This window comes from Mya arenaria, chromosome 9 (genome assembly GCF_026914265.1).
Source record: "Mya arenaria isolate MELC-2E11 chromosome 9, ASM2691426v1".
Taxonomy (NCBI): domain Eukaryota; kingdom Metazoa; phylum Mollusca; class Bivalvia; order Myida; family Myidae; genus Mya; species Mya arenaria.
The window spans coordinates 6,747,405-6,891,583 of NC_069130.1; the positions used below are offsets into that span (position 1 = coordinate 6,747,405).

General features: G+C 34.8%; 4 protein-coding genes, 1 long non-coding RNA gene and 1 pseudogene across 6 annotated transcripts; 3 read left to right on the forward strand and 3 right to left on the reverse strand.

Annotated features, from left to right (window-relative positions):
* Positions 1–4,487: 4,487 nt before the first annotated feature.
* LOC128203058 (uncharacterized) lies at positions 4,488–5,961 on the forward strand. Its single transcript, XR_008255852.1, has 2 exons — positions 4,488–4,563; positions 4,966–5,961. It is a non-coding gene; the product is annotated as an uncharacterized LOC128203058 (long non-coding RNA).
* Positions 5,962–29,145: 23,184 nt separating this feature from the next.
* On the forward strand, positions 29,146–31,670 carry LOC128203456 (uncharacterized). 2 transcript variants are annotated; one of them, XM_052904881.1, is made up of 3 exons: positions 29,146–29,215; positions 29,723–30,003; positions 30,166–31,670. In XM_052904881.1, exons 1-3 carry the CDS (start codon positions 29,152–29,154, stop codon positions 30,505–30,507), a joined length of 687 nt encoding a protein of 228 aa, XP_052760841.1. In that variant the 5' UTR covers positions 29,146–29,151; the 3' UTR covers positions 30,508–31,670. The 2 variants fall into 2 exon arrangements, with proteins under 2 accessions (XP_052760841.1, XP_052760840.1); XM_052904880.1 differs by having other exon boundaries at positions 29,723–31,670.
* Positions 31,671–51,223: 19,553 nt separating this feature from the next.
* On the reverse strand, positions 51,224–52,821 carry LOC128202871 (uncharacterized). Its single transcript, XM_052904032.1, has 2 exons — positions 52,776–52,821; positions 51,224–52,095 (listed from the first exon to the last, which is right to left on the reverse strand). The coding sequence occupies exons 1-2, from the start codon at positions 52,819–52,821 to the stop codon at positions 51,224–51,226; spliced, it is 918 nt and encodes a 305-aa protein (XP_052759992.1).
* Positions 52,822–57,999: 5,178 nt separating this feature from the next.
* LOC128202701 (uncharacterized) lies at positions 58,000–67,123 on the reverse strand. The gene is made up of 4 exons (XM_052903770.1): positions 66,631–67,123; positions 61,194–61,419; positions 60,213–60,292; positions 58,000–59,092 (listed from the first exon to the last, which is right to left on the reverse strand). Exons 1-4 carry the CDS (start codon positions 66,842–66,844, stop codon positions 58,434–58,436), a joined length of 1,179 nt encoding a protein of 392 aa, XP_052759730.1. The 5' UTR covers positions 66,845–67,123; the 3' UTR covers positions 58,000–58,433.
* Positions 67,124–68,896: 1,773 nt separating this feature from the next.
* LOC128202702 (succinate dehydrogenase [ubiquinone] iron-sulfur subunit, mitochondrial-like) lies at positions 68,897–79,867 on the forward strand. Its single transcript, XM_052903771.1, has 9 exons — positions 68,897–69,017; positions 70,026–70,094; positions 71,784–71,842; positions 73,787–73,930; positions 74,884–74,959; positions 75,169–75,291; positions 77,380–77,489; positions 78,287–78,401; positions 79,059–79,867. Exons 1-9 carry the CDS (start codon positions 68,955–68,957, stop codon positions 79,155–79,157), a joined length of 858 nt encoding a protein of 285 aa, XP_052759731.1. The 5' UTR covers positions 68,897–68,954; the 3' UTR covers positions 79,158–79,867.
* Positions 79,868–125,132: 45,265 nt separating this feature from the next.
* LOC128203771 (putative nuclease HARBI1) lies at positions 125,133–127,934 on the reverse strand (annotated as a pseudogene).
* Between the last annotated feature and the right edge of the window lie 16,245 nt (positions 127,935–144,179).

Genomic DNA, 144,179 nt, shown 5'->3' on the forward strand with positions numbered 1-144,179 from the left:
GTCCGACGTAACGGTCATAATCATACAAAGCTGTTTCAAGAAGTACCACGGTATTTCAACGAAATGCGTTTTCTTCTTAAACTGACATTCTTAAAAAAAACAAGCGTCCGATAGTCATGTGGTAGAACGATGTTATACGACTGAATTGAAGGCATTGATGCAAAAATCGGCTGCTTCTGGGACCAAAATTAAAATAATGTCAAAATTGTCAATCTGTGAGAGTGCAGCTTTAAAAATGATTTAAGTATCAAGTTCCGTGATGACTGTCGTTGTATTTTTTGTCATCACCACAACACAGTGTCATTACCTAAGAATTTATTATTATAAATCCTGTTTTAGAAATGTGCATTCACACAAAATAACTAAAACACACACGCATAATTATGCTAAGTATTTGTCTGAACTGTTTGATAAAACATCTATTTAATGATGAAAACCCGTGTTATTGATATATTTGTGACAAAAAGTATCGATTGATCCCAGTATAAACTTTATTACAATTTTTACAATCTCTAATACATTACAACCAATATGAGTTGTTTTTTCATTGGGCATATATATCCAAGTAATTCGTACTCTAGATATTTATTTTTTCTCTTCTTTTTTGTTCATTTTTTTACGGAAGACTGACACATATCTGTATTTGAGGCATTTCCATGGACTGTGTGCTTAGACTATCAAGTTACATAATCGTATTGTCTTTATTATTATATTATATTTACAAATCTAAAGTCTGACTCTGGACTCAAGATGAGAAAAGCAATTTTGGAACAAATATTTCATCTGTTTTGTGAAACAACTGTTAATAAAAATGCTCTTCTAAGTCGTTTTTCAATAACAATTCTCGTTCTGTATTTGTTTGGCCATTAAATGTCAACGTTTACTTTTTAACTGCTTGACGTGTCTCTATAGTATGTGTTGTATTAAGAATGTTTGAAAACATATGCGCTGTAGCCTGATACCGTTCAAAAGATTTCGCTTTTTGAACAAAACAATAATGGAAGTAAATCAATTTTCATTGAAGTTTTCATTGAAAAGAGTATATTACCGTTCAATCAAGTATTGTCCCTCGGTACCATTGAGTAAGCAGTTTTAAACGAGAAATGACTGTCCGGACAGTAAATATTTCGTTTAAAATGTTCATTATAAATACTTGCCCGACATTTAACTTGATATTGAACTGATATACATGTTTGTAGTATTTCGTTTATGTACTGACTTGTATGATTTTTATTTGGTAGGACTTTGTCTTTAAAAGCAAAATAACTCAGGAACCTTGTTTAACCCCAATAGCCGACTTCGTCATACAGAAATACGTTTAAAAAAGTGTTACCAGTAGCTCCATTGCCGGCGCTCGGCTTAAAAGGGTCATTGGAAAAAAATATCAGGAAAAATGCTAGGACAAGTATAAGGTTGTTCGCGCATTATCTGGTGCGAACCCCCTAGCTTAAGTGGCATTGTGATCTTCTTTAGAATAATCCGTCCTTAGGCCTCTAGTAACAGAGCCCATATTATACTCGAGTGTCTTTGAAGAAAAACTTCAGTTAATAACAGAGACTCAATCTATACGTATACTGTTACAGAGAATCTTAAGCATTTGGCGAAAATGTTTAGCATGGGCAGAAACATTCTGAATGATGCAGAAACATTCAACATGTCGCTGAAATGTTAAGCATGGGGCTAAATGGTTTAGCAAGGTGCTGAAACTCTTAGCATTGGGTCGTACATTTAGCAAGGGGTTGAAACCTTCACCATGTGACTGCAACTTTTAGCATGGGGATGAAACGTTCAGCATGGGGATATGACGTTCAGCATCGGGATATAACGTTCAGCATGGGACTAGATGTTTAGCATGTGGCTGAAACTTTTAGCATGGGGCTGAAACATTCAGCATGAAACTAAAGCTTTAAGCATAGGGCTTAAACATTCGACATGGGCATAAAACTTTAAGCATGATGCAACCACATTTAGCATTGGGCTATAATTTACTGCATGGGGTTGAACTATTCAGTATTTGTCTTAAACATGGTATTCAGGTATCATATTTCTTACATCTTTTCATGTGATAAGAAGTGTTTGGTGTTATGTGATGACGTATACAGGTGTCAGGTTTTCTTAAGTCTTTTCATTTGATTGAATGTGTTTGGGTTTCTGAAGAGTCGTATACAGGCATCAGCGTTGCTTTGATTAACACACAATGTTTTAGATAATAATGAAATTAACAGACCAGACAATATCAATCATATTGTTATTCAAATACTTGAAATTCCCATTTGAAGATCAAACTTAAGTTATCAATCTAAACTGTAATCATCTCTGATATTCAAGCCATTCATGTGATTGTTTGCAGCCTTAATAAAAGGCAAAGTGCAATTGAGTCAGTACAGTCATTGTCTTGCGATAATTGTAGTGTTTGACAAATCAGAAAGCTTATCATCAGTGACCATTCTCATTAAAAGCTGTCTCACTGTGCCATAGAACTTTTTTCGCTGTCTTTTTACCTTCCCGGGCACTGAGTTTCCTGTATATATGATGCTGCAATTATAGCACGAAAGGGTTCGAATCAATGATGAATTTCACCCAGTCTGCCTGAGGGATATTTCCTTATCAAATAACGTTTATATGGAGAAGATGTGTGGCACTTCAGGAGATTTCATTGAAATCAACTTAACACTTTTAGAAACATTGGTTACTAACAGGTAAGTCAATTATCATTTAATCAATTTCGTCAGTGTTTTAATATCTTCTCTCCTTTGACATACACTCCATTGCCTTACACTGAAAATAAAAATGTTTGAACATGCCTGAGATTTGTTTTGGCAACTCTTAGCAGTCGGCTGCAGTAAAACAAGACGCAAACTTCAATCACACGATATGAGGTTGGTCTCCAGGACTACAAGATATGAAATGTAAATATTATCGAGGAAGGCCCACTCATTCCACAATTCACAATACCCGGGAATATGTTGCCAAACGTCGGGAATCATATTCATTCTACCATGCGGTCAACTTTTCTTGGTAAAATCCGAAATTGTTATATGCAAAGCTTTACATAAAAAACTTTTCATGAAACAAAATGTATAAAATGAGCGTTTAGAATGCTAAATGCAATGCTAGAAGCCACGGGCAAATATAATGTATCCATTCACGCTGTTAGTATACGGTTATCTTTTGTGCAATAAAATGTATTTATATTCAAGATTAATTTAAACCAGTGTGCATTTATGTTTGTCAATACTTGGTTGTCTTTGTAAGGCTTAATATCGGTGAAGTAATTTATGTTAATGGAGTTGTCATGATATTTGTTTAACCCTTCATGCCCTATGGATGTGTGCCAAAACGGCAATTGGCCTTTACGTGATAAAATTTCATAATATATATTTATTCAAATGTCTAGACAGTCTTTTTTTTTCAACAATTTTTGCTTCTTGGAACAGAATATATATTCATTGAAATTATCATAGAATTTAAACTTTGATAACCTTCCTTGTAGAAATGAAATTACTGTCCTGTTCAAAATGCGAGATCCATTAAATTGTATCAGTTTCAAGTTGATGTATAAAGCCTATGTTTCAGAATATTTTATTATTAAAAAAAATAATTTTTAGGAACCGCAGTCAATCACGCACAAAACCTTCCATCACCAAAACCTAAACAGACACATATCGAGAGCCACATAAGTTCAAAGCGCAGAAAAAAGTTGGTACATAAACACTTAAACACTAAGACTAGATACTGATAATCTATATTTTTGTTTAGACTTCCTAGCATAGGCGTTATCTGTTTGGAATGGCAATGTTATTGACAGAAACACCATAAACATAAAATTATTTTATTTCACTTGGTTGTATAATGACATTTTCTAGTTTTAGGCGAGAGTCCGACGAGACCATGAGCACAGGTAAAACACAACAAGAATGAAAACTACTAGGATAAGCTCAGTTGTCAAAATTCAAATATAAAACGTTTTAAAAAAGTATAGCAAAGTAGGGAGTTTAAAAATTACGAAAACGAACCAAACAACATGCTTTTTGCGACTGGATCATCTAAGAAGCCAGTAAAGGGTTTTGTCCAAATTATAGATCATAATAAAACAAAATAAAATACATGAGCACACAACAAAAGCAGCTATAAACATCTAGGGGCATGGATGCAAACCATGGACAATAACCATGCAAATTCAAAGAATAACACTTTATTAACTATTTATTGCAAGACTTCAAGATATATATATATCAGTGTCAGAACTCACATAATATTTGTCAGCTTTAAAAATAGTTTTTAGAAGTAATCTTCATATACATTGTTTTAAAATGGATCCGCTTAAATGGATATATCATTATATGTAAACATCGTTCTAGTTTTAAGTTAAATAACTTTATTATTTAAATCTTCTTATAACTTATTGCTTATGAAATGCACTGTATAACTAGATTATCTAATAGGTATTTATAATTCTTAAATCAAGAAGAATATCAGAACGTGCAGAAAGATCGACCATGCAGGTGAATGTCTTGTTTCAGGTTTTCGGGATTCTCCTTTGCAGTGCTTACCTAGTTGAAGGTAAAACATGTTATCTATTCTTTGTTAAGGTAATATTTCCAAAAAGCTGAAAACAATCCTAAAGGCCGTTTGTGGCCGGTTCAAAGAAAAAATATATTACGTTTCTTTAAACACTTTTCTTATTAAGAGGGATAAATCTTGTTATATGATTAGATTATTTGTCGATGAAACACAATGATTACATAGCAATAACTGGCTTCAAATTCACCAGAATATTTTGCAAAATGAATGTTATGTGGTATAGAAGGCTGATTGTGGTTGTAATGTATGTTGAGTACAGTTCATACAATTACGTGAGTTTCGATGGCAAAAAGTATAAAAATAAAACTTATTTCAATTTGATCAACAATAGTTGTGTTGTTAAATATGTCTGATTTATCATGAATTTAATTTATGTTTTAGGGGATTCCTATGCTGATCGAGTAAAAAATCTTTTCGAAAGACATTTCAAAAACCCAAATAATACATGCTGGAGCAATGCTAACCAAACGGCAAGCGCTTACAAAGAGAACATTAGAATGGCAGTAGCACTGATCAACGTGTACACACAAAGCTGTTTAGACTACGCCGATTATGTCAAAGGATGGCACTTTTTTGCTATGCTGAATAAACAACTTAGAGACCAAACAAAAGTACAAATTTGGCTGGACACAGAACAATTGCTTAATCAAGCGTTGGAATTGGTAGGCATCACAACGTGGGATACCCTTTACAGGGCTTGTGAATGTGAAGATATCAAACAAGGACACACGTTTACAGTTAACAGCTTCTGGAGCACCTCGTTACTTCCAAGCGTCGCTAATGGCTTCCTCAAAACAAACAATTTATTCTTTCAGATATTACAGGCTCCAGGTGGTGCAAAAGTATCGGAATATTCGAAGTATATTTCAGAAGAGGAGATATTACTTTAATCAAAGCGTGAGTTTTATGTGAAAGAATATGTTGATGATAAGGAGAACATAATTAACAAGACATCTTTACTTAAGGGTGTATCCGAATTGGATAAAATAAAGGCGTTTGTAGTCGTGACAGGCGAAATTCCAACAAGAGGTTCCAGGTCGGCTCCCAAGTCAGGCTTTTGCTATTGCTCGGGTGGCACAACGTCAGCTCCGACTTCTGCTGCTCTAAAATCGATGTCTACGAGCTTCTTTAGTGCCTCGCTTTTTATTGTGTTTAGACTTGTTTGGTAAAGAGAAACAGTGTCACTGTGTAAAAACAAAATATACCTTTTACGCTTAATGTTATTTCCAGCTATATATAGAGACATCCACAGCTTACTGTTTTAGAAATGATCATTGTTATTTTATTTTTTTGAAACCGTTTCAAAGCTGCATGTATTTTAATTGCTTATTTGTATGATATATTTATTACGACTTTATATTAAATTTTCTTGGTGTTCCTCCTGGTTTGTCCAGTCATACCTTCATTATCAGACCTTATGCAGACATAGTTTCAAGCCTGGCTAATAAGGCAAGTCATTCATATGGCTGTTCTTGAATGACTTTATCGTATCTTTAAACACTGCTACTGTTGCTTCGGCCTGGTTCATTCGTATGCATGCGATGTCTGTATCCGAAATAACTTAAGCAATGATTAGGCTATTTTTTTAACTTATTCGTCATTGTTTTAAATGTAATAGCTCTTTAGACGCAAAATTGTGTAATAATTGATAATGTTTCGACAAGTGTGGGATTATTACCATATCAACTAGTTTAAAATATGACCCCAGTAGATTAGTTTCGAGTGACCCCGTGTTTAACTGACTTTTCCATCCATTATGTATTGGTAAAGCTATTTTTGACAAAGTCAGATATGTGTTTTAGATATTGAAGTGTTAAGTTGGTTTTAAGTCTTACTCCACAGGAATTGAAAATCGGTATTTTAGATAAAAAAAATCCCCTAATCAATTAAAGGTGTGTTTTTCAGTTATCTCAAAAGGGATTTGAAAACTTTAAGTACAATAAAGAAATCACTGTTTTAGTGCCGATTATATTATACTACGCAATATGTAATGAGCTTTTAACGAGCTCTGGTGCCCGTTTTGTTAAAGGTCCAATACTTCTCCAAATAAATAATCTTAAATCTGTGTAAACAACAGACTGGTTTATTACTGACTTGATACAACTTCAACTTTTTGGCCCACAACTGCTTCTATGTTAAACATTTTGGTACACTTGAAAACAATTGTCCCTTTCGCTAATAAATTTCTGGTTATTGAAAACTTATTTTATATATAATACAAAAGCTAAACATAAAATACCTAAACAAGATAGTACATAATTGACATATATACAATTGATATCACAAAAATATTTAAATAGTATATCGGTCTCCATCTCAAATTCTTTTCCCAAATAAAAATCAAGGGTGGATCCAGGATTTTACGTACCTCCCTTCGCCCAAGACCCTCAAAACTAGTGTTGGGAATCGGACAGAAAAATTACTATCGATAATCGGTCTATGAAACCGATCAATGATCGATTATTAATCGATTTAATCATTATTTAATTATCTTTTGTCATCATATTAAGGCATACAGATACAGTACATGCACAAGTTTTAAGCACCAATGTTCCCTTACAATATTGTTTGTACATTTCTTTGTATAAATTGCATTATTTATTTAGAACGCGACTTTCTTTTAGTGTTTACAAGAACATAAGCCCACAGGCTCTAAATTTTGTCTTACATTTAGTATTGTATACATGTGTACAATGAACACAAAGAAAGATATTTCTTTTAAATAATCAATCAGTAACAAGAACAACAAGCAGCTGGATATTCTATATGTCTTACAAGAACATTTTCTTTTAGAAAACTGAGAAAACTAAATTCTTACATGATAAGAAGTAAACGGTAACATGTTTTAAAAATCACTTTTAAACCACAAACATGAGAAGTAGAAAACCAATCCGTTAGCAGTTAAATAACAAAGAAAATGTGTCATAAGGTACTGTAAATACTTATTGACTTGATAAGAATATTACTAGATGTCTTAACATAGAAACACTTCAACATTAACTAGCATTGACCAGAAAAAGAAAAAATAAGTAGCGGTTGCGTTCCTTGTTTCTATAATCGATTGTTCAATTTTACTATCGATTGTCGCCGACGTAGGCCTTTCCGATCAATTGTCGATTATAATCGATCATCGGCACAACACTACTCAAAACATTAGCTTTAAAGCTGTACTCTCACAGATTTACCATTTTTACAATTTTTTTTTATTTTTTGTCTTGGAAAGAACATTTTTTTGCGTAAATATCTGCAAACCAATGAAATAAGATTGCTGACAAAAAATCAGACCGTAGATTTTCATATTTCCGTTAGAAAATTCATGTTTTATGGCGTTACTAACGGTTTAAGAAAAATGCATAAAACCTCAATTTTTGAACTTAAATATAAAAAATCTGCGATCTAATTTTTTGTCAGCAGTCTTATATAGCTGGTTTTCATGGATTTTTGCAAAAATAGACTCGTTCCAAGACAAAAAATAAAAAAAGTTGTCAAAACGTTCAATCTGTGAGAGTGCAGCTTTTAATGTGTTGGGCGGGGGGGGGGGGGGGTTCCCGAAGAAAATGGTGGCCAATATTAGTCTTAAATGTTGCATGTTGGTATATGCAAACGCTCTCTGTCATAGCCATACTATTTTAGGGAGGTAGTTGGGACGGATCTGTTAATGATAATAGAAATTAATTCCGAGAGCTCTGTATTGCTTGACGATGTGGTTATAGCTGGAAAACGGAGTTCATACACGCTAAGAAAATCAAAGTCATTTAATCTTGAAATGAGAAAGACTATTTCAAACCGTTCCTCTTTTATATTCAAGGACAAAGTAATTATTTTAACATTGATGAAAAGTACATATTTTAAAGGAGGAAAAAACGCACGTATTAGATCTCTTGCGGAAGTGTTCTGATTAATTTCTTTGTTGAACGATTATTATGACGGTTAAATGCAAGAATATACACGTTTTGGAAATTCCAGCGTTATTTACCAAAGACAGTGTTTGCTAAAGGTGGGTATGTTTCACTTTCAAAAGGACTCAAAATGTTATCAAGTATGTTTGAACAAGTTTGAATTGGAAGGGTATTTTATTAAGGATATATTTTGCGTTCCTGCGTTATAGAAGTTTCCACAATAATTTATGTCCTACGTATCCTTTATTGAGCGCCTGGTACATTTACGATAGGCAGACAATATGATCGTTGGGTATGGAATTTTTATTTTTAGACTGCTGTGCATGCACACTTTTGTTCCTTTTGCATGCTTAAGATTGTTCATAAACGTATCTATAGGCTCTTAAAGTAGTTCAACTTTAAACTTTTACCGTTAATTAGATGTCGCATTTTAAACAGAACAGTGAAAGCTTATCGATTTTATTGAATCTTTAATACTACAAGGAAGTATATCAAAAATGAAATTTACAAATTGATATATTCAAAGAACTGATATTCAACTCTTCCAAGAAGAAAGCATTGACTTTTTCATTTGGCCTTGATTTTATTTACATACGATTACTAAATTACAGGACCAGACAGTCTTTTATAGTATTTGTTTGTTTAGCAATGCACCATAATTAATCAACCAGGTATTGACATACGAACCTTGAATAACAAATTCATAACATAGACGCAGTGGCGAGCCAAAAAAATAATTGTAGAGTGTCTATTCAGCCACTGGGGCGTACACTGGTGAAACATTTAGCTATGTTCCTTTTCCTTCTATTGTTATATGTTGATCTTAGGACCTCGCAAAATCGACACAGGTACAAACTCAATCAGCGAAATGATACCGATAAAGTGATATATCTGTCCTTACATTCTACTGTATCCCTACTACTAAGTGCGGCGGATATTCAACGCCCGAAACGCAATGCCGTTTTGCGGATGCAGGACTCTCGGCACCGGGCCCCCTCCACGTCGCATTAAATTTGGTGGAATATCCGGGTAATCATCTAAGACACTTACAGCCAAGCATTTCCCAAGACAGATATGCTAGATGGATATCATGGCACAGAACAAGGCATTTACAGAATGTTGACGTTGTGGTGCCTTATTCTGGATCGGCACATTTCTGTGAAGCACTCACACGGATGTGCTACAAGTGCAGACACTATGCCTCGTTCTGTTCATCTCGAAAGCAAGATCAACAGCCATTTTAACAACAAAAACAACAACAACAGTATGAACCATCATTGGTTGCATCGGCTGATGTTATTGCACAATCACTCCAACAAACTCTACAAGAAACGACTGAACCTGATCAGCCTCAAGAGATACTTCCATTTTCGGCCATCGATGACGAGAACCTTGTACAGAGTGCTCCTAGTAGTGATAGAAGCAGTGTCCAATGTAAAATCGTAAAATTACAAAGGAGGATAAAACCAAAACTCGAACGAATTAAATTCTATAATAAGTTTAAACATATTTATTTTACAACGATTGTGAAACAAGTTATTACAACATTATATTAATCACTCTCGTTGGCACGATTTTACGCGTCTTATGTTGTGGGGGAAACCGGAGAACCCGGAGGAAACCCACTTGTCCGGCTTGGAGACCACAAACCAAACTCACATGCGCCCAAGCCGGGAATCGAACCCGCCTAGGTGAGAAGCGAGTGCGCTAACCACTGCGCTAACCGGACAACCTAAATTCTATAATATTAGGCAAACAAACTCAAAACAATCACAACAAAATAAAACGATCAGAGCGCAAATGATGGAATGGTGGAGTGGGTATTGGGAATTAAAACGCAATATGATATCTACACATATTAGAATCGAACTAAATGTACTTGTACAATCCCAGGATATTATAAACTAAAGACAAAACAAATTTAGACTTTGGGGACCAAAGACTCCAAACTAGGGGGTAAATGTATTTTTTTAGTTTGAGTTAACGAATTAGATGAACATTAATTTCCTTAGATAAATTAAATGAATGTTAGGTGGCGCTGTAAGTCAGCACGAGGAAATGTGGATTGGTCATTGAATTGGTCATTCATCTTCGGGTAGTCATACTGGCAAGTCTTGGCTATTTCTGGAAGTGTTTAAAAACTGGGCTTAATTCTTTGTGCGCATACACGTGCTAGGTTATGGCTACGGACACCATCTTAAATACTGAGACGAAGAAGATGAAACCAAAATTAATATGACTGGAAGCAGAGCTCTCAAGAAGAAACGCTCTTCAAGGGGTAAGGGCCGTGACTTTTCAAATTATCGATTGCCTGTGCAGCCTCCTTTTCCTGCGGGAGGGGGCGTTTTCGTACCTATGGACCCATTAGCAACGCTTCCGGTTACGGTAAAGGCCGCACGTCTGGTTTCGGCTACAGCACAGTAGGCTTCGGCAAACACTCTGCTTCCGGTCCATGCTTTGCATGCGGATAGACTACCCATTTCCTGCGGAACTGTCCCCACGTCAGTGCATTTTCAATGAAGCGAGATTTCTGACGATATGATGATGAAAGATGAGTATGATTATAGACGAATTGCTCATGATTTTTACGAGTATGAGCCGGGTCAGAAGCATATGATTGTTAAGCGTAGGCAAATATCATATATCTTTTTGGCAAAGCATTGACACTAATTGTTGTATTCTACTGGAGTAGTGGATTTTTGCAGATTCGGATTTCACGAGGCGCAAGCCGAGTGAAATCAAAATCTGCAAAATCCACGAGAGTCGAATACGACATTCCGGATCAAAACGCATTACTAATAACCCTTTTATTATATACATTACTGGTTAGTAGATCACTTAAAAGCCTAACTTACTAGAAGTTTTCATAATAAATGTTATTTTAACGACGCACTATTTTGTTTTATGACGTCATTTTAACATCGCGCAACGATACTTGTTATGACATGACGTCACATGAGTGGAATACGGCCGTATCACAATGGAGTGGAATACGTGTTTTGCGATATGTATTGCGTGTGGATTTATGATGGGTATATAAAAAAACCTCCATATGTGGTTAATCCTTTGACTGTTTCAGTGCAGAATTCTTGTAAAAAAGTTTGATATTAGATTTAAGAGAGGTTAACAAACATTTATGGAAGCAGTCTGTCAGATATGAATATATTAAAACTGCATTGGCTTTTATTAAAAAAGGAACTTACAAGTGCTTATAATGTTGTGCGCATGTACGAGCCTCATACAAAGTATTTTGGGTTTTCATGACAATGGATGTATTCCTGTATACTATAGATTTATGGTTTTGCCATTCGGATTATCTTCCGCTTTTAAATGATTAAGCAGGTTATGCTGACCATTGATTACGAATTGGCACGGAGAAGGTTTGCTGGTTACAATGTTTCTAGACGATGGTATTGGTTGTCCGAGCACATATGACAGTGTTATGAGATTGAGTACTCACATTAAGTTTGATTTATTGAAATCCGGTTTCATTCCAAATGCGACAAAATGTATATGGACCCCTGTTCAAAATTTGGAATTTTTGGGCTGTGATTTTGATACTTTGCAAGGTACCATTTCCAAACCAGTCCGTAGATTGAGTAAAGCATATCCAACTATTAAAGAGTTAGTTGTTTCGGCTAATAAAAAGGTTCGTGTTCTTGTATGAAAAATTACCCGTATAGTAGGACAGTTGATTTCGATGGCAGTTGTTATTGGGAATATTTCTCAAATTGTGACTAGATATTTGAGTGCAGACGTTTTGATTGCTCGCCATTGGGATTCGTACATTGTTTGAGCGAAGAGAGCAAAGAGCAGTTGTTGGTTTTAATCAAAATTTGGCATCAATAAATAACAAAATATTTGAGCAGTCAAAAACATGAACTAAAGTAGTGTTTTCAGATGCTTGTGACATTGGTTATGCAGGGTATTAGTACTGTAAATGGGGTATAAAATCGTCTACATTGCGAGAGTTACTTACAGCGTACAGAGTGTTGTTGTCGTTGGTACATATTATAAGGCACCAAAAGGTTAAATGGTATACTGATAATCAAGGTGTAAGATCAATTGCTGTTAAAGGTTCCATGAAAAGGAAATTACTGCATGTTGCGTACAGTATTTTCCGGGCATGCATGGCATACTCTTTTTCACTAGAAATGGAGTGAATACCTAGGTCTGAAAATGAAAAGGCTGATTAGTTGTCAAGGTTATCAGACTTAGATGACTGGGGGAAATACAATGATGTTTTATTGCAAATGATTGTTAAAAGATTCGGTCAATTAAAAGTTGATTGGTTTGCATCATTTTATAATGCAAAATTACCGAAATTTTACTCAATTACTCAAGGTTTTGGAATCCAAATTGTTCAGGTATAGATGCATTCCTACGGAAAACTGGAGTGGTCAATTAGAATTGTTTGTGCCGCCAATTGCAGTTATTCATAGAGCTATGAAATTGGCTAACGATATAGCAAGAGGTATTTTAGTGTGTCCGTGTTAGAAATCGTCATTGTTTTTGGTATTTTTGTGTAAAAATATTGTATTTATCGATAAAGTTATCAAATGGTTTGATTTACCGTCCGAGAAGCATTAGTATCTTAAATGGAAAAATAGAAAGGGGATGTTTGAAGTACTGATTTTAGATAAAGAATGCTGGCGTTATAGATTGAACTTAGTCAAGAGAAATAACTATGTTTTCAAATGTTTGTAAACATGTTTTTGCACACTGGGTAGTCTCCCTTGAATGAGACGTTTTTGATATTTGAGTGACACAACATAATTGCTATTCAATGTTTAGGTGGAAAATATTACAATGCGTAAATATGGCGCATGCTGGATTGTCTATGATATCATAATCTATAATAATGCATACACATAGAGAATCATTTCTTTTCGTGTTATAATTTCGTGTGATAATGTGATAATGTTTATGTTTTCAAATATGCCATCAATGTTAAACAAGTAAGATAAAATTATTTTGGTATTTTGCTTATACATATATTTTTTCAGGTTCATGAGGAAGAAATTAACGAACTGCCTGACGTTTTGGCGAGTGGAGTTAACCTGCTCCCGGGCCTGTTTCGCAAGTCACGCGCACTCAACACGGACACAAAATGTCATAGTGCATTTAAGCGTTTTCATTAATAAGTGTAATGAGTTAGTGAGTAAGGACACTATACCCGCTATGAGTCTTGTATTTGCTATTTATTTAGCATCTTAAATTCAAACCGCTAAAACACCTACTTCTGGGATTGCTGCTTTGTATGCTACAAAATGGTTTCATAAAATGTTTGCGTCAGAACCTCCTACAAATTCTAAATTAGTAGTGAACATTTTGGAGTCGGCAAAACACATTTTGTCTAAGGCTAAAACTAAAAATGAACCAATAGATCTTATATGACATAATGTTCACTGAAGAAAGCATTAAAAGACGGCGTATTTCTTGCTCGTTTTTGGTTGTTTTTGCAGGCCTTTTGAGAAGTTCCGAGTTATTAAACATTCGTGTATGTGACATTGTTTTTCAAGATTCTTATATGGCTATATTTATTAAAGGGTGCAAGACTGATAGCTATCGTGATGGTGCTTTGGTTATTGTTGCTAAAACAAATAAAAAGTTGTGTCCTGTTGAGAATGTTAGGAAGTTGATTATTTGGAGCAAATTGTTAGATAACGATTTTTTTTTGCAACATATGTTTAACGAAAGACAGTTACATAACCAGAAAGGCAAAAACGAATCTCAGAGATTTTTTTCTAGAGGCTTTAAAGCCTTGTGTTAAAGATGTAAATATATATTGCTGTAAACAATTGATATAAAGACAGACTATTTAAAAGACATGGTCATTGGGTCAGTGAGAGTGCATTGAATGTTTATATCAAGGATACTATACATGAACGATTATCAGTTTCATTGACTATGGGATTGTAAATGAGGTTTCGTTGGTGTTAATCCACGATTGTATTAATTTAGGTGATGTGCATTCAATTTCGAATAGGTATAAGGTCCATCAGGTTTTTACAATTAATTGCCCGTTCCTTTTCTTCAGTTGACTGTCCAGATGCTTACTCAAATACAGTGAATGTATTTCTAAAATTGCTGTTCGTTTTTATTTGTAAGAACATTAATGACCTACATATAAAGTAAGTCGTACTTCTTAAGGTGTATGCCGGGGTCCTACGGTCAAATTGAAATAAGTAAAACAAGATGTGCGCCAGGAAATATTATTTTCTTAGTTTGCGTTTACGAATGGGATGATAATCAATTTCCTGTGTTAAATGTACTGAACGGTAGGTGGCGCTGTTAGTCTGCACGAGGAAATGTGGATTGGTCAGTGGATATTCAGCTTCCGACAGTCTAACTGGCAAGACCTGGCTATTTTTAAATAGTTTAAAAACAGTTTTTAATATATCTTGTGTGTAAATTGATCATGTGCGAATGTATATCTGTATAAGAAATGGTATAAAATCAAAAAAGGGATACAATTTTCAAGCGTAAACTGTTTATGTTTATCATATTAATCTAACAATTGTGTTATGTTTCTGAAATGTATTTATATATCAACATTTTAATATGTATGAATTGTGTCAAAGAGTGTGTATTATGTACGTCAGGGATTATTAAGTACGTTTTCTCTATATTTCAGTCTATTATATTGATTTTATATTAAGAAATTATTTTAAATTCATTCAGTTTATTTTTACATAATATTGTCCATGACACTTCTTAAATTATTGATGTATTTCAAAAACGTCACTTAATTTTATGACTGACACTTCTCACTTGAAAGTAAACAACAACAACAAACACGTACATTTGACTTCAAACTTACAACATGTTATATTCGCTATTATAAAAACAGTGTTGTAAAAAACACGATTGATGTACAATCTTAGTAGTAGTAGGTTTATTCGGTAAAAAGACATGAACATTACATGGCACGTCATAATGCAGACAAATTATAACATCATTATCAATGCATAGACAATAGAAACCATGAAATGCACACACAATACCAAGGATGACACAAAAAAGAGAAAAATGATTTTCACTTATTTCCATTGTGGTCCTTGAAAAATTGGTGGTAGTAACCATGGAATAGTCATGTAGTTTAGCAAAATTGTTAAGTACAAGGATAATAAATCTAGACAAGTTATAATCTTATATCACAGATAATTAATTGCATAAATTATATCACAGAACTCATTAACATTATTACTCTGCATTCATAGCCTATTACACTGCATTCATGGCCTATGTATTGTAACAGAAGACTTGAGATCATAATGTATGGAATAAAAAAATGCCATTCAAAATGGCAATACTGTAAATCAATATTAATATTACAATGAGATATGATAAGATATAAGGAAATACGTGTGAATAAGAACCCTACATGCTAATAAAAATGAAATTATTATGATAGCTAAAAATAAAAATTTATTCTATTAATATCACAATGAGATATGATAAGATATAAAAAAAATACGTATGAATAAGAACCCTACATGCTAATAAAAATGAAATTATTATGATAGCTAAATATAAAAATTTAAAATGATCTTTAAGACTGCAATAGGTACTGTTTGATGGCAGACTTGAAATGGTTAGGTTTTGAAATATTCCTTATATTTTGAGGAAGATTACTCCACAAATTTATGCCATTATTTGTGAATGTCTTTGCCCCAAAACTGCCAACCTTAGGCTTGGAGAAACGACCAGTGTTAACAAAGGTAAAACTATCCGCAAAATGATCAGACACTGGCTGAGCTACCTTATTAGACCTTGTACAGCAACCGTGCACATCACTTAGCGGTTTAAAATGTTCACCAAGATACTCAGGGGCAAGGCCATTCTTTATCTTATGGACATGACAAAGCATAATTTGCTCTACCCTTTTTGACACGGGTAGCCAACCTAAACTTAGAAATTGCTCTTGACCAACATGAGACATGTTATCCATCTTTAAAACAAACCTGATCATCTTATTTTGGGTAGTCACATAGTGGCACTGTATAAGGGACATAACCAAGAGTTTTCTAGTGTGCATATTTAAGAATTTACTTTTTCTGTATAAGAACTTCAACCTGGAGTTTGCCTTACTAATAACTGACTTGGCTATGGACTCACCAGCCAGACTCTGATCTATTTTAGCACCAAGGTACTTGACAAAACTTGATGGAGTAATTGGCACCCCATTACAAGACACATTAAGCTGGGGATTAGACTTAAGTTTGGGCTTTGAACCAAACAATACTGATTCTGTCTTGCCAAGGTGTAGGGACAGTTTGTTGTCCACTAGCCACTCACTAATGAGTTCCAGGTCACTTGAAAGAATGGATTGAATTTCTGATATGCTTTTACCAGCTACTAAGATGCCCGTATCATCAGCATAGAGTAATATTTTATTGTTAACCACAGCGGCCATATCATTAACATAAATTAGAAATAGAAGAGGGCCAAGGATGGAACCCTGAGGGACACCACATGTGACAGTGGCCTCGGAGGACAATGTGCCAGATACGTCGACAATCTGATGGCGATCTGAGAGATAGGATTGAAACCATCTAACAGCGTCAGCATGGAGACCTATAGCCTCAAGTTTCATCAGTATAATACCATGATTGACCGTATCGAAGGCCTTCTGAAGGTCAAGTAGAACCATTCCAACCATTTTACCTTCATCCATCTTAAAACGAATGTAATCAGATAAATGGGTAAGACATGTGTCTGTGGAGAAGCCACGCCTAAAACAGGTTTGGTAGCTGTAGAGAAGTTGTTTATCATTTAAATAACCTTCTACCTGATCATATATGACCCTTTCAAATATCTTTGAAACAATACTTAAAACTGAAACAGGCCTGTAGTTCCCAACCTCAGTCTTGTCACTTTTCTTATAAAGGGGAATAACCCTGGCAGACTTGAGGTCATCAGGTACAGACCCCTGGATAATGGACAAGTTCACAACATGAGTGAGGGGACAAGATATGATAGAAGCACTATCCCTAACAAACCTAGCAGGAATGCCATCTAAACCTGTAGCCTTATTTGCACTCAGTTTATCTAAATGTTTTAAAACTTTATTTTCAGACACAATAGCAAATGAGAAGCTATTATGATTAACACCTTTATCAATATAATATTTGCTAACAAAACTTTTACCATACTTATTCAAGCTTATTGGAAGTTTTTCAACAAGTTTAGAAGCAACTGTAGTATAAAATAAGTTAAACTTTTCAGCAACTGTAAGCTTATTAAAAGAAATCTGTCCATCAATTCTAAGACCTATGCTACTTGATGAAGAGTTACATTTCTTAGAAGGAAGACCTAATTGTTTAAGTGTGCTCCAGAGAGATTTAGACTGGTTTTTGTACTGTTCAAGTTTTTCTGAAAAATAGCATTTCTTGGCCTTATGAATGAGAAACTGAGTTTTATTACGCAATTCCTTAAAAACATTAAAATTATCTTCAGTTCTTTTTTTCTTAAAAACATAAAAAGCTTTGTCTCTAGCTTCAATACTATGTAAAATGTCAGGGGATATCCAAGGCTGTGTGCGTTGCTTACATCTAACTTCCTTAACAGGTGCAATACCATCAAGAACAGATATAAAAATAGATTTAAAATTTGTCCAGGCTTCTGACACATTGTCACTGAGTAGAACACTACTCCAGTCTGTAGATAAAAGACATTGTTCAAAATTTTCCTTACTGTAGTTTTATAAAGGATCTGATATGAACATTGTTATGTTTACCAATAGACATAGTAGTTTTCTTGCGTGTGCACTAATAGATGAGTCAATGACACCACTATGTGTAATTCTTTTAACATCTGATACCAAGACTAAGTCTATGCATGTAGAGGAAGTTTTACAGATTATTGTAGGATCTTGTATAAGCTGTTTTAAATGAAACATATTTGTGAATGATGATAATTGATCAACAAGAGTACATCTATTAAGTATATTAACATTAAAGTCTCCCAGGATAACAGATTCAGTTCCAACATGCATATACATGGAACATATATATATATGATATATACATCTTGTCACAGTTTCATTACTGAACAATTCAATGGCTCTAAATATAAGACTAAGGCTTCACACTTATATTAAACAAACATTTATTTGCTTCATTAGTTTTGAAAACACGTTTTCGTGCATCAATGTTGTTATATATATGCAATATTTGATACCTTTAATATTTCATAGAATGGTACTGAGATTTTCAAAATGTTTCAATTAAATGTTCATATATAGATCGGCATTTTTCAATATTGACAATTTCCTGCTATCAATGAAGCAATAAAGTTTGTCCGACGTAAGGGTCATAATCAGATAAAGCTGTTTCAAGAAGTACCATGGTATTTCCATGAAATGTGTTTTCTTCTTAAACTGACATTCTTAATAAAACAAGCGTCCGATAGTCATGTGGTAGAACGATGTTTTACGACTGAATTGAAGGCATTGATGCAAAATCGGCTGCTTCTGAGACCAAAATTAAAATAATGTCAAAATTGTCAATCTGTGAGAGTGCAGCTTTAAAAATGATTTAAGTATCAAGTTCCGTGATGACTGTCGTTGTATTTTTTGTCATCACCACAACACAGTGTCATTACCTAAGAATTTATTATTATAAATCCTGTTTTAGAAATGTGCATTCACACAAAATAACTAAAATACACACGCATAATTATGCTAAGTATTTGTTTGAAGTGTTATATTAAACATCTATTTAATGATGAAAAACCGTGTTATTGATATATTTTTGTGGTACGTTGTTTATATCCATGAAGATGTCAATGGGGTCTGCTTAAAGTACAGCGTATTTTGAGGCAACTGTTTTGCAGCTGAAATCGATTAAACAATGAATATGTTCAGCCACATTCGCCGATTAGACAAAACAAACAAACAACAACAACAACAAAAAACATACTACCGGTGCTAAACAAATACCTGACAAAAAGTATCGATTGGCCCCAGTATAAACTTTTATGAAAGACTGACAAATATCCGTATTTCCGTGCACTGTGTGCTTTGACTATCAAGTTACATAATCGAATTGTCTTTATTATTATATTATTTTTACGAATCTAAAGTCTGACTCTGGACTCAAGATGAGAAAAGCGATTTTGGAACAAATATTTCATCTGTTTTGTGAAAAAACTATTGATAACAATGCTCTTCTAAGGCGTTTTTCAATAACAATTCTCGTTCTGTGTTTGTTTGGCCATTAAATGTCAACGTTTACTCTTTAACTGATTAACGTGTCTCTATAGTATGTGTTGTATTATTAACATATGCTCTGTTGCCTGATACCGTTCAAAAGATTTCGCATTTTATTGTCACTCTGTACCATGGAGTTTTAAAAGAGAATTGACTGTCTTTACAGTAAAGATCGTCGCTGAATTGTTAAGCATGGGGCTAAAAGGTTTACCATGGGGCTGAAACTCTCCGCATTTGGTCCATTCATTTAGCATGGTGGTGAAACATTCAGCATGTGGCTGAAACGATAAGCATGTGGCTGAAACGTTAAGCATGGGGCTCAAACGCTCAGCATGGGGCTCAAACGTTCAGCATGGGGCTCAAACGTTAAGCATGGGGCTCAAACGTTCAGCATGGGGCTCAAACGTTTAGCATGGGGCTCAAACATTAAGCATGGGGCTTTAAAATTCACCATGGGGCTCAAACGTTCACCATGGGGCTCAAACATTAAGCATAGGGCTTTTAAATTCACCATGGGACTCAAACGTTCACCATGGGGCTCAAACGTTAAGCATGGGGCTATAACATTCACCATTGGGCTAAAACGTTAAGCATGGGGCTATAACATTCACCATGGGCCTCAGACGTTCACCATGGGGCTCAAACGTTAAGCATGGGGCTATAGCATTCACCATGGGGCTCAAACGTTCACCATGGGGCTCAAACGTTAAGCATATGGCTATAACATTCACCATGGGGCTATAATATTCACCATGGGGCTCAAACGTTCACCATTGGGCTCAAACGTTCACCATGGGGCTCAAACGTTTAGCATGAGGTTTAAACGTATTAGATCAGTGAAATATAAACAAGAAATCAATGCACGATGTACAGAAATATAGTATAAAGAATGTTTCTGAATGGATTGGAGAACAAGCATTTTGAATGCTTATATAAGTTTCTTTCCATGTTGGAGTTAACCTGTTCTAGATTGTAATGAAGTTTGGTAATATAAGGATATGGACTAAAATGTGTAGCAAAAATACAAGAGCATACTAAGTAGCAAAAACGGCATGAAGAATAAAAATAATATTTTGTGAGTTTTCATATTTAGTGAGTTGATTCAGTATGTTTAACTTTGAAGAAAGAAAATAAAATAACGTTAAAAAGTGAAAATTGATGTAACACATATTGACCGGCCGTCTGTAATCAAAAGTGAGTCCGCTCCGCGCTCTCAACATCACACTTCAAACCGTTTGGTTGCAGCAATAATGTTCTGGTCTCGTGTAAAGAGAAGTCTGTTTTCTTCCTGTGAAAAATGTTCGTTGCCATACAGCAGGTTGTTAGCAGTTGTCTAACAGGGTAAGTTAGAAAAGTATAGAGGACGGATATCTTGATATCTTGGACACTGGATAAGGTAGGGAGTGGGAGTTTCAGCTGAACTGCAGATGCATAGCGGTGTTTCGGATAGATTACGGCGATGGAGCTCAAACTGCAGAGTACCACATCCAAGTCGAAGGCGTGTGTGATATACATGTATCTGCATTGTTCTTGTGCCGAATTTATAAAGATGTGCTGACCATGGTATTGTTCTGCTTTGAAGTTATGTTTTGAATGAAGGAAGTGTGGGCGCTGATCGCACACTGAAAGGAAGTGCGTTCCATTCCCTGATTGTGATGGGCAAGAAGGAGAAGCCGTAGAATTGAGTTCGAGTGTGTATTGTTGGAACGTCGTTGGCAGAGCGAAGCAATTAGACTTGCTTGTTGTGATCAGGAATGCGGTTGGATAATAATGATGAGTTGAAGTTGTTTTTCATTTTGTAGAAAAGTATGAGTCTATGTTGGCGTCTTCTTTCAGCGATAGATCCAGTTAAGTTCATTGAGTAGCCGATTGGTGGCTCCTGTGATTTTTCTATACGGATTCGGTGTCGTTTTTTAGGTTTTTAGAGCAATTGTCCCTGACCACATCACTGTATTCAAAAAGCGGCATGACGAAGGATATATACGTTCGTTCGAGGCTTTGTCGATATAAATAGTATTTCAGAAATCTTAGAATATCAATTCGCCGCCAAGCTTTGTTTACTTTAGACGATATGTGTGGTGCCCATTTGGCGTCGTCCGACAGGGTTAGACCAATATGCTTGTGAGTTTCGACATTATCCACTGGTACTTGATCCATAACAATTTCGGGATGCGCTCGCTTGTTACGTTTGCGTGAAAACAGCATCGATTCTGTTTTGGCAGGATTGAAAGTTAACAACCAGGACTTGGACCGTAATAGGATTTTGGAGAATTCGTGATTAGGAACGTAACTGGCTGTCGTAATGGGGTCGTCAACGATAATGTACAAACTGGTGTAATCAGCAAAGAGGCTTGAATGTCGACGACAATGTCTCTTATGTAGACAAGAAAAAGGAGAGGACCAATGATGGAACCATGTGGTACGCCGGCGTTTATAGATTTCCAAGTTGAAGGCGAGTTTGAAATGACAATTCGTTGGTAATAATAGGCTCAATAGGTAAGAATAAAACCAATCAAGTAGTGAACCTTATATACCAATGGATGATAGTTTGTAGAGAAGACACAGGTGACATACTCTGTCGAAGGCTTTGGATATGCATGTATCGTAAAAGACAGCACGAACTTCTTTACCATCGTCCAATGCTCTTCACTGTTCACTGTAGATTCGTCTTTGAAGAAGCTAGATTTCATTTTAGAAAGAATGTTCTTTGTCACCAGGTAGTTGTACATATATTTGTGAACACAACGTTCCATGAGTTTTCCAAAGCAACTGAGAAGTGAGATTGGACGATAGTTGGAAGGATTTGAAGGATCTAATTTTTTTAAGATTGGTGCAACATTTGCAAGTTTCCAAGAGATAGGAAAATCTGAACGGTGAAGTAGTTTGTTGTAGAAGTTAGAAAGTGGTTCAGCTAATTTGTCTGCGGCTTATTTCAGTAGTCTCGAACTGACTAGATCTGGACCGGTGGCTTTAGAAGGGCCAATAAGAGATACAGCGCCCTTTACATCTTGTGTCGTAATTTTGATGGAAGTGATGAGTCGGTTGTTGGTAATTTTGGAGGATCATGATTAGTACTTTCAAGGTTGCACTGTGAGCAGAAGAAAGTGTAAAGGAAGGTTGCTTTAACTTCGTCAGTGTTTGCTTCCATGCAGTTTTCAATCAGTGTAGGGATACTTGATGACTTATGTTTGTTTGTGAGCTGTTTCGCCAGTTTGAACCAATTTTTTGCTGTTATGTTGTCTGTGTTTATTTGCTCATTTTTTTCTGGTAGTCTTCGTTTGATTTTCGAAATTTGAATATTGTTTCGTTTCAGATTTTTTTTTCTGAATTTAGACCACATATCTTCATCGCTTGTTACTTCAGCCCGTTTGTGCATGTTATGACGTTGTCTAAGTATTTTCCTAATTTCATTTTTCACCCAGCGAACATCGTTTGGTCGAATATTAACTACTATGTTTGGTATACTCTTTGATGCTGCTGTTGTGATTGTCTTAGATATATTGTCAGCAATCTTGTCAAGTTCGTTGTCGATGATAATAGAATTCCAGTTGGTCGACCGGAGATAAGTTCGATACTTTTTAAAACTACCTTTCTTATAAAGCCAGTTGCGTCTGTTGAAATATGACTGCGATGGTTTGGTAAATTTAAATACGGTTACAATAGGACAATGGAATCAAATATGAACTGGTACTACGTCAGTAAAAATGAAGTTCAACCAAAAGGGCCTCGAGTCCGTTCTCATGTAGCTCTGTTCGTTCTTCCCTAACATATATGGCGACGCCTCCGCCGAATCGATCCTATCTATTTCAACGAAATGGCGACCTAAAATTAGGAATATGCAAGTTATCATTGACGTGGTCTGACTAAGCCAGTTTTCTGTGATTACAAGAATGTCATACAGTTGACCATCGATTGCCAGAATGTCGATCTTAGGTTATTGCTTTGAATATTAAGATGCATAATATTCAAGCCCGTTTCAGTTAGCTTTGGGTTTTTCGAGTAGAAAACTAGTATCGGTCGAACCATGATCAGGGTTGGTTTCTATGTCGCCGGACCTACAGTTTTTCAGAAAAGATATAAAGATAAGTGATAAGAAGCAACATGGATGCATGCGTAATAGACTGCACAAATTGTCATGTGCACCTGTCGGGGTTCGAACCCTTTACCTCTCGCTCTGCAGGCGGACACTCTACCGCGTCGCTATAAAAGCTAGCTCTATAGCGAGACAGTATAAGTGCCGCTATATACATATCGTATACCCGGTAACACATGTGAGACTCAAAGTAAAACACGTCCAGTGTTCTGGCGTCAGATTTGCAGCAGCAATTAGGCCAGGAAAAAAATTTATGGTGTTAGAAAATGTTAGTGATGTATTGATGACACCGAATGAGAAACACCAAGGCGAATGAGTGAGAAACGGACGGAATACCAAAGAAATATGCCGGTAATATATGTGGCATCATTTATACATATGTAAAACAGGGTACTGAGTAAGTGAAACATAGAAACTAAAATCAGCGCGTGTTATTTCAAGGAGCTTCAGTTAATTTTGACAATTGATGTAATATAATAATAATAATAATAATAATAATAATAATAATAATAATAATAATAATAATAATATTATGTTAAGGAAGGACATTTGACTTTCAGAAGAAACAGTATTTATATAAATAGTTCATAGTAGCTGCTGTAGTTGGGTGGATTGGTACTAAAAAGTAGAATGAAAGACGTTGGTTTGTGTGTTTGCTAATGTATGAAATTGACAAGACACGCGTTATTTAAACAGTTAATTCATCCGTAGGCGATTGTAAGATTTGTCATTTAGAATTATATGAATTTTGTAGTGAATTTGAGATAATATATGTGTGTAAATACAGTAAGCGTATACTCATGAATCCGAACAAAACTCCATCATGAAATACGAATGAGTTATTATAAAAAGATGATATAACAATGTGGATATTGCATGATATTACTAACAGTAATATCAGTATTCCTTTTGAGGAAAACAATAGTTATTATCAATGATTAGCATTGCTAATAATTACTTTATGTCAAGGTGAAACACCAGCGTGATATTTAGTTTAGTTAATCTTATTATCATGTTGTATTTTTCAGAATAACGTAAATAAGCGAATTTAAATTATATAGAATCTTTAGAATATACACGATGGTCGTTTCCGCGCATAAGTATAAGAGCATCATGGACATTATTACAAATTGTTGTATTAAAAGAAAATGCACAATAATCAATCGGTCAAATAAAAAAATCAGGACAAGGCACAACAATTAGGCATATAAATAAGTGTGTAAAGTGTGAATATAGCAAAGTTGGTGCAAAGCAAAACACAAAAGCATATCACGATGTAATCCTTTAAGATAAGAGATAAGAAGACTATTCATTACATACAAGGTACAACGTGAACATTTCGTAGCATTTATGTGATACAACATGAACGTGGTTACCATCAAGAACAATATAGTGTAATATACAACCGGTTTAAAAAAATAAATCAAAGACCCAGGCGTGAGTACAAAACAAGTGTGTCGCAATGAGCTAGTATATATAGGAATAGTAGTACTACGCAGCAATGAACACACTAGGATTTTCGTTGCATGTATACGATACCAAACCGTAAATAATTACCATTAACCTTGAGGATGATACAAAGCAGTATACAATCGGTAAATGGGAGGTTTAAGACGAGACAAATCAAAACAAGACACATAAACACTATAGTATTATAGACAGAAGGAAATTTAAATATATCAAGGCGTATCTTTTAGGAAAATTACTGTGCAGCTTTAGAGATTGTGGGACTGTTCATTACATGCAATGTACAGAGTAGATGTTTCGTACTTAGTAGTATATAAACAGATATAATAACTACATGAGGGTGTTTACCATAACGCAACGAAAGCCCGAAAGTATGTCATTGTTTAGACGGCTATACTGTTCCGCTTTGTCATGTTGATTTTATGAGTTATCCAGATGTGATTATTATTTATGAACTCAAGCTTTAAGTTGAGAGTTTTCGGTCTCAAGGACTTCCTTTTTTTCTTTTGCGACTATACTTGTTACGAGTGACGGCAACTGTACTTCAAATGTACCTTTTAATAGCCTCCCTATCTTGGCCATATCTTCTTCTCGAAGATAGACACTAAAAGTGTTATCAATGACGTCCGCGCTGTCCATTTCAGTTGTATCGGACGTAAATGAAAGTGAGAGAGCCTTGGCCTTCTTGAGATCGTTCGGGTCAAACGGGGACGATAGCACTCTCTTATTGCTCGCGCCCTGGACTTTCGACCAAATCCGAATGTTTTTGACTTATATCCCCCTTTCTTTTCTGTGCAGTGTATTTGTAATAAGCTTGACCATTGATCAATAATCCGTCAGGTAAAGTTCTAGTAGTAATAGTAGTAGTAATGGTATCACTATGTGGCACTGTGACACTGTGGTCACCAGTGCATAACAGGTGTATTTTATAGATACTATAAACGTTAAAGTTCGATTGGCAGTAAGCACATTAAGACGAACCTCTCAAACACTATTCGACGATAAAGTCTATCTTTATATACACAAATACACAATTTTATAAAAAAAATCCTCAGTTTAACTTATAAATTTAAGCAAAATTATTCCCGCATGAAAACACTTAACTAGTCCGTCATATTGCCGGATTAATTTTGAAACTTTTAGCATGGGCCTGAAACATTAAGCACGAGGCTTAAACTTTTAGCATAGGGCTAAAACATTCGACATGGGGCTAAGATGTTAAGCATGGTGCATCACATTTAGCATGCGGCAATAACATTCAGCATGGGGCTAAATTATACTGCATGGGGCTAAATCATTCAGCAAGGGTCTGAAACATGTTATTCAGGTATCAGGTTTTCGTACATCTTTTTATGTGAAAGGAAGTGTTTGTTGTTCTGTGGAGACGTATACAGGTATCAGGTTTTCTTACATCTTTTCATGTGAAAGGAAGTGTCTGGTGTTCTGAAGAGACGTATAAGGGTATCAACGTTGCCTTGAATAGCACACACTGTTTTAGATAATAATAAAATAAACAAACCAGACCTTATCGTTCATTTTGTTAAACAAGTACCTGAAATTCACCTTTGAAGATCAAACTTTAGTAGTTATCGATCTAAACTGTTATCATCTCTGATATTCAAGCCATTCATGTGATTGTTTGCAGCCTTAATGAAACGGCAAAGTGCAATTGAGTCAGTAAAGTCACAGTCTTATAGTTGTATTGTTTGCCGAAACAGCAAACTTGTCAACATTGAAAGCTGTCTCACTGTGTCATAAAACTTTTTCTCTCCTTTTACTTCCCCGGTCACCGAGTTCCCTACATATTAGATGGTGCAATTATAAGCCGAAAGGGTTCGAATCAATGATAAATCATCCATCAAGTTTTCGAACGGCTACCTGAGGGATCTTTCCTTGAAATGAATGAAATATTGTTCGAACTTTTATATCAAGCAGACTTCGTTGAAATCAATGAACACTTCTAGCAACATTGGATACTTACAGGCAAGTCAATAATCATTTAAATAGGTCCGTCAGTGTTTTTATCATCTTGCCTTCCGTGACATTCACTCCATTGCCACACACTGAAAATAACACATTTTTTTTTTCGGCAAATCTAAGCAGTCGGCTGCAGTAAAGCAAGGCGCAAACTTCAATCACACGGTTGGTATCCAGTACTACAACATATGAAATGTAAATATTATCGAGGAAGGCCCATTCATTCCACAATTCACAATACCCGGAAATATATTGCCAAACGTCTGGAATCGTATTCATTTTAACATGGGGCCAACTTTTCTTGGTAAAATCCGAAATAGTTCTATGCAAAGCTTTCCATAAATAACTTTTCATGAAACAGAATTTATAAAATGAACGTTTAGAAAATTGAGTCAGTGTACTGTTTAGAATCACAATGACTGAAGGTAACGTCTTGACTTGTAGGCTTGTCCCTGTAGTTTCCATTGCATTTAAAAATGTCTGTTGCTTTCCTTCAAAACATTGGCAATGCTCGGGCAAATAGAATGATTCCATTCACGTTCTAAGTATACCGTTATCTGCTGTGCAATAAAATGTATTTTTATTCAAGATTAATTTAAACCAGTGTGCACTTCTGTTATGTCAATACTTGGTTGTCTTTGTAAGGCTTAATATCGGTGCAGTAATTTATCTTAATGGAGTTTTTATGATATTTTGGCCCTTAATGCCCTATGGATGTGTGCCATAACGGCAATTGGCCTTAACGTGATAAAATTTCATAATGTATTTTTATTCAAATATCTAGACAGTCTTTTCTTTTTCAAACAATTTTTGGTTTTTGGAACAGAATATTTTATCAATTCATTGAAATTATCATAGAGTTTTAAACTTTGATAACCTTCCTTGTAGAAATGAAATTACTGTTCTGTTCCAAATGCGAGATCCATTAAATTGTATCGGTTTGAAGTTGATGTATAAGGCCTATGTTTCAGAATATTTTATAATTAAAAAATTAATTCTAGGAACAGCAGTCAAACACGCACAAAAACTTTCATCATCAAAAGCTAAACAGACGCATATCGAGAGCCACATAAGTTTAAAGACCAGCAAGAACACTAAAACACTAAGATTCGATACTGATAATCTATTTTTGTTTAGGCTTCCTAGCATAGGGGTTATCTGTTTGAAATGGCAATGTTATTGACAGAAACACCATAAACATAAAAAAATCCCTTTTCTAGTTTTAGGTCAGAGTCCGACGAGATCATGAGCACAGGTAAAAAAACAACCATGAAAACTACTGGGATAAGCTCAGTTGTCCAAATTCGAATATAAAACCTTTTTAAAATAGCATAGCAAAATAGAGAGTTTAAAAAATATGAAAACGAACCAAACAACATGATTTTTGCGATTGGATCATCTAAGAAACCAGTTAAGGGTTTTGTTAAAAAAATAGATCATAGAAAAACAAAATAAAATAAGTGAGCACACAACAAAAACAGCCATGAACATCTAGGGGCATGGATGCAAACCAAAGACAATAACCAATCAAAGTAAAATAAACACTATATTAACTAGTTGTTTCAAGACTTCCTGAGATATTGATAACTCTTGACTAATAGGATAATTCGAGCTGTAAACAATGTAAGAAAACATTTAGCCTGAAGTAATTAGCAAACTAATTAAACGGTACAAATATTGAGATTTTTTTTTTTTTCAAAAAATATTCGTAATTTACATTGATTTTAAATGGATCCACTTAAATGGATATATCGTTGTATATAACTATCGTTCTAGTTTTAGTTGAATAACTTTATTATTCAAAGCACCTTCTTAAATTTATCATTTATGAAATGCACTGTAAAACTTTGTTATTTAGTTGGTATTTATATCTCATAACATCAAGACGAATATCAGAACGTGCAGAGATATCGACCATGCAGGTGAATGTCTTGTTTCAGGTTTTCGGGATTCTCCTTTGCAGTGCTTGCTTAGTTGAAGGTAAAACATTTTATTGATACATTTTTAAGGTAATATTTCCAAAATGCTGAAAACAATGCTAAAGGCTGTTAGTGGCCGGTTCAAAGAAAAAATAGTTAACGTTTCTTTAAAAACTTTTCTCAAGAGGGATAAATCTAGTTGTATGATTAGATTATTTGTCGATGAAACACAATGGTGACATAGCAATAACTGGCTTTAAATTAACCAGAAAATTTCGCGAAATGAATGTTATGTGGTATAGTAGGTTGATTGTGGTTGTAATGTATGCTGAGTACAGTTCTTACAATTACGTGAGTGTCGATGGCAAAAAGTAAAAAAAAAAAAAACTTATTTCAATTTGATCAACACTAGTTGTGTTTTTAAATATGTCTGATTTATCATGAAATGATGCATATGGTGACTATAACAAAACGACTAAACGAACACTACCGAGTACTTCTGTATTTGATTAAATCAATGTATTTTCATTAACATTCCTAAAGACTCCGCTCATATAATTTGTTTTAGGTGATTCCTATGCTGATCGCGTAAAAAATCTTTTCGAAAGACATTTCAAAACCCCAAATAATACATGCTGGAGCATTTCTAACCAAACGGCAAGCGCTTATAAAGGGGACATGAGAATGGCGGTAGCACTGATCAACGTATACACACAAGTCTGTAAAAACTACGCTGATAATGTCAACGGGAAGCCATTATATGCTGAGCTGAATAAACAACTTAGAGACCAAACAAAAGTACAAATTTGGCTGGACACAGAACAATTGCTTAATCAAGCGTTGCAAATGGTAGGCATCGCAACAAGGTATAATCTTTACAGGGCTTGTGAATGTAGCAATATCAAACAAGGACACACGTTTACAGTTAACTACTTCTGGAGCACCTCGTTACTTCCACGCGTCGCTAATCGTTTTCTCAAAGCAAACGATTTCTTCTTTCATATATTACAGGCTCCAGGTAGCCGGGTATCGGATTATTCGTTTGTTCAATCAGAAAAGGAGATATTACTTCAATCAAAGCTTGAGTTTTATGTGAAAGAATATGTTGATGATAAGGAGAACATAGAAAATAAGACATCTTCACTTGAGGGTGTTTCCAAATGGAATCAAATTAAGGCGTTTGTAGTCGTGACAGGCGAAATTCCAACAAGAGGTTCCAGGTCGGCTCTCAAGTCAGGTTATTGCAATTGCTCGGGTGGCACAACGTCATCTCCGAGATCTGCTGCTCTAAAATCGATGCCTACGAGCTTCTTTAGTGCCTCATTTTTTATTGTCTTTAGACTTGTTTGGTAACGAGAAGCAGAGTCACTGTGTAAATGAAAAATATCACTTTTACGCTTTATGTTATTTCCATCTAAATATAGAGACTTTCACAGCTTACTGTTTTAGAAATGATCATTTTCAAAGCTGCATGTACATGTATTTTAATTGCTTATTTGTATGATATATTTGTTACGACTTTATATTATATTTTAACAGTGTTCCTCCTGGTTTGTCCAGTCATGCCTTCAAGTAATTCATATGGCTGTTCTTGAATGACTTTATCGTACCTTTAAATAGCTTACGCTGCTATTGTTGCTCCGGCCTGGTTCATTCGTTTGCATGCGATGTCTGTATCCAAAATAACTAAAGCAATGAATAGGCTATTTTTTTTACCGTATTCGTCATTGTTTTAAAGGTTATAGCTCTATAGACGCAAACTTTTGTAGTAATTGATAAATGTTGCGACAAGTTTGGGGTTATAGCCATATCAACTAGTTTATGACCCCAGTAGACTAGTTTCGAGTTACCTCTTGTTTTACTGACTTTGCCATCCATTGTGTATTAGTAAAGTTATTTTTTTGACAAAGTCAGAAATGTGTTTTAAATATTGAAGTGTTAAGTTGGTTTTAAGTCTTACTCCACAGGAATTAAAAATCGGTATTTTAGATGGAAAATCCCCTTATCAATTGAAGATGAATGTAAAATTGAGATCAAGTGCATGCCCATTGACAATTGACGTTCATCTTATCTATAGACTTTGGCGTAGAGTATTCTGACACTGCTTATTTAGGTGTGCTTTTCAGTTATTATCTAGTAATGTAAAATGCTGTATTAAGCCTATATCTGTGGTTTTATTTGTTTAGATATTGACATTTTTTATGTGATTATACATATGAATTATCGTATAGCTTTTCTCAATAGGGATGAAAACTTTAAGTACAATAAAGAAATCACTGTTTAGGTGCCGATTATATTATACTACGCAATATGTAATGAGCTTTTAACGAGCTCTGGTGCCCGTTTCGTTAAAGGTCCAATACTTCTCCAAATAAACAATCTTCAATCTTTGTAAACAACAGACTGGCTTATGACTGACTTGCTACAACTTCAACTTTTTGGCCCACAACTGCTTCTGTGTTAAACATTTTGGTACACTTGATTCTTTAAAACAATTGTCCCTTTCGCTAATAAATTCCTGGTTATTGAATACTTTTCTTATAATACAAAAGCTAAACACAAAATACCTAAAAAGTACATAATTGACATATATACAACTGATATCACAAACATATTTAAATAATATATCGATCTCCATCTCAAATTATTTTGCCAAATGATAATCAAGGGCGGATCCAGGATTGTACCTACCTCCCTTCGCCCAAGACCCTAAAAGCATTAGCTTTAAATGTGTTGGGGGGGGGGGCGAAGAAAATGGTAGCCAATATTAGTCTTAACTGTTGCATGTTGGTATATGCAAGTTTTACCCTCTCTGTCATAGCCATTCTATTTAAGGGAGATGGTGGGGACGGATCTGTTAATGATAATAGAAATTGATGCCGAGAGCTCTGTATTGCTAGACGATGTGATTATAGCTGAGTTCATACACGCTGAGAAAATCAAAGTCATTTAATCTTAAAATGAGAAAAACTATTTCAAACCGTTCCTCTTTTATATTTAAGGACAAAGTTATTATTTTTAACTTTGATGAAAAGTACATATTTAAAAGGAGGAAAAAACGCACATATGAGATCTCTTGCTGAAGTGTTCTGATTAATTTCTTTGTTGAAAGATTATAATGACGGTTAAATGCAAGAATATACACGTTTTGGAAATTCCAGCGTTAGTTACCAAATACGGTGTTTGCTAAAGGTGAGTATGTTTCACTTACAAACGGACTCAAAATGTTATCAAGTATGTTTGAACAAGTTTGAATAGGAAGGGTATTTAATTAAGGATATATTTTGCGTTCCTGCGTTATTTAAAGTTTACACAATATGTCCTGCGTATCCTATATTGAGCGCCTGGTACATTTACGATAGACAGACAATATGATCGTTGGGTATGCAATTTTTATTTTTAGATTGCTGTGTATGCACACTGTTGTTCCTTTTGCATGATTAAGATTGTTCATAAACGTATAGGCTCTTAAAGTAGTTCAACTTTAAAATAATACCGTTTATTAGATGTGAAAGCTTATCGATTTTATTGAATCTTTAATACTACTAAGTATATAGAAAAATGAAATTTACAAAATGATATATTTAAAGAACTGATATTCCACTCTTCCAAGAAGAAAGCATTGACTTTTTACATTTGGCCTTGATTTTATTTACATACGATTACTAAATTACAGGACCAGACAGTCTTTTATAGTAATTGTTTGTATAATAATGCACCACAATTAATCAACCAGATATTGACATACGAATCTTGAATAACAAATTCATAACATAGACGCAGTGGCGAGCAAAAAATATTATTGTATAGTGTCTATTTAGCCACAGGGGCGTACACTGCTGAAAAATATAGCTATGTTCCTTTTAATTCTATTGTTATATGTTGATCTTAGGACCTCGCAGAATGGACACAGGCACAAAGTCAATCAGCCAAATGATACCGGTAAAGTGATATATCTGTCCTTACATTCCACTGTTTCCCTACTACTAAGTGCGACGGATATTCGGCGCCCGAAATGCAATGCCGTTTCGCGGATGCAGGACCCACGACGCCGGGCCCCCTCCACGCCGTTTTAAATTTGGTGGAATATCCGGGTAATCATCTAAGACACTAACAGCCAAGCATTCCCCAAGCCAGATATGCTAGATGGATATCATGGCACAGAACAAGGCAATAACAGAATGCTGTCGTTGCGGTGCCTTATTCTGGATCGGCACATTTCTTTGAAGCACTCACACGGATGTGCTACAAGTGCAGGAAGTACAGACACTATGCCTCGTTCTGTTCATCTCGGAAGCAAGATCAACAGCCATTTCACGAGCAAAAACAACAAAAACAACAACAACAACAACAGTATGAACCATCATTGGTTGCACAGTCACTCGAACAAACTCTACAAGAAACCTGATCAGCCTCAAGAACTACTTCCATATTTGGCCATCGATGACGAGAACCTTGTACTGAGTGCTCCTAGTAGTGATAGAAGCATTGTCCAATGTAAAAACGTAAACTTACAAAGGAGGATAAAACCAAAACTCGAACGAATTCAATTGTATAATATTAGACAAACAAACTCAAAAACAATCACACCAAAATAAAACGATCAGAGCGCAAATGATGGAATGGTGGAGTCGGTATTTGGAATTAAAACGCAATATGATATCTACACATATTAGAACCGAACTAAATGTACTTGTACAATCCCAGGATATTATAAACTAAAGACAACACAAATTTAGACTTTGGGGACCAAAGACTCCAAACTAAGGGGTAAATGTAATTTTCTTAGTTTGAGTTTACGAATTAGTTGAACATTAATTTCCTTAGTTAAATTAAAAGAATGTTAGGTGGCGCTGTAAGTCAGAACGAGGAAATGTGGATTGGTCAATGAATTGGTCATTCAGCTTCGGTCAGTCATACTGGCAATATTTATGCGAAAAACTACAGAAACAAGCTCAGTAGCAAAAAGATTAAACATAAACCCGGTTTAATGGTACTGGGTAAACGCAAAACGCGTCTGGTTTCGGCTACAGCACAGTCCCAGGCTTCGGCAAACACTTTGATCCCGGTCCATGCTTTGCATGCGGATAGACTACCCATTTCCTGCGAAACTGTCCCCACGTCAGCGCATTTTCAATGAAGCGAGATTTCTGATATATGATGATGACATATAAGTATGATTATAGCCTTGACGTATTACTCATGATTTTTACGTGTATGAGCCGGGTCAGAAGCATATGATTGTTAAGGATATGCAAAGATCATATATATATGTTTGGCAAAGCATTGACCCTAATGATTTTGTTTTGGATATTATAAAAAATGGTTACAAGATTCCTTTCTACTCGGGTGGCAGAAGAAACTTTCTGTAAAAATAACACGTCTCCTATTTCAGAACCGGAATTTGTTACTGATGAATACAAGATTTACTAGAAAGATGTTTAATAGAGAAATGCAGTAAAATAGGGTTATTAGTACTGTGTTTTGATCCGGGAGGTTGTATTCGACTGGAGTGGATTTTTGTAGATTCGGATTTCACGAGGCGCAAGCCGAGTTAAAGTCGTGTTTTCAGATGCTAGTGACATTGGTTATGCAGGGTATTAGTACTGGTAATGGGATATAAAATCGTCTACATTGCGAGAGTTACTTACAGCGTGTAGAGTGGTGTTGTCGTTGGTACATATTGTAAGGCACCAAAAGATTAAATGGTATACTGATGATCAAGGTGTAAGATCAATTACTGTTAAAGGTTCCATGAAAAGGGAATTATAGCATGTTGTGTACAGTATTGTCCAGGCATGCATGGCAAACTCTATTTCACTAGAAATGGAGTGAAAAATGAAAAGGCTGATTAGTTGTTAAGGTTATTAGACTTAGATGATTGGGGGAAATACAATGATGTATTTTGCAAATGATTGTTGAACGATCCGGTCAATTACAAGTTGATTGGTTTGCATCATTTTATAATGCAAAATTACCGAAATTTTACTCAAGGTTTTGGAACCCGAATTGTTCAGGTATATATGCATTCCTACGGAAAACTGGAGTGGTCAACTGGAATTGTTTGTGCCACCAATTGCAGTTATTCATTTCAATTTCAATTTCAATATTTTATTGCCTCCAATAATGAAGATAGGAAAATACATATGTAATACTCGAAACACATACAAAGGGATTTGGTGAATAAACATGCATACATAGATATGATGAATATAAACTATTGTCAAATGGATATATATGAACGAAATAATAAATATAAACAAATATACAAGGTGATCAATGTGTTAAATACCTTAACGAAACGAAACAGAAGGTATTTAAATGAACACAGAAAAAATCAAGTTAACAATATAGAAAAACACACACTATATAACAATTGTGCCATATCCAGTCGATATGCAATATACAGTACATAATTGAGGTATTAATCATGCGTTGCTTGAACGCTTTCGAAATAATTTAACACTTGTGTATCAGAAGACAGCAAAATATGCTTAGGGCCACTTATAAGTGTACATGTACCTAGACATCAGACATACTTTTACTAAGAGAAGTAAGCTTTCATGCATTTCACAATAAAAGAAAACGACACGTTAAGGAATGCGTATTCATCCGAACTATCAAGCAATGGCGGCAAAGGAGCGCCAAAAAGACGGAGACAGAAACCAATGGCAGAAAGGCTAACAAGTTCGGTTACAAAGTCATTTGAACAAATTGACAATACATGCACTAAGAACTCATTAAGTAGATGGACAGTGTTGTCGCATTCGGCAATAACATGTGACAATTCTTCTTGGTAAATACTATTACATTTTATACAGTACATGTTTCTTAAGACAGTTGATTTGCACCATAGTTTAGCGTCGTGTTTCGAAATGATCGTTGTTTACTTACGACGTAAATGACACATGGTTGGATACGTGGATGCAGTATACGAAATAACATAAATTCTGGATCATTTGCTATTCTAGTGTTCCACATGTCGATTTCATAAGCATTGATTGTTCTTTTGACATGTGCTTTCCAAACGTATTTGGATGGCAAACAGATTCAACAATGTAATCATTTATCATATGAACAATATTATACTTTTGTAGGATGTAGCAGATATCGGGAATAAATCCTGATCTAACTGTGTTTCTATCACGTATATACATATAATACTTGCAAGTAAATATTTGTTTCGTATTACAATCGTCAGGAAGGGACAATATTTTATGTAAGAACATATGCTTTTTACTATCAATTTCAGAACATATTCTGTGTAGCCCTAGCATAGACTGTACCATATCTGAACGTAAACGCAATGACAATCCCTGAATTTTCTTTGATACAAAGTGTTTTAAGACATACATTTTATTTTCATCGGATTTAGACATGTCATTCCATAGTTCAGATCCATATAGAAGTGTTGGTAGAACAACCTTTTTATACAAACTTACTGAGGTAAGAGGGTTCACGCATAAGGGGTGAACGCCCTGTGAAATGATTGAAAAAGTGAGTTTCGAGCCTTTTGAATTCGACCACTTATTCGTTCACCTATTTTTAAGTTCGACTGTTGAAGTGTACCGAGATGATTTGCAAAAGGTGCATTTGATATAAGAGCGTTGCCATAGACAACACTTATCGGGAGGGGACGACGACGACGACGTTTCGAAAATGTTATGGTTGACGATTTTGTTACGTTAACTTCGATATTCCATCGGCGGCAGTATCTATATACGATGTCGACTTGACACTGCAGACTGTTAGGGGAGTTGCTAGTAAGGAGATGTCGTCTGCGAATGTAGGGTTATTACATTTAACAGACATCACCTTTGCACCATATTTAGTAAATATTATTTACTTTTTTCTAGAGTATGGAGTAGCTCGTCGACGTAGACTAGCTACAAAAACGTAGACATGACCCCACCCTGACGGACCCCACGCACAATTTCAAAGGCGTTAGATGACTGGCCGCTATATCTGATGACGCAACGCAAGTTATTTTATGACGATTGAAGCAGGCGAAGGGGCTTACCCCTGACGCCAAGGCGTCCGAGCTTCAGCATTAAAGAGCCGTGCCGCACGGTGTCAAAGGCGGCGCGCTGGTCAAGACACGCCACGTAGACGTCGCTGCCACGTTCAATATTGTACAAAACAGTCTCTTGAAAGTTAAAGGACGTCGTTATGCAACTTAAGTTTTTCTGGAATCCGTGTTGTTGTTGGCAAGGGAAGTCCATTTTCATTAGTTTTGTGTTTAGCCTATTAAGGAAAACTTTTTCGAATATTTTACAGAAACATGGTATCAAAGAAATTGGCCGATAACTAGTGGGGTCGGATTTATCCTTACACTTTCCCTTGTAGACGGGGATGAGGACACTCGTTTGCCAGGATAACGGGACGCGCTCGTTCGCGATAATGCTATTGAACAGTAAAGTGAACTCAGTGCCTGAATTAATTACGTGCTCATTTAGTACGTTGTCTAAACCTGGGCTTTTTCTTTGTGCAAGGCTTTTTATGACGTTATTCACCTCTGTGAATGTAATTAATTTAGTAATAGTGTTCGTTTCGTGACATACGTATCTTCTTGCAAATAGTCATTTAATTCGAATTGTTGCCTTGAATCTAGATTATCAGCCGATTTCATCGCACTAAATACTTTCGAGAAATGGTGTTTAAATCCCTCAGGGACCTCTTCATGTTTGTAAGAATGGTTATCTACGGAAATACAATTACATATTTCGAAATTTTTGCCACTTCTTGCGCGCAATAATTTCCAAAATGTTCTGTGATCCAATTCAGCGGATTTATCAAGATCATCAAACACTTTGTTTTCGTACGTATCACGATGGTGTCGCTGTGTGCGCCGGAATTCACGCTTGGCGCTTTTAAAGTCCCGAAAAGTCTGCGAATGGACGTCGCGGGGTTTACCTTGATCATACCATTCTTTCTTTGCACGTCGGGCATGCGCATAGAAATGCTTTACCTCCGCAGACCAGTATGGTTTTACGTGCTTGTTAAAGGTGGTTTTAGGAAGGTGTACCGAGGCTGAATGAAGCGCACTGACGAGTCTCTCGTTTAACTCGTCCGGATCGCACGTTACTGTACTATTACAGAGTATGTCAATAAGGGTATGGGCTATACATGTTTTGTAATTTACTAAATGAGCGTGCGTGCACTTCGTCCATGATATACACTGTCTTTTAATGATCTTATCAGATTTAGTTATTGACGCTTGCATTTTAAAAGAAGTTATTATGGGCAGGTAGTCTGACGTTAAGATTTGATCAGGTGACAGAGTTCTGTATGAGCACACGTCATTGATCGTTGACTTTTCAATAAATACATGATCGAGTACCGTACGATTAGGAATAAACGTAAAATCAGCGTTGAATTCATTCACACTCTGAGCAGATTGCAGGTTATTCTGATGCATAAACCGTTTTAGCAATACAGATTTAGGTGACATAACACCTTGAGCTATTTGCCCGTTCCAATCGCCTGCTAGAATGACGGTACCTATTCTAGAATAGAATGCGTACAGGGCGTTCACATCATTTAAAGTTTCTTTGTACAAATCGAGATCGTTACAGGCAGGCATATAAATACAAAATATATATAGAGGCAGGTGATTATCAATCTTAAGTTCAATTCCGAGAATACGGTTGTTGTTTTTATTGTCTAGTTTTGTTACATACTTGCACAAGTGCTTATTTATCATAATTGCAGTACCAGCTCTTCCGCAACGTAACATACTAAAGGGATCTAATGAATCATCTATATTCACGTATGAAACATAATTAGTTGTAATAGAATCAAAGAATTTCAGAGATCTGTGAAGCAGTTTGTGTTCGCTTATAAAATATGTCCACCTTATACGTGTCTAAAATAGAGCATAACGTGTAAGCAGATGACATAATACCTATACAGTTCCAACATGCAATGTTTAAAATCATAGTTGTATTTAGTATTGTGTTAACACTGATCATGATAATTGTAAGTACATATACGGACTAGATGCGGTCAGTTAATGAACACTATCGAACTAATACTCGTCTCTGGCTGGGTCCTAGTCGTCCTTTTCTTCACGGCCATAGCCACGGTCGTACCAATCGTCGTTGGAGCGGCCTCCTGAAGAATGACCTTGGTTGTTGCCATGGTAACGTTGATAGTCGTCGTCATTCCTGATGTAACTTTAGCGCCGGACGTCCCTCTTGCGTCTCTCTCACTTCCGCTCATGCTCAAACTCTGCCTTGCTGACCCATTTGCGAAAAACTTCTTCTTCCGGCCAAAAGTTCTCGCTTTCGACAACGGATATGTCCTCGGGGTAAATATTTATTCTGGCAGAAGAACCATACTTTCCACGAAAAAGTCTTACTTGTTTGTCATGTACACCGCCCTCCGTGAGTCGACGATATCATCCTCGGTCACGCTAGGATCAATATTTCCGATATGATAGGAAAATGTCCTTTTTCTCCTTACGGCAAAAAAATCGTTCGGATTGCCTGTGGTTATAGTGATGGGCTTCCGGTTCGCTCGAGTGCCTATCAGACATATTTTGAATCATGACAGTACCGGTATGCTTTTTCTTATTGTCTGCTACATTGGGCTGTTGGGGCGTTGCTTCAACTACGGCGCCAGCCTGGGTTTGTTGGTTATGCACCGTGTTCATCGTCGCTGGTTTAGCCCCTTCAAGGGTTGATTGCATTTTATGGTTACCACCTAGCGTCAGTCGTGTAGGGTTATCTCCCGTGTTGCATTCGTTGACAACTATTTGATTGGGCGGGGAGCTTAGAACCTCGCTGTATGTTCTTATGGGGACTTCATTGAGTCGTTGCGCAGTGTACTCAGGTTCTTTTGGCTTAACAATATGATTTTCGATCGGATGCTCTTTATCACTTTCACTGACGTTAGCCACAAAATGCTTGTTAATATTATTTATGCTCGATTCGAGCCTCGATACATCAGACTGTAGTGTTTGTAATTGTAAATCAGTATTTTGCCTGGGAAGGCCTGCTAGAACACTGTTTAACGTTCCATTAAATCTTCTGAAAGCGACGCTTTAATTGTTAATATCAGTTTGCAACTGCTGGAGAGTGAATGAGTCACTAGCTTGCTGTCTACCAATTTCCTTAATGTCCGACTGTAGTTGTGATAGGATCACGTATATGTCCGGCTGGAGGAATTTGTCATTTGAGAGATCGTCGTCAATGACCACAGTTTCGTTCGCTGTTGAAAACACTTCAACAATGTCACGCGTTCTTTCGCCATTAATGAATGCCTGGATAGTGTAACAGTCACTTGCGCATTTATCCTCTTTTCTCTGGTGGCTTGTATTACCGCGATTCACGAGTTTAACTTGCGGGCATCCCGGAAGTGGCCGCGCTCTAGTCGCCAGGCGCTCGCGATACTCATTGATTCTTGTATAATCACCGTGGCAGACTTTAAAGATGTCCTTTATGAAGGTTTCCCTCGGCAGTTCAAACAAGTTATCGTCTAGCTCCTCGAAAAACTGCTGCGGTAGTGGGGCTTGCGACCATTCGCCATCGGATCTGTCGAGTTCAGAGTAGTTTGATAGGTCGGATTTATCGAGCATCTCCTTTTTAATATTTAGTAATTCATTGTTAACAACCACCCTCGGATCGCTGGGGCTTAGCAACGTTGACATGTGTGGCAACTCCTTAATTGTCGACTAGAAGTTAAATCCTTTGTTCTGATCGTGAAAGGTGTTCGCTACTTGGTGTACCGTAATCGCTCATAGAGCACTGTAATCCGCAGTAAACCAATAATGATACCAAGTTGCGCGCGAAATAACTTTCCTTTGCTATGAAATTGGCCAACGATATAGCAAAAGGTATTTCAGTGTGTCCGTGTTAGAAATTGTCATTGTTTGGTGGTATTTTTGTGTAAAAATATTGTATTTATCGATAAAGTTATCGATTGGTTTGATTTACCTACCGAGAAGCATTAGTATCTAAAATGCAAAAATGGAAAGGGGATGTTTGGAAGTACTGGATTTAAAATTAAGATTGCTGGCGTGAGAGATTGAACCTAGTCAAGAGAAATAACTATGTTTTCAAGAGTTTGTAAATATATTTTTGCACAGTGGGTAGTCTCCCTTGAGTGAGACGTTTTTGATATTTGAAGAATTGCTGAGAGCGGTATCGCCGAAATTATTATATTTGTCATTGCGGTATCGCAAGAGTGACACATCAGAAGTACTTAAAATGTTTAAGTGGAAAATATTACAATGCGTAAAGATGGCGCATGCTGGATAGTTTACGCTATCCTAATCTATAATAATGCATACACATAGAGAATCATTCATTTTCGTGTTATGTGATAATGAGATTATGTTATGTTTGCAAATATGCCATCAATGTTAAACAAGTAAGATAATAATTATTTTGGTATTTTGTTTATACATTATTTGTTCAGGTTCATGAGGAAGAAATTAACGAACTGCCTGACGTTTTGGCCAGGGTCGCAAGCCACGCGCACTCAACACGGACACAAAATGCCATAGTGCATTTATGCGTTTCGATAAATGGGTGTTTAATGAGTTAGGGAGTAAGAACACTATACCCGCTATGAGTCTTGTAGTTGCTATTTATTTAGCATCTTAAATGCAAACCGCTACAACACCTACTTCTGTGACTGCTGCTTTGTATGCTATTAAATGGTTTTATAAAATGTTTGGTTCAGAACCTCCTACAAACTCTAAAACAGTAGTGAACATTTTGGAGTCAGCAAAACACATTTTGTCTAGGGCTAAAATTAAAAATCAACCAATAGATCTTGTATGACATATTGTTCACTGAAGAAAGCATTAAAAGACGGCGAATATTTGCTCGTTTTTGGTTGTTTTTGCAGGCTTTTTGAGAAGTTCCGAGTTATTAAACATTAGTGTATGTGACATTGTTTTTCAAGATTCTTATATGGCTATATTTATTTAAGGGTGCAAGACTGATAGCTATCGTGATGGTGCTTTGGTTATTGTTGCTAAAACAGATACAAAGTTGTGTCCTGTTCAGAATGTTAGGAAGTTGATTATTTGGAGCAAATTGTTAGATAACGATTATGTTTTGGCAACATATGTTTAACGAAAGACAGTTACAAAACCAGAAAGGCAAAAACGAATCTCAGAGATTTTTTTCTAAAGGCTTTAAAGCCTTGTGTTAAAGATGCAAACAGATATTGCATTCAGATCAGGTGGTGCTACTGTCGCTGTAAACAATGGATATAAAGACATTTAAAGATTTAAAAGACATGGTCATTGGGTCAGTGAGAGTGCATAGAATGGTTATATCAAGGATGCTATACATGAACGATTATCAGTTCTTTTGACTATGGGATTGTAAATGAGGTTTCGTTGGTGTTTACCCACGATTGTATTAATTTGAGTGATGTGCATTCAATTTCAAATTAAATATAAGGTCCATCAGGTTTTTACAATTAATTGCCCGTTCTTTTCCTTCAGCTAACTGTCCAGATGCTTACTCAAATACAGTGAATGTATTTCTAAAATTGCTGTTCGTTTTTATTTGTAAGAACATTTATGACCTACATATAAAGTATGTTTTAAGTCTTAAGGTGTATGCCGGGGTCCTAAGGTCAAATTGAAATAAGTAAAACAAGATGTGCGCCAGGAAATATTATTTTTGTTAGTTTGCGTTTACAAATGAGATGATAATCAATTTCCTTTGTTAAATGTACTGAACGGTAGGTAGCGCTGTAAGTCTGCACGAGGAAATGTGGATTGGTCAGGGATATTCAGCTTCCGACAGTCTAACTGGCAGGACTTGGCTATTTTTAAATAGTTTAAAAACAGTTTTTAATATATCTTGTGTGTAAATTGATCATGTGCGAATGTTTATCTATATAAGAAATGTAATAAAAACTAAAGAAGGGATACAATTTTCAAGCGTAAACTATTTATGTTTATCATATTAATCTAACAATTGTGTTATGTTTCTGAAATGTATTTACATATCAAAATTTTAATATGTATGAATTGTGTCAAAGAGTGTGTATTATGATGTTCAGTCAGTTGAATGTCCAGATGCTTACTGAAATACAGTAAATATATTTCTAAAATTGCTGTTCGTTATATTAGTCAACACATTTATGACCTAAATATAAATTCAGTCATAAGCCTTAAGGTGTATGCCAGGGTCTTTAGGTCAAATTGAAATAATTAAAATAAGTTGTACGTCAGGAATTATTATACCGTACGTTTTCTCTATATTTCAGTCTATTATATTCATTTTATATTAAGAAATAATTTTAAATTGATTCAGTTTATTTTTACATAATATTGTCCATGACACTTCTTAAATTATTGATGTATTTCAAAAACGTCACTTAATTTTATGACTGTTATTCTAACTTATGTTAGATTGTATTATGATATTTCAGTAATCAAGCTTATTATGTCATTGATTTGCTTGAAGGAAATTATCCTCACTTCTCACATTGTAAGCCCTCATATCTGTCAAACTCTTAATCAAATTTTAGGACTATATAAAGACAAATATCATTCTTGTAAAATAATATATGAAATACAAGACATACATGTAAGATAGTAATAATAACATTTAGAATACTTTGTGAAACTGTGTGGAGGACATTTAAATTTATAATTAGCTCTTTGTGAAAACTTTGTGATATATACTTTGTGTAAACAAAAATTAACTTTGTGAAACAAACGATAACTTTGTGACGGCTTACGCAACTTTAGATAGCTAAGTCGTTTTAAAACAAAATACACTTCATAAACTGTTCACAGTTACAAAAATGTTGTTGACTTCGGAACACAATTGGAAAACACAAAGGCGTTTTACGTTCCGCTGTATCACCACTACTTAGATCGGCGGATATTCAACGCCCAAGGCGCAATGCCGTTTTGCGGATGCGGGACTCACGACGCCGGGCCCTGCCACGCCTCATACCTGGCATCTGCGTTGGCCACAGGGCATTGCGATCTGTGCGCTGACAATGGTTCAGGTATTTTGCATATTTATGTTAATAAACAGTAATATAATTAATATATGGATACTGACTGATTTTAGAATCTTTCTTCAGGTCATACTTTTCTTTTCTTAAATGCATGGTACAAATATATGTATACATGAGGTTTTTTATTTATGGAAAATGTTAATTACTGATAACAAAATACCATGTTTACTGCACCTTTCTTTCTAATTAAACACGGTTTCCTTCATAAAGAACCATTTTTTCGACATTTATTCATTCTTTTTGGCATATCAAAACAATTGTATTACTGTGGTAAATTTTATTTGGGAGTAAGAGTGCATCTTGTTCACGAGAGTGTTTTTATTATTTTTTTTGACAATCAATTAGTGTAGTTATACACTTAGAATGTTAGAAGCATAGTCATGGTATTTTTTCATGATATTAATTTATCATGTTTCCTATGACAGGTAAATAACATGATGCTCTCCAAATGTTAATGCTGGTTTGAGTCATATTGTAAGGTGAGTTGACAAGTTGACACTGATTACCGTAACCGTTTTGGTTGTTTTGTTGAAAAAACATAATATTGCATGTTTGCTTAAAGAAAACTTACTCGATTTATAATAAATGTAGATATTTGTTTTAAATGGTGCCACATTGTGAGCACAAATGGAAGCCTGGTGTTGATATTTTTGTTTAAAGGGGGGCATAACTAAACAATTACTAAAGCAAAAGTTATGGGCCTTGCAAGTGTGTATTGTATCTGGCAACCTGGGCACCAAGTTTCATTTGAATGGTTCTTGAGATTTGGCCAAGGTTAAAGTTTTTCACTACGACCGCTCCGACACACCCACATCTACGACCGCTCCGACACACCCACATCTACGACCGCTCCGACACACCCATATCTACGACCGCTCCGACACACCCATATCTACGACCGCTCCGACACACCCACATCTACGACCGCTCCGATACACCCACATCTACGACCGCTCCGACACACCCATATCTACGACCGCTCCGACACACCCACATCTACGACCGCTCCGATACACCCACATCTACGACCGCTCCGATACACCCACATCTACGACCGCTCCGACACACCCACATCTACGACCGCTCCGACACACCCACATCTACGACCGCTCCGATACACCCACATCTACGACCGCTCCGACACACCCACATCTACGACCGCTCCGACACACCCACATCTACGACCGCTCCGACACACCCACATTTACGACCGCTTCGACACACCCACATCTACGACGATGCTGATAACAACAACAATGATATGACAATACCTCATTTCTCTTTTTCCATTAAGAAACAAGCTTAAACGACTATAGTATTAGATCCATGTTTCCCATCATCTCTATTTTGATTTGTTTTGTTAACAATTTACTGATTTTTATTGTATGAAATACTGCTTTCATTTAAAAGTTGTTTATATACTGATGTTTAATTGAATGATGAAAGAAATACTGTCTATATTTATATTATTTATAAACTGCTGTCATTTTGAATGGTGTAGTGAATACTGTTTCTATTGATTAGTTGATGTTTATTTGAATGATGTATGAACTACTATTTTTATAAGTTGTTTATATGTTGTTTATTTTTAACAATCTTTAAAGACTGTTCTGTAAGTTAACATGCTGTGTATTGTGTCCCATAATTGGATTTCAGAATACATGAACCATTCACATGAAATGTTGCAGTTAATGTGTTCTTGAACCATTCACATGAAATGTTGCAGTTAATGTGTTCTTTAACCATTCACATGAAATGTTGCAGTTACTGTGTTTTTGAACCATTCACATGAAATGTTGCAGTTACTGTGTTTTTGAACCATTCACATGAAATGTTGCAGGTACTGTGTTCTTGAACCATTCACATGAAATGATGAAGTGACTGTGTTCTTGAAACATTCACATGACATGTTGCAGTGACTGTGTTCTTGAACCATTCACATGAAATGTTGCAGTGACTGTGTTCTTGAACCATTCACATGAAATGTTGCAGTGACTGTCTTGTTGAACCATTCATATGAACTGTTGCAGTGACTGGGTTCTTGAACCATTCACATGAAATGTTGCAGTGACTGTGTTCTTGAACCATTCACATGAAATGTTGCAGTTACCGTGTTCTTGAACCATTCACATGAAATGTTGCAGTTAATGTGTTCTTTAACCATTCACATGAAATGTTGTAGTGACTGTGTTGTTTAACCATTCACATGAAATGTTGCAGTGACTGTGTTTTTGAACCATTCACATGAAATGTTGCTGTTACTGTATTCTTGAACCATTCACATGGAAAGTTGCAGTTAATGTGTTCTTGAACCATTCACATAAAATGTTGCAGTTAATGTGTTCTTGAACCATTCACATGAAATGTTTCAGTGACTGTGTTCTTGAATCATTCACATAAAATGTTGCAGTTAATGTGTTCTTGAACCATTCACATGAAATGTTGCTGTTACTGTGTTCGTTTTGAGGTATTTGCTTAACACATGTTGTACATTTAATGTGCAATCAATTAACTTTTAATTTGAAATAAATGTGCAATGAAACAGTTTATATATTTAATTTCTATTAATTTTATGAGCAATTCTTGCATATCTGAGTCAAAATGTGTTTATTTTGAGGTATGCATCCTCATTGGCAGGGGCAATGAATACGAACAGCTTAAAGTCTCATGCCCCGGTCCCACTCCCCGCCCCCGCCTCCTGAACTCAGAAGTGAGATTTAGAGGTTTTAACTTCAGATTTCTGTACATATGAGTTTTAGCTCGGACATTTGCATCACAAACAAAAGGATGTACTTAAGAATGAAAATAAATATATTTTGAAACTATTACACTAAGCCCCTTCAACCTGTTTTGGGCATAAATTATACTCAAACAGACTCCCTGCTATTGTTCCGGATTTACAATTATTATCAGCGTTTGAACCCCTGCTCCATCATATCAATAGACTCACGTATCGTACGATTGAATTATGATAAAAAATGAGATTTCTGAGTATTCAGAATATCTATATCGAAGCGGATATTTTACTGCTCAATTGAGGCAATTTTTATTTGATGTTGAAAGTAAACCTTTCAATAAAAGTTGTTCCTCTCGCTTCACAATATGTTTGATATGTGGACCCACTCTCACAGATATACCAATTGTTTTTAATTTTTTATTTTTTGTCCTGGAAAGAGCAAAATTTTATGAAAATATCTGCAAACCAGTGATCAAAGATTGCTGACAAAAGATCAGATCGCAGATTTCATAGTTCCGTTCTAAAATTAGTGTTTTATGGAGTTTAGGCAGAAGTATATTTTTTAAACATTTTTTTCAACACATATATCACCATTGACTGTCAAACCTTTATATACACGATACATTGAAGCGGATTAAAATGTTGTAGTTATGTTTATATGACTAGGCAAGTAAATTATCAATTTTTGTTATGGCAATCGCTGCATATTTAACTCGATGGCCTGTCCAATGTGAATACTTCACTCACACCCCAATCATACCGTGTATGGTTTCAATAACTTGGTAGCGGGTACAGTAACTCTCCCATCTATAGACTTATAAGTACTCCTTTTATACATTTTGATTCCATTTAAAGGAGCATACTTGATGTGGCTTTTGTCATGTTTAACTCATTTGACGTTTATGATGAAACAAAAAAATGCATATGATTAACGTACAGATAAAATATAACGATACTTGGCGCTTATTTACCGTTGAATGTGTGGCCACGTTGCGATTAATTAAAAAAATATATCTATACATTTTATTATATTTTATCTTAACCTTAATCACATGCTTTTGGGGGTTAAATCATAAAAATAGTGTGTGCTGTTTGCATCAACCTATATTAAAGATAATTGTTCGTGTATAATCGGGTATGTTCTTGTTTCATTCCCAAAAAGGTTCACAAATATTAGGAAACTCGAGTTTTTATTTAGTAAGGACCACTGACTGAAATTATATGTCAGCAAATTATGACATTAATAAAGTAGACACGGGAACGTGGGGAGACAGCAACGTTGTTCATTGTTAGTTGATATACTGAAATAGGTGATGCAAATAAAAAGCATGACAAACTACAAGTATGTTTACCAGGCGGTTAATTATTCTCAGGTAATTTGACGTATGAGTGTCCGTAAACATCTTTATCTGCTGTCATCTTAGATCAGATACCGCTCTTTGTCATTAGAGTCGCCGTGTTTTGCACTGAGTAAGTGTCGGTCCTGTACGTACACATATATATAGGTGTGAATGTCACTAAGGATCACATAAGACAATGCAATTAGACTATGACGGTAAATTTGGGAGGTAGTTGGTATTTGGTAGTTGGAATATCGAATATTCAACAGCCTGCTAGTTACCAGTTGGGTATTCGAATAATCAATAACATAATTATAATCGTTAGATGTTAAGGTTGATATTTAGCTGTTATTGGCGAATATCCAACTACCAGTTGGTAATTGGGGATTCAGATTCTGTCCTGTTTTATGGTTGGAAGGTAAACATGTAAAGAAATCACGCACCAAATGTACTTTCATGCATGAACACAGATGTAGCTTTGTGAGAAACACTGTTTTATTTTTCAACCAACTTCACCGTCATAACGAGACTGACCATTCAGTGTGCATGTAGCTGTTTACTTGTATTTCCGGGTAGAGCAATTGGCTATGATGTACCTGAAGTCAAGTGTACAAAGCTTGACAAGTTGTCCTCAGTTAAGACCAGGGAAAAAACCCCATATCCATTAGGCAGAGCTGTGGGACAACTATATGTCATTAATCGCAGGTCTCGCGTCATTTTGGATACAAAATTACTCCTTTGGCGATTATCCCATCACCCCACCCCCTCCTCAAAATTCTGCTTCAGTTACACTAAGGGATGTTGTGAGGGGGTCATGCCATAATGTAGCCATTATAGGGCGCGAGCAGACTTTTATAAACTCAACAACAAAAACAACAACAACAACAGCAAAACAACAACGTAGATTAACTTTTGGCTAGTTGGCATATTGAAGTATTTTAATTGGTTGATGATAAAACATTTATATAGCTATTGACCAATCAATGAAATGTTTTGCTAAGTTTATCCTAACCAAAGCATTAACCAGTTTTAAACAGTTTGCATGCTGCGTGTACTTGAAACTTAAATTCGTTCGTTTCCCTCCTATGAGCAAAGTACAATTATGATCCAAGAGCAAGGATAGAAACTATTTAAAAGATAAATTACGATATTTGTTGCTGCTCATTAATTAATTTGATAAAACTCTGACAATACGCAGACTCTCCAGCGTGTTTTATTCATTCTTTCTACTTTCCCTATTTTTCGTTAAAATAATTGATCAGTTTTATAGTTTTTGTTAATTTTCTTTTCCGATTACCACGTAGGTCCGAAACGGCGCATAATATACAGTTGAAAGTGAATAAACATAGAAGTTGGCACCTACTCTACACTCTGCACTCTACATATAAAAACCTCGTGACAAGTATTTAAATTCACACAAAAAATGTTTAACAAATTTAAATATTTTTTGTAAATTGTAGTTTTAATTACAAGTATTTTTTTCTTAAAATAGAAGGCAATGGCTGTAAACATAAGACTAAGACTTCACATTTATATTAAACATAGTTGCTTCATTTTTTTCAATTTTGAAATCACGTTTCCTGTATCATTGGTGTTATATGTGCACTATTGGATACATTAGTTCATTGTATGAATGGTATTGACATTTTTGCACAATAAGAAATGTATGGGCACGTTGTAAATTTGTCATTTTAATGCACCTTTACTCCTTTACAACACACACACACACACGCACGCACGCACCCACCCACGCACGCACGCACGCGCACGCGCACGCGCGCACGCACACACGCACGCACACACGTCACGCACACGCACACGAAGTCACATGCACTTGTTGTATTTTACCTTTCATTTCTTAAAGTTTTTAACTTACTTCTATAAATATCATAACAAATTATTTAGTAATAAAACTGTGACAAGATTGTACATCAGTCGTTTTTTACAACACTGTTTTAAAACTGTTTATGATTGAAAGGGGCACAATGTAAGTTGATGCCAATTTTTATTTTAACGCATTTTAATGTTTAGCTCATTTGACTTTAATGATCAAAACAACACAAAACATATGATTTGAAAACAAATTAAAAATATTATAGACATTTTGTTGCGGTTTTAACTGTTGAATTTGTGACCATGTAGCTATATATTGATTTTTTTATACAATCTATCTGTAATAAATTGATTATTTAAGAAAAATGAGATTAACATAATAATGCATTAAAATCTTTTTTTTTTTCATCAACCCGTATTGTTTAATTTAAGTGACGCACACATTTCCACAATTCGTTTTAAGAGGAAAAACATACTTGTGTGTGTAGAAGCCTTACTTGAATCGAGGCAATTGATTGTAGCAATTGGTATTGGACTCGGATTTTGGATATATGTGGCTGTTGTCTCGTAATGGTGTGGCTGTTGTCTCGTAATGATGTGGCTGTTGTCTTGTAATGGTGTGGCCGTTGTCTCGTAATGATGTGGCTGTTGTCTTGTAATGGTGTGGCCGTTATCTCGTAATGGTGTGGCTGTTGTCTTGTAATGGTGTGGCTGTTATTTTGTAATGGTGTGACTGTTGTCTCGTAATGGTGTGGCTGTTGTCTTGTAATGGTGTGACTGTTGTCTCGTAATGGTGTGGCTGTTGTCTTGTGATGGTGTGGCTGTTATCTCGTAATGGTGTGGCTGTTGTCTTGTAATGATGTGGCTGTTGTCTCGTAATGATGTGGCTGTTGTCTCGTAATGATGTGGCTGTTGTCTCGTAATGATGTGGCCGTTGTCTCGTAATGATGTGGCTGTTGTCTTGTAATGGTGTGGCTGTTATCTCGTAATGGTGTGGCTGTTGTCTTGTAATGATGTGGCTGTTGTCTTGTAATGGTGTGACTGTTGTCTCGTAATGGTGTGGCTGTTGTCTTGTAATGGTGTGATTGTTGTCTCGTAATGGTGTGGCTGTTGTCTTGTGATGGTGTGTCTGTTGTCTTGTAATGGTGTGGCTGTTGTCTTATGATGGTGTGGCTGTTGTCTTGTTATGGTGTGGCTGTTGTCTTGTGATGGTGTGGCTGTTGTCTCGTAATGGTGTGGCTGTTGTCTCGAAATGGTGTGGCTGTTGTCTTGTAATGGTGTGGCTGTTGTCTCGTAATGGTGTGGCTGTTGTCTTGTAATGGTGTGGCTGTTGTCTTGTAATGGTGTGGCTGTTGTCTCGTAATGATGTGGATGTTGTCTTGTGATGCTGTGGCTGTTGTCTCATAATGGTGTGGCTGTTGTCTTGTGATGCTGTGGCTGTTATCTCGTAATGGTGTGGCTGTTGTCTTGTACTGGTGTGGCTGTTATCTTGTAATGGTGTGGCTGTTGTCTTGTTATGGTGTGGCTGTTGTATTGTGATGCTGTGGCTGTTATCTCGTAATGGTGTGGCTGTTATCTCGTAATTGTGTGGCTGTTGTCTTGTAATGGTGTGGCTGTTGTCTTGTAAAGGTGTGGCTGTTGTCTCGTAATGATGTGGCTGTTGTCTTGTGACGATGTGGCTGTTGTCTTGTAATGGTGTGGCTGTTGTCTCGTAATGGTGTGGCTGTTGTCTTGTAATGGTAAGGTTGTGGTCTTGTGATGCTTTGGCTGTTGTCTTGTAATGGTGTGGCTGTTGTCTTGTAATGGTGTGGCTGTTGTCTTGTGATGGTGTGGCTGTTGTCTCGTAATGATGTGGCTGTTGTCTTGTGACGATGTGGCTGTTGTCTTGTAATGGTGTGGCTGTTGTCTTGTAATGGTGTAGCTGTTGTCTCGTAATGGTGTGGCTGTTGTCTTGTAATGGCGTGGCTGTTGTCTCGTAATGGTGTAGCTGTTGTTTTGTAATGATGTGGCTGTTGTTTTGTAATGTTGTGGCTGTTGTTTTGTAATGATGTGGCTGTTGTTATTAAATGCTGTGAATGTTGCCTTGTTATGCTGTGGATGTTGTCTTGTAACTATGTGGTTGTTGTATTTTAATGGTGTGGCTGTTGTCTTTAAATGTTGTGGCTGCTGTTTTGTAATGGTGTTAATTTTGTCTTGTTATGTTGTGGGTGTGGTTTTGTTATGTTGTCGCTAATGTCTTATAATGTTGTCGATGTTGTCTTGACATTTTGTGGATGTTGTTTTGTAATGGTGTGGCTGTTGTCTTGTTATGTTTTCAATGTTGCTTTGTAATGTTTTGATTGATGTCTTGTTATGGTGCTGCTGTTGTCTTGTAATAATGTGGTTATGGTCTTGAAATGTTTCGGCTGGTGACCTGTAATGTTGTCGATGTTGTCTTGATTTTTGTGGATGTTGTCTCGTAATGGTGTGGCTGTTGTCTTGCTATGTGTTTGATGTTTTCTTCTAATGTTTGGGCTGCCGTCATGAAATTGTGTGGTGGTTGTCTTGTAATGTTGTGACTGTTGTTTTGCAAGGTTGTGCTTGTTGTCTTGAAATTGCATGACCATTGTTTCGTATTGTTGTGGTCATTGTCTTGTTATGTTGTGTTTGTTGTCTTGAAATGGTTTGGCTGTTGTATTTTATTTTTTGGCTGTTGACTTGTTATGATGTACCTGTTTTCTTGCAATGGTGTGGCTGTTGTCTTGTTTTGGTGTGCATGGTGTTTTGCTATGCTGTGATTGTTGTCTTTTCTTCTTGTTGTTTTGTATTGTGTGGCTTTGTTTTGTAATGCTGTGCTTGTTGTCTTGGAATGTTGTGGCCTTTGCCTTTCATTTTGATAATGTTGTCTTTTAGTGGTGTGGCTGTTGCCTTGTAATGGTGTGCCTGTTTTCTTTTAAATGGTGTGGCTGTATTCGTGTATGGTGGAGCTGTTGTCATGTATGGTTTGCCTGTTGTCCTTTGAATGGTGAGACTATTGTATTGTATGGTTTGGCGCTTGTATTGTACTGGTGTTGATGTTGCCTTGTTATGTTGTAGATGTTTTTTTCTGTGCTCTTTTAATGTTCTGGATGTTTACTTGTAATGTTGTGTGTGTGCTATCTTGTAATGTTGTGTCTGTTATCTTGTAATGGTGTGGTTGTTGTCTTGTAGTGTTGTGTATGTTGTCTTGTAATGGTGTGGTGGTAGTCTTGTAATTTTGTGTGTGTTGTCTTGTAATGTTGTGGTTGTTGTCATGTAATGGTGTGGATGTTGTCTTGTTTGTTGTGGATTATATCTTAAAATGTTGTGGCTGTTGTATGGTAATGTTGTCAATGTTGTCTTGTAATGTTTTGGCCTTTGTCTTATAATGTTGTGGCTGTTGACCTGAAATGCAGTGGCTGTTGTCTTGTAAAGATGTTTTTGTCTTGTAATGTTGTTTGTTGGTCTTGTAATGTTGTTTGTTGGTCTTGTAATGTTGTTTTTTGTATGGTAAAGTTGCTTTTTTGTCTTGTAATGTTATGACAGTTGTCTTGCAATGCAGTGGCGGTTGCTTTGTAATGATGTGGTAGCTCTGTTGTAATGTATGTCTGTTGGCTTGTCATATGTGGCTGTTGTCTTTTAAAGGTGTGGCTGTTGTCTTGTAATGCTGTGATTGTTGTCATGTAATGATGTGGATGCTGTCTTGTTCTCTTGTAATGTAGTGACTGTTGTTTTGTAATGTTGTAACTGGTGGCTTGTAATGCATTGTGTGGTTGTTATCTTGAACTTTTGTAGCTGTTGTATTATTATGTTTTGCCCGTTGTATTGTAATGATATGTCTGTTTTCTTTCATTGTGTGGCTGTTCTCTTGTATTTGTTTTGCTATTTTCTCATCATGGTGTGGATGCTATCTTGTAATGTTGTTTTTTGATATATCTTAGGCTTTTGATCGAGTCTGGCAAAGAGGCCTTATTCACAAATTGTCCTCTTTTGGCATCAGAGTGAATCTTCTCAACTGGTTTACATCATATCTTTCCAGTAGGAAACAAAGAATCGTTGTCTCAAATTCTTCCTCATCTTGGTCTAATGTGCTTTCGGGAGTGCTTCAAGGCTCTATTCTCGGTCCTCTTCTTTTTCTCATTTATATAAACGACATCGATGATGATATTGAAGCTAACTTTCGTTCATTTGCATATGATACTAGCCTGTACATTGTGGTCGAGACACCTGAAGCTTCAGCTGCTATAATCAATGCTGATCTTCAGAAACTATCTACTTGGTCAACTTAATGGCTTGTCACTTTCAATACTTCCAAAACAGAATCAATTATTTTCTCTAGGAAACGTAATAGAAGGATTCATCCCCTTTGTTTATGCACAATACTCCAATTTAAAGTGTTCGTTCTCACAAACATCTTGATCTCTGCCTTTCTGATGATGCTAAATGTAAAGATCATATCACTTTCGTTCTCGACAACACTTGGAAGAGATTGGGTATTATGCGTTCCCTTTCATACTTTCTCGTGCCTGCCTTGAAAAAATGCATATAAGCTTCATAAAACCCCTTTTGGAGTATGGGGACGTTGTCTGGGACAACTGTAGTGCTAAATTACTGAGTGAACTCGAGGCAATTCAGACCGAAGCAGCGAGGATAGTTACCGGTGCCACTAATCTGTGTAACATACAGGGTCTTATGACTGATTTGAAGTGGGACACCCTTGCAATTATAAGGAAAAAACATAGGCTTGTGTTTTTTTTATTTGATGAGCAAAGGCATGACACCCGAATATCTATCGTCGTTGATTCCCACCCAGTCAGATGTCCACATAGAAACTTAGAAAACGTTCCCTTTCCAGTTTGTCGCACCCAGTCATATGTGTCATCATTTCTTCCTGCTACAGCCAGAGATTGGAACTCCCTACCAATTGCAACACGACACTCGGAAACAGTCCAATCATTTAAACATTTTTTTAAAAAACATTCGACAAAACCATCTCCACTTTACAATGCCGGTTCGCACCGCAACCAAATCATGCATTGTCGTCTAAGACTTGGGTGTAGTTCGCTTAACCATGATCTTCACAGAAAGAATATCATTGACCCCCCTTTATGAACATTCACCGCAATTGAAGATGACTCCCATTTTCTCATGATATTCCCTTTATTCTCGACCCAGAGACAGCGATGTGTCAATGACTTTTCTTGTGCACGAACCATTCATAATTTACTTTTCGGCGACGATCGCTTAAGTTTTGAACAAAACATGGACATATTTCTGTGTGTTCAGAGATTTATATCATGTTCAAGGAGATTCGATTCTTGATCGGGTTTGTTCGGATTGTGTTCGGTGTCGGGGACAGTTATTCATGCATGAGATGATAAACCTACTGTATAGCTACATGTGTTAGAAATGATAACAGTTTATAAGCAAATATATCACACATCTTATTTCAAGCATCTTGATCGGATTTCCATATTATAAGTTTATTGAACTAAATAGCTATTAGGAAAGGAATTTACATAAGTTTTTAGTAACTTGTTTTCCAATCCTTATTATTTGTATTGTTGTTTTAAAATGCCTTGTATAAGTAAATTTGAAATATATACTGTTTAAACTAATGCTATGACTGTGGTATTGTAATGTTGTGGCTGTAGACTTGTAATGTTGTGGCTGTCCTTTTGCAATGTGGTGGTTGTTGTCTAATGATGTTGTAAGGTGTTGCCTGTAATTTTGACTGTTGTTTTGTTACAATGTTGTCGCTCTTATCTCGGTTTTAAAAGGATTATTCGCTGTGAAAACGGTTTGACAACGGAACAAATATTTGGTTTGAAATATGAACCAAATGCTTAATATGACAATGATTCAGCATCGCCAAATGTTCTAATTAGTGCTCTTTTGCACATAATTATTTACAAACGTGTCACAAAGTGCTCCATGTTGCCGAAAAGCGTTAGTCAACAATTGGAAATTGAAATTATAAGTTTTGATATTTTGCTTTATAAATCAGTATCTACCAGTTGCTGTTTTGTGTTTGTTCCTAAAAGTAAGTAAACAAGTTAACTTAATTGCAACAAAGCTAATCTAAATGTTTGCTAACATAAAATCTGTGAGTACAGGCGGTCATTCGAGAACCGGCGGTCCCTCGAGGTCGGAGCTTTTTCCGTACATTTTTCCTTCTATTTTCATATAAAATATACTGACGCTGCATCGAAACCTAAATAAGTCGAGGAGTCGAGCACTATAGCCGGTCCCAAATACACAAGTCATGCACAAAACCTTATGGCTCCCTCGAGGTCATAGTTTCACGATCGCAGTTTTCTGTAGCTTATAACAATATTAAGCGTCGATGTTTAAAGTCTCATTCTATATGAATAGACATGTATATCTATAACATTTCCAGCTACCATCAATTGGACACAAATCTTGGGCAACATCTTATTCAACTTTATTTAATTACGCGTTTGTTAAAGTTTATTGTTGTTGATAATAAATGTATACCATTGATAGCTAAAATGGTTTGGAGGGTTTAAATGGTTTGGAGGGTTTAAATGCCTTCGAGGGTCTAAAATGCCTTCTAAGGTTTAAATGCCTTCGAGAGTTTAAATGCCTTCGAGAGTTTAAATGCCTTCGAGAGTTTAAATATCTTCGATGGTTTAAATGCCTTCGAGGGTCTAAATGCCTTCGAGGGTTTAAATGCCTTCGAGAGTTTAAATGCCTTCGAGAGTTTCCAAGTCTTCGAGGGTTTAAATGCCTTCGAGACTTTAAATGCCTTCGAGACTTTAAATGCCTTCGAGGGCTTGTGGGCGTGAATGGCTAGGATCCGTGGTCTAGTGGTAACACAATTAAATGTCTATCAAGGGTTCGCAGGATCGATTCCCAACCGAATCACTAAAAAAAACAATGGTATACGCTGATGCAAGTTAAAGAACAGGGTAGCTATAACCAGGGTTACATTCTGTGCGTGCACTTTGCAAAACCTTATGTTACAAACAATCTTTTCTGAACACTCGCCAATTGGGCCTTGTCCGAGTATAAATAAGCTTACACACCACAGAAATGGATTGGAGCGCTTAATATGCCGCGAGGGCCGTAATGGCTTAGAGGGCTGAATATGCCGCGAGGGCCATAATGGCTTGGAGGGACTTATATGCCACGAGGGATTTTATGGCTTAGAGGGCTTAATATTCCGCATGGGCCATGATGGCTCGGAGGGCTGAATATGCCGCGAGGGCCATGATGGCTTGGAGGGCTGAATATGCCGCGAGGGCCATGATGGCTTGGAGGGCTTAATATGCCGCGAGGTCCATAATGGCTTGGAGGGCTGAATATACCGCGAGGGCCAAAATGGTTTGGAGGGCTTAATATGCCACGAGGGCCATGATGGCTTGGAGGGCTGAATATGCCGCGAGGGCCATAATGGCTTGGATGGCTTTATATGCCGAGAGTGCCATAGCAATATGCCGCGAGGGCCATACCAATATGCCGCGAGGGTCATAATGGCTTGGAGGGTTTAATATGACTCGAGGGCCATGATGGCTTGAAGGACTGAATATGCCGCGAGGGCCATGATGGCTTGGAGGGCTTAATATGCCGCGAGGGCTATGATGGCTTGGAGGGCTTAATATGCCGCGAGGGCCATGATGGCTTGGGGGTCTTAATAAGTCGCGAGGGCCATGATGGCTTGGGGGGGCTTAATATGCCGCGAGGGCCATGATGGCTTCGAGCGCTTAAAATGCCGCGAGGGCCATAATGGTTTGGAGGGCTGAATATGCTGCGAGGGCCATGATGGCTTGGGGGACTGAATATGCCACAAGGGCCATTATGGCTCGGAGGGCTTAATATGCCGCGAGGGCCATAATGACTTTGAGGACCGTAATGGCTGTGAGCATTTTAAATGCATGTAACTTTAGAATTCGTTTCTTAAACTAGTTGTTATCTTTGATTTTTAATCATCAACGACAACATTTTTTGCACATATTCATTGCAGGACATATAAATAAAAAAGTGCAAATTTCTTAACTTTAAGTTTAAAATGTTAATTTGAAAATATACTTTTAAAACAGACATTGTCATACATATTATCGTTAATATCCATTATGTATACAAAACTTTTGTGTTCATGCACTGTAAATCAAATATTTGTGTAGAATAAATACATGTGAAATCTTAGCTGCATGCTACTTATAAATCACCTCGAACAACGTGAGCAAAGCATTCGTGCTGCATTCTTAAAAGTGACACATGTTGTTTTCCAGTAACAGAATGGTACACTTAGCAAGAGTTTTAACAAAATTGCCACCTAATGTTCAATATGATATATATATATATATATATATATAATACATAAAATATATGTATGTAGATGGTCCTGTTTAAACAGCAGGAGTCTGACCACCAGTACCCGCAGCTCCACTCAGTCTTCCGATAAGCTCCATAAGAGCGCTCACTGACCACTGCGATCCAGTTCCGGTTCCTGTTCCAGTTCCGGTAGCTTGTTCAGCACCGACGGCCTGAGCGCCTTTTGGTTTCGGTGATGTTATCTGACCCGAGCTCCAATGCCAGACTGGTTGCCCGTTTGGGTTAGGTCCCTCCATCGGGGTGCCGCCCCAACTGTCTTGTCCGGCTGTCCATCCGGCACCATTGTTAACATCCGCCCACTGAAGACTGCCGCCATTAGGGTTACGTTGTGTAGGCTGTGGATTTGCCATGTGGCTGCTCGTCAATGAGCCCTGGCCCCTGTACTGCCAGTCGCCACCACCACCAGCGGCGCCCCACGAGGACGCCTGCTGCCCTGTTCCAGTACCTCTTCCCTGATTCCAGCCACCACTTCCCCCGCCTCCAAGTCCGCCATTTGTGCCCGCAGCATTTGCGCCCCAGCCGTTTAATACGTTGTTGGCCCCACTGCCCCACGAGTTTCCGGTGCCTCCTCGGTTCCACCAGTTTGTTGGCGCCTGGGTAACGGAACCTTGCAGCCAGGGATCAATTGTTACAGCCACAACGGCCCCTCCATCAGCACCCACCCCCGTAGCAGCTGAAACAGACAGACATTGTTATTGAATTTCATTTACAACTAGTGCATGCACTTTGACTAATGAGAATGGAGTTTATTTACCATTACGCCAATCTGTATTCCATATAACGTGTGGTCACAAACTATATTTTGCAGAAATTATAAGAAATTGAATGACACGAGGTCTCGTAAATGTCTGGCACATCATAAAGAGTGTGATTTTAGGCTACCATTTAATTGGCCAGATGTATGGATTCTGTGCGGGTGTATGAGCCCGCCCCATAGTAGCATGGTGCACGTTGAAACGTAAACGGATATTTCCTAATTGATAAAAAGCAAAATAAAATTCAATGCATGTTGCCTTTATGAAATAAACGTTAGGTAAAGGTACGGAAGTTATGAAATAGTCAATGTTCGGATCAACTTGTTTTTAGGAGAATTGTCATTTCAGGCTAGATCATAAAGCCTGTTTATTTATTTGCCCATTGAATATACTTGTGCCTTGAGAAACCTTGATTTCTTACTAAATTTTCACTGACCTTTCAAAGGAATCCCGAGATTGACAATTGACCATATTTTGATAGTTATAGATAGTTGTGTTATAAGTATCGTTCACATGTTTGCGGGGCGGATAGAAAAATCCGACCCGAGGTCACGTGTGGAAGCCGATTACGAGGCTTGCCGAGTTACCGGCCAAGTAGCGTGCCCGCGGGTCAGATTGTTTCATCCGCCCCGCAAAACATGTGAACGAAACTTCTTCTTGCATACCGAACATTTAGATTTAAGAGCAATGTTGACGATGTAAAGTGTTGTTATTAGATAGTCCACCGTATTGCGCGTGCAAAGTTGTTTAGTGACGCCAACGTCATGACGCTCAATAGTGTGAGGTGAACGTTTATATTTTTATTGATGAACCTTGTTCTGAATCTTCTCATCTAAATCGTTCGATTTAAATTAAGTTTCATTATCCATTAAAATAGTATTCTGAAATGGCGTGTAGAGGCATATGAGTCGTCTATATTTGCCGATAAAGTAAACATGTATCTTACAAATTAAGTTAAAACAATCTTATGCGATGTTTATATTCACGAAGTGATTTTCCGGTATATCTAAAACCTCTAGGACTGAAAACAAACTGTACCATGTAAGGAAGGGTCGAGTCGGATGAACCCTGATCGAATGTTGGTGTAGTAGATGGTCAGGTTAACCACCACTGTAGCCCTGAAAAGAAACACAAAACATATCGATACATATCATTTTAATTTCACTGATAAATCTCTATAAACCACTGGAAAGCATATGATACAACAAAACACTACGACCTGTAAATCGTAAAAGTAAACCAAAATGGTTTAGCATTGTGTTGTATGTTGCGTACACAACTAAGAGATTATCTCAGTTCAGACGCACTTTTCAAACAATTCAATTATACAGTAGGGCGCCAATTCACAAAGTCTCGTTTTAGTATATACCCAGCCTAAAGCCACACGTAAAACATATAGCAAAATATGGTAGTCCGTATTCGACTGTAGTGCAATACGGCCGTATTCCACTCTGCTGACGTCACGTCAATAACGTATCATTGTCAGATAGCAAAATAACATCATTTGTTTTTAAATTAAATTTATTATGAAAACATGTGTCTTTAAGTGATTTAACCAGTAATGTAAATGTGTATATACAATAGGGTTATTAGTATTGTGTCTTGATCCGGAGTATTGTTTTCGACTTTTGTGGATTTTGATTTCAATCGGCTGGCGCCTCGTGAAATCCGAATCTGCAAAAATCAACTCAGGTCGAATACAACCTCCCGGATCGAAACACAGTACTAGTTACCCTTATACGGATTTGTTTTCGAACGAAACAATGGTATAACCTTAATCAAATGTTAGTGATATCACCAGGCGACGACGACTGACAGTTCTTCGATAAGCAGGTTATACATACAAAAATGCCAATGTAATGGAATTTCCACCCAATTATTAGTTTTTGTTGTTGCGTTTTGGAAAATGCATGTCCTTAATTATAAATCAAAATATACAAAAAAATACCACAAATCCAGATCGACTAAAATGTCCTAGATTTAGACCAGAATAATTTTGCTGTATACCCTTCTACTTACACAAACTGGATCTGCTCTGAATTCATGCTCTCCGGTCCGTACCACAGGACAGACACGGAGTCCTTGTACGAGTTGTTCAGATGGGTGACTGTATCTCCCCGCGACAGGCAGTCCATGCGGTTCGCGACTCCATGATCACTGTAGAAAATCCCTGTGGGCCAGTCCTTGGACCCCTCTTCAGCCGCCACCATCATGAAACCCTTGAAGGGTGGTCCCCATAGTGTAACTAAAAAACAATTTTGAGAAAGGTGCTGTAGCATAAAAATTAAACACCCAACAATTATAGAATAGAGGGTAATTGTTTGTTTCAGTATGAGATTGCAATTTATTTCGCCGGGTGAGCACCAAGAGCTATATAACACTTGTGAACAATTTAGTGTTGGTGTTTACAAGGTGAAAATTATCCAGTGTGTGTATACCACGTGATAAATTACGTCATGTATGCTACGTCGGAAGGCAAAATTTTGCTTGAAATGAAGACTTAAATCAAAGATTACTTTTCTTTAACAACACCATTTTAAACGAAACAAAGGGCAGTCTATGCCGCTTAAAGCGCCCCGCATTTGTTTTATTTCCGAAATTTGATAAGGTGATTAGTTTCATCAAACACTTGGACAAATCTGTTTCCAAAATAATGTTTTGACAGTGCTCCGTCAAACGGCCGTATTGTCAAAAGGTTTGTCGACGTGTTTAAAGAAACTAAACTCGCAATCAAACTCTGGTAAAATACCGAAGGTTCCGTAAGCGGCATAGACTGCGCTATGTTTCATTTAAAATGGTGAAGAAATAGTAAAGTTATCTTTGTTTAAAGTCATTTTTCAAATCAAAATATTGCCTTCCGACGTAGCATATATATGACGTAATTTATCACGTGGTATACACACACTGTTTATCGCGACCATACACTTAAATGAACAATATATATATATTTAAATGGATATGAAAAAAACAACAGTTTACTGTAGTTTTCTAGGAAAGTGCGCCAGATTGTTTGCTTACGTTATTTCTTGCCGATTTTTAAACGCAATTAACCCTATGAATTAGTATAGTGACGGATGATTAAATTAATATCGCTCAACATAGTTCCTTCGGATAAGATCAAAACATGATTAAAAACATATGAAATGAAATTCCTAATTGATATCTTTTGAATTACAAGATTTGATATGAATGCAATGGGGAGTAAAAGAGACAGACACATTTCGTTTATCCCTGGCCTTCTTAAACATCAAATTAAATATGTATTAACTGTAGGGAAAAACAACATTTTATGACAACGCATAACAGATGCACAGCAACAAACTATTGTTCTTTGATTAATGTTTTCTTACAAAACAAGATATTTTATGAAAATGTATATTTCTGTTATACAAATGAGCCCATTACGTATACAGTGGTGTAATTACAGCTGTTATACTTTGTTGTTGAAAGTAAAATTAGGAAATAAAAGCAATTGTAACATTCCAGTTGTCTTACATTGAGCTTGCATGCATGCATTGTCCTATTTTTGTTTTCTATCACATTTGATAAAAGTAATGCACCTATCAATATACAACCAGTGGATTTAGACAAGTTGTCTCCTGGAGAAATAAATCTATGGTCGGAGGTGTTCTAGGGCTCAAATACCCTTTAAAACAATCCGGCCTATGCTAGCGTAGAAGCACCCGCTGCTATAGGCCCATATATCGTGTATATGAGTCCCCACACCACCTCCCGGTTATGCAAAAACCATTGACAGGCACTTAAACTCATGACAACATACACAGGACAACATTTGGATAATCTTCTTGTTGCGTAAGTGGGTCATAAATAACAACAATTAAAGAGACAGTTTTAACTCATAAATTGAAGCAACTTCAGTCCAGAAGCGAGCAAAAAAGCATTACAACAACATGTGTTATTTAAAAGCACATCACTACGAAATAACACAAATGTCTTATTAATGCTCGACCGAGTGAAGTCGCTGCATTTCAGCATGTTGACTAATCTACGTGTCAGTGTTTGAATTGCAGAATTTATAAGACTGAATTGAAATTAGAGAATTATTTTAATATGCTTTCCAAAAAACTAAGCTTTAGTTCTTTGTAAAATTAGATGTCTGCATTTTAATTTACCAATATAAAAAGGTCTTTATTATAGTATTCAAAGAGATAATACACTTTGTACATTGTGTAATAGTCAAGAAAAGGGTGATGAGTTCCATATTTTTTGTTATCCAAATATTTTAAACTTTAGAAATTGAATGTCTACTACACATAAAGATATGCATGTTAAGTTAGGACTGTATGCAAGAACCATAACACTGATTGTTCCATCTACTTTAACATTCTGCGTCATGTTTTCGATTATTGAATAAGAAACCGGCTTTAGCCTAGGTGCATTGGTGAAACTCTCTTCCAACAAAATGGCGGGTTTTGTTAAACACAGGTGTTATAATTAATGGGCTGCGTACCAAATATTGACAAATTTTGAATTTCTGCTTACCGAAGTTTCATCAAACACTTCGACGAACCTGTTTCCAAAATAGTGTTTTGACATTGTTCCGTCAGACGGCCGTTTTGTGGAAAGGTTTTTCGCGCTATGTTTCATTTAAAATGGTGAAGAAATTTTATCTTTGATTTATGTCTTCATTCAAAGCAAAATGTTGCTTTTCGACGTAGCATTTATGACGCATTTTATCTCGTGGTATACACACACTGTTAATTTGCCTCCATATCACTTACCAAAAGTCGGGATTGGGAGGGCATGACCCAATAAGTGCACTATACTTATTGAAATACGAGCTTGTATTGTTACCCATTGGTGAAATGATTAACTGTTGTTTTTTATATATATAATGCTAAAACAGTAAAACCTTAGTAAATGAAATGCATGCACGTCACTCAATAATATAGACATACTTTATTTGACGTTTGTTTTTTGTCAAGATCTCTAGCTGTAGTAGGCTGGTTTTAACAATAGTAACACGCCATAATTCACCAAACCTGTCATAGTGCTGTCATTTCATGAACAATTCAGTCAATTATCCACTGTCAAATATTCATTTATAACAAAAACGTGTATGTTAAGTGAGCACTGGGGTTATAAAACTCTTATTAATAAACTTGTGGTTACATGTATTTGCATTGAATAGGGAAGAAAATGGTAACCGTACAATATGTCGATTGTTTAAGCGAAAGTTTATTTCCTAAAATGATGATACTGTGTAGATGACGTGCATTGATATAATAGGCATTATATCGTGTGTTTGGTTCCATAATAACACAGGCGGCAGTAGCAGTCAGTGACTGTGGACTTCTTCTTTGTCATAAATGTATATATAGTTATATAATTATATTAAAATAAAGTATCCCAGACTGTTTTCACCTCTTGTCCAATTTCATGAAATGGTCAAGTAGTTAAGCAACATTAATTGGCACAAACCTGTTTTTGCTTTGGACAACTTTCAAGGAATAATCTACTGTTTCCAACTTTTAAGTAGTATTTTTAACAAACAGTTCGGCTTACCCCATTAAAATATTTAAAAAAAATGAACATGGGGTGAAAACAGACTCTGACACCTTGTTTTGATATATACAAATAACCCTCATTATTTTCTCCATCATCTCAAACTTGTTCTGCAACATATGTGAAGAAAACCACAGAAGTTTCAAATACGTCCAGAGCTTCGTGCATATTCCATGATGGGGTAGATTGTTAAATTACGCACAAGTGGCAGGGCAGTAAATTATTATGCATATAATTATATTGGAAAACAAAAATCACGATCACTGAACGATACTGCCCCCTATGGATAAAACCATTCTGCTTGCATTTATAAGCCCAATAAACCTTAAACAAACATGTGGGCTGTCATGTATGTGGACTGCAATACTGTTTTCTTCATAGTACATGTGCATATTAACTTTAGACAACAAAACCTTAAGTACCGTTTAAGAAGAACCAATCTCAAGTAATAACGAATCCGAACATGCCTTTAAATTTCTACCGAGGCTGATATTGAATGAACGCATTAAGTAAATGATGACAAGGCATTTACAGGAAAGGTTCAAAGAGCCAAACGCGACCCTGACCTTTTTTGTGGCATCAGGGACCATAAAAAGTCAATCCCGACCTTGACCTTTTGTAAGACACTAGGGATCTTAAAAAAGCCAAACCCGACCTTGACCTTTTGTGAGGCACCAAGGGTCATAAGGAGCCACATCCGATCTTGACCTTTTGTGAAGCACTAGGGGTTATAAGGAGCCAAACCTGACCTTGATTTTTTGTAAGACACTAAGGATCTTAAAGAGCCAAACCCGACCTCGACCTTTTGTGGGGCACCAGTAACAGTATCATTACAAAGTTTAACACATTATTTGAAACCAGCATTATAAAAAAATATCAAACATCATGCAAGGGGATTGGACCACGAGTTTGGCCAACATCAGTTACGGCCCTCTCGCATAAAGATTCGTGACAATGCATAAATGATTTCTCAATTTGATTAAAGTGGACGATATATAGAAGCCAAGTGTATATTAGGATATAATTGATGTGATATTAATTACATTGTAGATTTCATGACATTTCATTACGAAACAGGGTATACTAGAATGTTCTTTGATGGGACATTAAGACATCAACATGTCATAAACATATCATCCCGTCCGTCAAAACATTGTTAAAACGTTAAGGCCCACTCTCGTTAGTATCCATGCATATTTGAGTTGCAAAATACAGGAAGATACAGATATAGAAGCATTAATTAGATGAGAAAACATGTAAATTTCTTAAATCTGCATAAGCTCATGAAATATTTGACATTTCTTTAATCAAGTAAATTGATCTGATATTACTTAAGTGGTGGTGGTGGTGGTGGTGGTGGTGGGATGGTGCTGCTGTTGATGTTGTTGTTGTTGATGATGATGATGATGATGATGATGATGATGATGATGATGATGATGATGATGATGATGATGATGATGATGATGATGATGATGATGAAAATGATAATAATATAATTATGACGACGACGACGATAATAATGACGACGACGACGATGACGATGATGATTATGATGATGATGATGCTTAAAAGAATTTTGTTTTTCTCGTATTTTTGTTTTGAGCATAAGGCGTATGGCAACTATTTATTGGTGCTATTTTACACTATTATTATATTTGCGTTCATTTTTTGCATCTGGCATTTTCCTTTACATGTGGTTCGTTTCATTAATTAACGCTGAGATTATTCAATATATTGATTCTTTAAAATAATACAATGCGTGATGATGGCAGTCGACTTTCTTTGATGTAAATTATAATAATTCAGAATTCACTTCATTTTTAAAGCCAAGATCATTCAATGCTGAAAACCCCTTCAAATGTTTCAAATTTCCAAAACAGTAATAATGAATGAACATATTTGAATATCCAAAATCTAGTACCCCTTTTACCTCGAATTGGTCTATCCGGTCGGAAGACGTCGGCGGAAGTTGTAATGTTATAAAGGCCCATCGCCTTCGTCGGGAAAACTTTCCGGTAAGTGTGGGGGTGAATATGGCGGGGCGTCATGTAAAAACAAGAATTCTTCGGGGACCCGTTAGGTCGAGAATTTATGTAGCACGCGAACAGCAGCACCACAAACAACTGGTATATAATCCTTTCCATTGTTTCTTTTGTGTTACAGTCTATAAAACGTCATTAAATCCTGAAAAGGGTAGTACCGACTGTACAAAAAGACCGAGCTATGATACCAATATAACAGCACTATAAATTCTATTTTACAAGTGTATCCTTTTGCATGAAAGTTTAGTCGTTACTAACCAGATATCCGCCCGTGACGTTTACGTTCGAACGTAAGGACATGATAACAATTAAACTGGGAGACGTGCGTTTTGAATGACAGCTGTGCGTTGTCAAAGTGACAACCAATGTATACATAGGTAACATTCTCAATTGTAAGACTAAATCATACTGTCAAGATCTAAACCCTTGTTAAGAGACGCAATGTTATATTTGTGAATTGGTATACTCATATAATTTTTTGTCGTTGTTGTTTTTTATTTAACCACTAATGGATAAAATTGAGATTTTTTTAGATAATGCGCCATAATGATATACGTTTCCATTACATAAGCCCCAATTTCATTACGAAATTCAAGAACGTATGGATGTATTTGTAAATAAAACGCGACCGTTAGGTCAAGAAATTTACTTGTATGAAAGATTTTAAATACTTATTAGTGAAAACAGATTAAAGCTATGTTCATGTTATATTTTAAATGGGCGTATGACATGATAAAGTTAACTATTCAAAGTATGCCCACATTCTGCTATCAAAAATTAATGCACCAGTAACATACTCGCCGTCTTTGTATCAGGGTTTGCTGTATATTTCTTTTGACAAGTATGCGGCTTAATTGACGGACATTTTGACATCCTTTCCCTAGAAAGACCATCAGACCATCCTCATCAATTGCGCGTGAACTATGAAAATTATCGTGGTATTTAATGTGTGATAGCTATATACGGAATGACATGAATATTTAATTATTTGTAAAAAAATAAACAGTATTTTGCATGTGTCACCCTTGTTAATCTTATGATAATGAATTTAAGTTCCTGTTCAAAAACTAATAACTGCCAATATTGTAAAATAATGAATATTTCGATAGCTTAGCGCAAGTCTTTTGTAACTCCGGCCTTTAATTTCTGTCAAATCAAAACTCTCTTGCACTTAACCCGCGATTTATTGAATAAACGTTATTCTTCTTAATATTGAAAATGAAAAGAACATGCGTACTCATTTTTTGTATTATAGTGTACATACAAGTTCACAAATAACTGATTTGTTATATAAAATAGTTAGAATTTAGATAAAAAACCCCACCTAATATCGATTGGTTACAAATCTCGTAAACTTAGTATCTTAATAATTTATTTGCGTTTTATGTTAAAAAGTAATTCAGTCATTCGAGTTCTTCACAAAATGATAAAGTTTTAACATTTTTATCTTCGAGTTATCTCAATGTGACTGGGAATTGTGACCTATATACATGTATCTCATATATGAGGTGGATCAAGGATTTGACGTTGTATGGGTAATCCTTGTGTTTGGCATGCGCCCCTCCAAAGGAACAATAGGCTTTAGACGTTAGGGGAACTTCTTCCGAGAAATTTAAATTACAAATAGTCTGAAATGTGTGTATTTACTATGTGTTTTTCTTTTTAATTTATCTACATAACTATTCAATTGAGTATTTTTAGGGAGCGGGTCGTTTATAAAGACTCTTTGTGACAATTATACAGTATGCTGCTAAAGCAGCTTGGAGTAGGATTGTGATTGGTCTTAGTACAGGACATAACACAGGAGCAGATTGTGTGGTTATACCACCCTTATCATGGGTCACGCCCAGCCATTCTCATTATCGATTACAATTAATAAAGGAAAATATATGTTCCTGTGTTATAAATAACCATGAGTAAATTGTAACTAATACTTAATCGTAAGAATTATAATCTTAAGATATTTAATATTATTACTGGATACCTTAGAGCTCGGTATGCGATTTTTATATAAGAATTAAACCTGCGCTGTGTATATGCACGCCACGCAGCTGTTTATAATTATGTATGCAGCAGAGTGGTATACGTATACGATTCTTTCACACATACGGACAATGTACGGGGAATAGTAAGACCGTTTGCGTGCTTGGCCGTTTTGACAACTACGGGTATCATTCGGATTATTTCGCTTGTTGTCGTAGGAAGACGAACGATGCCAGCCAGAGACCTTGTTAAACTTTTGCAGCCGAAATCGGCTTTAATGCAACTTGTCCAGGTATATTTTACATCTTTATATATCTAATGTATTTAAAGAAGTCAGATATTGACAGTTTTTGTGTCATAGTCGGCTAATTTTATACTAAATTCTTGATAACCTTGCTGTGTTATTTTTTTATTAAAGGTCAAGGTCACTTGATCTGTCAAATATCTGCTTTTATATTTTATTAATATTATAAGTAAAACATCGTTTTGAGTTAATGTTTTTACTTAGTCTTGATACTTAAGTTTGGTTTCAATAAAAATTCTCAGTTTATTACTGTTTAAGATGGTTTTATGGTAAACTTACATAACTGGTGTGGGACTGTGTTGTATAATCACAACAAAAGAAAGTCATACATGTAGAGTTCAATAACACTTGCATAACATTTGTTTTCTTAGACTTGCATAATGAAGCTGAAAGCATTGATATTGAATAGATTAACAAGTTTACTTTATTTTCCTTATTTATGAAGGAGATGTGGAAGATATTGAACACGGAAAAGTCATTTAAAGCCTGCTGCAAGAAGTTCTTTTTACATAATCAATTGCAAAAACTGTTGTAAGAATTGTATGCATAATTCCATGACTATTGTTTTTACATTATATATATCTCGAGTAAGGTGTAAAATACATGTGTGACTGTCCTACTTACTCAGTTAATAAATTTTAATGATACGATTTGTTAACCTTTAGGTACAAATTGATGTATTGTTCGGCATTGATGTTATTATTAATGTATTATATTCATGTTTCTTTATGTTTTGGTATAACATTTTAATACATACCCTTTTGAAATAACATAGATTTATTGCTTGCGTTTTCATTCTTAGCATTTATGTGTGTGTGCGTGTGTATGTTTCTTTCAGAAGGCCACATTGTAAATAAGTCGTGTGTTATGTTTGTTTATAATATGATGCCTATGTCTTAATGTGTTACCTTCTTTAAATAAAGTTATTATTATTATTATTATTATTATTATTACAAGTTATGAGCATTCTGCTTTAAGAAATACTCTGTATTGCAGGCAAGATGTGCTCAGACAGCTGCAGCCACCCAGCCCGCAAGAATGAAGAAATTCTCCATCTACAGATTTGTAAGTTGGCATGAAAACAACAACCTTACAATGCTAATGTAGGAAAAGTCAATTCTTCACAGTGCAGAATTACTTTCACTTCATGAAGAAAGCTCCAGTACATTTCAGGGTTCCCCCTGGGTTCTAAAAAGTTGTCGCCACTTTTTCGCGGGGGGTTAAGGGGGCCGCGATAGGCCCCCTTACGGGTCCAGGGCAGCGCCCTTGTGGGGGCCAAGGGGGCGAAGCCCCTTGAAGCTCATGGGGTTTAAGCATTTTAAGAGCCTTAAATTGCATTTAATTAGCACATTGTCGTGCAAATCATAACATTTTGTTGTACATGAAGCACAAGATATTAATAGCAAATTGTTATTCTGTTGACAAAATTCATTGTATATGGACTAGTATATAAATAAAAAAATATTGCAAAAAATGTGACATAAACATCAATATGTGGATTTCAGTCTAATGCCTGCATATAATAAAAGAATACATTTGTGAAATTATGAGATAAATTTAAAATAAATGGAAACTCAGAAATATACATTGTCAAACTAGGGCCATAACTTTCCTAATAGAAATTTGTCTACCTACTCTTTACTCCAGCCAACATATTAGAAGCCTTATCAAATGGGGTTTAATCCTATTTATTTGATTTCTGTTATTCTTTTTGACACTTTTTGAACTCTTAGAATGCTGCATTTATAGAAATTACAAATTGCGACAAAACCGAAAGCAAGTCTATTTTTAGCGCGTAAACGTCATTACGAAATTTGCATTTCACGTGACTTTCCGACAACATAAAATTCTACGATTTGCATATTTAAAACTAACACGATAATTACGCAACAACAAGGCTGTTGAGCTAAATATTAAAATTGTTTGCTAATAAGAGACATAACAGTTAAAGGATGTCATTGTTTATCCGTGAAAGCAATAAAATTCTGCAATAATTAGCGAGGTGTTGACTGGGCCGTGACTGCTTGCCCTAATTATGATTTAATAACTGGAATAAAGTAATTAACAAAGTTGAGTTTTTCTTGTCAGCAAGTTGTGTTAGGGTGCCATATTGAGTTGAAAGAATTTGAAATTCACACACAAATATTTAAGAGAATCTTGTGCCAAGCTTTGAAAGTTGATAATTTGAAGGATTACTAACACAATGTTAAGATTGTAAGTAAAGTTTCAACATGAATTGATAAAATGAAATTTCCTTTTTTAACCAAATATATTTTTTGCCTATTAGTCAGAAAATTTACAAACTGATAAAATCAAATTGGAAAATTAACCCATTTCTGCATGAGCTTTAACCTTAACAACCTTGTTTAATCAGCCAAATCAACTTAAATACTTTCCTAAACAGAAAAAAATGAACAAAACTTACCAGTTTGAACAACCATCTGAAAATCCTAGTGCAAAGGTGATTTTGTATTTTGCTATATGTGTTTATTCATGAATTGTTTTGGCAGAACTGATTTGATAAGAACCAAAATAAAATACACTTTGGTACCCTAAAATGTTTGCATTTTTAAATGAACTGAGTGTTCAATGTTTTGTCATGTGTATAAAGGTAACAGCTCCCTGCTGTTGGCATATTTCTTTTACTTATCATTTCGCTACTTTAGTAAGCCACAGTGTGGATTGATAAATATCACTGATGACAAGAAGGTGATAAATGGATCCTTTTTCTAATTTAAACTGTAACTGCTTCAGGACCCGGACAAGCCCGGGGATAAGCCCAGACAGCAGACCTATGAGGTGGACCTTAACCAGTATGTATTATAACTACGGTATTATCTTGAGTTCTCAATGTTGACAACTTTTATTACAAAGAAATCACTCCGATTACAGTGTTCTTCATCAACACAAGCCTACGTGCCCTTCACTGGTGAAAGGGTGGGTTAAAATCTAAATTGCATTTAGCCAGGCTTGTTGCAATTTATTTTCCAAATAGTACTGTAAGAATTCAGACTTGTTCATCCAAAAATCTTATTTTGATGACTGTGAATACTAACAATTCGGAGTGTTGTCTCTGTCTTACATGAAGAATGTGTTTCCTGTATCTGGGGCTCCTATTGTATTTATAAGCATTTAGTCTTATACGATTCCAGCAATCTCAAATTTTAGATTCAACTTGTACCTTTTAAATATGCTGAATGTAGTTTCTGCTTATAAATTCCTACATTGACAAGTAAGAAGGAAGAAAACGGGCAAATATTAGGATATTAAACAGTGATTATTCTTCATAAAAAAACTTTTTTCATTAATAATGGTTTTAGAGATAAAACAATGAGTATAATTTTTATGCCCCCTTTTGAAAAAAGTGGGGTATATTGTTTTGCACATGTCGGTCGGTCGGTCGGTCTGTCGGTCGGTCGGTCGGAATACCAAATGGTTTCCGATCAATAACTTGAGAACGCTTTGACCGAGGGACCTCATACTTGGTATGTGTATTGGTCATCACCAGCAGATGAACCCTATTGATTTTGAGGTCAGTGGGTCAAAGGTCAAGGTCAGTGTGACCTTTACATGAAAAACGGTTTCCGATCAATAACTTGAGAACGCTTTGACCCAGGAACCTCATACTTGGTAGGTGTATTGGTCATGACCAGCAGATGAACCCTATTGATTTTGAGGTCAGTGGGTCAAAGGTCAAGGTCAGTGTGACCTTAACATGAAAAACGGTTTCCGATCAATAACTTGAGAACGCTTTGACCCAGGGACCTCATACTAGGTAGGCTTATTGGTCATGACCAGCAGATGAACCTTATTGATTTTGAGGTCAGTGGGTCAAAGGTCAAGGTCAGTGTGACCTTTACATGAAAAACGGTTTCCGATCAATAACTTGAGAACGCTTTGACCCAGGAACCTCATACTTGGTAGGTGTATTGGTCATGACCAGCAGATGAACCCTATTGATTTTGAGGTCAAAGGTCAAGGTCAGTGTGACCTTAACATGAAAAACGGTTTCCGATCAATAACTTGAGAACGCTTTGACCCAGGGACCTCATACTAGGTAGGCTTATTGGTCATGACCAGCAGATGAACCCTATTGATTTTGAGGTCAGTGGGTCAAAGGTCAAGGTCAGTGTGACTGTAAGCTGAAAAAAGGTTTTCTGATTGTCCATATTTTATTTTCTTATATACAAATCAGCTGTCATTTCAGTCCATGCATATTTCATTCAATTGTCCAAATATTTCTGGCAACTTGGCGCTCAGGGGGCATAATGTTTGACAAACATCTCTTGTTTAGTTATAGTCCAAAAGTGATTGTTTTTACTTAGGTTGTTAATAATAAAAATTGCAATGGCAATAATTGAGTATAGCTCTGTGACGTTTTTATCCAAAACAAACTACAAAAACAATATAAATTATTTGATAATATATTCAGCTTAAAACTTCTAGATATGAATGAAGTTACTCTTAAATATACAACAACAGAGCATAATTCAATTCACATTTATTCATTGTTAAGTTTACTAGTTAATATTATGATGGAGCTTGATATTGTTTCTAACCTCCTTGTTACTATTTTACGAACTGTTTTCAATTTGATTTAAAAAATGGCCAAAATGGCTTGACTTTTCGATGATCAATGATGATTTGGACGAATTTTTTATCCGTACTGGTCTTGTTCTTCTTCCCCCTGTGGTTTATAAGTAGACAGCTAGCCTTAAATGTTGTGGTATTATCATATCCTTTATCACTTCATCTAGGTGTGGTCCAATGGTACTGGATGCATTGATCAAGATCAAGGACACAGTGGACCCGACCTTGACCTTCCGAAGGTCGTGTCGAGAGGGAATCTGTGGTTCGTGTTCAATGAACATTGGTGGAGAAAACACACTTGCCTGTCTGTGGTAAGTGGGATAAGTTTCTTTGGATCTTAATGCTAGTAGTTGCTAATGCACATATCAAACAATTGGGCTTTCTATTTGATTGTTTTTAGTTGTTATAACAACTGTAATTCAAAACTTGAAGATGAACTCCAACTCCCAAATAAGATTGATCACAATTATTAATATTGATTTAATTTTCCAAAAATGATGAATAAGAGTCGAAAACAATGGTTCTTATGAAGGATATCGAGTTTAATTTGAAAGAAATGAACATGAAACACGGTATTTCTAAGCTATATGACTACAGCAGACCACAGTAAATCTTTTAGCATTCACCAGTCATTAATTTAATATTTTTGCGCTTTCCGCTGTTAAATACACAGTTACAATCTTGTTATCAGTTATTAAAATTTTCCATAAATGCATTATTTAGTAAGAAGTAAAGGTTTATCAGTCAATATTTATGGTTGATATACATGTGTATGTATTGATTTTGAATAAGACTTGGGAGTGTCACTTTAAAACTTAATTGGTCAATTTAGACAAAAGCTGCATTTGATTTTGCAAGTTTAACTTTGTACTCAATTCGTGACACACACTAGGTATTGATTTGAAATTCTTCATTGGTCGATATGATAATTTGTTCTCTCATGAACTTTGTACTTGTTTCATAGTTTTTTGTCCTGCACTCAAATCTTAGTATAGTATATTATCAATTAAATTAGGTACAACATTTGGTTCATTCAACATAATACAAACATGTATGCAGTTCAAGCCAATGATTAGTAATATTATTCAATATATGATTTTGCCATTTAACATAGGCATTATCCAGGACACTAGAGACTTGACAAAATCACGAAATTGTCTCTCTGACATGTTGTAAGCATGTATTAGCTTATATTATAAAATATTTGAATTTATCCTTTAACAGGCTAAAGCAAAATTATTTAACCACATTTTCCATATTACAGCAAGATCAATGACAATAGCTCCACTCTGAAGGTGTACCCTCTACCCCATATGTACGTGATCAAGGATCTGGTCCCGGTAAGACTATAATTATCGAATAAATGGTGCTTATTATATATGCAGCCAGAATTGTTGTCATGAAGAAACTGAAACTTTGCCATAAATGTTTAATTCATATAACCGTGAGTAAATCATTGTCCCTTATGTAGTGTAAGACAAGTACACCCAGAGTCAAATGTAATAGAAAACTTAACTCTTTCCATCAAACATGTTTATTTACTTTCCAGGACATGGCAAACTTCTATGCCCAGTACGAAAGTATTGAGCCCTACCTGAAAAAGAAGGGAATAACAGAGGAAGATATTGGAAAGGAATCTTACCTGCAGAGTGTGCCGGACCGGGCAAAACTGGTGGGTTACTGTGTGTTTATGTGTGTGTGAGTTCGTATAGGTCACCAGCCTCTGTTAGGTTACAAGCCATACTTTAATTTTAAAGGTGTATAGAAGTGTAAGTGTTCTAAAACGTATAATCAGCTACTAAAAGAAACCTTCAAGCGTTATATTTGATGCCCCTCCTCTGATATAATAAAAGGATTTACTCCTGGCTGTGCATTTGTGTGGCATCAGGGCTCGACGTTAACTTTTAAATCCACTGGTCCATTCGGACTAGTAGATATATTTTCTACTGGTCCTGACCTAATATCCACTGGTCCTGACCAAATTGATACTTTTTGATGATATGATTTTAATTCTTTGCCTGTGAAGGTTTATTATATACACACATGATGAAAATAATAGTGAGCTTTTAATTTTAATATAAAACTTTAACTGGTTAACATTACAACAATGAAACAATAGTATGAGGATTGACTAGAATATACGTTGGATTATCAGGCAGCAATAAAAGATATATAGTACATATCTGACTTGAATGTACATTAAAATTTGTCAATCACATTAGCAAATGGCTTTAATTTACTATGCATACGATAAATACTTAAAAACCAAATTCAATGCTATAAATATGGACGAAATGATTTGCTAAAATAAGTTATTGGAATTTTACATCGTAATAAAGATTGACCTAATTCCGATGATTTCACAGCTATCGTAAACTGTTCTGTGCTGTTTACTTCCGGTCGCAGATGTAACGCATGCGCAAGGGAATGTAAATAAAAACAACAAACGCTGCTTGCACTGCATTTATTTGTTGGATTATACATATTGTCAGATTTAGTCAGGGATCGTGCTTAACATTTCTGATTAAATTATTTCTTCTTGGAAATTTCACTGGTCCAGTCGGACTAGCCAGAACTGGTTTCTACTGGTCCGGACCATGAATCTGGTGGTCCCGGACCATCGGACCACCGTTAATGTCGAGCCCTGGGCATTATACTTTGAGGAATCCCCAAAATATACCAATACTTGATGTAATTCTGCTCAATATCATCATACTTTTTATGTCACCTGCTTCATGTTGTCCATCAGCGACTTCTTAGTTCACAGCATCACACTTTCGACTCAGCTCATTAACTTCTGCATTTGTTATTAAATTTTTACCAATCCTGGTTGAAATATTGGAATAATATCTGATTTTCATTAGCATTCAGATCATTATTGACTCTGGAGTTAAGGTCCTTGATGAGACAAATTTTACCAATGTCACTTTACTTTTGACAGCTCTCAAACGCGAGCATTTCTTAGACAAGTTATTTGTCAATCTTGAGAACGGGTTGCATTGTTTATGTGCGTAATATCTACCAAGATTTATCAGCAGCCGTTTCTAACTATTCACTCAGGAGTAATGGCCCTTACATTGTTAAGAAATGACCAAATTCACTTTGAGTGTCCTCTCATGGTCATTTCTTATCGAATCTTTATCAAATGGTGTAACAATGGTAATGGGGATAATATCCACTTGTTTTCAATAAACAGATCACACTATTCAAGTTAAGGCTCATGTGCCGGTATTTGTCAAAACTTGACCAATGTCACTTAAAATCCGTAGCAATGACATCGGAACCATGTTGTCATTCTAAAATGCCGTCTAGTGTTCTTTTTTTATTGCCCCGAGTCAGGCTAACACCATGAAAAAATGAAGCCTGGACGGCATTAAAGAATGACAACAGAAGCATGTTGCAATGATATCCCATGGCCATGCAAAGGAAATACAACTATATTTCAACTTTTACTGTTTTACTTATCAATTTTTCATGCATTTATTGATTTTAAGTGATATTTACAAAAAAGTATTTAATTTATTATATGGAAACATCTGAATTTATAAAACATTACTTCCTGACAGGTGACATATCAGATTGATTGAATTTTAGTCATATTTTGTTGACTCTGGTGGGCATGTAAGGACTTGTAACACATTCTGTACTACTCACAAATGCAATTATGTATTAATGGGAGTACAAAGGGCTTCTTACTTGAAAAATGAGCGTTTTTCAAGCTTATATCAGAATATCTACATTTTTATATTGTTCCCCGCAGGATGGCCTGTACGAGTGTATCCTGTGTGCTTGCTGTTCGACATCGTGCCCCAGCTACTGGTGGAACTCTGACAAGTACCTTGGACCTGCCGTCCTCATGCAGGCTTACAGGTGGGTGTAAATTGTTTTTTTGCATTGAGTTTGTCACTGTTTCAAAGTGAGCGTTCAGGTGGATGGTAATGTCATGTCAAGTGTAGGTTGCCATGGGATAGTATTAAGAAAAATAATCAGATATTTTACAGACATGTAGCTCGGAATTTGTCAAAAATTGCACTCATGTTTATGATTATACACACCAAAGCCTAGAGCAAGCCATGACATGCTTATATTTCAGGAGTGAGGGTATCCCATGTAGGAATAAACATGACATTTGATCGATCCGTTTTAAATATTTGATGACTTAAAAAATAATTTGTTACCATTTGAAAGGGCATAATTGCTTGCTGATTGCTTACATGGGAAAAAAATGACATAAAACCATTATGAAAATAGTTATTGCAGTTTTGATTTTTGTTCTTTAATTCAATTGATCTTGAAACAGCCTATTATGCAATCTTCCAATGCCTAGAAAAATATTTGCAATACATTTTCCTGTATAGCTTTGACATGGTTTTTTGTACACATTAACTCCTTTCAAATGGTACCAAGAAAAACATGGGGTCATCTAAAATTCACATGAATGTACATCAGCTATCTCAAGATTTGAAAGTTATGGACCTTTTTTTATGACAAAAAAAGTTAATATTTACAGTGATAATATTAACAAAACGACACAGGACAGCTATGCCTATGTTAAGCTGATTAAAAACATAAAAAAATATTGACTTAATAACTCACTATCAAAATTTGCACCATTGTGAAATGTAAGCTAAGTGAAAAAATTTGTCAATATATTATCTACTTAAAAGGTGGATGGTTGATTCCCGTGACGATTATACTGATGAGCGCCTGGCTATGATGGAGGACAGCTACTCCGTGTACCGTTGTCACACCATCATGAACTGCACTAAGACTTGCCCCAAGGTGAGTTGTACACATGATTTATGTAAAGCCACTGTGCTTTATATCATTAGATAAATGAGAAATGGCAAAAATGATTTAAACTTTTGCTGTCACATCATTAAATGAATATATACATTTTGAGCTGATTTAGTTGAAGCATGCACTACATGTATGAAACAGCAACCTTTTTCACAAAAAAGACAGAACCCTTGATTTTGATGAAGGTCTGACCCTTGATTTAATTAAAGTGACACTATTATTCAAAATCAATACATACACATGTATAACAAACATAAATTTTGAGTGATAAACCATCAAATACTTACTTAATAATGCGTTTATGAAAAATATTTATTACTGATAACAAGATTATAACTGTTTATTTTATAATACGATAAAATATTAAATGGTGAATGCTCAAAGATTTACTGCAATCTACCATCGTCTCATAAGTCAGAAATACCATGTTTTCTGCACCTTTCTTTCAAATTAAACTCGGTATCCTTCATAAGCACCATTGTTTTCGACATTTGTTCATCCTTTTTGGTATACTCAAGTATTAAAACGATTGTAGTAAATGTGTTAAATCTTATTTGGGATTAATAGTGCTGCATCTTAAAAAAAACTGAATTATTGACTTTCTACCTTTGATTTCATACATAAAATTTGTTTTTAAAGGGACTGAACCCCGGTCTGGCTATTGGTGAGATGAAGAAGCTGATGGCCCTTTACGACGCTAACAAGGCTCAGGCCAAGGTGAATGCCGAAGCGCACTAACTCCTAGTGTACTGATAAAGAAGATAATTGCCACTAGCTGGCATGCAGTGACCGAACAAACATTAAATTTAAGACATCATCGATTGATTGGATTTCCTTTTAATAAAAAGTCATTTGAGTTCAAACTTTTTTACAAAAAACGTTATTCCACAGCCTGTCTTGGATTAGGCTTTAAAGAATGTATTTATTGCTAATTCTTATTTTAATTTTTTCCTGACTAGTGTAAAAAACAAGCTGGAATTGCGAAGCCTAGAATTATTTGACATAAAATGATTTGACTTTATTGTTGTGTTTTACAAAAAATCCTGTTAGTTTCTGTGCTTTTATAAAGTATCTTTTTATGTATTATTGTATTCACATTTGTTAAAGATAGGAACTAGCTCTAATTTCCATTATATGTGTTCTTGTCAAATTTTAACTTTTGCTTATATTCAGATAAGTTTATCAATAATTGGCTTTGCTTGACAATTTGACAATTCCTTGTGGGCGACCATACGAGTTATTATGTGTTGAACACCTGAATAAATGTACTTTTAAGCTGTAAATGAAAAAAAACAAACATCTTGAACAGCTCCAAATTGTAAAAACATATAATGTTAAATACATGTAAATGTAAATTACCTGTTATTCTGATCTACGAGACATTAAATGTTATCAGACATCGGCATGTAACCGTTAATTGTAAAGAAAATAAAGTTTTAGTAAGAGTATCATGAATTGTTATTAGCTAGTATTCATGTTATCCTTCAGCATGTATACAACTGGTTGATTTGTTGGTTTGGCCAGTTTGCAAAAATGTTCATTGATTGGTCAAAATTATTCAATAATAACAACTAACCAATCAAATCATTTAAACGAGCAAACCAAAGATAACATGTGGACAACTTATCCAAGATTTATACAATCGACTGTAGGAGTGTCAGCTGATTCTATAAACAATAATGTTAAACTTAAAATTTTGGTGACCAAATATCATATTGAAGTCATTATGTCTCCTCTTGAGCTTCGTCTCCTGTATGCCCTTTGACTGAATGGAGAGTATTATGTCCGTCTGTCTACAATCCTTGTCTCTGCGTAGCTCCAACATAATATCAGCCAGAGTGATGTTATTTTACAGGAATGTTAACCAGCATCAGGAGTTGTGTATCTCGGGTTTTGTGTGTGGCTGCACCAATTATGTTTAGACTTGTGACCCTTGATTTACATTAACACAGTCTATAGAGCATGAAAAATTGCGTTGCATATATCTCCAAAAATGCATGAGCCTTAAAAGAATTGGACACCAGAATTGCAAAAATCGACAAATACCTCAAAACAAGTCTAGATTTGTTGATGTGAGCTGGTATGAGGCATATCTCGAAATGTGCATGAGCCTTAAAATTTCACAGGAGTGTTAACCAGCATGTGAAGTTCTGCACCTGGGATTTGTGTTTTTCTGCACCCAATAAGTGCTAAGTTATGGCTCTTTTTCTTGACATTTTGATGGTTTTTTGGCATATAACTTGGGGATCATTGTGAAAAAGCAAAACTTATACTTGAATACGGACACGAGTATCACATCACTCACATCCATCACTTTTCTCTCATTTTAATTATATGAACATGTTCAATTGCTGATGAAAACTGAATAAATTAACTTAGCCAGTCTCTGTTTAACAAAGGCATATTAAAATAAAACACACGCGTAATACTAGCTGTCCGCAATAGTTATCGAGTGAAATGTATGGTCTTTTATCAATTTAATTAAGACTTTCATCAAGTAAATTATACCCTTGGAAAACATTTCCCGCTTCGAATAAATCTTATGTCTTTCAAATCCGGCATCACTGACGTCCTAAATGAATCGACGTCTTATTTCCACAGATCACACTGTTTTTTTATCTCATCATTTGGAAAATTGTTGTGTTTCCACCGATCACATTGTTTTTTTATCTCATCATTTGGAAATATTTTCCGGCATACTTTGCAATATGCCCAAGCTTTTCATATTTCCCTCCAAATTATCATCTATGTCCGGCAAATTACTCAATATTTTCCACCAAATTATTTAACATTGCCTGACAAATTATTCAATACTTCCCGACAACTTATTAAATATTTTTCAACAAAAATAGTGATCCTGAATTTAAAGCCTCTCCTCAAGTTGTTCATTTTTGTTAGTTTTGAGAGAGTCAATCATGAAGGCACACTTGTAGATTTAAGAAAGAAACAAGTCTGCTGGAGTTCGTGAGCTCTGATTTCATTGTGGTTTACAATGACCTGTTGTAAATGAATCATCATTGTTTGCATGCATGCTTGAATCTCAAAAGACGAAGAAATATTTTGAGCACAACGCTTCGTTCTTGACATTTGACGGATAGATCTTTTTATTGTCTGATGTTTTATAATATATAATTTATATTCGAGCGTTTTTTATTATTTCGTTTGTATTGGGGTCGAATTGAAAGCTGACATCGAGCTTCAAGAACATGATGAAAAGGGATCACCATTTTCAAAAACGGTTGCGGTAAAGCTGTATTAAAACATGTACAATCATTTTTAGCTCTACTGGCCAAAGGCCAGATTTGCAAACGAGCATCAATGTTGTGCTAGGATGTCCTTGACTTTGACCTTTTGACCAACTTTTTTATTTTTAAAGCTACAGAAATGAAATTTTGACCATGAGTACAGTTTTAAAAGCAAATAATTTTTACCCTAAGATTACCTTTACTTGGCACATATTAAAATAGTTCATGCAACTAATCTGCTTACAACACTTTCTGTCCTCAGATGTTGAACAGGCAGCGTTTTTCAGCTAACCCAAACACAAAAAGTGAACTATATATTTGTTGCCTATAACTCATACGTACATGCTCTGTATTGAAAATCACCATGCCAGTAGAGCATAGGCCCTCTTGGGCCTCTTGTTTTTTCAATATTGCTGTTTCAAAAGTGCGGTATGTTTTCTAGATTAAAGGGAAATTACTACACTTGACAACACAAGTATGCCTTAAACTAGTTTCCCAACATTGATATTTTACTGCTGTCATTTCACTGACCTATTTCGACTGAAAGCATCAACACAAACTATAATGTATTAAATGTCTTTTATTTTTTAGGCGTATAATAAAAATAAACATTGCTTTTTTGTGTAAGGTCGCATCAAATTTCAACTTGCAAACCCCAAAAATATATAAACAATATTTAACTATGACACACGTTAAATATATTTTAGGGGCCCACTCGGTGAGAAATAATGCTTCTTATATATAAAGGAATTGGCAATCGTATTTTCAAAGATTTTCTGGATGCTCGAACATTTTCTCTCGTTTGACAAAGTACAACTCATTTTAAACGAACAACAACAAATGCTCAAACATAATAACATCATTATAATCAACTAGTCAATATCTTTTTAAACCAGTTTAACTTCGTTATACGATCTCCCCGGAAAGTACAAAACAATCAATAAACTTAAATCCGAAAGACGTCAAATGTCCTGAAGTATTTAGTGTCAACAATCGGACAAGGCTGAGCTGTGATTGAACACAATGAAACATACTTCCAAACTAGGAAAACTATTGTTCATCTACTCAGTAATCAAACATAAATGCATTAATCAAAGTTTAACGATAAATGTTTGTAATATGTTTGAACTGAAACACGTGAACATTATACACTTTAAAGGGACTCGCTCATGTTTTTCGACCAAAAATTAGTTTTCCCGGTACTGCATCTGTAAGGAATGAGAGTTTGGTCGGGTAGGCAATCATAAGCAGTGCAAAAGGGATATCTAGAAAAATGAATCATTGTAGTCATTATTGCAATCAACAGAGCATTTACATCTCTGTCTTCAATGTAGATCTACTCGAATATGGACACGAATAACACTTGGCAATCTTACACATTGATACTTTAACACTGGTAGGCCATGAGCGGAAAAGGGTTTTGCTTCCCCCCAAGGGGAATTTTGTAGACCATGATTTTATGAAAGTGTATCATCTTACAAACATTTTAAGACATGTTTTAACCTTGGCCGTTGGGGCGTTTGGAAACTACAGCATTTTAAAGTTCGTTACCAAATAATTTTAAACTTTCGAACATAGCTTTCATTTGTAAAATACTGTCGTTTTATAAAAGAAAAAGTGTAGAAAACTGTTTTAATTCAATAATATATAATGTAATTTTACGCACCAATAGTTTTTCAGCTAAAAACAAAGATGTTTCATGGCTCACTATACTGTAATTTACGTTACTTCAAAACTTGCAATATTTTATGACGAAAAACAAGCATCAAAATAAACTGCATCAATTTGATGAGAAATCTTGATATAGACATTAAACTTCAGACAGTACTGATGAATAAGACATAATATCAAGTTAAATTTTCACATGTATATTACGTTACACCATCAGAAAAGTATGTTAGCTGTTTATACATATTAAACAAATAATACCTACAATGAGCATTTATCGTCATTTTGCCATCCTATCTATATAGTGATCCTTGTTTATGGCATTAAAGCAAATTACAAATATAATTTAGAAAAACATTCACATTTTCTGATGAATGTGCATGTAGAATACGTTACTTTGTAAAAAATACGTTACAGACAATTTCTTAAGTAAACAGGACTAGATTTATTAACTTCACACTTTCACATCACAATTCTAATCTTTTATGCAAGATTAAATTGCAAAAACAAAATGAAAAAAAAAATCATTACAACATTAAATTTAAATTAAAAATATGTCACAAAAAATACTAATCTGCATATAAAATACTTTACTACAAATTTCAATTTCATAACTTGACATTTTGACCCGATACGTCATAACATACCACTCCTATATATTTTATGTTCATGGACTAGAAATATCAATTACATTCTTAAATGAAAATACTATTCCATCTGTCAACTGTAGTTACGTTACCAGTGTTAACAAGAATATCCTTAACCATGCAACGGGACAATAAACAATTATAATTGTACACAATATGTTTTAAAATTTGCTGTACAATACCAAAAAGGATATATAAACGTCAAAAACAATTGTTATTATAAATGACACCGAGTGTAGACGCAGACAACACGGTATTTCCACCTTATGAGACGAAAATAGATCACAGTAAATCTTTAGTACTCACCAATCTCAGAAAACTGCGTGTTAAGATATTAAATACACTATTACAATCTTGTTATCATTAAATACTATTTCTCAAAAAAGCATTATTGCGTAATTTTCAAAGTAAAAGGTTTTTCACTCAAAATCTATGTTTGTTTTACATGTGTGTGTAAGAGTGGCACTTTAAACGATATGCTCGTAATATAGCAACATCCTGTTCTAGTCTGTATCAGATTCATCTTCAAATACGATGTCAGTCATATTATCGTCATCCTTTTCCGAGTCACTGTAATTTTCATCTTCCCTAGTACACAAACTTTTAATAACTTCTTGTGAAACAATCTTACCACATGTCCACACGTTTTCGATACTACTTGGCACTTTTATCCAACCACTTCATTTTATATCTCAAAGTTAAAGTGGATAATTTTTATGGAAGTATTGCCAGACGTACAATTGGTAGTTGACCATGCATTTTAAGGGGTGTTCTACAACTCATGTTGATACTGTTTTAGGAGTCTAGAGAGAAACCTTGAGAACCTTGGTTCTTTTTTTGCAAAATGTGTCATATCCCAATTTGTTCACCTGTGTTTATCTTGGTTTAACATTCAGAAGACAAAGCATTCGATTCTTTCAAGAATGTGACCAAGTTCAGACAGTGAACCCATATGAAATTGGTAAAAGTCCCTTTCTGGGATTTAAAGGGGCGCCATTGTTGTATCACACCTTGTGAAGCTATGAATGGCTAATATTACTGAACAAATATATTCTCCTTTGTTTTGACCAATTTCATTTCCAAAGAAAAATCTGCGCTTGTTACCAACACCAATTTGAAAAAAACCCCTGAAATACCTCGCTCAAACCACTAGGACATTTGGAGATCTAACAATGAACGTGTTAATGCCTGCCTCTTGTTAGGATGATTACAATGTCTTTTTGTGAAATATTTCAACATTGGCACCTTCAAACTTTGTAAGATTTTAACATATTTCTCTTAGGATAACAGGGTCTCAAAACTTTTCTGCAAAGTTGTCAATTTTCCCTTGGTGGAAAGTAAACATGACATTTAGGTTACTAGTAAGTCATTGTTGCCCATAAAAGCCATCCATATGTAGGAGTTCTTGTTTCGGGACCAAATATATAGAATGTTGGCGAAGTTTTTTCTTGCATTCAACTTACTTGAATAAATCAGTGTAACTTGACCATAGGAAAAGGGCAGTTTTGTTCATAATTTTTAATCACCTATTCAATATTTGCCTAGCCCATTCCATAAGCACAATTTTAAATTTATTTATCTTACACAATTTAGTTTTTCCACTTATTTATCAATTTATGTTTATGTTTGTAAACTGCAATTTAATGAATTTTCACGCTGTATTGAGTATGAATTATAAATATCTATTTTTTATTCCTATGTACAAGTTCTGTTGAACAAATATATATTTTTTATATTATTGTGTTTTAACATTTTATTGATTGCAACTCTATTTGATCTTACCCATTTTCCACATGAAACTTAACAATAACATTCAAATCTTTTGTCTAAGTAACGTAATCATGGTTACGTAGGTTTTATCACTGTTTCAAATAAAACCAGAATATAATGTGTGTATAACTAAGGCGATTAATTGTGTAAAGGGTATTCATAATTTACCAGCATCAATCGTTATTATGCAAAATATAACTAAAAGTAACATAAATTACACACTCGTTGTCTGCACAATCATAAGAAAGTTTAGGGATTTATCGATGAAATCGTCTAATACATATTTAAGATATGGCACAGCTCTTTCAACAAGCAAAATAACATACTTAATTTGTATAAGCACTCTGTGTAACATATTATTTCTATAAAAACTTTGCTTATTATGTTACGTTTTAACAGTAACGTAATTTACACCAATTCGCGCAGTATGAATTATTAGAAAATCTTCATCGAACTTCAGAACGATGATTTACCAACTTGAATCTCATAAACGATCATTGTACGTGGAAGAATTAGTATAGATAAAACTTAAAAGTAACTACTTAGGATAACGTAGTTTAAAAGTCCGTTACTCACTTATGCCCCATACCTCAGAGCGTAAACATATCTCATTTTGTGGCGTTTTGCTTAAGCTTTAAGAAATTCGTAACCTTCAAAACTCCCCCTGCAGAGGGGGGGGGGAGCAGGGGCAGCTCAAAGTCTATGGCAAATTCATCCTTTGATCATGGACGAATATTTTCACATTAACAAACTCTATCAAAGTATAAAAGTCTGCACAAGGTATTGAGAGGGAAATTGAATTTTAGAATCAACAAAAATCCTGATGGACTGTTTGGTCTTTGATTAAGTTGATCGCCAATACTATCTTTTACATATCTGTATAGGTAATTGAGGTTGATGACTGGTTATTCTATTGGCAGAGATCTTTGATGATTAGTTTGGTATTGCACTCATACAAATCAACATTTGGTACAGGCTTTCTTTGACAAGTGTACCATTTTTGGACTAAACTTCGAAAAAAAACCACAAGTTAATAATAACAACTCTAAATTCGATGTTCAATTCGAGGTTATTATTGCCGATGTTGATTAGCTTTTATATCAAGCTCTACCAAACATGGCAAATCGTGGAACAATGCCTAATCGCTTTCCAGAATAAGCATACCATGCCAAATGTCGTAAATTATAGTATATACATACATGAAACCTAACCCTATAAGATAGTGTCAACGCGAGCATTTTTTGTTTGGTATAAAGCTTCAGTTGACAAATCGTTGTGAAGGGATCCCTTTGAAGAATTGTCATTGCTGCTCCTGCTGCTCCTGCTGCTGCTCAAGCTGCTGCTCCTGCTAGATGTACTCGTTTACAGGAGGTGTTTGTATCTATTCGTTGAGTACTTGGAGTTAATTGATCAATTTCTATAATTTGTTCTTCTTTAATTTTCATTATCTTCAAGCAGATCCCCGGTCCAATAAGTATTTTTTTAATTTTGAAATTATTGTTTTGGGACTAAGTGTAAGGTCGAAACTAGTTTGAATTTTCCAAGTGAACTCCTGTTACCTTGACTGTTCCGAGGCTGTAAACTTAATATGGTCATTCTGTTTTGTTTTGTAAGTTGTACTCCCTTTTTTAAGATGTTTGCATTGTGCCTTCGAACCACTAATACAATGACATTAATAGGGCCAAGACCTAATTGATATTGCGTGTAAATTATTTGTATTGAAAATAAAGACCGAAACTAGATTTTCTTCCTTCTAAATTTGGACGTTTAATGACATATTTTGCCATTTTTCAAGACCGAATGAGCCTGTTTGTTATATTTTACCAAACTTATATTTATACTTGAGAACGCTCACAAATTACACAATATTTTGTCTTGTTGGCTCGTCTAAATCCCGGATCTTACATTGATACTCTTACACTGGTAAAGTTTATCCTTTGAGGAAATACGAAACATATCACATTGCCAAACTCTATCAAACATAGTATAAAAACTCGCCAAATCCGACAAAAAGTCTACAGTCGGTATTGCTTTTCCGAAAAGTAAATTATACGCTCGGTAAATCTTTCCTGCTTAAGATAAATTTAAGGCCATCCGAATCCGGCCTCTTCGTCAACTTCTCAATTAATTGACAGTTGATTCTCATAAATCACATTATTACCCGATGTCCTATATAAATGTAATTCATTATTTTCGACTTTTTTACAAATAGATATCAACATTGTATCAATAAATGTTCATAATACGTATGCTTACTTGGTTGGTAATATGCAAATTAGTAAAGCCCGGGCTCTGTGTGGATTGAGAATTTACTGTATATAAAGACCAGCGGACCCCTTCAGGGTTGAGCATGCTGATATTTTTCGTCATTTTAAAGCACGCAGATACTTCATATCAAGGTATAAGACACCTTTATAATCCAAGTAAAACTTCCTCAGTTTTTCAAACTCTCCGCTACTCTTGATGAGGTGTCAAACGGTAGGAGATCATTGCACTATTACAGCAGTCGAATCGTTCGTTACAAAATCACCAAGTCCTCGGAGAGATATCTGTTTTTCTCTTGAATACCCTGCTGGCTTCAATTAATTCACTGATCTCCAATACAAACTGTTATCAATGCTGATAAAGAACGCTGATAATTTGAGCTGCACATTTATAACTTTGAAATTGATTACCTTTATGGACATGAATGCCGCTGTGATAAAGATTATGGCTTGGTCTTGGTTTTTTTGTTTTAAAATAAGAATATTTTAAAACTTATATCATGTATTGTAAAGAACGTGTACTATCGGACTTCTTATATTTGTTATAATTTGTTCTTATATTTGTTCGCAGGTGACAAAAATAAGCCCTGGGCAACAGTATTTGATTGAGAAGCTGGCTGGAAAATTTGACTTCTGCAGTAATGCTTTTTCAAAAATACATATTCTGAAATTAACGGTTAAAAATATGAATGATAAAATTTTGCACGTCAAAATTTAATATTGCATTGAATATACATTCATTCAATTCAATTTAGTTTATTTAAGTAAATAAAGGCCATTGGCCTAAAATACACATAATCTATAAAACAACAACAAAGTATTGTAGTATGAACAAAATATTTACATAATTTTCATATTCAATATTCAGTTTACATTTATTGTTAAAAATGCTATTGTATCATCATCTTCAGCAGAACATAGAGAATAAAAAACATTTTAATTAAATCGTTTAATTTTATAAACTATTCAGCAAAATAAAATAAACGTTACAATAAAAAACAAATGTAGGTGCGATCCAGTGGGCACGATGCGTTTTTATAAGTTGGTGCAATCTATAGCCAACACATTAAACACTTTGTAGCAGAAACCACCATTTAATGAATTCTTAGGTATTTGTCAAAATATAAATACACATGTTGTACTTTTCATCCTTGTAATAATCGTTTCTTAACCACATTAGAAACACCGTAATTGAAAGTGAATCATACAATGTATTGGCAAATATGTTTATCGATAATTTGTTTCCAAATATATCATACCTACAATTAATTATGTGTTTGTACAAATGGCTTGATATCGCGAAAACATAAATAACATTGGTTTAAACTGTAAAGAGTGGGTACTATTTATTTGCATGCACCTTCAAAATGATTGTTTTCTAAAACACCATTCAACTTATTTAATAGCTTGGTTCCTTTTGTTCCCGGAACTCTTCAAACTTAAGTAAACTTCTATTAAAATCAAACTGCATGTCTTTAGTTCCCGTGGTATTGTAGTGATTGAAGGGAATTGTGAGAAAGTCAATCGGACCCAATAACACATTGGCACTTTGATCAAAACGTCTTGTCACGAACATACGCCATTACCAAATTGTATTCTGGTATTGCGCTTGTTTTTTAAAGATTGTTTACTGCTGGTTTTTGTCAAAAGATAAATTAAAAAATTGTATGCTCGGACCCCACAAAACATGATGTCCAAATCAGTGTCCCGTGATTGTAGACGGCTGGAAATTTAAGGGAAATATTTACTTTCATTTCAAAATTGTTTGATGTATAGAATGATTATATTGAAGAATTGTCTCAGAACAAATGGGATTTGTCATTCATTGAAAGACTTCGAGACTAACACCAACTTTGAGACGAATTTTAAGATCAAAGTACGATATTATTTTCTCCTGTGGTATTGTAGAGATCAATGGTGGTTTGAAGATAATTCAACGGGCCTTATAACAAATTGTCACCTTGATTATTTCCTTCTGTTACGAACATACGCCAAATTGTGTATTTGTACAATGCACAACATAATTTCCAAATTACTGTCCGTGACTATAGACGGTTGTAGATCGAAGGGAAGTATAAACCATTGTTTCCAGGTTACTGCTTCTAATAAATATGTTTAAGAAATGTCTCCTTCTTCTGTACACATGGGATTCGTCATTCGTTGGATCCGTCGAAAGCCTTTGAGACGAACACTTAACTTTGAGACGAACATTTTACATTTAGTCCTCAAGGGTAAATTCCATAGACATACGTTTTTTAAAAAGGACACGGTTTGTAAATTCAATGATTATTTCATTAGAATGGCTTTAATGCACACACACAATTGCTACTGTCAGACTAATAATTAGGCGTAAACAACAAGGACAGGCCCATTAACCAAGCACCTGCTGATATAATCACAAAGGCTTTCGAATAGAAATGCCTTAACATATGTAGATAACTTGATATAAGGACTGGTCGACCTAAGGACTTAGTATGTAAACCACAACATACATAAGCAGCATGATGATGACCAAGACAAACATAATTGGTGCTATATAAGTGTAGAAACTGTGCGTTAAGCCAACTCCTACTGATTGCCTGGCTATGGATGTTGCCGTTGTTGTTATATTCATGGCAATATTCATCCTTCGACGTTGTTGGAGCACATCGACTAGTAGTAGTTTCGGGGTGATAATTCAAACTGACTTTATTTTGTCGTAAAGCCATGTGAACAGCTCTTCACTTTGATAATTCTTCCCGACGTTTGTAATGAAATTAATGTATCGTGTTTTATGGAGCATAACGCCTTATAGAAAACGAATATCAATACAACATTTGACATGTCCTCATTTGTACGAGTTATGCTGTAGCAACACTAGTTCATTTTATATTATGATATTATCTTTACCATTCTAAATGACCTGTTTCAATAGGCACTTGTTTCAAAAACGTTATAGTCACCTGTTCCAAGACCGGTAAATCACGTATTTCAAAATCGGTTCATCATGAACTCCATGTTCGAGTTTTTGTTTTGCATTTTACTGTTTTTTTTGTTTATTTTTTTCGATTATTAGCATAGTTTAAAGTATACATAGCCAAACGTTTACGAAGTCAGCATTCCATTAATTATTTCTACAAACTGATCCATCAACTGGTAAATGAAAAATGAATTATTGAACAAAGTAATTAGCCCACAAGACAAAATACGTGATTCGTAATAATAAGATTACACATTCTAAAGCGCACATACAAAGACACGTCCAAAGAGATTTTACAGATTGATTTATATTTTATTCTTGCATATCTAGTAATAAGTGTTATTGGTTTTAATTAATGTTGCCGACTCGTAGCTTACTCCTTGTATAAACTCATTTTTCAATTAATTAAGAGTGAGTTAATTCATAAGATTTTATTTCCAAACTTATTCACATCATTGTTAACATGTTTTGTCATTTTCAATCACGCAGATACTATCCAAATTTATATCAAGGTAAAAGACACCTTTATAAGCTTACTGTCAATATCCCAGTAAATTTTTAATATTCCAACACTCATTGACGCATATGAGGTATCACTTCGAATGAAAACATTGCCCTCTCACTGCAGACGAATCGCTCGTTAAAACATCAACGGTTCCTCGGAGGATATATCTGTTTTTCACTTGAATACTCTGCGGGCTTCTTATAATGTACTGATCTCCAATACAAACTTTTCTCAATGCTGATAAACATGGCTGATGGTTTGAGCTGCACATTTAACTTGGAAATTGATAGCCTGTATGAACATACATAGATCTCTCTGAGATAAACAGAATGTCCCGGTTTTGGTTCATATGCGACATATGTGCTGTTACTTTCGGTTGATGACCGTTAAATATTTTGGCAAATACATCTAATGCTTAGTTTGGTGCGCGATCATGCTTATCACAAAAATGAGAGTAGTTGACTTGAACTAATTGAAGCAGATGGTAATGAATAAAAGTAACATAACACAACAGAAAAAAACAGCAACACATTTTGTGTTTAAAAATATTATTACTGTAAGAAAACTATGCAATGATTTCCATTGCAGTCCTGACCAGCTTTAGACTCATATTAATATTGTTAAATACCTTTGACAACTGAATTCAGCAAAGAAGGTCTGCGCCAAATTTCCCCAGTTTGCTACTTCCGCGGTTGTGTAACTTTTACCAGAATTATGGTAATACATACACAACAATTACTCTTATGAAGTTTCACTACTGTAGAAGTGTTTGTCCAAAATACATGCTTTATGTAAAATTCCACTAATAAACTACAGCCAACACAAAACTTTCGGTATAAAGTATCAGTTGCTAAATCGTTGTCGAAACACATTACTTGGCATGGTGGCATAATGAAATGATAAAATATAAAAGCATTTTGAACGCAGGATATTTATTTCTTCAAAAGTCGGTCTAAATCTTTATCAAACATAACATTATATACTCCAAAACTGGTTAAGTTCATCCTCTGATCAATATCACGATGCAAACACTTTCAAACATAAGATTATCCAGACGCCTCAAACAAGACTTCAATCGAGAGGAACATGATACCTAGGAATTATCGACGAAACGTGTAAGACTAATTTTAGTAACGCAAATCGAAAACTGAAAATCGCGAAAGTTAAACTGCACAGGCGGTACTTTCATTAAATGATTGTCGGGCGATGGAAAATTGTCGCGGCTTTGCGAATTTGCTATAAAAGCATATACAATGGATTGAAGTTAGTTAAAAAAATATGAAAAGCATCAAAACATGAGCATTTATGGTACTTTTTATTTTACATATCAATAAATTGTTAATATTTAGATTATTAAAATACTTAGGTATGTTTGCATACTATACAGAACTTTACTGGGATGTCCTCGTTAAGTTTTTTTTATTATTTTTTATTCATCATTATCAACAAAAGATATTTGTTCGGCTGTATATTATACAGATCATATTAAAGAAAGAAAGGTAAATGTTTGATTTGAATATTTTCACAAAATGACTTGCATTTATACATTTATTTTAAATCTGGTTCGTGACGTAAGCTTAAACGGCCATCTTAACTGTCAATCGTAGCTACTTGGCGTATGCGCAGAGGGAAGAGCGATCTATGACAAATAAACGACTGTACGAAGTCAAATAACCGACAAAATATGATACACAAAAATAATTTGCTGGATCTACTTTCGATATTGCTGTACATGATATGGAGTTGCAGTAAATGGGTAAGTCCTCATTTGTAATTGGCGAACACCAAGTAAAATAAAAATGCTTTTTTTGTTCCTGCGTTTTATGAAACACATATTAAAAAAATATGCCTTCCTAACTTCAAAATATATATCAAGACCAATCTATAAATCTCTACAATTACCATTGACCCAAATTGGCAACGCACGTAAAACATAGACTGAGTGGCAAGTCATGTCAGAACTATCTCCTCTTGTTCTCTTCCGATCATAAAGCATGCCTTCAAACATGAGTAAATATAATATTTTTTGAAAAGATGATAGATGCATGAGAGCTTTGATCAAGACTTGCATTTGTATTGATTCCTGACTCGAAATAAGAATTTGTTTATGTTGATGTTTTAATCGTTTGCATTGTGACCCAACATATTTGGTAATAACGACATCATTAGACAGTCAGACATGTGGTATCTTTCGGTACTGGTACCCAACTAGTAGATTTGTCAAAGGGAGATAACCGGGAACCAGGACATTGGAAGAAAGGGGACGAATCCGAGGCATGAGGCCAGGAGCATGCTTGCTGTGAATGAAGGTAAAAAGCCACTTTCTTAGACGAATATACGGGTTATGCAGATGCCTTAAGGAGAGGTAATTGTCCCAAATAACCTATGCTAATTGGTATATTAAAGCTTTATTTTTACAACTTTTTTATTTTTTGTCTTGGAAAGAGCATTTTTTGCGTACATATCTGCAAACCAATGATTTAAGATTTCTGACCAAAAATCAAACCGTAGATGTTTATATTTCCGTTCGAAAATTAATGTTTTATGGCCTGAACCGTTACTAACGGTTATGTTTTTGTCAATTTTTGAACTTAAATACAAACATCTGCGATCTAATTTTTTGTCAGCAGTCTTATTTAGCTGGTTTCCATGGAGTGTTGCAAAAATTGGCTCGTTCCAAGACAAAAAATAGTAAAATTGTCAAAACGTTCAATCTGTGAGAGTGCAGTGTCATAAGAGGTGTGACTTAGCTGTTCTCCTTGGGTTAACATTTCTTTTTTGGCTTGCTTTTAAAGATGCAATGAAAAAAAGCTCTATTTCAGTAATGCCTACGAGTATTGCCTTATTGAATTGCTTTACCAATATGATTGCAATCTGGCAAATTTTGGCATTTTTCTAAGTTTTAATAGCCGGAAAAAGTAAATTTGTTTTTCAAATTTGCCGCCATTTTGTTTCATCATTCTGATTTCTTACCTTTGATAGTGGCTGGGACTTTGGTATTTGCTTACAAAATGATTGAAAATACTCATTAAAAATACTGGTTAAACAAATCGGCCTGATTTTAACGTCTCCGACAGATTTAACACTGAAATCTGTCCATAGTTGCAGCGACCATGGTGTCACTGCTACTGTGACTAGGTTCTGTAATAATCGGCAACGCACATTTCCGAGTACTTTTCCATAATCCCTAATTGGGGATGGGGAGGGGAATTCGGGTGCAATTAGTTCACTTATGCTGGATGTTGCATTATTTTCGTAATAAGATGAAATGTTTGATTACTGGGCTTGTCCTTGTAGCATTCATTGTATAATTAAACGCATAATTAATAAGTACTTTCAATTCAAAGAAATCGCATGACGTAAATAGACGGCTGATCTTAATTGCGCTTCCCACGTTCAATATAGGTTTATAGACCATTTTTTAAAGAATTTAAAACGACTCAATTTTAGTTTTGCTTATCAAATAAACTAACTTAATAAAGACCTGTTTGTCTCTGATCAAGTTAATTAAAGTTTCATAACGTAAATTATACGCCGTGAAAACACTTCTTTCCTCGAATAAATCTAAAGCAATCAATATCCGGCATCACTGTGGCCTTAAATTATTTGCCAGTTGATTTCCATAGATCACAATGTTGTTCCTGTATATTCTATCAAATATTACCAGACAAACAAATATTGCCATTCATTTTTTAATATTTTCAGAACTTGCCTTTGATGAAACTACATCGCACGATATTATCTTTACATATTTATATGTAACCTCAAGGTCTATTGGATCTTTGTCTGATGATTAACTTCGTATTTTGTCCCATATGGAATCGAAAACAATGTTTACAAGCAATATGTTTAATGGTTTTATCATTGAGGCGATATTGTGGGAAAGACGAGACTAATATGGTACTAAACTTGTGTGTAATCCATGTAATCTATGTATACACTAGATTTTGTTGTTGTATATTGAAACTGTTCAATGAAGAAGGCAATGAATTAAGTATCAACCAAATTATGGCGTTATTCGTTTTTATGGTATATATTTGAATTCATGGTTTCATTGGTTATTTATATTGTAATGTTTTGATAGTGTATTTGTTCATTTGTCCGGATATGAACTTTCTTAGCAGGTGTACAAGTTCGGTTTTATTGGTGAAATATTCTTGATGTTTTGATGGTGCATTCGTTCGTTTGTCCCGATATGATCTCTTTGTGCAATTATCTAATCAATGGAAATGTCAAAGCGCCAGTATAAATAAACTCACAGTTCTAAATGTGACATCAGTATGATCAATACAAAAACCGATAACTTTACTGCGTAAATTTATTGTTTGCCAAAACAGCAATATATACTTCTAGTTTCTATTCAAACTACGCACCTCGTCCAAAAAAAGGTGCTGTATGACTTTATCAAAAATGGAAATTTACCAGCATTCTCATCGAAGAAAACGTTTGATAAAGAAGCAGTAAAATAACAGTAACGCTACAATAAAAGACAAATATAAAATCTAGTGTTCCTAAGTTAGTGTAATCTATAGCCAACACATTAAACACAAACAATCATTTAATGATCGCTTAGTGTTGTTTTTTGTCTAAAATGAATACACATTTACTTTTTATTCTTTTAACAATGGTTCACAACCACAAAACATACTAATCGGAATTAATAGTGAACCATATTATACATTGACAATTTATCGATAATCTGTTTCCAAAACTAGTTCCTCATACCTACAATTTAATACGTGTTTGTTCATACCATACAACTAACGACATCGAAATGATCACGGGACACTGACTTAGAAATGATGTAGTGTGAAGTCTAAGCATGCATTTTTTCATTTATCTTTTTTACAAAAAAGGTGGATATCCAGACCACCTACATAACCTATTATTTTCACACAGCAAGTCTTTTGTTCCCGTGGTATTAAAGAAATCGGAAGGAATTCGAAGAAAGTCTATCGGGCCAAATAACACTTTGTCACTTATATCAAAACGTCTTGTCACGAACATACGCCATTTAAAATTGCTTTCTGAGTTTTTTTTGTAAAAAAGATAAATGAAAAAATGCATGCTTAGACTTCACACTACATCATTTCTAAGTCAGTGTCCCGTGACATTTCGATGTCGTTAGTTGTATGGAATGATTATGTTAAACATTCTCCTTCAGAACAAATCGGGTTTGTCATTCATTGAACGACTTTGAGAAGAAGACTTAATTTGGATACGGACTTTTAGATCAAAGAAATGCATTGTTTTCCCCTGATGCAGTGTAGAGATCAGAGGTAATTCGATGAAAATTCATCGGGCCTTATAATAATTTGTCTCTTTGATTACCATCTTCTGTCACGAACATACGCCATTGTATGTTTGTTTTACGCACAACGTAATTTCCAAATTACTATCAGCGACTAAAGACGGATATAAATCGAAGAGAAGCATTTGCCATTGTTTCAATGTTACTGGTTCTAATATGTATGGTAAAGAAATGCATTCTTTAGAACACATGTGATTCGTCATTCGTTGGATTCATCGAAAGCCTTTTAGGCGAACACTCACCTTTGAGTCGAATATTTTGCATTTAGTGCTTAGGCCACAACAATTGATCATTTGTTCGTCGGATTTGCCGCACCTAAAATTCGGAAAAGGAAAAAAAAATAATAAAAAAACTTTTTTTTGCGCCCGCACATACCTTTTGGCCGCGTATATTATTTTTTTGTTTACTGCTGAATTTCCTCTATTTTCTAAACTTCTTTTACATAGAATTTAAACCTGCAACGTCGAATTCGCCTTTTTTGAAGGTATATCCAAGCTTTACATTCTTCGCGAGCAAAATTTCCTCGTGTCAGGACAAAATCAGGTCCGGGTAATCGCAAAACAGCCTATTTGTTGACAGTCTTTTTTGTCGGGAATATTTGCAGGACGCACCGTTGTTATTTATTTCCGGTATTAATTTTCAGGTTACTGTCAGTTTTAAAATACACGTTTAAATGAAAATCAGTGTCATAGTCAATGGATTATAGTCTTCAGAAAACAACAACATTTTCACGGCGTCGAAGGCAAGAATTATTTATGTGTGTTTTAAGTAATTCATTGTTTTGTACTCAAAATTTAGTGTTAAATAATAACTAAATTGGATTTTGAGGGCAAAACTTATATTAAAATACACGGACACACGACTTACAACAATTGAACATAAATTCGTGAGTTATTTTTTTAATTCTAAAATGCATTTCTCAGTTTTCATATACTCATAATTGTTATAAACTGACAAAAATAGTAGGAGTTGTAAATGTTTTAGAAATATTTAACAATATATCCACGTTTAAATTGAAGTTAATAGTAAAGCACTGGATCTTATTGCCATTTGTTAAATATTGAGACAGATTTTCATGTGTTACCATCAAAACCTTTTCATTTATAACTGAGAACCTATGTTTGCAATTAAAAAGCATTTCTTGACATAATTCATGATAGTTGTATGATAAATTTGGTAAGATATAAACTGTTTAATTTTTTTTTAAGTTTTCGCTTTGCGCTCGCCTCTGAATTGCCTTAAATTTAAAAAAAAAGTATTTTTTTTTCGCTCGCTCGCTCCAAATTTTTTTTGTCAAAATCCGTAGAACATATGATCAATTTGTTGTGGCCTTAAGGGTCAATTACATGAAATTACGTGTTTAAAAAGCACATCGATAGTAAATTCAAATATTGTTCATTAGAATGGCTTTATCTCTCTCCCACACACAATTGCTCCTGTCTGACTAATAATTAAACGGAAACTACCAGGACAGGTCCATTAGCCAAGTCCCTGCTGATACATAAACAAATATTAGCACAAGTTTTTCCTAAGACATTGGAAGTGAAATGCGTTGATTTATGCAGACAAATTATTGTTGGGACTAGTTGACCTATGGACTTAGCATGAAAACCACAACATACATTAGCAACATGATGATGACCAAATAAAATACGATCGGTGCTATGTACGTGAAACAACTGTGCATAAAGCCCATGACGACTGATTATGTAGCTATGGATGATGCCGTTGTTTTATTCATGGCAATATTCATTTTTCGAGGTTGTTGGAGCATATCGACATGCAGTAGCTTCTGAGTGATAATTTAAATTGACTTTATTTTGTCCTAAACTTTGATAATTCTCCAAGAGTTTTGTAGTGAAATATATTTATCGCGTTTTTATAGAACAGAACGCCATGTAGAAAATTAATGTAAAGAAATCGTTTGAAGTGTCCTCATTGTACGAATTTTTCTGTTGCAATACTAGGTCAGGTTGTGTTTGATATAATCCAATGTCTTTATTTCTCTTTACCATTCTAAAATCACTTGTTTCAAGATCGGTAAAAACACTTGTTTGAAGAACGGTTTGTCTTGTCACAATTTATGCACATACAAAGACACATACAAAGAGGTTTCAACGATTTATATTTCCTTCGTGCATATCCGGTAAATAATGTTGATACTTATTGTTATCCGTAGTATTTTACTTATTGTAAATAAACTCATATTTCATTATATAAAGAGTTTAATTTAGAACGTTTTATTTCCACACCATTGCTAAATGTTTTGTCATTTTAAAGCACGCATATGCAATGCATCTTTATATCAATGTATAAGAAATCTTCATAATCCAAGTAAAACTTCAGATTTTAAGTTGTTCCACTATCCGCTACTCTTGATGAGGTATTAAACGGTAAGAGATCATTGCACTATCACTGCATGACAAAATGTTATAAATTTAGCCAGCATAAAGATTCAACACAATTCCAAATTTTCGAGGCTGGGTCTTTTCAAATTTGCATTTGCTAATGTCATGTACATTCGCTTTTAGGGCAATTCGAATATTTTCTGAAAACAACAACACAATAGTTACCTAGATAACTGATATAAAATGTGCTTTCAGGTAGCACATTATCTTATGCAATTTACGGCATAAGAGTTTAATGTCAGACAAACTGTTTGAAATATTTGAAATTTTAGAATATCTGTTGCTGTCTAATTAATGTTATACATCTAACTAAATACAAACTTCATTGATACTTGATAACAGGCACTAATCTAAAATTTTAAATTGTACATTATAGAAACCACTACAATAGAATATATGCAGAAAAGAAACTATTTAGAACCTGCGTTTGATGGATGACTAGCAAACCCATATTTTGAATTACATTTGCTTGTCTTACATCAATAGATATATCAGGTCCAATCTATAAATAACCACCAAAATGATTGGCCTCAATTCGCAACGCACGTAAAACCGTTAACTGGTGGCATATTAAATTATGTCTAAAAACTTATTCGTCTTGGTCTTTTTCGATCATCATTTTTTTTTATCAAACTTGAATCAATATAATAATTCTTGAAAAGATGATTGATATGTGTATCTTACACTTCGGACGGGCGTGGAATATCGATTTGCACTTTGTCTTGCCTCAAAAATCTGATAACTCTGATAAAATCCTGCATTTGTTTCGAGTTTCTTTAAAAAAATATAGTGCTTTTAAATTGATATTTTTGTAATGAAAATAGTATCAATAAAGACGCAATTCTATTATTTTGCATCAGCAAAAAAGTTAGCTAACGTACACCGTTTAATCAATCTTCATAAAGACACAAAGAAACTTCAGGTAAATGCTGTAAAGTAAAACATAACAGCATGTAATAGAGATACAAATACGCGAAATATGAGCTTGATAAAACACAGAAACGCAAAAATGGAACCAAATTAGGCATAGAATGTTCAAAAATGTGGTAAATAAGAGATTGTAAGATATTGAATTACCGTGACATGTTTACTTTCTTAACATTTGCAGTTGAAATGTCGTGTACTCTATTAAAATGGGTAAATCTGTCCTTAGTATCAGGATCAAAACATTATTGAAATGAACCGAAATCTGCATGTGTGCGTGCGGACGTGACCTGGCTTAACAAGTTTATGTGTATATATAATGTGGTTGTTTAAAGCCCTGTATCGTGAGTATGTGGTTGTGAGGTCATGCTGCTCTGAACGGATCGTGTTGGTGTGGTTGCGATGCGCTGTATGTGTCGTGTTGGTGTAGATATGATGCCTTATATATGCAGTTAGCATCAAATAAGCTGACATAAAATATAACGTTAATATCACTATAAAAAGTTTCTGATACGACGTATCAATAAGCAGCTATATTATATTTAATATAATAACTATATACTGGACGATAAATGGTAAGGGTAAGAACATCTTCATTCTGAAGGCACCAATTACTCCTGTCATTTGACAATATTTAATAAACATGTTTCATCAATAAAATAGAACAAACTAACATGTAAGTAATAAGTCAGATCAATACTGACCGAAATTGAAAGTGAATCATTGAAAACATTGAATTAACTATTTGGTGATATGGCTAAACAAATCTTGAAGAGAAACATAACCTCTTGGTGAAAACTGTAGAGATAGAGAACTTATTGTTTGCATATATCTGTCAAATAATTGTCATCTATAACAGCAATGAAATAATTAAATACCTCTTAACAATTCTTGGTATCTTTTGTTTTCGGAAATGTTAAAACTGAGACAAAGTCCTATTAATACCAAACAACACTATTTTTGTTTTCTGTGGCATCGTTTAGAGATCATCGGTGATTCGAAGAAAGTCTATCGGGCAAAATAACTCGTCGCCACTTTCATTATTCCGTTCTGTCACGAACATACGCCATTCTCAAAATGTTTTCCGGTATAAATTCCAAATCGGTGTCCCGTTATTACGGCTTGAAATGGAAGAAAACTGTTTACCATTGTTTCGAAGTTGCTGGTTGTATCAAATGACTGTGTTGAATACTTGTCTTCGTCATGATTAATGGGAGTTGTCATTCGTTTAATTTATTGCAAGCCTTTAAGCCGAACACTCACGGTGACGAAATAAGCAATTTGGCTCACCTTGTTTCTCAAAGGTCATTTCCGGTAAAACACATGTTTAAAACAGCACAACGTTTTACATTCAATAGCTGCTCCAATAGAATGGCTATAATTCACACACACATACAACTGCTGTATAATTACTAATAGTGAAACAGAGCAAATCCATTAGCCAAGAACTTGCGGATATTTATTAAAAATACATCACTATAGCTTTTCATAAGTCATAAAATTTGATGCTAGATGCAGAGAAAATAGTAATGGGACAAGACGACCTATGGACTTAGTATGAAAACCACAACATACATAAGCAGCATGATGATGACCAAGACAAACATTATCGGTGCTATATAAGTGTAGAAACTGTACATGAAGCCCATGAATACTGAATTCGTTGCGATGGATGTTGCCGTTGTTGTTATATTCATGGTAATATTCATTGTTCCTAGCTGTTGGAACAGCGTGACATGTGTAGTTTGTAAGTCACAAGACATGCATTAAAATCTTAATGATAATTGGTATGGACTTTAGTTTGTACTAAATTATTGATTACTTCATTTCACTTCTATAATTATCACAGAATGTTGTAAAGTTATTAATACCTCGCATTTTAAAGAGCAGAACGCTTTGTTTAATGTGTAATCCTCATTTATTAAGGTGCTATTGTATTACCGTTATGTTTTTGGTCGTAAATGGCAGCAATGTTAAATATTAATGATTGGTAAGCACATTTTTGGTCTTATTTAATATAATTTATCTTAATAATTACTTATACCCAAAATTAACCAAAAAAAACCCGAATGAACGTCATAGATAAGTTATTGGAAAAGGTGACTTTATATCATTTCAATTTAAGAAAAGGAGAAATGACCTGTTTTTCCGTCTTTTAGGTTCAAAATAATATTTATGTTATTTTTTCTTTTTAGGTGAAATTTTCACATATTTCCTCTTCTCATAACAGTATTCAAAGAAGCTCTTCAAGTTTCCAAAAATGACACTGGTTTTGCCCTATGTGATATCAATAATTATTTTGTTAATATAGTTAAACTCACTTATTTCAAGTTCTTTAAAATCACCAGTTTCACGATCGGTAAAATCACTTGTTTCCTAATCGCCATAATTCATTTAGTAATTCACGAACCTGATGCGCATACATATAAACGGATAAAAGTTCATGCTAGGTGAGTATTCATTTATTTTAATCATTGTCTGCGTTAATAATATAAGAAAATTATCATAGTTTTTTTGTCATTATCTGTCTCGATGGTTCATAAGAAAATGTTCCGGTGCATATTCCGACAATTAACACAGTTTCCGTGAGCAATATTTTTTATGTAAATATGGACATCAACGTGTTAGCATTGCTAAAAGCTATAACAGAAGCTGCATATCACATAAATATGTGTTTGGGATTCAATCTTTCTCAATTTTCTGAAATATAAGAAAAATGAATTATCGAACAAAAAAAAAATGGGAACAATATTAAAAAGTTTTACGCTTTGAAATTTATGTTTCTTCCATATTTGAGTGATAATGATGGTGATTCTTAATTTACTCTTTGTTTAAACTTTGTTTCATAGTATGAAGAGTTAATTATTTTATGACATTTAATGTCCAAACTTATTCTCTTCATGGTTTACACGTTTTTAAAATATAAAGATACGAAGATGTTTTACCGCTTGAAGGTTATGTCGTCTGGCATAGGTAGTAACACGCGTTGGTAATTATGGCAAGACTTCTGTAGTTTTTCACATAAGTATAGTTTTTCACATAAGTATTAGTTAAACTCCTTTTTCATATTATGGATAGTAACATAATTCATAACATTTCATTTCCAAACTTATGCATAGCATGGTTAACTTCTTTTGTCATTTTCTAGCACGTAGATAATATCCAACTTCTATATCAAAGTAAAATACACATTGTAAAGCTACTTTCTATGTCCAAGGATCATTTCATAAGTTGTTAAGTTGATGCATGTAGGGGATCAAAGAACTATGATTGCAGAGAAAACACACGCTGCGAAATCGGCTGTTTCTCTGAGAGCTAACTGTTGTGTTTTAACTCGAACACTCTGCGGGATTCGATAAACTTGCCGATTTCCAATACCAACTATTACCACTGCTGATAAACATGGCTGATTGCTATAGCTGTACCTTTTTAGCATCAAATTTGATTCCTTTGGCAAACCTTCCTGCCAAAGACGTCACGAATGATAGAGCTTCTTATTTCTATAAATACAAGTACTTCCTGCCCAAGACGTCATGGATAATATGTCTAGTTATTTCTAAAAATACGAGTATTCAAGAATCAACCAAATGATTGATAACATAACCCGTTCAGCCGGAAGACACTCTAGGGTTAAACTGTCTAAATTACATTTTTGTACGATGCTACCAGTAACGTTGAACAGAAAATATACTTGATTTTGAGACTAATAAAAATTCAAAATAAAAAATATCATATTATTAATTTTAAACATTTTGTCTTGTAAGTTGTGGCCCCTTTCCTAATGATTTTAGTATAAAATTGTTTTGGGACTGTTTGCCAAGGAAGAAGGATTTATTTTAAGTTTCCTTCCCAAATATTTTTCATCCTTGTTAGAGACAACAACTCAGTATGACGTTGTCAATATTCACACTTTTCATGAATTGATACTACATCAATAATGTTTTAAGAGTATAAGAACACGATTCCAGATGTTGTTATCTATTTTAGTAATGGGGTAAAAGAAGGTCGGTACGAACATTGGGATTCTCTTATCGACGAGCGAATCGTTAAGAAGTACGATATCTTTTCGATTTAGGGCCACGTTTCAATGATATATCGTATTCGTAATGCTGGCGCTACTTGAGAGTGCTCATGTAAACCCGTAAAGTTACAGGCAGTTTCTGTGCAGTAAATGTTCTTACGATATTTGTAATTGAAACGATATGTACGTCCGACACGATGTTAAAGGCCTAGTTTAAGGAATGTTTGGCATGACAATCCCCTGCTGTGCTTCTCCTGATATTTACACTGATGTCACAGTAGAGGACAATTTCCTTTGTATTTGTTTATTGACCTAGGGCCATTTAGGGTCCATTTCTATAATAATTCTTCACATCAGGATACTCAAAATGAAGATCTGATAAGACAATTCGGCAATTAGATTAAGAGAAACTCACAGATGTTGTTTACACGTTTGTTTGTTTGTTGTTTTTCTTTTTTGTTGTTTTTTTGAGGGAGGGTCACTTATAGAAGGATTAAACTAAGCCTTTAAGCCTGGAAAATTACGAACTTTAGCATTTCGTCCTGAATAAAAAGGACCCAGCAACCCTGAGAAGTAATTACATAGATTACCAAATTAATTATTATAGTAATGTAGAAAGAAAAATAAATTATCTTTAATTTGCAACGAGTCTTTCAATAAAGTTTGTGATAAAGCAATAATATCACAGCAACATTCTTAATCTTTCGAAATGTCTTCCAAATATTAATTCATTCACCAACTGATAAGCCGTAGGGTAACCAAACAGCTAGTGAACCCTTACAGCCGGTGCAATTGAACTTTTCAGTGTATCGAATGTTTTGTTATTATTATTTTAACCATAGCCAGATACATTAAAACTATTTATGGCATTTTTATCGATATGACCACATTTTAATTCAAATTAATCAAAGTGGGACTAATACTCTGAATATGCAATCACTTATATTCATGTCACTTTTGGTAGTTAATATGTTGAAACATCAAATGTGCTAGTTTTGGATGCCTGGTGGCCCAATGCTATTGTGGTATCATTTGAAAGTGGTTTGTTTGTAGAAAAAGAAATGGTAAATATATTAATAAAAAATAAATAACGGTAATACAATGAACACGACAGGGCTTGTTCTAACAGTCTAAGAGTTAAGCAATACTATTTTTAAAGGCAAAATATCAATATCAACCTTCTCAAGATAACATATACATTAAACCAAATATCAAAATATCGTCATCGTGGGATAACCACAAAAGTACGGTCATTGAAACTTAAGTAAAAATACCCTGGCGGTCAAACCTGTTTACTAGTGCCCAACTTCACAGCATTAACATTTATGAACACAGGTATAATTAAATATTTGAAAGCAATTTAGTTCATTTGGTTATGTAAAGCAATAACTTCAAGTACTCAATGATCACATTCAGACATTTCATCTTCACGAAAATTAATCATTTATAGTTCATTCATCAATATATCGTTTATACCTAGTATTAGGATAGTCTACATTCATATTTTACTCTACGAATTCATTTGAATTTGCTATTTTTATATGATAGCCGTCTTATGTGATCCCGACAGTTTATGTTTCAAGAAATAATTTTCTAAATCTTACAAAAGTATGGTATGGACAATCCAGTGCGTAACTACAAGACCATGAATCTGAGGAAAAGAGGGATCCACCCCTGTGACCGACAGGCTGACGTTAACAACATTGTACGCCTACTTGAATACCGACACGACTAACGCATCGTGTTTTTTTGCTGGTTGGTCTTAAGCCTATATCGTACTCGATGTTTCTCTGTTGAAGTCAATCGAATTGCCATACGCTATCAAATATAGGAGTATCAGAATCTAATACACTGCAGATGCTGTCGAGTAAGAACTTGAATTTTAGGAATTAACGAAGAAACTTGATGACCTGTTTGGTCTCTGATTAAGTTACTTAAGAGTTTCATCAAGTAAATTATACGCCGGGAAAACACTTCCTTCCTCGAATAAATCTAAAGCCATCTTCATCCATCATCGCTGTGGCCTCAAATTATTTGACAGTGGATTTCCATAAGTTTCAATGTTGTTCCTGTATATCTTATCAAAACCAGCCCGGCAAGCTATCAAATACTGCCTTGATTTGTATATATTCAGATCGTGCGTTAGAACAAACTGCATCGCATATTTAGGTTATCTTAATGTATACTCGATCTTTGTCTGATGGTCAATTTGATATCATGTCCCTTATGCATTTGCAAACAATGCTTTAAAGCAATTGATTTTAATGCTTTTATCATTGAATGGGAAGACAAGACAAATGTTGTACTTAACTTGTGTTTATTCTATGTATATATACTAAAATTTGTTGTTGTATATATTGGAAATGTTCAATTAAGGAGGCAATGAATTAAATATCAATCAAATCATGGCCATATTCGTTTTTCTTGTGTACATTTGATTTTATGGTTTTATTGATAAGATATTTTTATAAATATCTTTAATAGTGTATTTGTTTGTTTGTCCCGATATGAACTCATTGTGCTACTATCTTATTCAACGGAAATATCTTAGTCCCAGTATAAATAAAAACAAAAATGTAAATTTTTAAAAAAAAAACGACAGTGGGGAAATTGATTGTTTGCCAAAATAGCAAGATATATTTCTAGTTTCAATTTAAGCTACGCTCCTTGTGAACAATTTAACTGCTGTATGACGATATTAATAGTTTACGTCTTCTCGTGAAAGTAATATAAACCGTTGTTATCATTGCCTTCTATTTAAGTTAATCCAATCAGGTGCTCGGTAAACTGGTCGTCTAATGAAGGGGAATGACAAACGTTCTCATTGAATATTTTGTTTATAAACAATTCAGCAAAATAAAATAAACGTTACAATAAAAAACAAATGTTGGTGCGATCATGTGGGTACGATGCGTTTTCATAAGTTGGTGCAATCTATAGCCAACACATTAAACACTTTGTAGCAGAAACCACCATAAAATGAATTCTTAGGTATTTGTCAAAATATAAATACACATGTTGTACTTTTCATCCTTTTAATAATCGTTTCTCAACCACTTAAGAAACACCGTAATTGAAAATGAATCATACCATGTATTGGCAAATATGTTTATAAACAATTTGTTTTCAAATCTAGCTCCTCATACCTACAATTAATTATGTGTTTGTACAAATGGCTTGATATCGCGAACACATACATAATATTGGTTTAAACTGTAAAGAGTGGGTACTATTTATTTGCATGCACCTTCAAAATGATTGTCTTCTAAAACACCATTCAACTTATTTAATAGCTGGGTTCCTTTTGTTCCCGGAACTCTTCAAACTAAAGTAAACTCCGATCAAACTGCATGTCTTTAGTTTCCGTGGTATTGTAGTGATCGAAGGGGATTGTGCGAAAGTCAATCGGATCCAATAACACATTGTCACTTTCATCAAAACGTCTTGTCACGAACATACGCCATTACCAAATTGTATTCTGGTATTGCGCTTGTTTTTTAATAATTGTTTACTGCTGGTTTTTGTAAAAAGATCAATTAAAAAATTGAATGCTCGGACCCCGCAAAACATGATATCCAAATTATCGTCCCGTGATTGTAGACGGCTGGAAATTTAAGGGAAATATTTACTTTCATTTCAACATTGTTGTATAAATTGATTAAATTGAAGAATTGTCTCAGAACAAATGGGATTTGTCATTCATTGCAAGACTTCGAGACGAAAACCCACTTTGAGACAAACATTAAGATCAAGTATTCCCCTGTGGAATTGTATAGGTTCGAAGAAAATCCATCGGGCCTAACAAAAAATTGTCACTTTGATAATTACTTTCTGTCACGAACATACGCCAAATTGTTTGTTTGTTTTACGCACAGCATAATTTCCAAATCACTGTCCATGACTGTAGACGGTTGTAGATCGAAGAGAAGTATTGACCACTGTTTCAAGGTTACTGCTTCAAATAAGTATGTTGATGAAATGTCTCCTTCAGTACACATGGGATTCGTCATTCGTTGGAAAGCCTTTGAGACGAACACTTATCTTTGAGACGAACATTTTAGATTAAGTCTCTAAGGGTAAATTCCATAGAAACACGTGTTTAAAAAGCACACCGTTTGTAAAGTCAATGATTATTTCATTAAAATGGCTTTATTGCACACACAATCTTGCTACTGTCAGACTTATAATTGAGCGTAAACAACCAGGACAGGCCCATTAAACAGGCACCTGCTGAAATAATCACTAAGGTTTTTGAAGAGAAATGCCTAAACGTTTGCAGACAACTTAATATAGGGACTGGTCGACCTAAGGACTTAGTATGTAAACCACAACATACATAAGCAACATGATGATGACCAAGACAAACATAATCGGTGCTATATAAGTGTAGAAACTGTACGTTAAGCCTATTCCTACTGATTGCCTGGCTATGGATGTTGCCGTTGTTGTTATATTCATGGCAATATTCATCGTTCGACGTTGTTGGAGCACATCGACATGTAGTAGTTTCGGGGTGATAATTTGAATTAACTTTATTTTGTTGTAAAGCCATGTGAACAGCCTATCTCTTTGATAATTCTTCCAGAATTTTGTAATGAAATTAATGTGTCGTTTTTTTATGGACGCCTTATAGAAAACGAAGGTCAATACAACATTTGAAGTGTCCTCATTTGTGCGAGTTTTGCTGTTGCAACACTAGTTCATGTTATGTTGTGATATTATCAAAGGTCTTTATTTATCTTTACCATTCTAAATGACCTGTTTCAATATCGGCACTTGTTTCAAAAACGTTATAGTCACCTGTTCCAAGATCGGTAAATCACGTGTTTCATAATCGGTTCATCATGAGTTTCATGTTCGAGTTTTTGTTTTGCATTTTGCTGTTTTCTTTGTTTATTTTTTTCTATTATTAAAATGGTTAAGTATACATAGCCAAGCGTTTACGAAGTCAGCATTCCATTAATTATTTCTACAAAGTGCATATACATCAACTAGTAAATGAAAAATGAATTATTGAACTAAGTAATTAGTCCAAAAGACAACACACGTGATTCGTAATAAAAAGATTACACATTCTAAAGCGCACATACAAAGACACGTCCAAAGAGATTTTACCGATTGATTTCTTTTTCAGACTTGCATATCTGGTAATTATTGTTATTGTTTTTAATTAATCTTGCCGACTCGTATCTTACTCCTTGTATAAACTCAATTTTCATTTAATTAAGAGTGAGTTAATTCATAAGATTTTATTTCCAAACTTATTCACATTATTGTTAACATGTTTTGTCATTTTCGATCACGCAGATACTATCCAACTTTATATCAAGGTAAACGACACCTTTATAAACTTATTGTAAATATCCCAGTAAGTGTTTTAATATTCCATCACTCATTGACGCATATGAGGTATCAATTCGAAGGAGATCATTGCACACTCACTGCAGACGAATCGCTCATTAAACATTAACATTTCCTCAGAGTATATATCTGTTTTTCACTTGAATACTCTGCGGGCTTCTTATAATGAACTGATCTCCAATACAAACTTTTCTCAATGCTGATACACATGGCTGATAGTTTGAACTGCACATTGAACAGGGAAATTGATAACCTGTATGAACATAGATCTCCCTGAGATAAGTAGAATGTCTCGGTTTTGGTTCATTTGCGACATATGTGGTGTTACTCTAGGTTGATGACCGTTTATTATTTTGGCAAATACATCTAATGCTTAGTTTGATTCACGATCATGCTTATCACAAAAATGGGAGTAGTTGATTTGAACTTATTGAAGCAGATGTTCAGGGTAACCTTGGTTATGAATAAAAGTAACATAACACAACAGAAAAAAACAGCAACACATTTTTTGTTTAAAAATATGATAACTGTAAGAGAAATATGCAATGATTTCCATTTCAGTTCTGACCAGCTTTGGACGCAAATTAATATTAAAATACCTTTTACAACTGAATTCAGCAAACATGGTCTGCGCCAAATTTCCCCAGGTTGCTACTTCCGCGGTTGTATAACTTATACCAGAAGTATTTTAATACATACAACATAATTACTCTTATGAAGCTTGACTACTGCTGTAGTGTTTTTCCAAAATGCATGCTTTATGTCACTTTCAACTAATAAATTACAGCCAACACAAAACTTTCGGTATAAACCATCTGTTGCTAAATCGTTGTCAAAACACATTACTTGGCATGGTGGCATAATGAAATGATCAAATATAAAAGCATTTCAAACGCAGGACATATATTTCTTCAAAAGTCGGTCTAAATCTTATATCAAACCTATGATTATATTCTCCAACACTGGTTAAGTTCATCCTCTGATGAATATCACGATGCAACAGCTTTTAAACATAATATTATCAAGAACCCTCAAACATGACTTCAATCGAGTGGAACCTAGGAATTATCGACGAAACGTGTTAGACTGTTTCGGTTTATGTACCGCAAATCAAAATCTGGTATCGTCAGATTTTCTTTTTGACATGCAGAATTAATGCTCCAGTGTTGCAAAATCGGACGTATGGTTTGAAATGTTTTAAAATAGTGTAAATTAAAAGACAACGTTTTATATACTTTCATAAGGTTGCAGCGTTAATGTGAATTTGAAAGCAAGCCGAAAAATATATTAACATTTTACTGAGGAACCGAGATGAATAGATAATTATAGATAGTTACGCTGAAAAAAAAGGTTGACTAGAGACCCTGCCTTACCTATTTTTTACCAAAAGTCAAAACGTCCTAATTGTATTAAAATCATCAATCTACTTTACCTATTCTTATGTAATGACAGACACTTATCATTTACAGTTTGTGGTCACTCGAAATATGGTCTGGGTTCGATTTTTATTACCTTTGAACAGAATTGTTAAAAGTAAAATTTATCAGCTTAGGATGTTAAATGTTTGTGGCAAATTGGCAGGTCACTATCAAGCAAGGATACTCCCAGTGGTATGTACTGTGGTGGATCTGTGGTCGAGTTTAAACACACTGGCCTGTCAATCCAGGGGTCGCTGGTTAGATTCCACGCCACACCACTAAAAATAGAAATCGTCTTCCGGGGGGGGGGGGGGGTTAAATGGGGGTCTCGTGTGACAGTGCTATACACTGGTGTACGTTAAAGAACCAGGGTAGCTCTAACCAGGGTTGCATTCTGTCTGTGCACTATGCTCCAAAAACCTTAAATGACTAACGATCTTATCGGAACACTCCCCGAATGAGCAAGGTCCGATTGCAGTATAAATTAACATACACACCACATGGTCTGTACTATTTCTTAAATGTTAAACGACAATACATCGCCCAATGTTATCCTTACATCTGTAAAGATATTTCAGGTTAAAGATCGGTTATTATTTTCGAAAATATGTCTGATGATTAGTTTCGTATTATGTTGTGGCATAAGTTTATCAATGAATTGATCAACATATACCTGGATATAATTATCGATAATTTTCAGCTGAATACTCTTAATGAAAATAAAACCCCATCCAAACACAACAGAAAAACGATAAAAACGTTTGGTACGGCTTAGCATGTCTTGCATTATATGACATTTATAAGATATATTTTTAAAAATTTCCACTTCAGTCTTCGTCCTGACCGCTTTGGGCTTAACGTCGTATTCACAACTGCTATTGACAACTGAATTCAGAAATAAAGTGTCGCAACCTTTAAGCTCTTACTACCGAGGTTGCTTAGCTAAGCTAATATCAAACTCTACCAAACACTTTTAACCAATGAATGATGCTGAAATTAATTCCTCAAATAATCACCCAATGACAAAATGTCCTACATTTGGCTCATCATAATTCAGTAATCTCAACAACTTCTGAGGGTGCTCATTTTCAAAATTACTTTTGCTAAGGTCATGTCAAAACGCTTCTTAGGATATTATACCATAATAAGAAAGAACACATTGGTTACTTATCTTAAATTTGCTTCCAAAGAGCACACAGTTTTTTCAAGAGATTTTAATGTAACGCAAACCTTTTGTAATATTTGAACTTGTAAAGTAGTTTCTCTAACGAACTAATGGTTACATCTTACTAAATATACACTTTATTAATTGTTATGTTAACAGGCGTTACTTAAATATTAAATTGAATACTCTAAAATCCATAACAAGAACATATAAGAATATGTGAGAGTTAATTTTGGTAATCTACAGAAAATTAAGCGAGTGCAGCGAGTTTGAAGGCCGAGAAAGCTCGAACAATTTTCTGTTGATCGCCAAATTGAACTTTTTGGTATTTGCACTGTTTGATCATCCTGCTCAGCCCTTTGTGTAGACACGTGGTAATTTCGCGCGAAAGCTAAGCAGCAAAGGCGGTAGTTTCATTAAATTAAAGTCGGGCGATGGTAAATTGTCGCGGCATTGCGAATTTGCTATACAAGCAAATACAATGGATTAATGTTAGTTAAAATATAGAAAAAAACCCATCCAAACCTGAGCATTTATGGTATATTTTCATTTACGAAACAACAAATTGTTGATATTTAGATTATAAGAAATACCTAGGTATGTTTGCATACTATACAGAACTTTACTGGGATGACCTAGTTAAGGTTTTCATTCATAATGATCAACAAAAGACATGTTGGTACTGAATTTGTTTGTTTGGCTGTATATATTGTACAGACAATATTAAAGCTGCACTCTCACAGATTGACCATCTTAACATTTTTTTTTATTTTTTTTTTGTCTTGGAATGAGCAAATTATTGCGAAATTATCTGCAAACCAATGATATAAGATTGCTGACAAAAATCAGATCGTAGATTTTCATATTTCGGTTCGAAGATATATGGTTTAAGAAAAATGCATAAAACATCCTTTTTTGTACTTAAATATAAAAATCTGCGATCTGATTTTTTATCAGCAGTCTTATATAACTGGATTATATCGATCTTTGCAAAAATTGGCTCGTTCCAAGACAAAAATTAAAAAAGTTGTCAAAACGTTCAATCTTTGAGAGTGCATCTTTAAAGGAAGAAAGGTAAATGCTTATTTTAAATATTTTCACAAAAATATATTAATTGTGTCCAGAAAAGTTGTCAAAATGACTTGCAGTTACACATCTATTTTAAATCTGGTTCGTGATGTAAGCTTAAACGGCATTCTTAACTGTCAATCGTAGCTACTTGGCGTATGCGCAGAGGGAAGCGCGATCTATGACAAATAAACGACTGTACGAAGTCACATAACCGACAAAATATGACAAAAATAATATGCTGTATCCACTGTCAATTATGCTGTACATGATATGGAGTTACCGTACATAGGTAAGTCCTCAATTGTGATTGGCAAACACCAAGTACAATAAGAATGCTTTAAATCCTGCGTTTTATGAAACGCATATTCTTTTGCCCACCTACCATCACAATATATATTAAGATCAATCTATAAAACTCTACAATTACCATTGACTCAAATTGGCAACGTACTTAAAAATTGACTAAGTGGCAAGTCATGTCAGATCTAACTCCTCTTGTTCTCTTCCGATCATAAAGCATGCCTTCAGACATGAGTAAATATAATAATTCTTGGAAAGATGATAGATGCCTGTATCTGACACTTGAGACGGGCGAAAAATATCGATCTGTTCTTTAACTAGCATTTAAAAAGGGCACATACATAGGCTATGCAATTACAAAAATTGGTGAATCAATCATGATTTTATAACTTTTATGATCTGAGAGCTCTGGTCAATTCTTGTATTTGTATTGATTCTTGACTCGAAATAAGAATATGTTTATGTTGATGTTTTAATCGTTTGCATTATGATCCAACAGAAGCGGTTATAACGACATCATTAGAAAGCATATTAGTTTTGCCATGTTAAGGATACCAAAAATTGCAGGGACATGTTGTGTCGAATATTTAACAGGTAGTTCAGTGTTTCACTGGTATCATATTTAAACAGTTCTAAATTAAACTGTGTCCTGCGTGTGCATGCGCATATGTCATAGCAAAAATTAAATAACGTCAAAATCTAAGTTTGAGACTAACGGCTCAAACGCAAATCCATAGTGAATAAGGTCCAATACGTTTTACTTCTGGTCACACAACGAGTTTCGATCAAAACCAAGACCTTTTATGCACTGTTTTTCATCAAATTCAATAAACACGTGCAAGGCAATTTATCAAATTTATTTTTGTATAAAGGCCATTTCCATTTTTCCAAGAATGTGTTGATGCTGAATGTGTTCATTATGATCGGTTTTAGTTATTAACTGATTCAATTGAAGTCTAATGCCATTTATTTAAGTACACCAACTTTGGTGCTCGTCCAAAAGTGTCGAAAAAAGCCAACTAGCACATTTAAGGGAAATGATTTGCTTTCTCGTTGAAGGAAAATTGTAATCAACATCAGTAGGCTCAAAACCACATGTTTATACCCTTGTTGAACAGATGTTATTACTTAAACTAGTTTATCATGAAGAGAAAATCGAAAATGATAAAACTGCCCAATTCTATCAATCATTGTGTACCAAAACAGTCGACTAAAAGTCTGCAAAAGGTATTGAGTGGGATATTGAATTTTAGGAATGAACGAAAGAACTTGATGACTTGTTTGGTCTTTATAACGTTAATTAAGAGTTTCATCAAGAAAATTATACGCTGAAAATATTCAATGCTTTAAATGAATTTGAATTATTCCATTTCCTGCATTTCCGCCACCCTAAATTAATTGACAGTTGGTTCCCATTGATCATACTGTTGGTCCTGCTCATTGCAAGTTATTGAATGTTGAGTCCAGTAAACTAACAAGTATTTCTAGCGACTTAACTTAAAAATTGTCGGTTTATCATTTTTTTGCGCGTCAAATCATTAAATACTTTCTTGAAATTGTTCAAATACTGCCCCCTTCTTGCAAATATTCAGAACTTGCACTTGTGAACATTTTCTTTACATACCATATTTTAGATGGATGAAAACTAGATAATATGTTGAATTATGCGTTCAAATCTTATTCCAAGCTACGGAAATTGAATAAATGGACTGAAATTTATTGTAGCAGATTTTCAGTTCGACCTACTCCATGACAAAAGTTACAGCACAGCAGAAAAACAGCACCTCGTTTTGTACAGACTTACTTCGACAGCTCATGGTTGGCTCCTATTCTCCTCAAGTTGTTCTAAGATCTTCACTCCATTATAATTGATTGATCAGAAAAATAACTCGAAGGACATTTTAATAGATAATTATTGCATTATTTTCGTAATTAGGTTAAATGTTTGACTGGGCTTGTTCCTGTAGTATTCATTGTATAATCAAACTTATAATTATTTAGCACTTTCAAATTTAAAATATTCACTGTTACATGTTTTCCTATTTTCGTTTCAAACATAAGCCAGGAAATTCAAGTAATTTTAAGAGAGAAATGTCGTGATGTAAGTAGACAGCTAATCTTAATTGCGCTTCCCACGTTCAATATAGGTTTATAGACAATTTTAAACGAGTCAATTTATGTTTTGCTTATCAAATAAACTACATGTACCTTAATACATTTTTTCTTTATTGATAATATGATTGGAATTCATTGAATACTACAAGAGTTAAGCAATAAAACAAATAAGCAGGTGTAAGTTGGTGTAATCTGTACCCAACACATTAAACACAAACCACCATTTAATGATGGCTTACTGTTGTGTTCTGTGAAAAATAAATACATATAATTTACTTTTTATTCTTTTAACAATGGATTCACAACCCCATAACACACTGATCAGAATTGAAAGTGAATCATACAATATATTGGCAAACTTTTTTTATCGATAAACAGTTTCCAAATCATACCTACAGTGTATTATGTGTTTACATATATGGCTAGCTAAAGAGACAACGTACATAACTAAAAAACCTATGAAGGGTGCGTACTTTTGGCTTGCATTCAACTTTAAAATGATTGCCATTAAAAATACCATTCAATTTATTTTAAAGCTTGGTTTCGAAACAAAACACCCAATAACACGTTGTCACTTTGATCAAAACGTCTTGTCACGAACATACGCCATTACCAAATGGTTTTCTGGTATTATGTGTTTGAATGATTGCTGACTGCTGATTTTTGTAAAAGATAATTTCAAAATAAGTATGCTTGAACTACAACATAATTTCCAAACCAGTGTTCCATGATAGCAGACGGCTGGAAATTGAACGAATATATTTACACTCCTTTCGAGGTTGTCAGTTGTATAAAATGATAATGTTGAGGAATTGTCTAAACAAATGGGGTTTGCCATTCATTGAAAGACTGACGAACACTCTACTTTGAGAGGAACATTTGGTTAAAATGTTGCTATGGTAATTACGTCCTGTAACGAACATACGCCAAATTGTATGTTTGTATTACGCACAACATAATTTCCAAATCACTATCACTGACTTTAGCCGGTTGAATACCGAAGGTAAGTATTTACCATCATTACGAGGATACTGGTTCTAATACGTATGTTGAATACATGTCTCCGTCTGTGCACATCATTCGTTGGATTCATCGATAGCCTTTGAGAGTTTTGTGTTTAGTCCTAATGGTAAATTATATGAAATCACGTGTTTAAAAAGCACAACGTGTTTTAATTCAAAGATTGTTCCATTAGAATGCCATTGTCTCGCACACACAATTGCTCTTGTATGACTAATAATTGAACAGAAACCACCAGGACAGACCCATTAGCCAAGTACCTGCTGATATATAACCACTGTATCTCACACAAAAAATTCATAATACATTGGAAGAGGTATGCGTTGATAGATGCGGACAACGAAATATTGGGACTGGTCGATCTAAGAACTTAAAATGAAAACCACGACGTACATTAGCAACATGATGATGACCAAGACAAACACTGAGATTTCACAAATGAGTTGTCACATCTTGCCTATCCGATAAATAGTGTTGTGAATAAGTGTTGTCATTAGTAATTTACTGCATGTATTAACTTATTTGTAATTATTTAAAGAGTTAAGTTCATAACATTTTATTTCCAAACTTATCCACATCATAGCTAGTGTGTTTTGTCATTTATTAAACACGCAAGTAAAACTACCTCAGTTGTTCAACTATCCACTACTCTTGATGAAGTATCAAACGGTAGGAGATCATTGCACTATCACTGCAGCCGAATCGCTCGTAACAAAATAACCGATTCCTCGGAGAGATATCTGTTTTTCACTTGAATACTCTACGGGCTTCAATTAATTCACTAAATGAACTCATACTAAGCGCAAATTGGCATTTTCGCCCAGCCACTTGGCTCATTTTGAATTGTTGCTTGTTTTCCCTTTTGCTGCGAAAATGCGAAAACACAGAAGGCAGAAAGCAGCCACATTACGATAACGGTACAAACATAGGACCTAAAATTGTATACGGACACGAAGAACGCATCACTTTGTCTTTTGGTAAGTCTTAATCCATAATATCCTTCGATTATACTCAAGCAACGGCAAAGTTCATCCTAGGATGACACTCACATTTGATGTTACTCACAATTCATCAATTGATGTAACTCAAAGTTCATCTTTTGATGAATTTAAAATTCATCCTTTGATGAAGCTCTAATTTCATCTTTCGACTCAAATTTCATCTTTTGATGAAAGTCAAATTTTAGCCTTTGATGAAAGGCAAAGTTCATTCTTTGATGAAATGCATCGTTTGATGAAACTCTTATTTCAACCTTTGATAACACTGAAAATTAATTCAATGATGAAAATCAAAATTCATCGTTTTTTTGTTTTTTTAAACGTATACATAAACAATACAGCTGAACATGGTGAACATTTGCAATATTTATTAAATTCATTTTTTTCATATGAGACTATATTTTTCATATAGAAAAAGCGGAATGGGGCGAAATTAAAACAAAAATGAAAAGGCATATAAAAAAGATTTTTTTGAGAGACAAACTAGCTTTCAAAAATGTATTATATATCTGAAATGTATGATAGAAAGGCCTATTTTTTTGCAAATGGTCATTTAGTGTATTTTTCTTAATAGCAATTTCAGGTTTAATATTTATTCGAATATAAAGGTATTTTCGGAAATTGCGGAATTTGTAAAATGTTTTATGTATTTTAAACAGAAAATGTAGATTTTAGGAGTATAACTATGAAGTTAATGCAGCTTAAATTTATTTCAACGTTTATTCCTTATAGAATATTTGTTCTCAAATAAAGTTCAGTTTCAATACTTTTCGAGTGGAGAAAGCGCTTCAAGTTATTCTACTGGTCTTGTATGATATAGCACTCCTAGAACATTTGGTTTATTGTTTCCTTAAAACTGGAACTCAAGTTGCATAAACTAGAACTGGATAATTTGCCTTTCCATATATATTCATTTCTTGGTATATTTCTTAAACTGAAAGGCACGTATACATGTGATTATTTTCGCTATATAAGGCACTGTATTATAGTATTTCCTTCCAATTGAGTGTTTCGTTAACAGTTTTACCGTATTTGTTTGTTTTATTTAAAATAAATATTTTGAATATGTTTGTTATAGAGAAAATCTTTAATCCTTTTTGGGGACTTAATTTATTCTAACTTCGAGTTTTGTTCAGCCGGAACTGTAATATCTGATATTTTAAGTTAATTTTGATGTATAGCGGTAAATAATTGGAATTTTGTAGATACTACGACTCAATCCACCTCAACTCAATATTCTTTTATAATATCACAGTTTACATTTAAGTAAAAGCATGTGAAAACTCAATTTATATATGTAAACACAGGTATAAAGAGGTGGTTTAATTGCGGCTTCACAACATGTTTGGAGTTCATCATTATTCAAAACAAATATAATTAGAAAGTGGAATGTGGTTAGTTTAAATAGTATTTCTTTTATAACAAAACAATTTCACTTATTTGAATTAAGATACTATATAATCGATACAGTAATGAGATATCAAATGAAAAACTATTGATCAGATTCGTTTAAAATGATTAACTAATATTTAAACAAAAAAATTCCTTAAGGTATCCGGATTCTTACAATTTAAAACTTCACTAAAATTCAAGACATTAGGTCTTGAGTAAAAACGACAATGTATGTATTTTTTATGATAGGATTAAAAAAATGAACATGTAAGTAAATCGTGCAGTTCGTCAACGATATCGTTTAGATTACAAAACGTACACTTTCTATTTACTAGTGGTACAGCATTCTGTCTCTCGCAGTGTGCAATTTTTCTTTGTTCAAAGTCGATTTTTATGTATATCAATACAAATTTCAACACAATATTTAGACCAACATTATAAAATCAAGCATGCAAAGGGATTGGGCCACGAGTTATGCCAACATCAGTTACGGCCCTCTCCCGAAACGTCGCATTCTATACCAAGCAAAGGTGTCTTATGAGAATAAAAAACAACAATAAGAGTAATATTGAATGTGTATTGCATTGTTTAAGTGGAAAAACATGACACAATAGAAGTTGTACAGAAAGACGTGTGAGAAAAAGAGATATCGAGTGAAGATGAGCTCCTGATACTGATTGTTAACTTAGCTAAAACGTTGGAAAATTTATAAAACGTTGAACTTCATTAAAGATCAGCAGCCAATTGTATAAACGTTGGTTAGATTTAACCGCTGGTTATAGTTGTCCAGCGGTTAACTTTAACTAAGTTGGCCATTTTATCTAAACCGTTTATCCGTTTGTATAAACGCAAAAAATGCAGCGGCTAAATTAACCATTTCGGTTATCGAGATATCCAAATAGGTTATAGTTAACCTAACCAAAACGATCCCATAATGCATCGATAGCATGGTTCCGGTCAGTGCGCGTTTTGCCGTATTTATAAACACTGTGTGGTCTGAAACATTAAAAACATGGCTGACTTGACAGTTGACGCCACCGCTAATCGAAAAAAAAACGATCTAGTAATTTTTCCTATTTTCCTATGTAGAAAAGGCCGCAATAAGGGAAGGTTTCGTCGGCTGTGGCGATCTTTTAGGGAAAAAAATTGCAAACAAAGTCGGGGGAAACACCAAAGTACAGCAGGACAATGATTGGATGAATATTACACAAGCAGTTAATGCTGTCGGCCGTGCATTTTGCACGGTCGATGAGGTTAAAGGTATTGAATCTTGTTATATTGTTGATGATATAACACATATACAAAAACATAATTATATGTAAATACATACCAGTATAAATTAATGACAAACGCAAGACTAGAAATTGATTACAGTTATGATATAATTTAAGTTAATTATAATTAAACATAAACAACTGGAATAAAGTTTATTCAAAGGGAGCTAACATTCTGGCGAAAACCAAATTTTCAATTGCAATCTGACTTACCGAATATTTTGTACAATCCATTCCCTCCCCCCCCCCCCGCAATAAAAATCCATTTTTGAATCCACTTTAAATCACATGTATGTCAAATTCCAGTTGCCGTGAACAGGCAGGACGAACCTCAAAAAGACCCGTTCAACCTGCTAGGTTTCGATGGTAAATATTTCCGAGATAAACAAGTGAATATATGAAACAGAACTCCTTCATCACGTAATTTTACCAATGCCATTTAATCCAATACGTATATTAACAGTTATAAATTCTTTTTGGTACACCTATATTGATCAGCTCTCAATGTCACAATGACTCGACTCGATCGCAAGTTTACACATTGAAACCAGTGTGTGTTTTGAAGTTGGACCAGTCTGTCGTAGGGGTGTCTAATTTGTGAAAATGCACTTATGTAAACAAACATACGTTTTCTGGGTATAAACCACTAATTTCCAACATTCTAATAAAGGTCCGTATTTGTCCAGGCTTGAGGCTTTAAAGTATGATGATAAGAACGTGTATTTATATTTATCCTTTAAAAATATATATACCCATAATTATAACTGTAAGGAAATGGAATAGGCTGTATAAAACGGGACTCCTGTGGGGAATTATTGAATCATTATTAATTATCGATTCATTATTATAAATATATTTCAGCATTGACTGGCAGTCCATCCAGGACTTGGAGCATGTTTGAGGTGACATGTAGTTCGGGTATGCATAAGTGGATGGCATTCACTCAAAATGGCAACATGCATCTATCTGTTATATGAATACAGTATAATAACTGATTAATTACAAATATATTAGAAATTTTTTCTTCATGTTTTTAAATTATTCTTTTTTAAAGACTACCTTGAATGGCAATGAGTGGTATATTTATAATGGTATAAAAGTAATGATAATGAAAAGATTGTTATAAGTTATGATAAGTTACGCCCCCCCCCCAGGCACACAAAATAAGTACTGTTAAAATAAAATCAATTACAATTGGCCAATTAAAACTTAGACATTTTTTTGATATTTTTTAATGTTTAAATTCATGGCCTTTACCATTCCTTTGTTTACTACTTTTTAAGGTGAGGCAGACTTGGATGAGATAGAGGGTACTGAGACAAAGGTTGACATCCGAGAAGACACTCAGGGTAATTTATTTGAAAAACCCAACAACAAACATTTGTTTACATTACTTAATTGTAACTGCATGTTCAGTGAAACACAGTCTTTTAAATATATAATACTAGAAAAAGCAACATACATTTGTAAAATCAGTATGTTCTTTTCTTACAACTCAATATCTTATCAAATCTACAGATATGCCTTTCTGCGATATGTTTGCCAATTCCTGTATAAAAGAACCAAGTAGCACGGGGAAAAGGAAAGGTAACAATCTGAATTTGAATGGGATTGAAATGTTATATGAAAATATTTATCAACACTTCTATTCCGTCTTGTGTATATGTGTTGAATGCCTGCTTCTCTTCCGGCATTGACATACATGTGTAGTGGTCTCTGATCAGCTATGCAGGATCTAATAAGCCCAGCCTACCAGCTAGTAGTCAGCGAATATAATTGACGTATTATGTGCATGTATTTAAAGAATTATAATAAGTTTTTGTTAAACGGTTGTACAGAATTCACATATAGCATGAATCCTGTTTCGGGTATGACCCACCCCTTTACAATGGTCTGTTATTTAATGTTCTTATTATATTACCACAGAACAGTACAACATGTAATATGGAAAGAATACCATACCATGTATTGTTTGTTAGTGTTTCATATGACTTTACTAAACATGAAAGTAATCACAAATCAAAAGTAATGTTTAAAGCTGTAGTTAGTAATATTTGTGTATCATTTTTGAATTTCAGCTGGCCCAAATGTGGAATTCAAGTCAAAGTCAAAGTATGATTGTCCATTAATTTTTTATTTTAAATACAGCAAATACGTAAAGTGACACTATTAATCAAAATCAATCTATACACATGTACAACAGTCATATATTTTGAGTGATAAACCTTTAACTACTCATAAAATAATGCATTTATGGAAAATATCAATTTTAATACTGATAATATTGAAGCTGTGCATTTAATAGTCGAAAACAGAAAAAAATATTAAACGATTGGTGAATGATAAAAAGTTTTACTGTAATCTTCTATAGTCTCATAAGGTGTATATACCACATTTAATGCACCTTTCTTTCAAATAAAACTTGTTACCCTTCTTAAGAACCATTAATTTTGACATTTATTCATCCTTTTTGACATATCAAAACATTTGTATCAATGGCTGTAAATTTCATTTGGGAGTAAGAGTGCATTCTTAACTGTTGTATTAATGAGTAATAATTGAATACTTAAAAACAATATAATTGTATGTTGTCTATGAGGGTTTTTTTTTCATGATTATTCACCAATATGAACTGTGTGATATTTTTTTCAAATGTTTTATACAGGAAACCAAGAACCTTAAAGGAAGTGCATACAGCATATTATGTTGAGGCCACAGCTGCCAAGAAGTCAGAAAAGAAGTTCTTTGATGCAGCAACAACTGTGCTGACTTTAATGAGCGAAAACTATCTGTAAAGATATACTTTTCATATGAAATTGCATTTTTACTTTTAATGCTGTATGCTACTCAAGTTATTATGCCCCCTGTTGAAGAAGAGGGGTATATTTCTTTGCACATGTCGGTAGACCTAAGCTTGTCCGAGTGATAACTCGACAATGCCTCGACCTATGGTCATCAAACTTGTTTCTGTAGCTTTTTGCATAAATATTGATATGGAAGTTGGGCCTGAACAGTAAATGACCCTTATTGATTTAAGGGGTCATCAGGTCAAAGGTCAATAACAGTGACCTTTAAGGCAAACTTAACAATTCATTGACCTATGATCATCAAACTTGGCCCTAACTAGTAGATGACAGTGACCCTCTTTTGAGTTTGGGGCCATTGAGTCAGAGTTAAAGGTCACGTTGACCTTTAATGCAAAAAAGTAGTAAAGCTTCTCCCAGTGATATTATAACAATACCTGTACCTATGATCATCAAACTTGACATGTAGGCTGGGTCTGGCCAGAAGATGCCCCCTTGATTTTAGGATTCATCAGATCAAAGTTCAAGGTCACAGTGACCTTGAATGAAAAAAAGCTTGTCTGTGTGATAACTTGACAATGCCTGCAGCCATGGCCCTCAAACTTGACATTCAGGTATATGGTGACCAGCTGATGACTCATATGGTCGTTGAGGTCATAGAGTCAAAGGCCATGGTCACAACACACTCTATACTAATACTTTGAATGGTCATTGTCTTAAAACTGTCTCAACGGCATCCAATGTCAGTGACAATTAAGCTAACATTTCGGTTAATTCATATTTCATTCTATTATCAATACAATCCTGACAACATGCTGCTCATGGGGGCATAATGTTTGACAAACATCTCCAGTTGTTGCTGTTTTTTGTATATTTTTAAAATTTCATATTTGTCAATATAACTTCATCTACATCTCAATGCACAGTAATACAGCAAAATGTTTTTTTTTCTACCAGCAATGTAGAGAAAGAACAAAATGAGGATGTTTCTGTGATATTATTCATGGTTTTCTTTGTCAGTACAAGTCACAAAATAGAAACATGTTGATACATAGTTAACAATGAAAACAGACAGTAACAATGTTTTTAACTATCACAGACTCACAGTTACAAAGAAAATGGACCATAACAATGTTTTTAACTATCACAAACTCACAGTAACAATGAAAACAGACAGTAACAATGTTTTTAACTATCACAGACTCACAGTTACAATGAAAATGGACCATAACAATGTTTTTAACTATCACAGACTCACAGTAACAATGAAAATGGACCATAACAATGTTTTAACTATTACAGACTCACAGTAACAATGAAAACAGACAGTAACAATGTTTTTAACTATCACAGACTCACAGTAACAATGAAAATGGACCATAACAATGTTTTTAACTATCACAGACTCACAGTAACAATGACAATGGACCATAACAATGTTTTTAACTATCACAGACTCACGGTTACAATGAAAACAGACAGTAACAATGTTTTTAACTATCACAGACTCACAGTAACAATGAAAATGGACCATAACAATGTTTTTAACTATCACAGACTCATAGTAACAATGAAAACAGACAGGAACAATGTTTTTAACTATCACAGACTCACATTAACAATGAAAACAGACAGTAACAATGTTTTTATCTATCACATTATATTTAAAAAGTAACAGTAAATGCTAGATATCTTGTCAGACATGAACCTTTTGGAATAAAATTTTGGTTTTTGTGATAATCACATTCAGAAATGATCAATGTAATAATTAGTTTCTTATTCACTAAAAATGTTAATATCTGTACATGTATGTCCTTTTTTATGGAAATAATTCAAATTGTATGATGCAGTCAATTCTACCATGCCATATAACTCTAAATTCAAAAATAGATCACTTACATAGTAACTACAATTTCAACCATTCAATAATGTTTATAAGCATCACAGTATCGTTTAATAAAAGTGTTATGAAATGCCATGAACTAATGAAACTCAATTCAAACACAAGCATTCAATTTCATCAAATGTGGTCACCACTGTTGTTAAAATATAAACATACACAGGGTCATTGATAAAAGACACTTATTTATATCAATTTAAACCACCTGGTGGAAATTGATGATCATGAAAGTGGTCTCCATCCTTGTCAAATGTTCCTTGTCAACTGTAAGTAGAATAAAACAATGCTAGTGTTCATTAACAGTAATAAATACTTCTAGCATTGTCTGCATTTCTGGTCTTAAAATTTAATGAAAAATTTACATGCAACACAGGAAAAATGTCAGTGTTAATTACTTCTTCAATTTCTTAATTACAGTCAGACCCATATTATAATTGTGTTGTAGTTGTTGCAGTTCATATCTGTTGCAGATAGTTTACATATTTTATAAAACATATAGTTTCCTGTAAGTAGTTTGTAAAATGTATGACTTTTTGATGATGCATGTGTTGTTTAATTTAATATTTTTCAATTATCAGGGCCAGTCTAAAACTTGTAAATCTTAAATTTGTAACAAAGTTCAAAAGGTCTTTTTAAACTAATAACAAATGTCATACATGTTAGAAATAAGTTCTTTGTATTTGTTTGGAAATGTAATGCCTTACAAATGGAAAAGGAAGCTAGCCAGTATAAAAATAGTCAAACCTGAAGTATTGCATTGTAATGTACTCCCGAACTGCCTTTCCGGACATGTCATCGTCATGGTTCAGAACATTAGGGGGCTGCTGGTCATCCTCGGGCGGAAATTCCTCGGGTTCTCCCCACAGCTTTGCAAGGTTGTGTAGTACAACACAACATACCACAATCTTACTTACTTTCAGTGGCTTCATCCGGATCTGATTTAAGGAAAAAATACAACATACAATGTATTTATGATTCAACAAGTATAACGTTTGACATATGTTGTGCATTTAATTAACAATAATTATTAGTATATAGGCATTTGAAAAAACATTGGAGTTCATAGAACATTGGTATACCTCTGTATATAGTATATGAAATCGCCTCTTCAATACACCAAAGGCTCTTTCTATAACATTTCTTGTGGAGCAATGTGCATCATTGAAATGTTGCAGTGCTTCAATAGCTGAAAATACATCATCATCATCATCATCATCATCATCATCATCATCATCATCATCATCATCATCATCATCATCAGCATCATCATTGTCATCATCATCACCACCACCACCACCATCACAACTGTAAACATAATTATTATCACTACCGTAATCACCATCGCCATCAGCAATGTAATCATCATCCTCATCATCATCAACGTGACATAAGCAGCATGATAATCCTCAAAATGCCACAACTATCAAACCACAACAACAACAAGAACAAACTCCATCATCAACATCATCATCACAAACAACACCACCAACACCATCATCATTATAGCAAACATACATAAGCAGCTTGCATCAACAATGGTAACTTGGCTGCCTAAATTCTTGGGTATCATAATCAAATATTAATCCAATTTGAAATAAAAGAAATAAGAAGGATAAAAATCAGCAATACCTGGGTGCAGGTATGGGGTAAGCAGGTAAGGCTTGCAAGGGTAGGCACTGTCCCCTAGCAGTATGCCATCTTCAAGGCCTGGAAATGAAATATATTCATGTAAATACAATTTCTATTTTTTAAGTACAACTAATTAAATTTATTTTCATGAAACAAACATGATTTAATTTCAGTTCATCTCTAACATATATTATATCAGAGTTAAGAAATCAAATAACAATTATATTCAATACAAGCTCATACATTATATTAGTAAGTTGGAATGAGTACTTCATTAATGTGACATATGCATTAATTATATTCAATAACATTTACCATGATGATGTGTTTCCATGAAGTGGAACAATTCCGAGGTCCTAAATACATGGGCATCGTGCGTACTGCCCGGCCAGATGACATTTATGCTTGTAAATACACCTGTGAAACACAAACAATACATTATCATACTTTACAGAATTTCTTTCAAGATTACAATACTGTAAACTGTACATAGTACTTAAACAATAGTACAATGCAAATACCCCATATGGTGCCCCTATCATTTATAGATAAAGACTATAGATAGCTGTTGAAAAATATTACATGGAATTCAGTAAAAATTACGTCACAACCTCTACATGTTTGAGGTTTACATCAGTTAAAAAATTAAATCAGCCAGGCATGTTGTCTGTTGTAGACTGTAGTGGCGATTCCTGGGATATTTTGTAGGCATCGCCACTACATCATCTTCCGAATAATATTCATACATGGACTTATAAGAATTAAGGTAAGTGTATTTATGTTTCATATAAATCTTACTACAATAAAGTTGCTTTTGTTATTCAGAACTAAATTCATTATACAGTACAATGATATTTTCGTTACCTCTATGGTCGCAGCTGGCTTGCACGTTAATGCTGTGAAAATGTTTTCTATTGACATACTGCTCCTCGTCCTCACTAGGCGTTTGTATGCTTACGTGCGTTCCGTCTACCGCTGATATCACAGACGGGAATCCCCTTATGGCATGAAATCCAGTCTTACTCCTGTGTCGATGTCTGTCTGTCGTCGGAAACCCTTGAAACCGTAGCAACATCTACCCCAAATGTATCCCCTATTACTTGTAAAAAAATCCCTGTAGCGTAAAAACGTAAAGCAATCATAATCTGTTGCCGTGATGTCAAGGATTAATTTCTGCGAGTCGGTCGCTCAAGTCTGTGGCCTATCAGTCGTTCCAATTTGTCTATGTTGTGCGGAGTTAATCTATACCGTTTACGTACTTCCTCGTCGTTGTCTTCGTCCGTTTGTCTACCTATCCTGCGAAATTGTCGAGGTCGCCTAGCGTTCACTATGTCAAGGTCGGCCATCTTTGTTTTGGTTAAATCAGCTAACCAAACTCTTCGAGTCCGGTCAAATTTTGTCCAAAAGTTAGCCGAATCACGCGCTGGTTAGGATAACTTAATTGTTATACAATCGGTCTTCGGATAATTTGACCAAACCAGGGAGATAACCAAAAGATAACCGCTGGTTAGGACTTATCCACGTTTATACAATTGGCTGCAGGACGTTGTCTTCTTCTGAAAGATTGTTAAAACCAAATAGCAGTTTATCTGTACTGAGCGGATGGAATCTTCGAGTCTTTCCGGAGAGATCTAATTGCTGATCGGCGAACAGTGAACACCGAAATAAGAAGTGTTCAGCATCTTCTTCTACATTGCAATTAATACATAGTGTAGAGTCTCGAAGGTGATTGCTAAACAAGTCGGAATGCAAAGTTTCTAAGTCGCGCATGATATACCAAGAAGCGACGTTATCCACAAGTATAATAAGTTGGGATGGGGGTTTGTTTAAATTGATCTTTAAATTGACGTTTACACATACAGAGAGTTGGTGAGTGTCTTGTTTCTATATCTAGTGAATTCCAATTTTTGCACTGTAGGCCAAACCACGGCCTATTCGTGCTATATTTATATTTTATTGGATAGGTGTTATTACTTATTTTTTTGAGAGAATGTTTTAAAAGCCGTTTCTTTAAACAGATTAGCAATATCTTCTGTAATTGTATTGAGGAATAATCGCATATTTGACCGTGGGGGATTACACAGTCGGTTGTCAACAGAATCTTTGTCGGCACTGTTCAAATTGAACACAAATTCTTCGTGTTTGTTCGTGCCAATTAGGATGACGGGTTGGATTTTGCGAGCTAGAGGTAATGTTTACATTTGTTTGTATATTGGAAATATCGATAATGACAGTTGTTGACAGTAAGCTATGGCCATCCGAAAAAGTGGATCGACTTCAATTATTTCGAAAGCATTCACAGAACAGAGTAAATGAGATGATGCAATACTATAGTCAATAACAGAAATATTACGAAATGTGTAATTTCCAGAGTGGGCATCATTACCAAGACGTCCATTTAATAAAAAAGATTGTTAGACTAACATATATTTCACAATTTATAACCATGGTTGTTAATTTTACTACATTCTGAATTGCGTGACAGTGGCCGATTCAGGTCAGTTAAAACTTGTGATGTATTAAAGAACTTAATATTTCTTCGTCTAATCTGAATTACTATGATAGAAAATCATCAAAATCGGGCATATTATAATTGTATGTATCTCCTGTCAGAAAAATATTTTTATATGTTATACACTTGTCAGAGACATCATGATAAATTTCTAAACATTCGTCTCATCGATTCGTTCTGGGAATAAATCAAAGTTTGGAATTCTTCAGAAGAGGTATGGGCACAATGGAGTTCCGACGATAAGCACGGGCGTGTTACACAAACGTCACAGAATGCCACACTCCCCACAACCTAGAGCTTGGAGCTCTCCGTATGAGGAATACTGTAAGGTTGAGCCAAGTCGAGATCGGAGGATCCATTGGGGTTCAAACCGGAAGTGATATGTGGTGCTCCACTTTTGAGTCCCGTCTCCGTGGGGTCGGATGAGTGCGACATGGTCACCTTGCTTCCCTGTGTGTAAATGGCTGAATGGACATAAAGGAGATAGCCGAGGGCTGTAAGGACAGGACCCGTGCCTTCGCGAGGCATCGCACGTCAAGTAGTACCTCCTTGCGCGTCAAGGTCGATATCGCATCCCGATTCGTTGCCTGAATTGCTGTCCACATCGGACGGCACTTGTCGTGAAGACTCCACCGGCGATTTAGGGGTTGGCTGGGACGCATACGATGCCGCCAATCTGACTTGTCGCTGCACAGACTCGTTCTTGAGGGCGGACAGACGTTCACTGATACGAGCAACAGTGTTGGCATTCCTCGATCAACGAAGAATATTGTACCAGCCAGGAAATAAATCGTACGACATCTCAATTGACTTTAAGAGCGGCCGGAAAAAGCAATTGGGCATTTCAAGCACAACATATTTTCTGTGCTTCCTTAAAATCCGGCCAAAGCTGCTGCCTGGCAGTGCGAATTTCAAGCGGATAGTCCCGCATGACACTGTAGGGGGAGCCCTTGAGTTTCCCAACGTTGCTCATAATAAAATTGACATCACGGAGGTCTGAGAAAATTACAAGCACACCTCTTGGTCGAGATCCCGGGCCACCACGCCTGCGACCGATTCTGTTGGCCTGCACTATTCCGATTCCTCAAACAATCGTTCACTAAAGAACTTACGTATGGTGTCAACACAGTTCTCGGCCCCTTTGGGGTCCGCAATGCCATTGAAAATTAAGTTCCCTTTCAACATACTGGCCTCGTTATCTATACTTTTGTACTTCAAAGGCGAAGGCGCCTCTCAATGACATCGATGGTAGCCTTTGAATGAAACAGAAATTGCTCAATATTATCTAGTTTATTGTGTATTGGACTTGTGTAAGTAATGAGGTCGAAAAAACAGTCGAGTTTGTTGACCAAAGACATACAAGTAAACTCCCTAAGCGTTGGTGCCGTCCCGGCGAATACAGACGGGGGACCACGTCCGCCATGATGAACACGCTGGCCACCATACTGGCCGATATCCGGACATGAAGAAGCACTTGTCCATCTACGTTTGCGCTTCTTTTCATTTTTTTCACAAAGGAGAAAACCTGTTAGACGTGCTGGCCATTGTGTAATAAATCCACACATTTTTTTTAGAATACTCCTGTTGTACACTAAATAATAAATAATTTGCTTAGAGCAAAAAGCACGTGCCCGCCATTAACCAAGTGCGATAACCTTTTACAAATAGTTACCTTGGGTGTACGTATCGAAGTTGCATATTATCAAATGAATAGAATTTCCTTTTTCTAAAGTCGAAGATATGTTAGAAATAGCGTATCCGCTTTCTGTGCCACAATTTATAATACACTGTTTCATTATAGCATTTTAATTCGTAGTTGTTCCAGATTATGTCTTTCTTTATGTGTATGTGTGAGCTTGTTTCTTTTTAAACATGTTCCAAGATGTACCGATGTTTTGAAAAAAGCAATTTTGACCACATACCATTTCGATATCGTTTTCCTTCAGTTTACATTCAAATATGATATTACCACCCTTCTTGTATATTATATTGTTAAAAAATGTTTTCTATTTTCCGTGAGTACTATCATAAATAAGCTTTTAATCCAGTTTGATTGAATAGCTTATATGAATATTCTCAACTTCGGAAGACCTAGTCCCAAATATCCACGGGAGTGTAATAATCATTGTCTTCTAATTTTGTCAGGTATATTATCCCATGAAAAGAGCAAAAAATAGATTTTGTAATTTCGTTTATCAGTTGATCAGGAGGATTTGACAACACAGTAAAAGGAAGATAATAGTTTGGGAAGGGCGAGTGTTTGACAACATTATCTTTTCCAATTAATATTTATATGAAAAACTGCACAAACAAGCTCAGTAATCAAAAGTTAAAACAGAAACGCCGTTTAATGTCACAGGGTTAACGCCAAAGACGTAGAACATAAAAACAAACAATCTCAAACCAGAAACATGGAACACAAAACTCCATAAACAATACAGTACATAAATACTATATAAAAAACTAAGGGTGTTTTATCTAGGATTGTTAGCTACCGCACTGGAACGGTCATTAAAATTTGAATTTACATTGGGTTTAAATAAGTTTGTGTGCACAACCTCACTCTTATTTCAACAATCCTGAATTAAGTAAAAACGAAAAAAAAAATTGGTTTTTCCTGCCGTACATAAAAATGTATATCAATTTCAATCTACAAATCACTACAATAGTGATTGGCTCAAATTCGTAAATGCACGTAAAACCATTGACTGGTGGCATATCAAGTTATGTCTGAGAAATAATTCCACTTGTGTTTTTCCGATCATAAAGACTTTTCCAAACGTAAATCAATATAATAATTCTGGGAAAGATGATTGATGTGTGTATCTGATACGGGCGTGGAATATCGATGGGCACTTTGACTAGACTCTAAAATCTGAGATATCTGATAAAATCCTGTGTTTGTCTCAAATTTCTAATTCAGAACTCTTTTCAATTTTTATAACGACACAAAGAAACTACAAGGAAAAGATAAAAAAGGAAAACATAACAACATGAGTTAGAGCCGCACAACACGCGAAAGAAACAGATGAAACCAGATTAGGCATAGTATGTGTATAAATGGGGTAAACACGAGATCGTAAGATATCGGATTAGCTGTGACATGTTTACCTAGTTAACGTTTGCAGTGAAAATGTTGTATACTCTATTAAATTGGTTAAATCTTTCCTCAGTATCAGGATCAAAACATTACTGAAATGAACCGGAATCTGTGTGTGTGTGTGTGTGTGTGCGCGCGGACGTGACCTGGCTCAAGTGGTTTATGTTTATATAGATAATGTGGATGTTATGCCCTGTATGAATCGTGCTTATGTTGTTGTGATGTCATGATGCCCTGCACGGATCGCGTTGGTGTGTTTGTGATGCGCTGGTGCAGATATAATGCCTTATTTATATTGATTGTGTTATGTGGCTGGGATACTCTGCACGGATTGCGGTGGAGTGGTTGTGTTGCCATTTAAGGGTCGTTTTGATGTTTATGAGATGCCCTTTATGTGTCCTGTTAGTGTGGTTGTGATATCCTATATTGATACTTTTTTCCGTTTTTAACTTTCTAATGGTTTGATCATGGTTTTGTAAGACTATTGCACATAACAAGTTACGTCTTAAATCAAAGTCTGACACTTACAACTCAAGACTGGATGCCAAATACCGCAGGAATATTGTCTACGGTAAACATTGATGTTGTACTACAAATATCAAGTTACATTATCCACACGTTGTATGTGTACAATGAGTTCCGTAAACTGTAACCACATTTTAAAATGTGTATCTGATGCGCAGACTCAAGTCGTTACCAGTTACTGGCCAATACTTTCTACTGCTGGTAATGTGATGGGTTAAGATAGAAACCAAGATTTCTTTAGGTCATTTTTCTTGTCTCTGTTGCACATTCGTTCAATTCGCATTTAAGATATTATTGATAAGACTTTTTCAATGCTGAATTTGTTCATCACGAAATGAACTATTTATGCTATTAGCCGACCGCACGGAAATGCCTCACTGCCAGTGTTAATTAACATAAAGTTCTAAAAGTAACAATCAGTATAAACAAACTAAATTGACCAATAAAACATACTTCTATTTTCGTAGCTTGATTGTTTGCCAGAACAGCGAGATATAGTTCTAATGTCCTCACTACGCAAAGAATTATTAGTGCTATAACACGTCAGCCATAATTTGCTACGCTGGCGATACGTCTCTTGTTTAAGATTTTAAGATTTAGATTTCACCGTTTTCCTAGCTGCCCTCCATACTCAGATGCGTGGCAAATTTCAAGAAAAAATATTTACCCTTAAGGTCGATAAACGATATAAATAAAAATTTTAAAGAACACATTATACTCATGTACTCCGTTCCAGGTCGTGGTCAATGTTAAATGTCAGTTTGAAAAACATTTTCAGGGAGGGAATATCCATATAAATATTCACAATTATCTATTTAATGACACGTGCAATTATTAAATATAATATTTTTAGTAAAATGTATGGCACCCATCAGGGGAGACATTTAACTTTCAAAATTAGGTTAATTTCTGAATGATTTTGTTCGGGTTCAGCCTATTTTGAGGATCAACAGCCTTGGCTATTAGACGTAGTTTGCAGGATGTGTTCCCGTACATTTGTGTCATCTCTATCCAGTACATCAAACACATTGACTCATCGACATTTAATGGTTGATTACCGTATGAAGTATTTGACGCACATTTCAACAAGGGTTTAAAAATTAAATAACAATACTGATCGGAATTGAAAGTGAATTATAGAACACATTGAATTTATTTTCGAGATATTTTATTTCAAATTCTAGCTTATGACATCTTTAATCAATTATTCGGCGATATAACTAAGCATTCTTTAAAAGAAACATAACCTCTTGGTGAATACTGTAGAGAAAGAGAACTTAATGTTTGCATATATCTGTCAAATGATTGTCATTCATAGTAGCACTGAACTAATGAAATACATCTAGACTGATTTGGTACCTTTGGTTTTCGGAAGTTTTCAAACTAAAACAAAATCCTGTTCATTTCAAACAACATATTTTGTCTGTGGCATCGTGGAGATGAATTTTGATTCGAAGAAAGTCCATCGGGCGCGATAACACTTTACCACTTTCATTGTTACGTTCTGTCACGAACATGCGCCATTCTCAAAAACATTTCTGGTATAATTTCCAAATCGGTGTCCCGTAATTATAAACGGCTTGAAATCGAAGGAAACTGTTGCCATTAATTCGAGGTTACTGGTTGTATCAAATGACTGTGTTGAATCATTGTCTCCAGCATGACAATTGGGATTTGTCATTCGTTTTTTTTCATTGAAGGCCTTTTAGACGAACACTCACCTTTGTGACAAACATTTAGCGAATTAGTTCACTTTGTTCTCAAAGGTCAGTTCCAGGCAAACACATGTTTAAACAGCACAACGTTTTAAATTCAACAGCTGATCCAATAGAATGGCATTTTTTCACACACACAACTGCTGTTGTCTTACTTACAGTGGAACGGGTCATATCCATTAGCCAAGCACTTGCCAATATCTATTAAAATTACATCAATTATCTATTCATAAGTCATAACATTTGATGCTTGTTGCAGAAAAAATAGTAATGGGACAAGTCGATCTAAGGACTTAGTATGAAAACCACGACATACATAAGCAGCAAGATGATGACCAAGACAAACACTATTGGTGCAATATAAGTGTAGAAACTGAACATAAAGCCCATGAATACTGATTTCGTGGCTATGGATTTCGCCGCTGTTGTAATATTCATGGTGATACTCATTGTTCGCAGCTGTTGGAACAGCTTGATATGTGCAGTTTGTAAGTCACTAGACATGCAATAAAATCTGAATGATAATTGATATGAACTTTAGTTTGTACTAAATTCATGATTACTTCAATTCGCTTTTAAAATCATCACAGAATGCTATTAAGGAATTAATAAGTCGGATTTTTAAAGAGCAGAACGCCATGTATAATCCGTAATCCTCATTAAGTAAGGTGCTGTTGTAGCAACAATTCTTCCGTTAGGTTTTTGATCGTGCAATTTGCAGCAATGTTAATGATTGGTAAGCCCATATTTGGTCTTATTTGATATGTCTTTTTTATTTATCTTAATATTAACTAATATAAAAACACACAAAAAACAACAACTAATGAACGTCATAGATAAATTATTGGAAATCCTTTTTTTTATAATTTCAATTGAAGAAAAAGTGAATGGCCTGTTTTGCCAACTTTTAGGTTACAAAATAATAAATAAGTATTTTCTCTACTCATAACAAAATATAAAGAAACTCTTCCAATTACCCCAGAAATGACACTGGTTTTGCCCTGTATCATATAGTTAAACTGACTTATTTCAAGTTCTTTGAAATCACCAGTTTCACGATCGGTTAAATCACTTGTTTCCGAATCACTATAATCCATTAAGTAATTCACGAACCTGATGCGCATACATATTTACGGATTAAAGTTCATGCTAAGTAAGTTTCGATTTGTTTGAATCATTGTCTGCGTTTATAATTATACGAAAATAATCACAGTTAATTGTCATTTTCTGTTTTCGATGTTTTATAAGAAAATGTTCCCGTGTATATTCCGACATTTATCAAAGTTACCGTGAGCAATATTTTGTTAGTATAACAGAACAAAAATTTAAACGTGTTGGTATTGCCAGAAATTTTAACAGAAGCTGAATATCAAATAAGTTTGTGTTCGGGATTCAATCTTTTTCAATTTTCTGAAACATAAAAAATAAATTATCAAACAAATCAATAAATGGGAACAATATTGAAAAGGTTTTACCCATATCTGATTGATATTGATGGCGATTCTTAATTTACCTTTTGTTTTTAAACTTTGTTTCATAGTATGAAAAGTTCAACATTTTATGTCCAAACTTATTCTCTTCATAGTTCACATGTTTTTTTAATATAAAGATGCGAAGAAGTTTTACCGCTTGAAGGTTATGTTGTCTTGCATAGCTCGTTACACGCGTTGGTAATTATGGCAAGTCTTCTGTAGTAGTTTTTCACATAAGTATTAATTTGAACTCCTTTTTCATATATTGGATAGTAACTTAATTCATAACATTATATTTCCAAACCTATGCTTATTATGGTTAAACTCGTTTGACATCTTCTAGCACGTGGAAGATAATATCCAACTTTATATCAAGGTAAAATACACACTGTAGAGCTACTTTCTTTGTCCAAGAATCACTGCATAAGTTGTTTACTTGATGTCTGTAGGGGATCAAAGAACTATGATTGCAAAGAAACCACAGCTACGAAATCGGCTGTTTTTTTGAGAACTATCTATTGGGTTTTAACTAGAAAACTCTGCAGGATTCGATTAATTTGCCAACTTCCAATACAAACTATTACCACTGCTGATTAACATGGTGGATTGCTATAGCTGTACATTTTTAGCATCAAATTTGATTCCTTTGGCAAACCTTCCTGCCAAAGACGTCACGAATGATGGAGCTACTTATTTCTATAAAATACAAGTATTTAAGACACGCCCAAATGGTTGATAACATAACCCATTTAGCCGGAATACAATCCAGGGTTAAACTGTATAAATTACATATCTGTACGATGCTATCAACAAGGTTAGAATAGGATATATACATTACCTGATTTTGAGACTAATAATGTGCCACAGAAATACAACAAAAAATAGTTCTTATAATTAATTTTAACCATTATGAATTGTAAGCGGCGGCCCCAATCCAAATGATTGTAATATAATATTGTTTTTTTTATAAGTATAAATGTTGGCCAAGAAAAAAGGGTCTATTTTGAGTTTCAATCCCAAATATTTTTGGTCCTTCATAAAGATAAAAAATCAGTATGACGGTGTCAATATTCACAATCTGCATAAATTGATACTACATCAATAATGTTTATTTTTAAGAGTATAAGATCACGATTCCAGATGTTGTTTACTATTTTAGTAATAAATAAAACAGAAGGTCGGCACGAAGATTGGGATTCTCGTATTGGCGAACTAAAGAGCGCAAAGGTAAACCCGTAAAGTTAGAGACAATATATGTGCAGTAAATGTTCTTACGATATTTGTTATTGAAACGATACCTACGTCCAAAACGAGGCTTAAAACTTACGAACTTTAGCATTTTGTCTTGAATAAAAAGGGACCAGCATCCCGTGAAGTAGTTATATAGATTTCGACACAAGTAGTAAGAACAATGTATTATCTTTAATTTGCAAGCAAGCCTTTTAACAAGTATTTTAAAAAAAACCGTCTGTACATTGAAAAGGTGCCGAAATGGAACGTAGAAGAACTGCACTTATTATGCTTCTGTTCGTATTGCAATGTGAAGTCAAGTAAATCCGATCTTTACTGAACGTTCCAAGGCGTCAATCCCATCATTTATTGATGAAGCTATGTTGATTCAGTGTGTTTTGTTTGATTTGTTCATATGTTTGTGTCTCTTGTGCAGTTTCTTTTGGGCCTAACCTTTGGCCTCTGAACAGGGTTTATACCTTAATATCTGACTACCGGGACTTTTCTATATTATTTTGTGTTATTGATTTACCAAAAATAAACTAAGAAAATGTTAGTGCACCAACATGGGTCCTAGATAAGGTGGTGTTCTTGACATACCCAACTTTCAAAATGAGCATTTAAATAATCAAGGTAATAAGCAACATAGACCTTGTAACACAGTATGTACTCACTGTGTTCACTGAACTTTGATGCTCTTGTAATATGGTTTTGCTTTAACATATATAGATATGAACTACTGTTTTTTAAAATATAATTTATAACCGCAAATATAAACATCAAGGGTCAGTAAGCAATCTCGGCACCTAGCGCGCACATACTTCATTCATGTTGAGTTCCTTTTTAAGAATTTAATGATCGGTTCCACGGCTCAAAACCATGATGAATGCTGTTTCATCAACTAACTTTCATCTGTTGTCGGAAATTCCACGTGTAACAGCACGAACATTTAGATACTAGTATCTTCATACAATATTTATCAAATCAGATTTTCAACGCTTCAATATCGATCTTTTAAGAACATTTTAAAGTCTTTCAATAAAAGCATATCTAAATATTTGACATGCATCTACTTTTCGCTAAGTTAAACGGAGATGAGTGAAATAAAAGTGTTTCCTTGTTTAGAGTTTGTGTTCAATATATGTAGTTTAATTGAATCTCAGAATGAGCCAATGCATTGGGATTTTCTCTAGAAAAAGTCATCATTTGATATTTCTTCCGCTCCGTGACTCAATTTTGTAAACATGACACAAATCAACACCGTAGGGTATCCTACTAGATCACATGCATCCACGGCTGTTCCCCCTTTATAACGGCAATTATTTGAAGAGTACTTGGCTTCTTGCTTTTGATGATGAATTCCTCATATAAACTATAAGGTTGAATATAGCGTCCTTACATACCTAGACTTTCAGTCTTTGATTTTATGAAGATTCTGCAGATTCGTGTTATCTTTAAAATCGCTTTTAGCTTGTTCCAGCGTGCACTTAGGTAATCATTTCGAAGAAAATTTTAGCAATTGCATGTCGTGTTTTTTTATTTTTAAGAATGTTTTCTTTGTTTGTTTCCAGTTTTAGTACAATGATGCTTTTTGTAATGAATATGAATCTCTATGTCTACACAGTTTTTATCCTTTTATTTACAAATGCAGACTCTGTGTGATGTTCATAGTTTCTTACAATAACCTCATCGTATCGTTGAAAAGTTCTGCATTAGGTACTCTGAATTGTATTCATTCGTCTGCAGATAGAGTTGGGATCCCAGAACTTGGGGTTCACCTATTAGATAATTGTTATTTGTTTTATTTATAATTTACCTTTGAGGGTTTTACTTTATTCTTGAGTGTTGGGATAAGAGTGAGGTTGTGCATGCAAACTGGTTTAATCCCGCCCAATAAATTCCAAGGCGGTAACAGTCCTTGATAAACACACCTAGTTTTTTATAAAGTATATATGCACTATTTTGTTTGTGGAGTTTTGTGCTGTTGTTCCTTTCTTGTTTTGATTTGTTTTTGTGTTCTATGTCTTTGGCGTTTACTTCGTGCCATTAAATGGGTTTGTGTTTAAATTGTTGACTACTGAGCTTGTTTCTGTAGTTTTTCAAATAAATATTTCAACAGAAATAATTTGAGTCTGAATCTAAATCTCAGACTGATGACGTTACTGAATATGGGTCAATATGACGATTTAAAATAGTTTTTTTTACTGGTAATGAAGTGGATTTAAATCGAAAACCCGATCTAAATATCTCTGGTCATGTCTCTGTTTAAATATTCCTTATGCGTTTTCAAACAATGTTCAAAGCAATGCTTTTTTCTGAATGTCATAATCGTTTGTCTGGTGTACATTTGCATTTAGAAAATATTGATAATATTTTTTTATTGTCTCGAAGCTGTATTTGCTCGTTGATCCCGATATTTGTGATTGATTTCTGCTATTTGTGCTATTAGCTGAATCAATAGAAATGTCTTAATGCCAGTGTAAATAAATACAAAAATAAAATCAGTATGATCAAACAGAACAGATCAACTCAAAAACAGATTTCTTTATCTGGTAATTCAACTATTTTCCAGAACAAAAAGATATATGTTTATTCTTAATAAAAAACTACGCGAAACAAAAACTGTTTTTTTAATGGAGTAGTCAGCCTTTTATCAGTATCGCCAGTCCATAATATCTGCAACATTAATAGCCTATATGAAGACATGTTAGTAGTAGCCGTATCTTCCCCGTATGTGAATATATATATTATATAAGAACAATATCGGACACTAAATCACAAAGGTAAGCATATCGAAATTCTGAAGGCATTGTTTTATCCTTTATTAAGAATCGTTATACAAAGTACATTATAATTTTAATTTCTGGTGCAAATTAAAAATATAAAATAATCATGTTTCATTACAAAATGGACCAAACAAATATTGAAGTATTTATCTAACATTTCTACAATGGTTTCCAACAATCATAGAAAATATTGGCATTTGAAATTGTAATTCGCTGTCTTAAATATAGCTTACGAGACCTACAATTGAGAGAGAGGTGATATGGCTAGATATCGAGAAAACTTACATACATTTTTATGTGAAAACTGTTAAGAAAATCAAATGTTTGCAAACATTTGTCAAATGATTGTCATCTAAAATATCACTTCACCTATTTAATGCTGACTGTACTGGTTCTTTTTGATTTCGGAACAAATTTAAACCAATATTTATATGACAAACGACATGAACAAGCTCAGTAGCCAAACGTTTAAACATAAACCCGGTTAAATGACACAGGATAAACGCCAAATACATAGAACACAAAAACAAAACAAAAAACACAAACAAGAAACATGGAACAACTGCACAAAATTCCACAAACAACATAGTACATATATACTATATAAACAAAGGTAGGCGTGTTTATCAAGGATTTTTAGGCACCGCCTTGGAGCGGTCAGTAAATTGTAAATTTACCGGTGGTTTAAACCAGTTTGCGTGCACAACTTCACTCTTATCCCAACAATCCAAAATAAAGAAAAACCCCTCAAAGGTAGATCTTATTCAAAATATGAAATGAGGAGACATGAAGAAACATAATAATAAACTAATATGTGAACCCGAGGTATTTCAATGATAAGGGATTCCAACTATATCTTTCAAAGCCAAATCGTATTAATATCAAATTGTAATTGTACGTTTCCTGTGAAATTGATAATATCTATGGTTATTCGAAAAAAATATATCGGGCACATTAAGACAATGTAACTTTGATTATTGTGTCCTGTCACGAAAGTACGCCATTTCAAAATTTTATTCTTAAATGATTTCCAATTCACTCTGCCGTAATTGTAGACGGATGGAAATCGTAGGAAACTGTTTACCATTTGTTTGAGGTTGCTGTTTGTATTGAATAAAATGTAATAATTGTCTACATCAGAAAAAAGATTCAATACGAAATATGACCAGTGTTAATGGCTGAGTGTTGTAGCTGCACCTTTTTAAATCGAAATCGATTTCCTGACAAAGACGTCACAAATAATAAAAGAACGGATTCCAACAAATACAAGTATTAAAGATTGATACAATAACCCGTTTAGCCGGAAGAAACTTCATCGTAAAACTGTCCTTAAATAGCGTAGAAAACAAATGAATACTTTGCCTGATTTTGAGACTCATCATGTGCAACAAAAATAACAACTTGATTATTTGCAAGGAAAGGAGGGTAAACGTATAGACTAAATCCAAACTTATCAAAGTCCAAGTAAGAAATAACAGCGCTGTATGACGTTATCAATATTATGTCCTCGTAAATTGTTACTGTATCAATTTTATTCAACTCAAAGGTATATATAGCACGATTTCAGATAATAATTTCTATTTTAGATTTTCAACTAAATGTTGGCAGTAAAATTGAATCTCCCTTATCATCGATCGCATCGTTAATGATAACATCAGTATCTCTAGGGAAAAATGTGTTTCGAAACAAGGCTTTTAATAAATTGACAAAACATATTTTTATTTGCAAGTCAGACTTTCAGTTCAATTTGTGATAATTACATAAAATATCCAAAACTGTTAATCCACCATAGTTCGCCGTACGTCCGTTGATAGCATGGCCCTATTGAACTGCACTATTTAGGAACAAGTTTTTCATTGAACTTTTTATCACAGACCGTTCCTAGGCGGAAATCCCTTCATTCATTGACAAAAGCTTTGCAGAACCAATTGATTCATTCGTTTATATTTAAATTGCATATTATTTGCATGTCATCAAGTTTACTTTTGAAAAAAGTTTAAAATTTAAAAATATCAATAAAATACTATCACAAAATCCAAGATCGACATGTTAATCCTCAAGTTCATTTTCTGTTTAACGGTTCAAAAGATCGGACTCACGTGTATGTGGTTTATGGATGCCTTGCATCGTCGGATATCAAAGACTGGAACATTTCATAAATCTTCATTCATTATTGAAGAGGAAAGACATTGTTGATCGATTGATGTCTAGTGACCTCATATCATTTTCGTACCATTTGAAAGCGTTTATTTGTAGGGCAAGAATACATCAAAGCACATCAAAATTAATATTACATATTATTACGTATCATTGCTTTTGCGCAATAAATGTTTGATTAAAGTTGCGATGAATAACAAACATACAGACTGCAATAGCTTCAGCTATGATGGCCATTAATATGCATAGTATCAATCAGCATGTAATACATTTTTGAATAATACCAACATGAAATAGGGTCACTGTGCATCAGACTAGAACTTTCAGCCAAAGACAAGTTTATTTGAAGATCAAACACCTAAAGCTATCAATCATTTGTTTTCTTTTTACGCTCAACGTAAATATTCTTGAAATGCTAAATGAATCTTTTTCAAAGTTTTACATGTGCAGCCCAAGCCTCCCAGCAATGTTTTATCAGACATTGATAATGGTTGATACTGAGAAGCAGGATATTAATCGATTATGCTGAGGTTTCGACAGCAAAACAGATAGCACCACACGGAACTCGTGACTTTGTATCGTTGTGAATCCGCTAAGAATGCTGTTGCAGTACAATACTAGTAATCTATTATCAAGTGTTACCCCATGGGCGTAAAAGTCTTAAGAGTTTTAAATACTTAATCACAATTTCCAGAGATAAAAAAATGAATTAAAAATGCGTGACAAACCGCTGGTATGAAAGCTTCGTACTTTGCAAATCATTTTAAGAGGAACAGAACAGAACACGGCATCAAGTTTATTCTATGACTTGTACAAGGTGCATCACGTAGCCACAACAATGATATAAACACAAACAGAGTGCATGAACAGGTAATGCAAAAAACGAATAATAGACTAATAATATATGATTTCATGTGATATGATATAATACAGGTGAAAACACGCCACATTTATAAGCTTAAACCACACACTTGGTTGTGAACTAAATCATTCTTCGCTTTGGTGTTAACGATTTTACAAGGTGTAACGATTTCATTGTTAACAACTCTTGTTACAGGCATGAACAATCCAAAATAACTGGATAGGGATTTCTTTTTAATGTTCACAAATCTGCATCGTTTTTAGGCTATAGGCCGCTAGGCCTGCAGACTTTTATAACCATATCTCGGAAATCGCATCGGCATATCGACATAACATTTTTATCTTTTGACGAATTAAAGCGCGCACGGGCGTATCAGCTCCAGCGCGGTTAGAACCGCGGTGGTCACCGACCTAATTTTACATGAACATTTACATCGAAAATACCTAGTAAGCAATCTGCTCTAATTGCTATGGACTGCGTTCTGCATATTAATTAGCTTGCTATAAATAAATAAAGCTGCGTATTGCGTAATATAACGCAATAGAATTTGTACAAAAAGCAATTATTTTAATATCGGCGAGTTACAGAACGCAATATAAAAAGCAGAATCCGCAAATAGTTTCAAAATGAACGCGTGCTGAATCAAATGAATACATGTACATGTATTATATACCTGTGTTTAGATTTTGCTTCGGTCGAGGATACTATCTACATGTAAATTGTAGATGAGAATAGAATGTGGGTCATAACATTCGGACAGGTCAATTCCCCGGAAATAAACTCTGAGAAATAGTTAAAATCCGGAAAAAAATATGGATCGTATTGTGATAATTATAATGCAATTAAATGCTAATTCGGCGAAAAATACAAATTCATAATGTTTTAAATTAAATCATAATACATCATTTTATCGTACAATCAGTTTCTTGGTGATTGTAGCTCATTTATAGTATATTTTCTATGTTTTAAATTGCCTAAATCGGCTATTACTTGACATTTTTTTATTGAGATTGTTACGTTTCACTTGTGTTTGTAAAATGTGTGATAACATCATGAAAATCATTCTCTTGTGTTAGTACATACATGTACTAACAACGTTTTAACCGTTACTAAATGAGTATAATAAATAATAAACACTTTTATCATTCAAATCAAATCGCGTAAAGCGTTGACAGGCTATCGACCTGCTACAATTTGTGTCATGGTCATGTTATGTCGAACGAAACGGAAAG

Coding starts and splice junctions, on each gene's coding strand:
- LOC128202701 (XM_052903770.1), bottom strand. CDS start 66,844: ATGGAAAGGATTATATACCAGTTGTTTGTGGTGCTGCTGTTCGCGTGC. Junction 61,420..66,630: donor ACCGGATAGACCAATTCGAG/GTAAAAGGGGTA, acceptor ATTGTTTTTTAG/TTACACTATGGGGACCACCC. Junction 59,093..60,212: donor ACTCGACCCTTCCTTACATG/GTACAGTTTGTT, acceptor TGTCTGTTTCAG/CTGCTACGGGGGTGGGTGCT.
- LOC128202871 (XM_052904032.1), bottom strand. CDS start 52,821: ATGCACACCAAAACAAGACAACAGCCACACCATTGCAAGAAAACAG. Junction 52,096..52,775: donor ACACCATTGCAAGAAAACAG/GTACATCATAAC, acceptor ACAAAACAACAG/CCACAACATTACAAAACAAC.
- LOC128202702 (XM_052903771.1), top strand. CDS start 68,955: ATGCCAGCCAGAGACCTTGTTAAACTTTTGCAGCCGAAATCGGCTTTA. Junction 70,095..71,783: donor AATTCTCCATCTACAGATTT/GTAAGTTGGCAT, acceptor TAACTGCTTCAG/GACCCGGACAAGCCCGGGGA. Junction 73,931..74,883: donor AACACACTTGCCTGTCTGTG/GTAAGTGGGATA, acceptor TCCATATTACAG/CAAGATCAATGACAATAGCT.
- LOC128203456 (XM_052904880.1), top strand. CDS start 29,152: ATGCAGGTGAATGTCTTGTTTCAGGTTTTCGGGATTCTCCTTTGCAGT. Junction 29,216..29,722: donor CAGTGCTTGCTTAGTTGAAG/GTAAAACATTTT, acceptor AATTTGTTTTAG/GTGATTCCTATGCTGATCGC.